The sequence below is a fragment of the Xenopus laevis genome, chromosome 6S (genome assembly GCF_017654675.1).
Source record: "Xenopus laevis strain J_2021 chromosome 6S, Xenopus_laevis_v10.1, whole genome shotgun sequence".
Lineage (NCBI taxonomy): Eukaryota > Metazoa > Chordata > Amphibia > Anura > Pipidae > Xenopus > Xenopus laevis.
The window spans coordinates 135,976,367-136,098,757 of NC_054382.1; the positions used below are offsets into that span (position 1 = coordinate 135,976,367).

Below are 122,391 nucleotides of genomic sequence, written 5' to 3' on the forward strand. Positions count from 1 at the left end.
CACACACACTTCCTCATTAGTGAGAGACATGAGAGATAATTATAATTAGTGTCAGTTGACAAGAGACGTGTGGGGACAGATTTGGTTTATAAGCAAAGAAGAGCTGTTTTTGTGGCACAATGTGCTGGGGACTCGTGTGTGTGTGTGTCAGTGTGTGTGTCAGTGTGTGAGTGTGTGTGTGTCAGTGTGTGTGTGTGTCAGTGTGTGTGTGTGTGTCAGTGTGTGTGTCAGTGTGTGTGTTTGTCAGTGTGTGTCAGTGTGTCAGTGTGTGTCAGTGTGTGTGTCAGTGTGTGTGTGTCATTGTGTGTGTGTCAGTGTGAGTTTGTGTGTGTCAGTGTTTGTGTGTGTTTGTGTCAGTGTTTGAGTGTGTGTCAGTGTGTGTGTGTCAGTGTGTGTGTGTCAGTGTGTGTGTGTCAGTGTGTGTGTGTCAGTGTGTGTGTGTCAGTGTGTGTGTGTCAGTGTGTGTGTGTCAGTGTGTGTGTGTGTGTCAGTGTGTGTGTGTCAGTGTGTGTGTGTCAGTGTGTGTGTGTCAGTGTGTGTGTGTCAGTGTGTGTGTGTCAGTGTGTGTGTGTGTGTCAGTGTGTGTGTGTGTGTGTGTGTCAGTGTGTGTGTGTCAGTGTGTCAGTGTCTGTGTGTGTGTGTGTGTGTCTGTGTGTGTGTGTCTGTGTGTGTGTGTGTCTGTGTGTGTGTGTCTGTGTGTGTGTGTGTGTGTGTGTGTCAGCTATAATACAGAGGATGTGTATCATGAGACATATTCACTTTTCTCTGTTTATTTTCTGATTGCAGCTCCCTGTGTCCCACGAGGAGGATTGTTTGGGGTGTAACTGGGGTCCCATCTAGACTCCCCAACAGATCACCAATTGTAGCTACACTGAGAGACTCCTGGACTGGACATCAACTGGACTCAACACAATCCTTTCTGTGTGACCCAATCATCATCATCACCTCTGTACTTCACACTCACCCTTACAGGGGGCAGAATACTAACCCGGTGTTAAAGCCCCAGGTTCCCTGTTGAGATTTGTGCAGCACAGGGGGACATGGTGCATTGTGTGAGCTGAACTGTACCCCTACTACTTACTATTACCCCACTCCCCCCCCCCCCCCAATTTACAGTTGCCTCTGTCCCCGGGCACCAAGGCTTTTACAGCAGCACCACTTTCCCTTTGTTCTCCTGTTTTTCTCTCTCTCACCCCCAGCTCCTCTAAACTACAAAGTCCCTCACACAACTTTCCTGAACTTTCCTTGTTCCACCTCTCAGAGGTACCCCCCCCCAGCCTGACTGCTCCCCACAAACAATGGCCGTCTCCAGTGTTAAACGTAAGTTATTCTTTTTCTAAACATTCTCTGAAAGTCACATTGTTACCCCAGTACCCCCCCCACCCCACTAAGTATGGAAATATCACATTGTTACCCCCTAATTACCCCCACTAAGTTTGGGAAGTGCTTCTATGAGTTTCCTTTGGAAAAAAGGATGGTATCAGGGCACTGCCACGGGGCTGGGGTACGGGGGTATATAAGTATAAGACGGGGTGCCCAGATCATTTTCAGAGGTGGATATTCGGGTGGAGGAGTAAAGCAGCGCGCAAGTCATTCAGTCAGATAAAGGTGGGATGTTTCCATCCTAAATTGCCTTGGGCCCCCATAGTCCCAGTTCCTTTAGCTCTGCCTGGGGAGTGTCTTATCCCTTTGCCCAATGTGTGGGTGCTCTGTAGGTCTCGCTGTCACCCTTATGGACGCCTCTACTGACAAGGACCCCGAGGTACAGGAACAGATCTACAGCTCCCTGTGCTTCATGGGGGAGGCGGCACCCTCCGAGGTCCTCGAGTCATGTGACTCCTATCTGAGGCAGCATGATAAGGTATGTCATTGTAACTCTCTAATGGCCAGCCTATTGTCTCTGCTTTTGTACAACTCACAGCAATGGCCAGGCTGGCAAGGGGCGGGGCAGGGAGGCTGCAACCCAGGCAGTGGGCGGGACTAGTATGCGGGATCCTGTAAGTCAGACATTGGGCCTAGCTGGAATAATGATGGCGGCTGGAAGAGTGGGGAATCTGTAACTTAAGCAACGAGTGGCACCAGAACATTCTAGCTAACCAGACATTACTGTAACTGTGGGTGGGATTAGAACACTGCGATGGAAGGTTACAGGGGCAGTGAGTGCTTGGGTTAAAGGAGTTGTTCACCTTTAAATTAACTGTCAGTATGATGTAGAGAGGGATATTCTGAGACAATTTGCAATTGGTTTTCATGTTTTATTATTTGTGGGTTTTCACTTATTTAGCTTTTTATTCAGCAGCTCCAGTTTGTAATTGCAGCCATTTGGTTGCTAGGGTCCAAATTACCCTAGCAACCATGCATTGATTTGAATGGAGACTGGAATAGGAGAGGCCTGAATAGAAAGACGAGTAATAAAAAAGCAGTGATAACAATACATTTGTAGCCTTACAGAGCATTTGTTTTTTTGATGGGGGTCAGTGACCCCCCACTTGGAAGATCAAGGCAAATAGTTAAAATTATAAAAAATAAATAATGAAGACCAATTGAAAAGTTGGTTAGAATTGGCCAATCTGTGACATACTTAAACCCTTTAATCATTCATTGTTTGGGCTTATGTCAACAGGCAGTTTAGTGAGGGTGACAGTTGTATTACCTTCATTCTATCCACCAGTTGCTCAGCACATTAAAGACCCTGCACCTCCACCAGTGTCTAACATTCACACTGCATTGTCTCTATCCACAGTAATGGACACAAGCAAGATATAAATATATAAATATATATATATATATATATATATATATATATATATATATATATATATATAGATATATATATATATATAGCTACTTGGAGCATCTTCTCTGTCTATATCTAATGTCTCCACATTCTGCAGCTTTCCTATGCACATCGCACCATTATCCTAAGGGCCATGGAGACCATAGCGAAGAACAGTCTCAGAGACCTCACAAAAGAGACAGCTAAGATGGTCATATTGCTGGCCTCCAATGAGATGACCAAGTCTAAGGTGAGATGGGACTGGGCCAGAACATGAAATCCATTAGAATAAATCAATGTGCATATATATATATCTATATCTATATATGATATAAGGTATCAGATCCATTTGTGCAGTAACTAGAGAACACAAGTACTTTACGTATAATGTTCATGTGGCAGATAAATGTTTGTGTGTAGCTCTACCGCAGGGGTAATATGTACTGGTCCAACAGCCAATGTACAGACAGTAGGGAAAAGCAAATAAGAAGCAGGAGCGATGCCCGGGAATAACTTATTAAATGGGCCAGTGCCAGGCAGCAGCAGGTGAAGAGTGTGTTAATACACAACGGGCTAGTGTTGAGTAAAGGAAGGCCACTGATGGGCTCACTGCGGTCCCTATGGGGGACTTGGCTTAACACTATGGGTGGTTAGTGTATGTAATGAGCAGTGAGTACAGGGGGTCCAGTTGGGAGGCAGAGCTGAACTGTAACTCCCCATTCAGACTACTAGGTAGCCTCCGATGTTGCACATTGATACTGGATCCACTATACACAGAGGCTTTTTCTCCTGTAATGGGGTCAAGGCTGGAGCTGACGGACCAGTAAGTGTTCATAGGTATCATGGGCACATTATGGCAGACTCACTGCTACTGCTACTGCACACTACCTGTTTCAGTTTCATTCCGCACATGGGCCTGACGCAGTGTATTTCCAACTATCCATCATAATTGGATTTGGGAAAGACCCTCAGTGGGGCCAAAATACACTGGTAATATCAGCACAGTGAACAGAACAGACTTGAATGAAAATCTAGTAAGAATCTTAATCGTTTGGGATTCAGCCTTTTTCAGCAGTATTCGGATTCGGCCGAATCCACCTGCCTGGCCGAACAAATAGCTTGGAGTGCGGGTCCTTTTGAATTATATCTATATATGGTTTCTTGGTTTGGACAGCACTCCCTACTCCTTACCCATGTACAAGGTAAATAATATTAATACTGAAGAAAGACCAGCAACACTGGCATTTTCATTCAAACAAACGTGTTATTGTGTTATATGCATAACTGGCGTGACCTTGAAACAGGTCCCAGTGGTGACCAAAACGTCACGTTGGCTGTGCATATAACAAGTTTGTTTGAATAAAAATCCTATCGTAGCTGGTCTTACTTCGAGATATATGTGTGTGTGTGTGTGTGTAATAATGTCTGTCAGGTATTTGCTGTAGGCAGTTGTATTCAAGTGACACCTGTATTGTGATTGGATATATTGATGACATTCTGTGATAGACATGAATACACTATATGGCCCTGGGTATATAATATATGAGTGTCAGCAGGCTGCCCAGTGTCCTGGCTATATATATATATATTGATGACATACAATAACAGACATGTGATTTGCCCCCAGGATGTCATATTTGAGTGGCAGCAGGCGGCCAGTAATGTTCTTGTTGCCATTGGGAGAAACTTTATTAACAATGTTATGGAGGAGATCTTGTTGAAGTTCCAGCCGGGGATTCTCCCTCACTTCTTTATCATGCAGACGCTGGCCAACCTCTCTGTGGCCAATGGTAAGTCATTTTTCCTGGGGGTGGGGGGGGGAAGATATATCACTTTACTGCCCAAATGTAACCGTTTCATGGAGTAAAAGGATCTGAGGCTTTTCCCACAAATTCCCATTGAGTGACTGCTGTATCCTTTGCAGTGTTTGGGATGGTTCCGTTCCTGAACTCCGTCCTGGGCACCATGTTACCTATGCTGGGGATGGCCAAGCAGGACCCCATGAAAGCGGTCTTCTGTGTGGGTAAGTCCCCTCCCCCCTGGCAATTCCAATGCTGGGACTCGCTACACTAGAATGTTCCCCAGTACAATTGCCAACCGTGTCACTGTTTATATTTGTGTAAAATCTTCACCACATTGAATGGGGGGGGTAACCAAATTGCTTTAAGTTTTGTCGGGTGCAGCTTCCAAGTGTCCCTTGTCCCTTCTCCTCTTCTAATATGTAATACCAACAGCATTTCCTTCAGTCCAGGGGGGGGTACAGTTTTACTTTCCCACTGTGGGTTTTTGAAAGGGGCCCTTGTTCATTTGGTTTGTCTCTTTCTCAGCGCTGCAGCATTTCAGCGAGAGTATCCAGGAATATTTGGCCAACCTAGACAAGGCCCCAGACCCCACCGTGCGCAAGGACACCTTCTCCAATGAAATCTTCCATGCCTACGATGTTCTTTTTAATGGCTGGTTGCAGAACCGAGAGTCCAAAGTAAGTAATGTACTGCAGGGAACTAGGAAGCAATGGATGGAACTGGATCCCAGTGTGGGAGGGATCAGTATTTCTACTAGTGATATTCTGTATAACAGGCAAGGAGAGAGGACTGTGCGCTGTACTGATATTGAGACTGAGCTGCAGGGCTTTATTAGTACTTTACTTTCTGCTCTTCCTGGTTTTCTCTTTTCTTTCCTTTTTTAGCCCAACTGAATCCAGCGCTGCAGTTACCTAATCTTTTTTTTATACATCTGACAGGTGCGACTGGCTGTTGTGGAAGCTCTGGGCCCAATGAGCCATTTGCTCCCAAATGAGAAGTTAGAGGAGCAGCTTCCCCGCCTTATTCCTGGTATCTTGTCCCTCTACAAGAAGAATGTGGAGGCTCTCTTTGTGACCAAGGTAATGGCTCACAGCTTATTAAGTGTTTCTTTTATTTTGGGATCTGTATTATCCTTCACTGCAAGGGGTATAAGTGCAGCAGTACTGTGTGCCAGTAGTATGTGCAGGATTGTGCCTCTAATATATATTGCTCACCATGCATGGGGGTTGAATGTCCAGTTGTGTTCCAAATACTGCAGATACTGTCATTGCTGAACCCCAGAGACCCAGCTTTAATGCCAAACCCTATTAGAGAGTCATCAATTGCCCTGGGCTCTCAAACGACCAAATTGACTCCCTGATGTCCAATCAGCTTTAGCTGTTAAAAAATATGGCACCAATGCACGTTTGTCCATCTGCTTAGTGGGAGCAGAGAGGTACTGGTTATCTCTATTTGATGCCCTAGTTATCTCCATTCATAGACTTAATGACTGTACCAACACCATGAATAAGCAGGGATTGTGCCTTTGGGCTGCCCATTGCCTTCCTGATATGTTTCTTCCTGGTTCCAGAGCCTGTGCCAGATACTGGAGAGCGCAGTTTCCAATGAAAGCCGTACGCTAGAGGGTCTCGTGGATTCTATCCTGGGGGTTTTACACTCACAGGTGAGTTTCATAAGGTTTCAGATGGAATATATTTTGCTCCCCAATCCCAGCTCCTCAGTTTAGAGGAAACTTCTTTCCCCATTGGAGATCCAGTCATAAGGTTTAATTCTTATTCTACTGAGCATCTGATTGGTCACTCCAATAGTGATCCTCTCTCTCCCTTAGTACCCCCCCAGTCTTGTGGAGTATCTGATCCATTACTTAAGCTGGCCATAAACGCAAAGATATTTTCAAAGATTTTTGGACTGTCTGTGGGTTCAGAATAACCGTCCCATCATTTTTGATGATTAGTTGTTTAGTCGATTACACGTATCTGATGAAATTCATGGGATATAACTTTTGTATGATTGCTGTCTGTCAAATAATGGGCAGAACATGGGGTTTTTTCCTACTTTTTTAATCAGAATGGTTAGTTGTAGATTGTTACACTGAAAGAAATGATCTTTCATCATACAAATAATAAAATCTGCACATCTATGGGCAGCTTTAAAGGAGCAGCAGTACCTTGGTTTTTAAGACACCACAGTCTCACAACTCTCCCCAATCGCAGTCGTTTTTGTTCCCCCATTAGATCTGTTTGTCCCTGGACTCATCTAACCAGATGCTGGTGAGGAATCAGAACGAGGTACTTCGCTGTTTCACAGTTCTAGGTACGGACTTGCTTTGGTCGGGGGTGGAATGGCTGGAAGGAATGGAAGTATCTATGAATCTTGGGGGAAGGGGATGAATTTTTACTCCACATTCCCAGACAAACACAGGTTCCTTCAGGCAAGTGGTGGAAGTTCATGGGATCCTGTTTCTACAGTGTTATTGGGCTCAACAGGTCTGACTAGAGGAGCAGGGTCCAGTTCCTTGGCGTTTGGGTGCTGCTGTGATTGCTTCCCATCATTCTCTTTGCATATTACTGCCCTGTGGGGGGTAGAGGTTTTGCAGCATTTTATAAAATGACCAGTTTGTCATCAACATTAAGTGTATTTTGGCCTTGGAGTAAATAGAGGTGCTGAGTAAAGGTGAATCTGTCCTTGAGGGGGCAATTAGAGTACAAGGATATAAGCCACAGTGAGAAACTTTTGTTCAGCTTTTAGCCTCTCCTTGGTAGAAGCACTGGGCGCCTGGCTGTGTTGGGGGGGTTGTGTAAGAGAAGGGCTGAGGGCTCGGAGGACTCTGTGGGTTTATCAGCTGCCAGATAGTTCCTCTTTCCCTGCTGATTATCTGATAAACTGCCGGTTCCACCCATTGTGTGTCCTGTGACTTTACCTCCTGATACGCCGCCCCCCAGTCTCTAGCTTGTGATCAGAAGGTGTCTGGGGACCTGGACCACATGGCTCTCTGGGAGGTACAACACTGCAGTGTCTAAAACAATAACTTGGTCTTTATTCTGACTGGGTCTTTATTAGGGAACAGATTGGAGGGGTTATTTAGATGCTAAATTTCCCCTTTAATACTTATTTAGAAAGTGCAAACATATTCCGCAGTACTGTACAATGGAAGGGTTTTTATATCAAACAAACTGGTTTCTTAACAAATATAAACCATACAGAATGTAAAGGGGCTCAGTAGAGGCAATGAGAGATTATAACTGCATGAGTAGGATAAGCAGCTGTTTGGGAATGAAGAAGAGGCCAAACGAGTCTCTGAAAAGAAAGGGAAGACCCAGTGCCCTCTGGGTAGAAAGTAGAGGCCTTGAAGCTTTTTGGGATGGAAAGAAGGACCTGTTGGCTCTCTCTGAAGTAAGGAGAGACCCAGTGGTTCTTTGGGAGTGAAGAAGAGGCCCAGTGATTCCTTGGGATGGGAGACCAGAGAAGAAAGGAGAGGCCGCTGGCTCCTGGGATGGGAGGAAAGACCTGAGGCTTCCAGGAGAGGCTGGGCTGGGACTTCTGTATAAGAGGGGAAAGAGAAATAATTACAGAAATAAAAAGACAAGAGCCCAGACAAAACAATTATTATTCCCAGGTCTCATGGAAACAGCAGCCTCCCCTCAAGGCGTGGGACTGTGGCATCTGAAATTTTGGGGTGTATTTCACATGGGGCCCTTATCTGCCTTGTTTCTATACAAATGTCAGAGATCAGGGAGCTGGGAGCTGGCAGGGAGGGCAATAGCAGTTTAACTGGGCAGACCTGATGGGTGAGTTGAGACTTTGCCCTGCCTTGTTTGTGAGAGAGCCGTTATTTATTCTCAGACTGTGGCCCCTAAGTGTGGCTCTTTCCCTGTGTTTAGACACAATAGTCTCTATAGGTGCCACAGCTCTCCTGTCTTATATTACTCACTAATTCTCTGCCTTTGAAATGAATATGTTGCTTGGTAAATATAAATGGCCCTGAGCAGAGAGTTTTTATTGGCTCTGTGAAGTTGAGCAGAATAAACACTCTCGCTGCCCATGATTCAGACTGGTTTAACTGCATTCCAGTAGTCTCTGCCAGTGGAGCTGATATCTTATGTGCTCTACATAAATACCTGCCATTATTTCTCTAGTGCCTGGGATTCAACCTGGGTCAAACTGTCGAGCCACCAGTTCCCAGGGCCCCAAATAGAGGGACAGGTGCTTATGTGCCTGGTGTAGCGCTGTCTCATGTGGTCATGTAAGGAGTAGATTGCAAGCTCCTAAGTGCAGGACTTTCTAACTTTGTGTTTGTTGTTTTGTTCCCCCTGATCTGTTGTGTTTTGGCACACATCTCTGGGGACGCTCACTCACTTGCTGGAACCCTGATATCTTCCCCAGATTGAATGTAACTTTATGATTGGCTGCCATGTCCCAATATCCTGTCTCAACCAGGGTGGATCCTGTGCCACCAGCTCTGACGAGGCAATGCAATGTTTTGTTGTTTTATCTTCCATATTTGATAGGCTGCCAGCTCCTGGCCTATCCCAATGGTTCTCCGCTGAACCCCTCTCTATTTAGGGTAGCTAATCCCTATCATATTCTCCAGCTTGAACCATTAATAAACACATTTTCCCTTATAAAGAAGATGCCCTGATATACAGCATGGCTTTACCCGTGCCAGAGGCCTAGGAGGTGTCTCATTGCACCGATGCAACATTTGGATCTTGGTCTTTACTATAAACCCTTATGAGCCAAACTTGTGGTGATGCCATTGCTCAATGCCTCTGTGCTAAACCTTTATCTCCTTCCCCAGTCTCCAAGTTTCCAGATCACTTACTCGTCTTCCTGTTGCCTAAACTTGAGGCCAATAACCCCAAGGTTCGTGTTGGGACACTCATCATCATGAAACAAGTCATCAACTCTGCACGTAAGCGAGAAACCTACTGCTTCCAATAGCCAACCCCAAAACCCATTTGCCTGATCCATTAGGGTTTGGGGATTCTGCCCTTAAGTCTCATTGCCGATTGTCTCTGTTTCTCAGCCACAAGCATGGAAGTGAAGAAGCCCCTGATTCTGGCGGCTGTGAGGCCACCTCTGCAGGACTCCAGTAACAGGGTAAATATAAGACCTTTATGTGGTACCTCAGTGCTGCCAGCCACTCAGGAACAATATCAGATCAAAATATATCATTGTTCCTTTAGGTGCCTATTGTTTGTGCTCTGTCAGTTACTTGGTGTTCCAGTTGTTTGGTCTCAGTCTCTTTTTAGTTTTCTGGTGTTCCGATTGGTTTGTCTCTGTCACTTCCTTAAAAAACTTGAACGCCAAGGAAGTGGCCTGACCATTAAGGAACTGACAGTGTTCCAGTAATAAGGTGTCTGGCAGGTTCTTAGGGGGTTAGCCCAGTTCCGTTCTTCAGAATTCTCGTTGGCTAATTTCTGTTCCATAGTTCCAGTTCCAGTTGCTCAGTCTCTGTCAGTTCCTTAGTGTTCCGGTTGCTCAGTCTCTGTCAGTTCCTTAGTGTTCCGGTTGCTCAGTCTCTGTCAGTTCCTTAGTGTTCCGGTTGCTCAGTCTCTGTCAGTTCCTTAGTGTTCCGGTTGCTCAGTCTCTGTCAGTTCCTTAGTGTTCCGGTTGCTCAGTCTCTGTCAGTTCCTTAGTGTTCCGGTTGCTCAGTCTCTGTCAGTTCCTTAGTGTTCCGGTTGCTCAGTCTCTGTCATTTCCTTAGTATTCTGGATGCTCAATATCTGTTGGTTCTTAGTGTTCCGGTTGCTCAGTCTCTTGTCAGTTCCTTAGTATTCTGGATGCTCAATATCTTTTGGTTCTTAGTGTTCCGGTTACTTGGTCTCTGTCCGTTCCTTAGTGTTCCAGTTGCTCAATCTCTGTCAGTTCTTAGTGTTCCAGTTGCTCAGTCTCTGTCAGTTCCTTAGTGTTCCAGTTGCTCAGTCTCTGTCAGTTCCATAGTGTTCTGGCAGGTTTTTCCTCTATTCTCTCACTTGCAGAATTACCTTGTTTCAATGACCCCTTTCTTTCATTTTGCAGGTGAGGCGGGCAATGGTGCAAGTGATCAGTGCTATGGCTCACCATGGATACCTAGAGCAGCCAGGGGGGGAGCTGTTGCTGGAATATCTCATCAGACTGTGCTGCGTTACACTCAGCCCCTCGGTAAGTGACCAATCCTGCTGACTTACCTTTTTGCTGTATTTGCATCCCAGCCTTACGGGTGTTGCATGGAGCCAGTGAATGGAACAGGGAGACAATGAGGCTTTGGGTTTCTATTGGCCTGTGAAATGTCTGCACTGTTCTTTCTAAAGTTTGACTTGTCCTTTACTGACTGGATCTCAGGCTAATGTCTCTGTGCCAGTGGTACCCGTGAGACCTTCCAGTTCTGCACTAAGTGATGCCAATGTCATTCGCTTTCCACTGCCATGTTGGGTTGCTTTTGTCTCGACAATACACAATTGTGCCCAGTGAGAAATGCCAGGACTGGGTGGTATTGTGGGTAATATGTAAGGGGAACAGAGCCCCTCCTGCAGGTTGGGGGATGAACACATCAGTCCAACTGTTCCATGCTTAGTCTCGCCAGCAGAACTCAGAAACAGAAGAGGTGACGGAGGAGAATGTGCGTCGGATCAGCATCAGCACCTTGTACCTAATCAGCACCACCGTGGATCGGATGAATAATGTAAGAATTAACTGATGTGTCTTCTGGTTCTTCTTCTGTTTATCCGTGTATCACTGTCCCAATCATATGTCTCTCTCTCTTCAGATCTTGTGGCCGTACCTGTTAGAGTTCATCGTCCCTGTTCAGTTCTCCAACGCTCTGACACCCATCTGCAAGAGTTTGATACAACTTGGCCAAAAGAGACAGTCAGAAAGTCTGGAGACCTTCCTCATCAATTACAATGTGCACAGTGAGTGTCCTCCTGCCTTTACCCCCCCCCCCCGTGCCAGTTGGTACCAGTTGTAGGAATGTGACCTGCTCCAGTGGGGACGGAAAGTTCACTGATTGTCAGAGGGGGGTGGATTGGTAAATAAACAGCACCCAGTGTTCCAGCCATGGGGAGTCATTTATGGGAACAGAATGTTACATGCAGGAGGGACCCATCTGGGTTGAAATAAGAAAAACTGCATATGAATTCTCCATTGATCTACATGATAATAAATGATGAAAAGTGATTCAGATACAGTGCCACTATGCAGCAGATTAGGAACAAAATTAATAGGGATATTGGGTTTATATGGGGCAGGTTAGTGTCAGGCAGCAGCAGAGAAAGCCCCAGAGATAATCACAGACAGTCTAGGAATAAGGGTAAAACCCTGAGGGGGTGTTGGGATAGGGGCAGAGATACCCACAGACAGTTGAAGAATAAAGGTTAAGCCCGGGGGTGGGGGTGTAGGGATAGGGGCAGAGATAGAAAAACAAAATGTTGGAGCAAGGCACTCAAGTGGATCGCATGGATCACACTAATAGTAAGTAAAAATTTGTAATATTTTATTTGTATAAACAACTCATGCCTAACACGTTATAGACTTGAAGCATGAAGCCTATGACTGTGTCCTAGTGACACAAAATGCGTTGAGTTTATACAAATAAAATATTATACATTTTTACCTGCTATTAGTCTGCTCCATGCGTGATCCACTTGAGTGCCTTGCTCCAGCATTTTGTTCTTCTACATACGGATTGTCCGCTCCCTTGAGCACCTGGGCCACCCATTTAATTTGGTGAGTTATTCCATTCACACAGTTCTTATGCTTAAACATGTGTTTGGTATAGAGGCAGAGATACCTACAGACAGTCGAGGAAGAGGAATAAGGGTTAAGCCCTGGGGAGGGGGGTAGAGATAGGGGCAGATTCCATTTGGAACAGCCCAGTGCAATGTACAAATAGGCTGGCACATACTTGTGGATGTTTTTGGCAATGCACAGAGGGGTGAATATCTGTTCTCCATGTTTTCGTGTCTCTCTTTCCACAGTAAACCTGCCGTCCCCTCATGCCTTGGTGGCTCGGCTCTTGGTAAGTAGCTCCTGATGGAAAGGCCAACTCCCAGCACTGTACATTCCTCTGCTGAGTGTGTGTGTGTGAGTATCTGGTACTTAAGGAGCAGGTAGGTTGGCTCCCTGAACAGAACCTGGAGAACAATGTTAAAGGACAGTCTGACTTCAGGACTTCTCTTGGTTGGGCAGGAATCCCATCCCCACAGGAGGGGCCTATGAGCACTAAGTGATGTTCTCATTGTATTCTATTTATAATTTGGGTAATCCTTTTAAACATTTCTTGGTCTACTATGGTCGCTACATTGACGACCTTATAGTTATATGTAGGGATGCACTGAATCCACTATTTTGGATTCGGCCGAACCCCTGAATCCTTCGCAAAAGATTCGGCTGAGAACTGAATCTGAATCCTAATTTGCATATGCAAATTAGGGGTAGGAAGGGGAAAACCTTTTTTTACTTCCTTGCTTTGTGACAAAAAGTCACGTGATTTCCTTCCCCTCCCCTAATTTGCATATGCAAATTAGGATTCGGATTTGGTTCGGCCAGGCAGAAGGGTTCAGCCGAATCCTGCTGAAAAAGGCCGAATCCTGGATTTGTGCATCCCTAGTTATATGGCATGGTTCTTTGGGGAGCTTTGAGTGATTTGTATCTTATACTAATAGTAATGAGGCGGGTGTAAAGTTTACACATTTTTTTCGCTCAGATTTTATTAACTTTCTTGACTTGACCTTTTATTAAAGGACAAGATCATTTCCACCATTTATAGAAAACCAAATTCGGGTAACTCTCTACTTCAAGCCACATGGTGCCACCCTAAACACATCATTAGAGCTATCCCCATTGGACAATTCATGTGATTACAATGACTCTGCACAGATAACAGTGACTTTCTTAGACAATCTGAGATTCTTAAACAAAGATTCAGGGATAGAGTGTCAGGGAGCCGGGAGCCCCCTCTGGGGAGTAGTCCGGATCTAGGAGGAAGCCCCTCAGGAGGGATCAGGATCGTGGTATCCAGGGATAAAGCAGAAAGGGTAATCGAGTTCAGGCAACAGGTCACAAGGCAGGCAGAATAGAATCAAAGTCCAAAGTCCAGGCAGGGGGTCAGCAACAAGAGATCAAACAGGAATATCCTCAGGGATAACAGGAATAGGCAACAGGGAACCCAGGAATCAATACAGGAACAGATCCTATTTTCGGGCGCCATCTTGGCGTCTCAGGCGTCCTTTTATATTTGAATTTGGCGCCCTTGCGCCAGCGTCAGCGCGCCTGCGACCGTCGCGCCGCGCTGACGTCACGGCGCCGGCGTCGGAACCCACGTGGGTTGACTGGGCGCCGCCATCTTGGATTCTTCGCCGCCGGGAGCGGACGCGACTCCTCGCGCTCCCGGCGGTCTTGACAGTACCCCCCCCCTCACGGGGGGCCTCAGGACCACCGGGACTTGGTTTCTGGGGAAACTTGGAGTGGAAGTCTCTTACCAAACGAGGAGCATGCACATCACGATGTCCCTCCCAAGAGCATTCTTCGGGGCCAAAGCCCTTCCAATGGATGAGGTACTGAAGGGACCCTCTGGAGATTCTGGAATCAAGGATTCTCTCCACCTCGAATTCTTGTTGACCCTCCACAGAGACAGCAGGAGGAGGAGATTGGACACCAGAGAAACGGTTGGAGACGGTGGGCTTCACCAGGGAGACGTGGAACACGTTGGGGATTCTCATCTCTGGTGGGAGTTGAAGTCTGATGGCTACAGGGTTAATTATCTCCAAGATGGGGAATGGACCCAGGAACTTCGGACCCAACTTGGGAGATGGCACCTTCAAGCGAATATTCCTGGAAGAGAGCCAGACAGTATCACCCACCTTGTAGGGAGGAGAGGGCCTTCTACGGCGATCCGCGAAAGTCTTGTGGACTAGAGCACACTTCTCCAGATTAGACTTGGTTGCAGCCCAAATAGCAAGCATATGGGCTGTCAGATCATCTGCAGCCGGGACGTCCGACAACACGAAGTCCTGAGGAAAGGCTTGAGGGTGCTGTCCATACACCACCATAAATGGAGACCTTCCTGTGGAGGAATGACATGCATTATTATGAGCAAACTCCGCCCACGGGAGGAGGTCAGACCAATCGTCCTGGCAAAGAGACACGTGGTTCCTCAGGAACTGTTCTAAGGCTTGGTTCACACGTTCAGCTGCCCCATTCGTCTGCGGGTGGTAGGCAGATGAAAATTTAAGTGTTATTCCCAAGTCTTTACATAGAGAACGCCAGAACTTGGCGGTAAACTGGGTGCCTCTGTCGGAGACGATCTCCACCGGGAAACCATGCAAGCGGAAGATGTACTTAATAAAGAGTTGGGATAATTCCACCGCAGAGGGTAACTTCTTCAAAGGGATGAAATGGGCCATTTTGCTGAAGCGGTCAATGACAACCCAGATCACAGTATTCCCACCGGAGGGAGGAAGTTCGACAATAAAGTCCATAGAGAGGTGCGTCCACGGACGAGAGGGAACCGGCAAAGGCTGTAACAACCCGCTGGGGCGGGAATGGCTAGGCTTAGAAGTGGCACAGACATTACAAGCAGCCACAAAGTCCTTTACATCCTTGCGGATATCAGGCCACCAGACTAGGCGCCTCAAGAGTTCAAGGGTCTTGGCCGGACCAGGATGTCCAGCTTGTCTGGAGCAGTGGGTTTGTTGCAGGATGGCCAGGCGAAGTTCTGGAGGGACGAAGGCCATGCCAATCGGAGTATCTTGAGGAGCCGAGGACTGCCCAGCCAGAATCTGGTCGGCAAATTGGGGATACAGAGAGGCAATGATCTTGACTGGTGGAATGATTGGTTCCTGCCTCTCAGGGTCACGGTCCACCGGAGTGAAGCTACGAGACAAGGCATCGGCTTTCAGATTCTTGGAACCTGGGCGATAAGTCAAAACAAAGTTAAAACGGGAAAAGAAAAGGGCCCACCTGGCTTGTCTGGGATTTAGCCTCTTGAGGGACTGTATAAACTCCAGATTCTTGTGATCTGTGAAAATCTGGACAGGAATTTCAGAGCCCTCCAGGAGGTGACGCCATTCTTCAAGGGCAAGCTTGACTGCTAAGAGTTCTCGATTTCCGACATCATAGTTCTGCTCTGCGGATGAGAACTTCTTGGAGAAAAACGCACAGGGGTGCAATTTTCCATCAGTGGAGTGTCTCTGAGACAGGATAGCTCCGGCTCCGACTTCAGAAGCATCAACTTCGATGCAGAAGGGTAGTGCAGGATTGGGATGTCGGAGAACAGGAGCGGACGTGAAGGCCTCTTTCAAGGACTGAAAGGCTTCTATGGCGGATTGAGGCCACAGGCTGGGTTTACCCCCTTTCCGGATGAGGGCCAGGATAGGTGCAATGCGGGAAGAGAACCCCCGGATGAACTGTCGATAATAATTAGCAAATCCGATGAACCTCTGGATTGCCTTGGTACTCAGTGGGAGAGGCCACTCCTGGATGGCCGACACTTTCACGGGGTCCATCTCAAATCCCTCTGGAGAGATAATGTATCCTAGGAAGGGGATCTTGGATACCTCGAAGACACACTTCTCCAACTTGGCGAAGAGAGAGTTCTTCCTCAGACGAGAGAGTACCTCCTTCACCTGGGAGCGATGACTTTCAAGGTCCTTGGAAAAGATCAGGATGTCGTCCAAGTATACGACTACGAACCTTCCTAGGAGATCTCGGAACACATCATTAACAAACTCCTGGAAGACGGCAGGGGCATTGCATAGGCCGAAGGGCATAACAAGATATTCATAGTGCCCATCCCGAGTGTTGAATGCCGTCTTCCATTCGTCACCCTCCCGGATGCGAATGAGGTTGTAGGCCCCCCGGAGATCCAACTTGGAGAAAATCTTTGCCCCTTTCAGCTGGTCAAAGAGCTCGGCAATCAGGGGCAGGGGGTACCTGTTCTTCACGGTGATCTTATTCAGACCCCGATAGTCTATACAAGGCCGAAGGCCTCCGTCCTTCTTCTCCACAAAGAAGAACCCAGCCCCTGCAGGAGAGGTAGAAGGGCGGATAAACCCCCGCTGGAGATTTTCTTGGATGTACTCCTTCATAGCGGTAGTCTCTGCAGGAGAGAGAGGGTAGGTGCGCCCTCTGGGGGGCATAGCTCCTGGCAGGAGTTCAACCGGACAATCGTAGGAGCGATGTGGGGGAAGGAACTCTGCCGACTTTTTACAAAAGACATCGGAAAATCCCTTGTAAGTGGAGGGCAAAGTTTTTAATTCCGCAGAGGAGACATTCACCTTCTCGAGGGGTTTTGGCGGAAGGCAATGTTGCAAGCAAAATAAACTCCAACGAGAGATCTGCCCAGTGGACCAGTCTATGGAGGGGTTATGCAGACGTAACCACGGAAGACCCAATATTACTGGAGTAGAGGGACAGGGAATGATGAAGAATGAAAGTTTTTCTTGATGCAGCGCCCCAACTTGTACAGAAAGTTCCGCCGTGAACTTTGTGACGAATTCAAACTCCAGGGGTTTGTCATCTATGGCGGTAATTCGCAGGGGTGAAGACAATGGAAGCAGGGGAATCTTCATGCGTTCGGCAAAAAAGGCATCCATGAAATTGCCATCCGCTCCGGAGTCGAGGAAGGCCCTTTCGAAGATAGATTTACTTGCCAGGTGAATCTGCAAAGGAAGGAGGAGTCTGCGTGAATTTTTTTGATACTTCTCCTGAGGCCCTCGAGTGATGCCCCCTACATGAGAAACCTGAGACATACCTCGGGGTACAAAACTCTTGGCTTTGGCAGGACAGGTGTTGGCAAAATGGGAATGCCCACCACAGTACAAACAGAGACCTGCCATACGTCTTCGGAGTCTTTCCTGCTCGGAGAGGCGAGCCTTTCCTACTTGCATAGGTTCCTCCAGAGGAGACGTGGACACATGAGTCACAGGGACAGCGGGTGCTTGCAGAATCGGCCTTTGAAAGCGAGGGGCCAACATGGGAGAAAATCGTCTGCTGCGCTCTCTCTCCACCTGGTGTTCTCTGAGACGGGTGTCAACCTTAATGGATAGAGCGATCAGCCCTTCCAGGGTGTCAGGAGTCTCTCTGGAGACGAGATCATCTTTGATGCGGATGGATAGGCCTTGGTAGTATACGGCCTTGTAAGCGTCATCACACCAGGAAGTCTCCGCCATCAGAGTTCGGAAGTCTATAGCGTACTCATTGACACTGCGGCTTCCCTGCCGGAGCTGCAAGAGACGGGCAGGGGCGTTCGTAACCCGACCTGGAGCATCAAAGACTATGCGAAAAGCTTGGAGAAAGTCTTTAACATCGTAAGTCACCGGGGAATTCTTCTCCCAAAGAGACGTTGCCCACTCCAGTGGCTTGCCTTCCAATCGAGACATCACATACCCCACCTTGGAACGCTCACTTGGAAACTGTGTGGGTTGGAACTCAAATTGAATTTGGCATTGTGTGGCAAATCCCCTGCAGGCTTGTGGGTCCCCACTGAAGCGAGGGGGAGGTGGAATGCGAGGCTCACCTGTCGGGTAGCTTGCGTTCGTAGGGGCTGCCGCCATGGGGGGATCTCCAGTAGGTGGAGCAGTGGAAGGCTCAGAAGGCACTTGTGCTAGCAGGATATCGAGTGCTTGCCCAATGCGAACCTGCTGGTTTTCGTAGTCCTCCATGCGGGATGCCAGTCCGCGGAGCGCTCGTCCGACATGAGGTGTGGCTTCCTCAGAAGGATCCATGGCCCGAAAATAATGTCAGGGAGCCGGGAGCCCCCTCTGGGGAGTAGTCCGGATCTAGGAGGAAGCCCCTCAGGAGGGATCAGGATCGTGGTATCCAGGGATAAAGCAGAAAGGGTAATCGAGTTCAGGCAACAGGTCACAAGGCAGGCAGAATAGAATCAAAGTCCAAAGTCCAGGCAGGGGGTCAGCAACAAGAGATCAAACAGGAATATCCTCAGGGATAACAGGAATAGGCAACAGGGAACCCAGGAATCAATACAGGAACAGATCCTATTTTCGGGCGCCATCTTGGCGTCTCAGGCGTCCTTTTATATTTGAATTTGGCGCCCTTGCGCCAGCGTCAGCGCGCCTGCGACCGTCGCGCCGCGCTGACGTCACGGCGCCGGCGTCGGAACCCACGTGGGTTGACTGGGCGCCGCCATCTTGGATTCTTCGCCGCCGGGAGCGGACGCGACTCCTCGCGCTCCCGGCGGTCTTGACATAGAGTTTATGAAGAAGCACATCTTAATTTTGCCTTTAATAAAGCTTTAAAGTGATGCTGACACGAAAAATTTTCTTTTCAAAATATTAATCTACATTAACAATTACCTATAGGTCATGCTGATCGTTTATCGCTGATAGTTCTGCTTTTATTTTGCCCACCTGACTGTCCCTTCAGTTAGAGTTACTACTGCTGTACAAATATGGCAGCCCCCTCATAGAGGAACAGGGTAGTAAGAACGATAATGGAAAAGCATCAGGCAAATACTTTTATTGCTAAATTATCAATAGCATTCGAAGACAATGTTATGATAAATAATGAAAAAAAGGTTATTTTCTGATGTCAGTATCTCGTTAAATTATAAATCACCTTTGAGTAGAGACAGAACACATGAAGAGGAGGTAGATTCAGTGCTCCACACATTTATACAGAGTGGTACTATTAATTCACCTGTTTATTTTGTTACCCATTACAGTCCACAAATTAATGATATTAAAATAATCCTTCATAGAAATCTTAAAGGAGACATATAGGATAAATAAAAAACCCTAATTTTGTAGGCAATTATAAGTAATATATTGTGTTGCTTTTAGATGGTGCTAAAAATTAATATTATCTTTAAAAATGTCCCCTATTGGAGCTCCTTATTGATGTTCTCTGGTCCCTGTCTGTCTTTCAAATGAGGGGTGGGCATGTCCTAACGGTCCCTGCCAGAAGCACAGTAGGAGGGGGACAGCCAATCACAGCCCTGCAGTCACACAAGCACAGACAGGCTTCAGTTCCCTATCAGGTCCTGCTAGCTGCTGATTGGTTCCTGTCCTACAGTGCAGTGAGCTGAGTGCACAGCCTGGGAATTCAGGGAGCAGCAAGTGGAAGAGAAGGGAGGGATTATTAGGGGTTTTTGCAGAAATATTCAATAAATCAGCCTGAAACACTACTTTTTTAAGCACAATTTTTCTAAATCTAAATGAGTAGAATGCACTGGTACGTTCTTATTTTTTACACAAAATGTCTCCTTTAATATCCTGAGAACTGATCCCTGGCTTAGACTTAGGTTTTAGAGAATATATTTTGGATATAAAGGAAAAAAAAGCCCTGATTTTTTTTTCCGTAGATTTAAGGTCAATATATAATTATTATGTTCCCTTTAATGGCATGGGGAACTGCCTCTTATAATACATCACAATCCTCATTTTTACATTCTATGGTATAGAACCAAATAACTTCAGTAATATGTAAAAAATGTGTTCCCCTTCCCACCTCTAATTTGCATATGCAAATTAGGATTCCGACTCAGTATTTGGCCGAATCTTTCGCGAAGGATTCGGGGGTTTGGACGAATAGAAAATAGTGGATTCAGTGCATCCCTAATTATTTTTGTTCTGATATATGCATTTGCTTTGTATCTATTAAATTGTACTCTGTGGTAATAGGGGAGGTACACACTATTGCACTTTTGTGGGATAAAACACTTTACAATTAATATTAATAAATGTTTGAGGTTAGTGCCTTTTTACCCATTTCAATGAGTAATTGTCTATTCACTGAATTGCTATTGGTCTAAGGTTTGTTGGATGCACCTTACAGTGATTGGATACATGACGTATGATGTATTTTATCTTGATTGGCTATCTGTCTAGGGTCTGATTGATGTACTTTTTCAGGATTGGATGAATTTTGTGTGATGTGTTTTATCTTGGCCACACACCATTATTTTCCTTATTCTGATTGGAGTCTCTTTGCCTCAATTCAGGTGGTCGCTGCGGCCTTGGAGACTGGGGATGGGCGGAGCTCTGCTGCACTCCGCCTTCTCAATGTGATGCAGATTAATATCCACCCAACAGTGGGCCGGTGCTGGGACCAGGAGATTCCTTTACTGCTGCGCTGCTTGGAAGGTATGGTGGCCCAGTAGGGGGAAATTAGAGGGGAAATAAAACTGCTTGTGGTTTGAAAATGAACGGATTAGGGAGAATGTTGCCCTCTCCTCGGCCAGTAGGGTTGCCACCTTTTCTGGAAAAAAATACCGGCCTTCCTATATATTTATCTTTATTCCCTATTAATAACATTGGATCACTGACCTTCCTATACATTTATCTTTATTCCCTATTAATAACATTGGGATCACTGACCTTCCTATATATTTATCCCCTATTAATAACATTGGGATCACTGACCTTCCTATATATTTATCTTTATTCCCTATTAATAACATTGGGATCACTGACCTTCCTATATATTTATCTTTATTCCCTATTAATAACATTGGGATCACTGACCTTCCTATATATTTATCTTTATTCCCTATTAATAACATTGGGATCACTGACCTTCCTATATGTTTATCTTTATTCCCTATTAATAACATTGGGATCACTGACCTTCCTATATATTTATCTTTATTCCCTATTAATAACATTGGGATCACTGACCTTCCTATATATTTATCTTTATTCCCTATTAATAACATTGGGATCACTGACCTTCCTATATATTTATCTTTATTCCCTATTAATAACATTGGGATCACTGACCTTCCTATATATTTATCTTTATTCCCTATTAATAACATTGGGATCACTGACCTTCCTATATATTTATCTTTATTCCCTATTCATAACATTGGGATCACTGACCTTCCTATATATTTATCTTTATTTCCTATTCATAACATTGGGATCACTGACCTTCCTATATATTTATCTTTATTCCCTATTAATAACATTGGGATCACTGACCTTCCTATATATTTATCTTTATTCCCTATTAATAACATTGGGATCACTGACCTTCCTATATATTTATCTTTATTCCCTATTAATAACATTGGGATCACTGACCTTCCTATATATTTATCTTTATTCCCTATTAATAACATTGGGATCACTGACCTTCCTATATATTTATCTTTATTCCCTATTAATAACATTGGGATCACTGACCTTCCTATATATTTATCTTTATTCCCTATTAATAACATTGGGATCACTGACCTTCCTATATATTTATCTTTATTCCCTATTAATAACATTGGGATCACTGACCTTCCTATACATTTATCTTTATTCCCTATTAATAACATTGGGATCACTGACCTTCCTATATATTTATCTTTATTCCCTATTAATAACATTGGGATCACTGACCTTCCTATATATTTATCTTTATTCCCTATTCATAACATTGGGATCACTGATCTTATTGCTGTAAAGCAGTTTCCCATGTGATTATGAACACGTGCCAGGGAATATGCTCATTGTAGGGTGAAGTTAATCTGCCCAGATGTCTCACCTGATACCTAGGCCTGTATCTCACTGTATGAACAGCAAATTGCCTCTCTGCTTCTTTATTGACTTCCCTGACACTCACATGGCATCTCCTTTCTCTCCCAGAGCCCGGGGCCGAATCTTTCATCCAGCAGAACGACTGGGAAGATAAGATGCTCAAGGTAAAAACAACTGTAGGGGGCAGTTTAACCCAGAATATCCTGTATAACCTGTTATACCCATAATCACCAGCATATTCTGTATAAATTATATTTTATAATATTTTATATTTTATATGTAATTATAAGCACCAGGGCAGTATGGATGTGTTTGTATGTACCAATAATCACCACCAGGGGGCAGTATAACATATAAATATAAATATGTACCGATGATCACCACATGGGGCAGTATAAGGCAGAATATCCAATATGAACCATTTTATTGGTACCAGTGATCAGCAGCAGGGGGAAGTGTAACCCCAGAATATATTGCCAGGGGCCAGTTATCAGCTCTTTTCCCAGCTGTGGACCAGTTTGTGTAAAGAAATTGTGGGCATTCTGGGGGCCATTTCTAGTGGTGGGCTGCCAGTTGTATTCTATACAGCAGGGGGGACACATCAGCATGGGAGAATATAGTGTAGTTGCATATGAACCCCCTGTCTGGCCTCTCCAGGAACCTCCAACACACGCCTTTTCTGTCTGTTAGGGCATGATGGGAGTTGTAGTTCTGCTTTGTCCCATAAACCTTCCAGCCCCCCTAAAGGCAGTAGTTTTGGGTTTGTTGTGTAAGGGCAGTTTTTATCTGTCTGTTCAGTTCCTGGGGGCCACCCTGCAGGCCGTGGCTGACGACAAGTGGATCTCCCAACTGAGCAAAGAGATGCACCAACAGCTGCTCAACTACAATTCCTTCCCCCTGGAAAAGGTAAGTGACTGGGGAGGGCAACAGTCTGGCAGCTCCCGCCCATATACAAATGTGTGGTATTGGCAGTTAGTCACACCACAGTGTCTAAGAAATGTGATAAAGAGCAAATAAGCCTCCATGCAGAGAGTGAATATGACAGAGGAGTGTCAGAATGGAAACAATGGAGTGCCAAAGAGCGGCTGATGTGTTTTTTGCTCTCAGAACTTCCTGTACAAATGTATTGGGACCACACTGGCGGCCTGTGAGAACCGTGAGCTGGTGAAGAAACAACTGCAGGACTTACTGACCACGGCCCGGTACCAGGAGGAGTCTGAGCGAGAGGTACCAGGGAATGTATGGGGGAATGATCTGGGTGAGTTCTGGGCCATTTAATGGCTCTGATCTGAATCACAGAATTTCACATACAGGGGTGTAACCAAACTTCCTAGGAACCCCAGCAAAACATGTTTTAGGGGCCCGCAGTGGTCGTACATATCACAAGGAGTAGTAAGTGACACGTATCCTTGCTTCTAGTATTCTGGCTTCTGATTAGTTCTACATATTTCCAGCCCATTTGGTGACAGAGTATTTTGGTTCTGATTGTGTCCCACAGGTTCCTGCTCCCTTATTTCCCACTTGCTCTGCTCAGGGTGTGGGAAGGGTTAAGTAACTGGTTTTGGGGGCATTGGGGTCTCCTTATATAAATTGGGGGAATTGTGTGCATGTGTAGCAGCTCTTCTCTGCCCCCTAGGGTTTGGCCATGGCATTTGGCATTTGCTCCAGGCGGCACTTGGATGACTCGCTGGACAAACTGAGCGAATTCCTCAAGTCTGACATCATGAAGAAGAACATGGGAATATTCAATCTGTTCAAGGTAGGGGCCACACCAGCATTTTTGGGGTGAAATAGATACTTTGTGATTTGTTGCTGCTTTCTCTATTCCTGTGCTGCACAAGACTCCCTTAGGCAAAAGCCCATCTAGCAACCTGCCCAGGCTCCCTTTCTGTAAGCCTGTGACATCACATGCACTTCCCAACTGCCCTCCCACTGACATCACAACAAGGAGCATGACATCATGACCAATGAGTCTATAATGGTGATGTCACTTAGATCTGAGGTGCCAAACAATGTGGCCCCAGTGAGCCACAATCAGATGCAAAAAGGATTGTGGAGCCCCACGTGGGAGGGTCTCTATAAAAGTTAGCAGGGAGTAGATATCTGGGAGGGTCTCTATAAAAGTTAGCAGGGAGTAGATATCTGGGAGGGTCTCTATAAAAGGTAGCAGGGAGTAGATATCTGGGAGGGTCTCTATAAAAGGTAGCCGGGAGTAGATATCTGGGAGGGTCTCTATAAAAGGTAGCAGGGAGTAGATATCTGGGAGGGTTTCTATAAAAGGTAGCAGGGAGTAGATATCTGGGAGGGTCTCTATAAAAGGTAGCCGGGAGTAGATATCTGGGAGGGTTTCTATAAAAGGTATCAGGGAGTAGATATCTGGGAGGGTCTCTATAAAAGGCGTCATGGAGTAAATATCTGGGAGGGTCTCTATAAACGTGTCAGGGAGTAAATATCTGGGAGGGTCTCTATAAAAGGCGGCAGGGAGTAGATATCTGGGAGGGTCTCTGTATTAGGGAACAGGGTGGGGGGTAACTTGTGACCATATGGCCTTGTCCCTCCTGATGTGCCTGTGGCCCCCGTGTGCTCCTGTTGGGAGGTTCTGCTGACGACCAGTGGGATGGCTGGACCCTTGTTTACAGGCTGAGCCCCGTTCGCTCGGCGCTGACGCACAGTTTTGGGAATGTTAATTGGATATTCAGATCTTTCTCTAATGGACAAAGCAGAGCTGGTTCTGCTCCATAGTTTTGGATTTCTGGGGGTGTAGAACATGGCGTCCGCTTCCTCTCGGAGGAATTTGCTGCTCAGCGTCAGTGGGTTGTGGAAGGAGATGAACAGATTTGCCTTGGCTCTAGTAAATCGGCCCAAAGGGGCCCATCTGTTACTACCGGTAGCACAAAAGTTAGACCTTGGAGCCAGTATCATTTGGTGTAAAGTTGGGGCAGTGGTTCTGAATTAGAGGGGCAGATAGCTTCAAGTACACAGAGAGGTGGATGTTGTATCTCCTCTATATTCCATTAGGGGTCTCATGGACTTATTGGATTTAGGAACCCCCAAAGCTGGAATATCAATTCCCCAGGGAGTGTGCAAACCCCAACCAGCCTTGGGACAGGAAAGAATTATAGGCCAGAGCTGGCTGAGGATGACCCGCCCCAGGATGATTGAGCTTCTCCCATCCCCAGGATGATTACGCTTTTCCCGCCCCCGGATGATTGATCTTTTCCTGCCCCCGGATGATTGAGCTTCACCCGCCCCAGGATGATTGAGCTTCACCCGCCCCAGGATGATTGAGCTTCAGTCGCCCCAGGATGATTGAGCTTCTCCCGCCCTAGGATGATTGAGCTTCTATAAGCATTTGTTGCTTTGGCATAGCTCAGCCTGTGTTGCCTTTGATACCCGCACGTTCCAGACTGTAGAGGGCACTAGGGCAATTCTTTGTACCCCTGGTACAGTACTGCAGGGCTTATGGGAAAACCTTTGGTGGTGATGCCCAATTGGGCGTGTCAATACCAATGGGGTGCCATCTTCCTGTTTATTGATGTTTTTTCCATTGCAGGACCGTGCTGATGGGGATCTGGAGAAGATTAAGAGCTCACTCATACTGTGTTACGGTTACATTAGCGTTTATGCTCCTATTGAACTGGTTCTTCCTCGGATTGAGTCTGACATCCTGCGCAACGTCTTCCTCTACTTCCACACCAAGGTAATGAGCACTGGGTATAACCGATGGACATAATGCCCCACTCTTGCCCCTATTGCTCTGCCCCATAGAGCTACTGGGAGCCTCCTGATTTATTCCAACTCAGCCCTGGGGGCTATTATTGGGGCCAAGTGAATGAGCGCTCAATGGCAGCTATTGGGATAAATAAGCATCAGTCATACCGGGCCTCCTTCCCTCTTATAGATCTGAAATCCTGCCCTTGCCACCTGCTTCCAAATGGTACATTCCTAACCTTCTCTTCTCCTGGTTTGACCCATCAGGTTCTGGGGATAAAGGTAGAGCCCAAGGTACAGTCTTCCAAATGTCACAGTTCTCTTCCTGCTGCTTCTGTCTCTCCACTGTCTCTCTGCTGGGAACTCTGTTCTGTAGTGTAGAGCTCTCTGTGGGTACTGCCAGCTAATTCCATGCTGCTGTCAGGCCTCCCTATAAGCTCATCCCCTAAAGTCTCCTGTCAGGCCTCCCTGTAAGCTCCTCCCCTAGATTTTCCTCCGGGCCTCCCTATAAGCTTCTCTCCTAAAGTCTCCTGTCGGGCCTCCCTATAAGCTCCTCCTCTACACTCTCTTGTCAGGGCCCAATCGATAGACTCCTCCCTTAAAATCTCCTTTCTTGTAATTGTGCTGGAACACTTAAGCAATTGGTTCTGGTCTGGCCTGTGGGAGGAACTTGCATTTACCCCATGTAGTATCAGGTAGAGGTATTATTTGCTCTAAATCTCTATAATGCTTCAGTATTAACCATTCCACCTCCATCCGTTACTAATACTTTGCATGGGGGGCTTCCTCCATTTGTGACCAACCACATGGGACTCTGGCATCAAGGTAAGTACATAACCTGACATTATCCATATCCATAAGGTACAGAACAACTCGTATTGTTATGCCTAATGTAGACTCTCTATAGCTTGGGCCTCAGCCTATTCTACATTCTATTGCTTGGGCCTCAGACTGATCTAGATTATCTATTGCTTGGGCCTCAGCTGTATCTAGATTTTTTACATTCTTTTGCTTGGCCTCATGCTAATCTAGACTATTTACTGCTTGGGCCTCAGGCTGATCTAGATTATCAATTGCTTGGTCCTCAGCTGTATCTAGATTTTTTACATTCTTTTGCTTGGGCCTAATGCTAATCTAGACTATTTACTGCTTGGGCCTCAGGCTGATCTAGATTATCAATTGCTTGGTCCTCAGCTGTATCTAGATTTACTACATTCTATTGCTTGGGCCTAATGCTAATCTAGACTCTTTACTGCTTGGGTATCAGACTGATCTAGATTATCTATTGCTTGGGCCTCAGCTGTATCTAGATTTACTACATTCTATTGCTTGGGCCTCATGCTAATCTAGACTCTTTACTGCTTGGGTATCAGACTGATCTAGATTATCTATTGCTTGGGCCTCAGCTGTATCTAGATTTACTACATTCTATTGCTTGGGCCTCATGCTAATCTAGACTCTTTACTGCTTGGGCCTCTGGCTGATCTAGATTATCAATTGCTTGGTCCTCAGATGTATTTAGATTTACTACATTCTATTGCTTGGGCCTCATGCTAATCTAGACTCTTTACTACTTGGGCCTCAGGCTGATCTAGATTCTCTAGTCTGTATATTATATTGCTTGTGCTTCAGACTAATCTAGAGTGATCACTGTATAATGCCTGGATCTGTGTCCATCATAATGTAGTGTCACAGTATTCTAATACTTCAGACTAATCTAGAGTTAGACCTGTTCTTTAAAGGAAAAATAACGCCAAAAAAGTGTATCAAAATAATTCAAATATAATGTAGTGTTGCCCTGCACTTGTACAACTGCTGTGTTTGCTTCAGAAACTCTACTATAGTTTATATAAACAAGCTGCTGTGTAGCCATGGGGGCAGCCATTCAAGCACAGGATACACAGTAGATAACAGATAAGTACTACTATAGTTTATATAAACAAGCTGCTGTGTAGCCATGGGGGCAGCCATTCAAGCACAGGATACACAGTAGATAACAGATAAGTACTACTATAGTTTAGATAAACAAGCTGCTGTGTAGCCATGGGGGCAGCCATTCGGAGTTGAAAAAGGAGAAAAGGCACAGGATATACAGCTGATAACAGATAAGCTCTGCGAAATCCTATTGTATATTACAATGGTTATCTGTTATCTACTGTATATCCTGTACCTTTTCTCCTTTTTCAGCTCCGAATGGCTGAAATGAGTGTTGTCATTAGTGGAATATAGTTGGGGGTGAAGGGATCCCCTATCGTGCCAGTGTCCAGGTGTAGCTAAAATATCCCTCAGGGGCAACTGAACTGTCATTGGGGGTAACAATGATTATTGTGCAGTGAGGCACTCGGGGGCCCCGTGGGACTGACCAATGGCTGTACAGCTGAGGTACATGAAATACAGAAATACTAGTGATTCATTTACCTTTAAATAAGGCCCATGTGGGGTATCTGCCCCCCTGAAGATCTCAGGACATGTTCTGGGCTGTCCCCTGTGTGTGTGCAAATACCCGGCACCTCCATGGGCATCGGTGTGACCCCTATTCTGTGCTCTCTACAGAGGGAATATGTCTGATGCACAATTGCCCCTCAATATCAGCCCCTCAGAGTCATTTCGTTTTCATGAGACAAGGGAGGTGCAGCCGGGGGGCCGCTGTGTGAGTGCGAGACCCTCATCTGAGCATTTGTGGCAGTTCCTGGTCCCACCACTAGAGGGGCCTCACACTGGGACTGATGGAGCTGTTTGTTTCTGCTGGAGGGACCCGGCCCTTATAAACCCCTGGATGGAAATATTTACGGGGGCCCACCTGCTGCAGAGCCCTCCTGTGTACTGCCCTCCCCTGCTCCTGGCCAATCACATGCTCTTCATCTACAACTTGGCCAGCTGTTGGGGCCCAGGGCCCTAAAACTTCTGATGAGAAATAGGGTCTGTAGTGCAATGACGCTTACATCATACAATTGGGGGGTCTATGATAGTTTGGAACCCCCATAATCCCATGGAGAAGCCAGTGGGCTGGTGAATATTCCGTGTATAGGCGGCAGCAGCAGCCACTAACTGGGGTCCCGGGAGTCCGTGCACTTCCTCAGGCCTCGAATAGTTTCCGCTCAGCGGATCCTCTGTCTGCTCCAATCCCCCCAATCACTCACTGGGGACCCCACACTCCCACACAGCTCAGGTTTGTACTAAACTCAGGCCAGCCTCGTGCAACACACACGCCTGCTGAGTAACCCTTTCCTTCCCCAGCCTCACTCACTTACAGCTCTGCCTCAGCCTTGCACACTCACTAATGCTCAGTCCTCTCTTCCCTGCCTGAGACTTGCACACTTACTCACTACTGCATGTTAACCCTTTACTGTCTCACACTCAGCTCCCAGATCCAACTCACACTCACTAATGCTCAGTCCTCTCTTCCCTGCCTGAGACTTGCACACTTACTCACTACTGCATGTTAACCCTTTACTGTCTCACACTCAGATCCAACTCACACTCACTAATGGGAGCTCCCTTGTTATTAGTGGGAAGTGCAACAAATCCATAATTAGTGATGTGTAAATTAGTGAATTAGTGAATGAGAGCTGCTGACACCCTAGATTTGCTCCTCTTCCCTTTGTCCTTACCCAGTGCCTTGTGCTTCTTGTATGTAAGGGGTTACTACAATTTAACCCTTCTCTCTCCACTCCCCTCCCCTGTCTCTTTCCTTCTCTTCCCGCAGGACCTGACCCTCAAGCTCTGCCTCATTAGAACCATCTCCATGATTGGCCTGTCCATCAGTAACAGCACCCAGGCCGGCTTCTTCCACTTCTCCCGCAAAGCTGAGCTCTTGTCTCAACTGATGGTGAGTGACAGTGGGTGCTGGGGGTATGGGAGTGGGATCATGAGTGCTGGGGAGGTGGGTGATGGTGGGACAGTGGGTGCTGGGGGTATGGGAGTGGGAGTGGGATCATGAGTGCTGGGGAGGTGGGTGATGGTGGGTGCTGGGGCAGGTGAATGACAGTAAGGGGGTGGGTGCTGGGCAGGTGATTGACGGTTAATGCTGGGGAGGTGAGTGATGGCGGGTGCTGGGGAGGTAAGAGGAGGTGTAGTTTCTGGGTGCTCAGTCGTCCGTCTGTCCCAGGTACATTGATGTGTGATGGGCACATGAGGGGTCCCTGCAGGGCCTGGGGGTTCATCACTGTCATTTCTCTGTCTCTGATTCTCGGCAGGAATTTATAAAGTCGGAGCCGCCAGACAGTCTGAAATCCGCTGTGCGCCAACGCACTCTGGTCGCCTGCACTTACCTGGTGTATCCTCCGCTCCCAACTGGGGCCCCACAACTAACTGTCACTGGGACCGGCTGGGCCCCTACCAGAGGCTCTTCTCAATGTATTGGAGCCAAAAACTCTACATAATGGTTTTTACCCTGTGTGTGCTGCCCCCTACTGTCTGATTAGCAGCTCATGTTCTGTAGTAGTAGAACAGTAGCCCGCCCCAGGGAAATTAATGATTTGATACACAAATTAGGGATCAATTACACCCAGTGGGAGGGAAAGAGTTGGGGAACAGTTACACCAAATTGGAGGGAAGGAGTTGGGGATCACTTACACCCAATGGGAGGGAAGGAGTTGGGGATCAGTTATACCCAGGGGGAGGGAAGGAGTTGGGGATCAGTTACACCAAGTGGGAGGAAAAGAGTTGGGGATCAGTTACACCAAGTGGGAGGAAAAGAGTTGGGGATCAGTTACACCCAGTGGGAGGGAAAGAGTTGGGGATCAGTTACACCCAATGGGAGGGAAGGAGTTGGGGATCAGTTACACTCAGTGGGAGGGAAGGAGTTGGGGATCATTTGTTTTGTTCCTTAATTCCTGTTAGTAAATTGGAGCCTCCACTGAGTGATGCCAACAAATCAGAATTGCTCACAACCTGCCTCTCCAGCATCTTCACCCTCCCACCAGTGGGCCCCGGGGCCCCAGGAGAGTTTCACATACAGGTACCAACTGCAGTTATACCTCTGGACTCACATTCTATATCTATTGCACATCCTTTCTATTCTATCTAATCTCCTTACACCCCCCCCCCCCCCACACGTTATTACCCTTAATGTTACTACAGGCTGTGTTTCCCCTGCTGGGGGCGCTAATCCCACTTCCACTCTGACTTTTTCTATGCAGACCCTGTACGCGGAAACACTGGAGGCACTGAAGGACTTACTCCGGAGCCTGTTGCTCTGGAACCTGACGCCACACGGACTGCAGGAGATGTTTCAGGTTTGTTCTCTGACTGTAACAGTTAGGCCAAGTTCTCTAAGGAGTAATTTTATACTCACACAATGTGTCACTTACTCTCTGATGTACCGTTATATTCACACAATGTGCCGCTTACTCTCTGTTGTACTGTTATACTCACACAATGTGCCACTTACTCTCTGTTGTACCGTTATACTCGCACAATGTGCCACTTACTCTCTGTTGTACCATTATATTCACACAATGTGCCACTTACTCTCTGTTGTAGCGTTATATTCACACAATGTGTCACTTGCTCTCTGTTGTACTGTTATTCTCACACAATGTGTCACTTACTCTCTGTTGTAGTTATTCTCACACAATGTGTCACTTACTCTCTGTTGTACCGTTACACTCACACAATGTGTCACTTGCTCTCTGTTGTACTGTTATTCTCACACAATGTGTCACTTACTCTCTGTTGTAGTTATTCTCACACAATGTGTCACTTACTCTCTGTTGTAGTTATTCTCACACAATGTGTCACTTACTCTCTGTTGTAGTTATTCTCACACAATGTGTCACTTACTCTCTGTTGTAGTTATTCTCACACAATGTGTCACTTACTCTCTGTTGTACCGTTACACTCACACAATGTGTCACTTGCTCTCTGTTGTACTATTATACTCACACAATGTGCCACTTACTCTCTGTTGTACTGTTATACTCACACAATGTGCTACTTACTCTCTGTTGTACTGTTATACTCACTCAATGTGTATGTGACAGGTCCTGGGGCCCTGGATCAAATCAAGTAAAGAACATGAGAGGGATCGGGCCATGGAAGTGAGCGCCGCCCTGCTGGAGTGCTACCTACACAAGCTCAATGTTAATGTGAGTAGCTGCGTGTGTGTTGCTCACTGTCAGGATTCCCTGGGAGCTCTGGCTGCAGGGAGTTAAACGCTACTACTTCTCTCCCATCAGGCCATGGTGCCATTTTACAACCTGGGGCTTCTGATTGGGAAGATCTCTCCTCGCTGCTCAGACTCTGTGGCCTCCGTCCGCCAGCACACGGTGGACTGTATCTACTACCTGCTCTACATCCAGCTGAGATATGAAGGTGAGACTATGTGCCATGGGGGGGGGGCTGCACCCGTTCCTCCTCTCACCGTTACCTTGTTGCCCTCACTTATTGCCCCGTGTCTCCTGTCCCTGCAGGATTTGCCCCAGATCACAAAGATGAGTTGGTGGAGAAGCTTCAGAGCTTCAAGCAGGGCCTCCAGAAACCAGACCCGAGCGTCTTGTACCACACGTGCTTCAACGTGGCGATGGTAAGTCTCCCCCCACAATGTGCCGTCCCGTACCCCCATCCTGCTATCCTCACCCACAATCTGCACTGGGAGGTTTTTTTTGGGTGTATGAGCTGGACTGGACTCCCTGTAGCTTCACATGGAAGTGTAGGGCTGGGAGTTGCATTTCATATTCATGGACATCTTCAAGAAAAGCCCAAGGAAGGGGCAAGTAGAGCTCATTCAGTGTAGTACATGATGAGCCAGTGTTCCCAGGCTTATAGTACTTGCAGGTTCTGTCAGGTCACATACACTGAGGGAGCTTCTCTATGTATCAGCCCCCCCCCATATACAAGTAAATAAAAACATCCTTCAACACTACTATGAGGAGAAGCCAACATCATACTATGAGGAGCAGCCAACATCATACTATAAGGAGCAGCCAACACCATACTATGAGGAGCTGCCAACACCATACTATGAGGAGCTGCCAACACCATACTATGAGGAGCTGCCAACATCATACTATGAGGAGCAGCCAACAATAAACTATGAGGAGCAGCCAACATCATACTATGAGGAGCAGCCAACATCATACTATGAGGAGCAGCCAACATCATACTATGAGGAGCAGCCAACATCATACTATGAGGAGCAGCCAACATCATACTATGAGGAGCAGCCAACATCATACTATGAGGAGCAGCCAACATCATACTATGAGGAGCAGCCAACATCATACTATGAGGAGCAGCCAACATCATACTATGAGGAGCAGCCAACATCATACTATGAGGAGCAGCCAACATCATACTATGAGGAGCAGCCAACATCATACTATGAGGAGCAGCCAACATCATACTATGAGTAGCAGCCAACATCATACTATGAGGAGCAGCCAATACCATACTATGAGGAGCAGCCAACACTAAACTATGAGGAGCAGCCAACACCATACTATGAGGAGCAGCCAACACTAAACTATGAGGAGCAGCCAACACCATACTATGAGGAGCAGCCAATACCATACTATGAGGAGCAGCCAGCACCATACTACGAGGAGCAGCCAACACCATACTACGAGGAGCAGCCAACACCATACAACGAGGAGCAGCCAACACCATACTACGAGGAGCAGCCAACACCATACTACGAGGAGCAGCCAACACCATACTACGAGGAGCAGCCAACACCATACTACGAGGAGCAGCCAACACCATACTACGAGGAGCAGCCAACACCATACTACGAGGAGCAGCCAACACCATACTACGAGGAGCAGCCAACCCCATACTACGAGGAGCAGCCAACAGCAGCCAACATCATACTATGAGGAGCAGCCAACACCATACTATGAGGAGCAGCCAACACCATACTATGAGGAGCAGCCAACACCATACTATGAGGAGCAGCCAACACCATACTATGAGGAGCAGCCAACATCATACTATGAGGAGCAGCCAACATCATACTATGAGGAGCAGCCAACATCATACTATGAGGAGCAGCCAACTTCATACTATGAGGAGCAGCCAACACCATAGAGCAGCCAGCATTCAGGTGGAACCACCGACACCCCTGTGGGATGGAGCAGGGCAGATGAAACAACCAGCATAGGGCATTGCTTTAATCACCCCCTGCACCCTCCATGGACTGTCCCACCCCATTAATAATGAGGCACCTAATACCCTTGTTGGTCATTTTCAGATAATTGGGAAGCGCCTCCCCCCAGAGCAACTCACCAGCCTCCTCTTCATCACTTTTGAAGGATTGTCTGATCCTGATATTAACTGCTCCCGAGCTGCCACCGTCATGGTGAACTCGCTGCTGAAAGATCGGGGATCTATTCTACTCGCCAAGGTAGGAAATGTGGTGGAGCTGTTACCCAGGAGCCACTGTTGTACTAATATAATATTCCCAGTAGGTGAGTTTATTTGCTCTCAGTAGTAGGCATAATATAACACTCCCAGTAGGGGAGTTTATTTGCTCTCAGTAGTAGGCATAATATAACACTCCCAGTAGGTGAGTTTATTTGCTCTCAGTAGTAGGGATAATATGATACTTCCAGAAGGCGGGTTTATTTGCTCTCAGTAGTAGGCATAATATAATACTTCCAGTAGGCGGGTTCCTTTGTTCCCAATAGGAGGGATCTATATACTCCAGTTGTAGGGTTATAGAATACTCTCAGTAGGAGGAGTTAGAGACAAGACCTGCAGGCCAGGATTGGCCAATCACATACAAGAGATTTGAGGCCTAACCCTTCCCAAACCTTTGGCCCCACAGGTGCCTGACATCATCACTCGGGTTCAGGAGCAGCTGCAGGAGACGCAGGAGGCTCACGTGAAGAAAGCCGTGGTCCAGACTATTTATATTTTGGCCACACAACATCTGGAGGCCGTGGTCTGTAGCCTCTTGTCCTGCCCCCTCCCATATGACAGGTAAGAGCCCTGGGTCGGGGTTACTCTCTCAGCCTAAACTGCCGACCCCTTTGTCTGTCTGTCAGTGTGTCAGTGTGTCCCCATCTCATACTGTTTTTCTTGTGTTTGTGTCCCTTATTCTGCCCCCCCCCGTCTAATGATCTGCCCCCTGTGCCTTTCAGTGAGACGTGTTTGCTATGGGGGGCGCTATCCTCAGACCCCCCACTAACCTCCCAGGTGTTGGATCTGCTTATGGGGAAAATGAGTGTCGATGTCCCCTACAAGGAGAACAAAACCTCTCTGCTGAGCTCTGTGTCCGGACGAGTTGCCACCCTCCTGCCCCTCGCTGTAAGTACCCCCCCGGCATCTGCGATTTTGTGCCCCTAGTGACCTTGCACCCCTGTGCTGTCTGCCCCTCCCACTGCAGGAGGGAATTATGGGACACACAGTCTGCCCCTCCCACTGCAGGAGGGAATTATGGCACACACAGTCTGCCCCTCCCACTGCAGGGGGGAATTATGGCACACGCAGTCTGCCCCTCCCACTGCAGGAGGGAATTATGGCACACAGTCTGCCCAACCCACTGCAGGAGGGAATTATGGGACACACAGTCTGCCCAACCCACTGCAGGAGGGAATTATGGGACACACAGTCTGGCCCTCCCACTGCAGGAGGGAATTATGGGACACACAGTCTGCCCCTCCCACTGCAGGAGGGAATTATGGGACACACAGTCTGCCCCTCCCACTGCAGGAGGGAATTATGGGACACACAGTCTGCCCCTCCCACTGCAGGAGGGAATTATGGGACACACAGTCTGCCCCTCCCACTGCAGGAGGGAATTATGGGACACACAGTCTGCCCCTCCCACTGCATGGTGACACAGATGTGATGGAGACACAGAGTGTGACCAATTCCAGGGACGGGGGGGTTTATGCCCTGGGGGTGCTGGGTATATTACTCAGGGTGTCACTGGGTTACTGTGGGTATTGGGGTTCATGTGCATGAGTGTTGGGGGGCTGTTATTAGAGGAGTGAGGGGGGGGGGAGCTGGTGCAGAACAGGAGCTTCATTCCAGACGCCGCAGCTGCATCGCATCTTCATTTCCTGCACCGGGGGAGGGAGACTGGGGGGGGTGAGTCTGGAACGTGGGTCTGGCTTCTTTTATTCCCTGTTCCAGTTAATCCCTGGCTCCATGCACCCCCTATCCAGGTGTTTCCCTCCCCCACTCGCGCCTGCTTTCATCTGCCCCTCCCTCTGGCTTCCTAAATGTTATTGGGGGTGTCAGACAGAGTCCGGGTGTGTCTCACTCTCATCTCCGTTTACTTTCCCTTTACTCCCACTTCCCCCTCTCATTGTATATAGTGCTGCCCCCCCATTCCCTGATGGACCCTGGCTCTATTCCTACCCCCCCCCAATGGGCACAATCAGGGCCCCCCCATAATGCCAGTGACTGGAGGAGCGGGGAGGTGACAGTTTGGGGCGTATTATTTGGGGGGTCCCATTCAGCTGCCCATAGACTCCTATATCTGCCCATTTGCCTCCAGACCAGTGAATATGGGGATAAGTCAGTCCCATTGTGACATCACCAATAAACACCAAATTCTCCAGCAACTTCACCCGAAATGGCTGTGACCTTTGGTGACCCCACACAGAGCTCGTTAGGTTCAGCAGCCATAGAGTTAATTGCAGCGACCCAGTCACTACAGGGTTAATTCCCCCAGTAACATCTGTGAGTGGGAGTGAGGCCCCTGGAAGCCAAAGGTCTGAGTCGTGAAACCTGAGTCCCCCCCAATACCCCCCTGTATCCCACTCAGCAGCAGTGTATGGAGATCTCCCCTTATGTCTGTATCACCCTCACCCCATATCCCAGAATCCCTTGCACAGCTCCCATAACCCTCTCCTTTACTCACGACTTCCAGACTCTCATTGGTCAGTATGTGACATGTGACCATCCTTTCCTCAGGCCTCCTGTGCTGTATGTGAGATCCTCTCTGCGCCAGAGTCCACCCCCGCGGTGCACGAACTTTACCCCCAGCTCTTTGTCACCCTTCTTCTCCGCATCAGCCTAATGATTGGGGTGCAACTGCCAAAGAATCTGGGACCTTCCAAGGATCGGAGAAGCTCCAGCACCCCCCCATCCAGAGACCTGGACCCCTGCAGGTAACTAAACCATTACTGACCATTTGGGGGGTTCCTGTGGGTTATGAGACCATTAATAATAATAATAATAATAAACGTTGTGCAAGTAATTTCCCTGCCACTCCATGTGCCAGTGTATGTGCCAGTGTATGTGCCAATGTATGTGCCAATGTATGTGCCAGGTTATAGGGCAGAAGGTTTATATGCAGAGCAAGTAATCCATTTAGACAAGAAACAGGGGAGACTGGGTCATTCCATGCAGCAAGAATAAGGGGTATTTTCTAATACGCTGGTGTAAAGAGGTGCCAGTTATGCCCCATTATGTGTTGCATTTGTTGAGTCCTGTTTGATTTTGGAGCAGTTGTGCGGTGGAGGCGATGAAGTTCCTGCTGACTCGGGGGGGCAGTGAGGAGGTGACGTGCAGTTTGGAAGCAGAAGGCGGTTGGGAGAACATGAAGAAAGAAGAGACTCATCATTTGGGGGTGTCTTCTCTGAGCAGGTGAGATGGGTAAGAAAGGGGGGGTGTACAGTTGTGCTCACAATAACAGCAGTGTCTTCCAATAAAGCTCCATATCCTTATAATAACTTTTATTCCCATCCAGACAAATACACTGGGAGCTGCACATTCTACTCCAAACCAGGGAGAAATGAAATGTCTGTTATTCCTTTAGAGAAAGTGAAGGGAATATTAGGGAATATCATTGTTCTTTCCCAACTCATTGACTGGATCAAGTGAAAGATGTTTGTGTTGCTGTGAATACTGAGTTGTATAACAGTGTTTGTGTGTTGCACATCAACATGTGTATAATTCGTTTATATATATATATATACACACACACACCTATACACACTTTATTGAGAGTACACTGTTTATATAGAAAATCTGTGACTCCACCTGTTCCTTCCCTCTCATGTTCCTATTGCCTCTCTCCACTTCCCTGCGGTCTCCCCCTCTCTCTCCAATCCTGTATGTCCCTGCTTTTCCCTACTGCCCCCTTCTTGTACCCGTGGGGGTAACCGTGCTGTTGTTTTGCCTCCTGTGTAGCATTATGGTACAATACGCCGGCCCCAAGCTCCCTGTTATACTCAAAGGTCTACAGCCGGCGCTGAGCAGTTTGTATGATCGACAGCGAATCACAGCCACAGCCTTCCTGGCTCAGGTAAAGTCTCCACCCCCAGTCAGTGTCACTCTGCAGTGGGAGGGGCAAATTATATCTCCCATAGTTCCCTGCTGCCTGTGTTACCCAGCATTGGGTAGGAATATGCTCCATGTCCCAATGATTGCTGGTGAGTGTGTATGGTTCAATGTTATAGTTCATATAGTGTATGTGCATTCCAGGTGAGCAGACGTATAATGAAAGTATAGTTGTATAACTGGGAAGATAAAATGTCACATGCAAGGAGACTATAGCAAAGAGTTAGGGGATATATATAATAAGAGTATAGAATAGGGTTAGGAGATATATATATAATATAGAATAGGGTTAGGGGATATATATAATATCGAGTATAGAATAGGGTTAGGAGATATATATAATATAGAATAGGGTTAGGGGATATATATAATATTGAGTATAGAATAGGATTAGTGGATATATACAATATCGAGTATAGAATAGGGTTAGGAGATATATATAATATAGAATAGGGTTAGGGGATATATATAATATTGAGTATAGAATAGGGTTAGGAGATATATATAATATAGAATAGGGTTAGGGGATATATATAATATTGAGTATAGAATAGGATTAGTGGATATATACAATATCGAGTATAGAATAGGGTTAGGAGATATATATAATATAGAATAGGGTTAGGGGATATATATAATATCGAGTATAGAATAGGGTTAGGGGATATATATAATATCGAGTATAGAATAGGGTTAGGAGATATATATAATATAGAATAGGGTTAGGAGCAGGCCCGGACTGGCAATCTGTGGGTTCTGGCAAATGCCAGAGGGGCTGCTATAAGGTGCCATAGAAAGTCAGTATTTAGTGGGCTGGTGAGGACTGTTTGGGCCTCTATGTGGGCTGATTGGGCCTCTGTGTACCTGAAATGCCAGGGCCTATTTTAATTCTCAGTCCGGACCTGGTTAGGAGATATATATAATATCGAATAGGGTTAGGGGATATACTGTATATAATATAGAGTATAGAATAGGGTTAGGGGATATATATAATATAGAATAGGGTTAGGGGATATATATATAATATCGAGTATAGAATAGGGTTAGGGGATATATATAATATAGAATAGGGTTAGGGGATATATATATAATATCGAGTATAGAATAGGGTTAGGAGATATATATAATATAGAATAGGGTTAAGGGATATATATATATATAATAAGAGTATAGAATAGGGTTAGGGATACAGAATGTCATGTATAGAGATATATTTATAATAAGAGTATAGAATAAGGTTAGGGGATATATAAATATATAGCATAGGGATAGGAGAGATAAAATGTCGGGGTCCTGTTACTTCTGGCTTGGGGGTGCAGGAGACGCTAGAAGTTTCCAGGATAATTCCCTTTAACAAACGGAGACAAAGAACTTGCATCACGGCTGAGCGGAGCCAAGGACTTTGGGTCATGGAAAATGCCTTCAGCTTCCAGCCAAGCTCCTCTCTCTCTGGACCGGCCCTGGACTTGGATCAAACCACTGATTCTCCATCTCCACCGTGCTGGAAGCGGATCCTGTAACACTAGTAGCTGGGGCTGTTTATCTGCTGGAGGGGAGACAAGCCCTGGCCTGGGGCCACATTTAGCAGCAAGTTTCCCCCCTTTCTCTTCATCTCAGACCCCTCCACTGACTGGCCCCACATCCCCTCATTTCTCTTTATTATTGGGAGCTGCTGATACAGCAGGGGCCCCCAGAGACCAAATGTGGCCCTTCATGTGTACAATGTATGTGTATTTATCAGCATTTATTGTGCCCTCCTTCTCTCTTTCCTTGCTCCCAACAGTTGGGCCCTTTTATCCCTAATGAGTGTGACAGTGTATTGATTCCCTCCTCATAGTGTCCCAGTCTCTCTGCAGAATGAAACGTCTGAATCCAAATAGGGGCCCCTACTGTCTGACCATCTACACGACTTACAAGGACCTGGCCCAACACTTCACCAGATTTCAGGGAGCCCCAAACTATTGTTTAAATGCCCCCAATCCAAGGGCAGATGATTTGTTGGCGGATAAGCAAATGGGGGTGATGCTAGAGGAGTGTGGCAGTTAGGAGTTGTATCTGCTGTGGGGGGATACAATGTCTGAGCTAGAATGATAATCCGGTGCCTGTAACCCTGTAGCTCCTGCAGAGCAGTCACCTGGGAAACCTCCTTGTCATTGAGCCTCTAATGGACAACATGACGGCTCGGCTGAAGGACACGAGTGTGACTGTGAGAATGTTGGCCGTACGGGGACTGGGCAATATGGCGTCTGGAGCTCCTGATAAGGTGAGACCCGGCATGACTTGGTATTGGCAATGGACTAATGGTACAAAACTCATGATCCTGTTGTTGTGCAGGTCCGTAAGCACGGCTCCCAGCTTCTCACCTCTATGATCAACGCCATGGATGATAGAGAAGATCCGGAGCACATTGTCACCCAAGAGGCCATGTCCAGCCTGTGCCTCCTGCTGCCATTTGTACAGGAGAAGGACATCCGCTCTCTGCTTATTCACACGGCTATTCGGATCCGCCCCTTCTTTGACCATGTGAGTCCATGAGGATAAACCTGGGCCCTTTGGGGGTCTCCATGTTATTCGTTTGCTCCACTGCTCTCTCTCTCTCTTCCCGGGGAAAGAACCATAGAGCCGTGTAACCATAGAGCCAGATCATTTGGGGGCATCTGGGTATGTTCTTTTCCCTCCCCTGACATTGTGTCAATGTAGCAGAACTGGGGAGACCTGTCAGTGGGGCCCATTCCCAGCATCCAACAGCCAAGTTGTGACTTATTTTGATTGGGGCTCAGTGTTCCTCCAAGAACGGCTCCTGGTGCTTCTGGATTTGAATTGATATTGGTCAGTTTGTGGGATGAGGAAGTACTTAATGGGGAGAAGAGTCTGTACCAATGGTCTGGGTTCTGCCCGCTTGAGGTTGGGGGGTTCCTGGGTTGGATGAGACGTGGCCCCTCCTATGTCCGTGTTGTTTCAGGAGAGGACGGAGCTGCGCAAATCTTCCATTTCTCTTTTCGGGAATCTCATCAAGTTCTGCTGTGGGAATGGGGAGGAGGCGTTTTATGAGCAAATGATAAACGGCCTTGTGACCCTCCTGCTGCACCTGCAGGACCCCCGCCCCGAGGTGGTAAAGGTACGTGTGGTGTATCTGTGTATTACATCTTCCTCATGTGTGTCTCTTAGGCACATGCTCCCTCTCTGTTAGTTTCCAATGAGCTTAGATTATGCAAACCTGTCCCCTACATGCGTGTAATGCAGCTGTGTGTGTGCTAGCTCCCTAAATGCGTGTAATGCACCTGTGTGTGTGTGCTAACTCCCTACATGCGTGTAATGCACCTGTGTGTGTGTGCTAACTCCCTACATGCGTGTAATGCACCTGTGTGTGTGTGCTAACTCCCTACATGCGTGTAATGCACCTGTGTGTGTGTGCTAACTCCCTACATGCGTGTAATGCACCTGTGTGTGTGTGCTAACTCCCTACATGCGTGCAATGCACGTGTGTGTGTGTGCGCTAGCTCCCTACATGCGTGTAATGCACCTGTGTGTGTGTGTGTGCTAACTCCCTACATGCGTGTAATGCACCTGTGTGTGTTAGCGTCCTACATGCGTGTAATGCACCTGTGTGTGTGTAACTCCCTATATGTATGTATGTCAAGGTGCTCCTTTAGCACCTGGGTATTTGTGTGTTTGTTCCCAAGGTACATGTGGTGCATCCGTGTGACCTGCCCCCACAGGTGAGAAATTCCTCTTTCTGTCTCTGCTTCCTCCAGGCGTGTAAGTTTGCGCTGCAGATTTGCGCCCCCAATATGAACAACCAGAGCCTGTCGGACATGTTCCTGAGTCACCTGCACCTGGAGCGGGGGCTGCACTATGGGGAGTTCATGAATAACGTCTGCAAACACCTGGTACGGACACATCGGGGTCATAGAGGGGCGGGGACATGGGATGATTTTGGGGGGTCAGGGGAATATACAGTTGGGGTGCAGCTGCTCATTGTCTCTGTCTGTAGGTACAAGGGAACCCGGAGCTGCTCCCCCGCCTCATTCAGACCAACATAACTTATTTCAAGAGCATCTGGCCCGATATCCGTGCAGCAGCCCCCCTCTTTATAGGTAAATTATATATATCACATGACTTCCTGTTGTGCCTAATAATAACCTGCAGCACAGACCCGCCCACTGCAGGGTGACACTGACAGGAGCCATAGGGCATGGGGGAGTGTCAGTAACAGGTGGTTCCTCTCTCCGCAGGGTTTCTGGTGCTGCACATGCAGGAGGATCAGACCAAACAAGTCGATCTGGAACATTTAGTTTCCTGTAAGTTGAACCTTTAAGTCTGTCTGTCACTGCACTTTGTGTGTCTGACCTGTGTTATATGGGGGCTGCGTTATACACACTGGGCATAAGAAACTTGTGCCCCCCATAGGCTGGGGGAGGGGATGTTGTACATGAGAAGTGACAGTGCCCCACATTATTGGGCCATAAATGCCAGTGCATGGGAATAATTCAAGAGTCTCTCCATGTGACCAATCAGCTGTGAGTATTTCAGTCTGAGGATTTACAGCTGTTTAACCTGCTTCCCTGTCCCCCGGGGCCCTAAGATTGTGTGGGGGCTGCAGGAAGCGCAGAGAGGTCGTTACTCACTCAACTCTGTAATAAGAGGCCGGAACTCTCCAATTGCCCAGTGGCTCCCACTAATAATAATAACGGCTACTGGAAACTGCACAGACCCGAAACCTGAGTCCTGTCCTACCGCTCAGACTGGGGAAGATAGAGTGCAGATGTAGAGCGAGACAGAGAGTACAGGGCTGTGTATGAGAGAGAGAGAGAGTGAGGGAGGGAGGGAAGGAGACAGTCAGGGCTGTGTATGAGAGACAGAGAGAGAGAACAGGGCTGTGTATGAGAGAGAGACAGAGTGAGTGGGGGGGGAAGGAGAGAGAGTGCAGGGCTGTGTATGAGAGAGAGAGAGACAGAGAGTACAGGGTAGTGTATGAGAGAGAGAGAGACAGAGACAGAGACAGTACAGGGTAGTGTATGAGAGACAGAGCGTGGGGGGCTGTGTATGAGGGGAAGGAGAAAGAGTGCAGGGCTGTGTATGCGAGAGACCGAGAGTACAGGGTAGTGTATGAGAGACAGAGATAGTATGAGGGGAAGGAGAGAGAGTGCAGGGTGTGTATGAGAGAGAGAGAGACACAGAGAGTACAGGGTAGTGTATGAGAGACAGAGCGTGGGGGGCTGTGTATGAGGGGAAGGAGAGAGAGTGCAGGGCTGTGTATGAGAGAGACAGAGACAGAGAGTGCAGGGCTGTGTATGAGAGAGAGAGACAGAGAGTACAGGGTAGTGTTTGAGAGAGACAGAGAGTACAGGGCTGTGTATGAGAGAGAGAGACAGAGAGTACAGGGTAGTGTATGAGAGAGAGAGCGTGGGGGGCTGTGTGTGAGGGGAAGGAGAGAGAGTGCAGGGCAGAGGCAGTTGCAGAGTTGGGGGAGGGGTAACTGGATGACAGTCGGTTCTGTTTGGACTTATTTTTCTCTTCTATTCCAGCGCTGATTGTTCTGCTGAAGGACCCGCACCCCTCAGTCCGAGTTAAAGCCTCTGAGACTATTGGGCGACTGGTCAGGTTCGTGTAGTGGCAACAGATCTGAGTGGCCCCCGGGGGCATTACACACACTCAGCCCACACTCACACTCAGCTGAGCGCTCACTAAGGAAAATGGTAGTGGGGCAGCCATCTTGGCACCACCTGCCCTGCCAACTGTGCGTTTAGTCTCTTGTGTGAGAACATTCCAGAAACTGTACGGCCACTCCCAAACTGTGGCATTCTGGGACTTCACTGACGCTCCTATTGGTCCCTGGGAATGACAGACAGGTCCCATGTTGCCCCTCACAGGCTGGGCCCTTCACTACATTCATAGGTGCATGGGGCCCCTTTAGTACACGGCCCTTTGGCTCCCAGAGGGCCCCTCATTTGCTGCTTTTAATCTCACCGTTGCACCACAGACCCCCCCCCCAGTTTCCACTGTTGCCCCCGTCCAGGTACCGAGATTTTGATTGGCGGGTGCAGACTCAAGCTCTGATTGGTGGGTGGGCACATTAACCTGTAAGTGGCGGGTCAGCCCAATGTACAGGGAGGTGGGTGGCAGGCGTTTTATAGTTGGTGCTGCTTGGGTCTTCCAGGTGTGCAGGGAGTTGCAGGGGGTTCAGGTTTTGCCCAATCAATGGGTTTTGAGAATAAAGAGACGTGAGAGATTTTGGAACACAAATTAACTGTTTGGTCTGTCTCTGTGTCCCCTGGGGCCCCAGTTTTACATCTCATGACATTGGCCCTTACATGTATTTAGGGGCCACAGATTGGGGAAATGAACAACAAAATGCTCAGCCAATAGGAGCCTGCCTACAACCTTGTACTTGGATCAGCCAATGAGAATAGTTTCCTGCTCAGCTGCTTTGTACCGAGTGTTCAAAGGGGAAGTAGAACATCCCCAAAAACTAAATGTTATTATAGGGTGGGGGGGGGTTATCCAATGACAATCAGCCTTTGCAGCCTCACTCTCATCCAATCAGGGGTCAGTCTAATGGTGATGGAGTGTCTCCACGAGGCCCAATATAAACTGAGAGCTCAGGATCTGGTCTGCACCAAAGGGACCCCAAGGAGGGGGAGATAAACTTGGGGTACACAGAGACAATACAACACCCCCAGAACATTGTGTCAACATGACAAGTCTGTGGGCTCCCCAGGGGCCAAAATACCCCCCCCCCCCCCGTTACCTACAGTCCAGAGTCCAGTGAATGACTCATGAGCCATAGTGGCCCCCGCAGGCCGATTTACCTTCTCCCCAGTCACAGTGCTGATACCCCAATTTATTGAGAGAGGGACATTGTGGGGAAGGGAAGTCTGGCGCACTTGGCAGTGTGAACCCCCTGCTTTTGCCTCTGGGGACCCTGAGCTGCAAGTGGGGGGCCAGTGACCAGAACATGTTCTGTTGGGCCTCAGCACAGTGTTTAGTGTTGGGGGGTTCCTTCCTGTAGGATCCCTGCCCCCCTCCCATTCTCTTCAGCCCGGGCAATAATTCATTGGGGCACCCGCTGCTCTTGCCCCTCTATTCATTTAGTAAAATAATGGTACTGCCAGTGGGTGAGTGTAACTAACTGCCAACTGCTGTGCAACTGCCAACTGCTGTGTAACTAACTGCCGTGTAACTAACTGCCGTGTAACTAACTGCCGTGTAACTAACTGCCGTGTAACTAACTGCCGTGTAACTAACTGCCGTGTAACTAACTGCTCTGCAACTGCCAACTGCTGTGCAACCAACTGCTGGGACAGACAGACTCAGTATGTGGGAGGTCACACAGTGGCTGAGTTTAGACAGTGACACAATCAGTTTTATCCTTATGATAAAATCATTGTTAGTTCTGGTGATGCCGCACTGAACATAACGACTGATACTACTGATTCAGGATGAGTTCACACACACACACGCTCACACACACACACACACACGCTCACACACACACACACACACTTTGGTCAAACCCCTAAATCCTTTGTGAAAGATTTGGCTAAATACTGAAACAAATCCTCATATGCAAATGTTTTAACTTCCTTGTTTTGTGATGAAAAGTCACATGATATTAAAGGAGAACTAAACCCTAAAAAGGAATGTGACTAAAAATGGCCTATTTTCTATAGTGAACTTATTGCACGAGGCTAAAGTTTGAGCTTGTCAATAGCAGCAATGATCCAGGACTTCAAACTTGTCACAGGGGGTCACCATCTTGGAAAGTGTCTGTGACACTCACATGCTCAGTGGGCTCTGATTGGCTGTTGAGAAGCTAAGCTTAGGGCTCGTCACTAATTATCCAGCAGAAAATGAGCTTCCCTGGCTGTAATATAAGCTGATGCTACAGGTTTGCTGATTATTCAATTCTGATGCTAATTGCACTGGTTTCTGTGCTGCCATGTAGTAATTATGTGTATTAATTACTAATCAGCCTTATATTGTGACATTTCTATTCTATGTGTACTGTATATTGTGAGTGGCTCCCTAAGCTCAGTAAGTGACAGCAGCACAGAGCATGTGAATCAGCAGAAAAGAAGATGGGGAGCTACTGGGGCATCTTTGGAGACACAGATCTTTACTGCTAATGGGCTGTGGTTGCCTTGGGCTGGTACAGAAGCACAAAACATCATGTACAACATTTCTACCTACTTCTTTAGTTAGGCTTTAGTTCTCCTTTAAGGATTTGGATTCAGTTTGGCCAAGAGGATTCGGCTGAATGTGAAACCTGCTGATAAATGGCCAAATCGTGGCTGAATCCTGGATTCAGTGCATCTCTTATACTGTGTGTGTATATAAGGATAGGGGAGCTTGAAAATTTGTGAACCCTTACGCATGTTCTATATTTTATATGAATGTGACCTGAAACATCATGTGATTATCAAACAAGTCCTACAAGTAGATGAAGGAAACAGTTACACAAATGAAACACAAAGAATTCGATTTGCTCATGTATTTGATGTGTGTGGCACAAGTAATTGACTCCTTAGGGTAAGGCCAGACGAGTGAGGCAACTTTGGGCGACTATTGAAAACGTATCACTGCGTGTGCATTAGCGCAAATCAGAGGCTGTTGTTTCAGCCAATGGGGTGACAATCAGGGGTGAGTGGGAGTTTTATTGAGAGAAAGGGGACCCAGCAAAGTCTGATCTCACACATTGTGGATGGACATCGTGGCTCCAACAAAGGAGGTGTGAGAGGAGCTCACAGACAAGTTCATGCCCATAAAGCTGGAAAAGGTCACAAAAGTTTGGGCTCCACCAATGAACAATGTTGATGTTTATGAGTCCCAACATCAGGAGAAGATTAAACTCTAATGTTGTGTATGACAGGGTAACACGTAGACACTGCTCTCCCCCTAAAATACTAAAGATCATGGGGACAAACTGGAAGAATGTTTTTTGGACCGATGATGCCAAAATATAGCTTTTTTGGTTAATTGAGGTGATTTACATTTGGAGAAAGAAAAACTCACCATTCCAGCATAAGAACCTCATCCCATCTGTGACACGTGGTGGTGGGAACGTTCTGGTTTGGGTTCTGCTGCGCTTGCGACTGTTCTGCTGCGCCTGCGCCTGTTCTGCTGCGCCTGTTCTGCTGCGCCTGCGCCTGTTCTGCTGCGCCTGCGCCTGTTCTGCTGCACCTGTTCTGCTGCGCCTGCGCCTGTTCTGCTGCACCTGCACCTGTTCTGCTGCGCCTGTTCTGCTGCGCCTGCGCCTGTTCTGCTGCACCTGTTCTGCTGCACCTGTTCTGCTGCGCCTGCGACTGTTCTGCTGCACCTGTTCTGCTGCGCCTGCGCCTGTTCTGCTGCGCCTGTTCTGCTGCGCCTGTTCTGCTGCGCCTGTTCTGCTGCGCCTGCGCCTGTTCTGCTGCGCCTGTTCTGCTGCACCTGTTCTGCTGCGCCTGTTCTGCTGCACCTGTTCTGCTGCACCTGCGCCTGTTCTGCTGCACCTGCGCCTGTTCTGCTGCACCTGTTCTGCTGCACCTGCGCCTGTTCTGCTGCACCTGCGCCTGTTCTGCTGCACCTGCGACTGTTCTGCTGCATCTGGGCCTGGTCGATTTATCATCAGTTATGGAACAGTGAATTCTGAAATAGACCAGAGAATTCTAAAGGAAAATGTCAAGAAATCTGTCCGTGAACTGGATCTCAAGTGGGCGATGCAGCGAGACAACCATCCTAAACACACAAGTTCCCGTAACAAAGGACAATACAGGAGAATAAAGTGACTGTTCTGGCCAAGTCCTGACCTTGATCCAACTGAAATGTTGTGGGAAGAGCTAAAGGGAGTAACTCCTGTGAGGAAACTCACAAACATCCAAGAGCTGCTCTGTGTGGAACAATGGGCTCCTCCGAGTCAATGTGCAGGGTCAGCAGTTACACCCGGGGGGTCACACCAAATAACCACTTGTGTCACACACACAAATCTTACTGGATCATTATATAAAACAAATACATGAGCAAATCTAATTATTTTTTTAATAATGTATTTGTGATCATTTCCCCTTACATATTTATATATAGTGATCATATCCCCCTTATATATTTATATATAGTGATCGTATCCCCCTTATATATTTATATATAGTGATCGTATCCCCCTTATATATTTATATATAGTGATCATATCCCCCTTATATATTTATATATAGTGATCGTATCCCCCTTATATATTTATATATAGTGATCGTATCCCCCTTATATATTTATATATAGTGATCATATCCCCCATATATATTTATATATAGTGATCATATCCCCTTATATATTTATATATAGTGATCATATCCCCCTTATATATTTATATATAGTGATCATATCCCCCTTATATATTTATATATAGTGATCGTATCCCCCTTATATATTTATATATAGTGATCGTATCCCCCTTATATATTTATATATAGTGATCATATCCCCCATATATATAATATATATATATATATATATATATATATATATATATATATATATATATATATATATATAGTGATTATATCCCCCTTATATATTTATATATAGGGATCGTATCCCCTTATATATTTATATATAGGGATCGTATCCCCTTATATATTATATATAGGGATCGTATCCCCTTATATATATATTTATATATATAGTGATCATATCCCCCTTATATATATATATTTATATATATATATAGTGATCATATCCCCCTTATATATTTATATATAGTGATCGTATCCCCTTATATATTTATATATAGTGATCGTATCCCCCTTATATATTTATATATAGTGATCGTATCCCCCTTATATATTTATATATAGTGATCGTATCCCCCTTATATATTTATATATAGTGATCGTATCCCCCTTATATATATATTATATATATATATATAATTAATAAGTGATTATATCCCCTTATATACTTTATATATAGGGATCGTATCCCCTTATATATTTATATATAGGGATCGTATCCCCTGTATATATTTATATATAGGGATCGTATCCCCTTATTATATTATACATATACGGCGATCGTATCCCCCTTATAATATATATTATATTTAGGGATCGTATCCCCCTTATATATAATATTGTATATATACATATATATATTATAGTGATCCATATCCCCCTTAAATATATTTATATATAGTGATCGTATCCCTTTATAATAATATAGTTATAGTGATCGTATCCCCTTATATATTTTATATATTAGTATCGTATCCCCTTATATATTATATTATAGTAATTCCCCTATATATATATTATATGTACCCCCTTTATATATTATATAATATAGATCGTATCCCCTTATATATTTTAATATAGTGATCTGGATCGTATCCCCTTAGTATTTATATATAGGGATCATATCCCCTTATATATATATATATATATATATATATATATATATATATATATATATATATATATATATAGTGATTATATCCCCCTTATATATTTATATATAGTGGATCATATCCCCCTTATATATTTATATAGTGATCATATCCCCTTATATATTATATATAGTGATCATATCCCCCTTTATATATTTATATATAGTGATCATATCCCCTTATATATTTATATATAGTGATCATATCCCCCTTATATATTTATATATAGTGATTATATCCCCTTATATATTTATATATAGTGATCATATCCCCTTATATATTTATATATAGTGATCATATCCCCCCTGTCCAGTTTAACCAATCACAACTTGCCTTATTTATAAATTCAGTAGCCCCTGGCATTTGGCAGAACCTGTCGGACAGTGAAGACATTTACTTTATCATTAATCAGTCAGACCTTGTGGATTTGGTGTTTTTTAGCACAATTAGTGTATTTATTAGTAGGCTCCAGATTCTCTCCTTGTGGTCATGTAATAGACCTCTGATTCCCACCTTGTGCGCATCCCATTGGCTCCTGATTCCCAGGGCCAGATTTACATATCGGCCGCCCCTAGACCCACTGCTATTTGCCCCCCCCCCTTTATTCGGACAAATTTTGGTCAATGGGACCAGAGCAATGGGTCCTGCGCATCCCCAGTGTTTCTGAAAAAAATGTGGGTGTGGTTGAGCATCAAGCCGACCCCCTAAAATCCTGCCGCCCTAGGCCTGGGCCTTGATGGCCTTTCTGCAAATCCGGCCCTTCTGATTCCAACTTTCTGCGCATCCCATTGGCTCAATTCCAACTTTCTGCGCATCCCATTGGACACGGATTCCCCCCTTACACATATCCCAGGGCACCAGATTCCCACTTGTGCTCTTCCCATTGGCCTCATATTCCCAGTTTGTATTGATCCCATTTGTCTGTTTTCCACATTATGCGCATCCCACTGGCCTCCAGTTCCCCCCCCCCCCAGTTCCCCCCCCCCCAAAAAAAGTCAGCTATCCATACAGTATGGGTCGTTACATTCTCCACTGGCAGTTAGTGAGCAGTAGAAGCGACTATACAAAGAATGATTGTAAGCTCTTCACACCAGAACCAATAAGTGAGTCCTATGAAGGTTCAACAGGTAAATATTGTATAAATATAATTTCTCTGTGCAGGGGCTCAATGAACCGGCAAATGTATCCGGGAATCACACACACAATGGGGCACCCCCAGAACCCCTGGAGTTGTGTCGTCTCTCTGAGTCTGGCTACACATTGGGGGGGGGTTGCACCATATTAAACTATTGGGCCCAGAAAAGCAAACTGCGGCTGTTCCTGAGAACTGAGGGGGCATCACACATGTTAATTAATGTGTAACCGGGTAATAGGGTTGGGGTACAGCCTTGTGGCACCTCGATATATACGGCACAGACCCCGGCACTGCACTAAACCACAGGAAACAAGATCAAGACTATTGGTCATTTAATGTAAAAGTTTTATTGGGGCTGAATATGCAGCAATAGAGAGTGAGGACTCAGGTGAGTGAAGCTCAGTCTCCATGGTAACGGAGGACTAAACAAGAATATTTTGCACCTAAATCTTCTGCACAAACTGCTGGTTGAGGGAGAATCCATTTTTTTTGTTGGCCAGACAGCCATGTGGGCTATAAGCCACCAGTTCCTCTCTCCCCACCCAGGGAAGGCACTGAGCAACCACTGAATTGGGGGGTTGCATCATCACAGTTATTCATTGGAAGTCTGAAATAAGAGGCGGAGTTATGTGAATAATCGGATTGTGGCGTCGGCACCAGAGGAGAAGACCCAGGGCTGAGTGGGATGAAAAGTCACGTCAAGAACCCCAAGATCACGATGAATTGCATGGCCCCGAAGTACTTTCACCGGAACAATAAGCGGGTTCTGCAGGAGATCACTGCAAAAAAACGAGGAATCAGTCCCATTCCTACTCACCCCTCCATGTACAGTTACCCCACATTGATGCCCCAATATTCCTCCCTCACTTACTTGTACACCATGCCGTGGCACACAATAACGCTGCCATCATCTGAGCCTGAAGCAAAGAGCGGGTACGACTTGTGGAAGGAGACGGCCCGCAGAGCTTTCTTGTGATGCCTGAAACACATTGGAAGGGGAGTCGGGATCAGACTGGGAACTCAGCGGCTGGTGGAGCTGACACAGAGGCTCAAAGGAAAGTGAAAAGACCCCCTTCCTGTACCTGGTTCCTCCTCTTTTGTAGCCCCTGAGGGTAGAGGTTTTGCTCACCTGAGAACTTTGTAAGGTTTTGTAGACAGGTCCATATCAAACCAGGCGAGTTTAGAGTCGTAACTTCCACAGATCAGGTTGTCCCCTGTGCCGAACACAATGGGGCAACGTTACAAAATGGCTCTTTTCAGACACATAACAGTTCTGCAAGCTGATTGGCTCAACAAAGCTTATAATGTAATATATGTAATGTCTGTTCACAGTTAGCGCTGCCCCACACTCTAGTCTCCCACTCACCTGCCGGATGCACGGCAATACTGGACACCCATTTGCAGTTGGTCAGTAGCTTCTTGGTCAGCTCTTGCTTCAGGAGGTTATAGACTCTGACGTACCGTTGAGTGGCCACAAAAAAGAAGGGGCGAGTGGGGTGGAAAAGAACCTTTTGCACTTGACCCTTGTTTTTTCGGAAGGGGTTCTGGCTCCGGCGCCTGCTCAGCTGGTGAATGAGGACCTGGGAGTTGCCGTTATCTGGGAGGACGACCGCAAAGTAATCTCCCCGGGCGTGAAACGTCACCTGCTTAACCTCCTGCAGAGACGGGTCAAAGGTCATTACAGAAACGACACTCGGGATTCACAGAGGAGACACAAAATGTCTAAACTTGTAACAGTCCAGCACCCCCGAGGCACAGGGACCAATCAGTGGGAAAGGAAAGGGACAACAGGGGAAGGAGGCACAGGGAGGGGGGACATACAGAAGAAACATTTGGCACAGACCTTCTGGTGTTTGATACACAGCCGCAGACCATTGGAATATTGGGCTCCCTCCACTTCCTCCCATGTGACCGGCTGCTGGACCTCCTCCTCGGGGGGCTGGTAGCCACTTATGTGCTGGTCCGTAGCGCTGCACAGTAACCTGTCCCCCAAGCCTGGGTTAATCAGCACCACGGAGCGGTCCCTGGGGGCAAAAAGGGGGTGAGGGGACATAGAACGTGTGTCAGTGCTTGGCGTGTGCATGTAGGCGTGTGTCTAAGTGTGTGTGTGTGTGTATGAATATAGAAGTGGCTATTGTGTAACACAAAGTGGCAACTCACACACATGCCGCCACCAGAACCAGCCCTGGATTTGGGTTCCAGCTGATACTTTTAACTGCGCCTTCCAGGACTACGGACTTCATACAGCGCCCGGTGCTGACCTCCCAGAACCGCACGGAGCAGTCGTCAGAGCCTGTTGGGGGGCAGGAAGGAGAATTAATGAGGGGCAGGAAGGGAAGGGGGAGACGGGGCAGATAAGGAACAATCACTTACCAGAGACCAACCACTGCCCCGAGGGTGAAACACTGATACAGCGAACAAGATCCTTGTGTCCCTTGTAAATCTGAGGAAGGAGAACATGAAACTGATGAAGTTCTACAGATATGTGCAAGGGAGGAGCTCCGAATAAAGTCAGGAGGAGGAAGAGAGGAGGCTCATCATCAATGGAGGGAGGGAGGAGGAAGAGAGGCAGCTCATCATAAAAGGAGGTAGGAGAGAGTAAGGAGGCTCAGAATAAAGGAAGGAGGAGGAAGAGAGGAGACTCAACATAAAACAAGGGAGGAGGAAGAGAGGAGACTCATCATAAAAGGAGGGAGGAGAAAGTAGGGAGGCTCAGAATAAAGGAAGACGGAGGAAGCAGGGAGGCTCATTATCAAAAGAGGGAGGAGGGCAAGAGGCAGCTCATCATAAAAGGAAGGTAGGAGAAAGTAGGGAGGCTCAGAATAAAGGAGGGAGGAGGAAGAGAGGAGACAACATAAAACAAGGGAGGAGGAAGAGAGGCAGCTCATCATAAAAGGAGGTAGGAGAAAGTAGGGAGTCTCAGAATAAAGGAGGGAGGAGGAAGAGAGGAGACTCAACATAAAACAAGGGAGGAGGCAGCTCATCATAAAAGGAGGTAGGAGGAAAAGTGGAGGTTGAGAATAAAAGGAGGGAGGCAGAAGCCAGGAGTCTCAATAGAGGAGGAGAAGTGAGGAGGCAGCTCAAACAGACAGTGGGTAGAACAGAGGCTCAATAGGAGGAGCCAAGCAGCAGAAAAAGCTGAATGAGGAGGTGAAACAGAAGAAAATAGAGCAAAGAAATTGCACTCACCAGGGACTGTATTGTGGGGAAGGGCTGCAAATCTCTGGGTTTGGGCAATTTGGGTATCAGGTCCTCAGGATCCACATTGACCTGGATCAGACACAAGTAAGACATGTAGCGGCAGTGTAACCTGAACAAGGACTGGGATGGGGGGAACTGAAATCCAGTTGTGTAGGAACAGAACATGCTGATCCAAATGATCAAACATCGGTTACAATGTCTCCCTCCAGCTATTGGCTTTTTATCTAAAGTATCTCCTCCCCAAACACCAAGTCACTCACCCTCATCTTCCTCTGGCGCGGGCACAGGTACAGGTCCAGGCATCGCTCAAACCTCTCGTGGATGAATCGAGCGTATCCAGGCACAGCCCGCAGGCAGTTAAATCTCTGGGGAAGAAAGGGCAGTTTCCGATCCTCTGGGTCTTGCTGCTCCCAGGACAAACGCTGTGGGTCAGAGAGAACATGGGGACAATTACTCAGTTCTGATCCAAACACAGGAGCCAACAGGGGAAGAGACTGGGAGGGACACCGGGCTCCTCTGAGCAGGAAGATATATATGTAATATTATATATAGTCTGATGACAAATACAACTTACAGTGAGGAACTCACAGGACATTCATTATTTGAATGGGAAGGAACATTCCAAAAACATTTACCTCTTCCTCACTCATTAGATACTCTGGAGGGGGGTTGTAGGACTGCTCGTGCCCTGGAAGGGGCAGTTTAGGGGCAGGAACATGCATTTTGTGTCTGCCCAGGATGGAGTTGGGATCTTCTTTTGCCCAAAGATCATAGTAAGTGGCAGTATCTTCACGGGGTTTCCTTGGCTGGATCCAGCCCATCTTTATCGCATGGACCAACTTAGAGACCTGCAACACAAACACAACTGCTTTGCTCTTGGTGCAGAGAATGAAAAGGAGACGATGGGAGAGAGTCAACTACTGGCCAGGAATTGTTTTCTACAGAAACACTGTATTGTCCAACAAGAGACAGAGCAGGAGGGACAGAGACAATACAGGAATGAGAGCGAGGTTACAGAGCAAGACTAGAGAGCAGGACAAATGGGAAGACCAGAGAGGTGAAACTCCAAGAGAGAGCGTGTTAAACAGTGAGACTGTATAGTTCAGAATTTCAACAGCAAGAAAATGAGCAAGACAGGGCAGAGGGCACCATGCAGGAATAAAGGGGAGACGGGATACACAGTCCAGGAATAAAGGGGGAGAGGGGATACACAGTGCAGGAATAAAGGGGAGACGATACACAGTCCAGAATAAGGGGAGAAGGGGATCACACAGTCCACGAATAAAGGGGAGAAGATACACAGTCAGGAATAAAGGGAACGGAAATACACAGACTCCTAGGTAAATTAAAGGAGAAGGCGGAATGACATCAGTGCAGGAATAAAGGGAGCAGCGGATACACATCCAGGTAATAAAGGAGAGGGATTACACAGTTGCAGGAAAAAGGTGAGAGATTACACAGTGCAGAAATAAAGGGAGAGGGATTTTTACACAGTGCAGAAATAAAGGTCGAGAGGGCATACACAGTTGCAGGAATAAAAGAGTGAGAGGATACACAGCAGGCAATAGATAAGCAGATGAGGGATAGCACAGTGCAGCTGAATGAAAGGAAGGTGATACACATTGCAGAAACATAAAATCGGAGTTGGTGTTGTTGGTAGGTGGGTTTCGTGGATGAATGATGTGAGCTCTCTTACGTTAGCCGGCAAGAGCCGAGGCATTGATATTGGCATCCAACAGTCTGCAGGAATATATATGCTCAGAGAGGCAAACCCAGCTGGCCAGAATAAAGAGAGAACGCGTGATAACAACACAGTGCAAGAACAAAAAAGCAGAGGAGTACACAGATTGCGGATATAAAAGGGGGAGAGGAGGATACACATGGTGCAAGGAATAAGGGTAAGCGTAGTACACACTCAGAATAAAGGGGACGAGTATACACAGTGCAGGAATAAAGAGAGGTAACAAAGTGCAGGGAATAAAGGAGATCAAATACACATGCCCCAGAAATTAACAAGGGGTGAGAGCTATACACATGAGTGCAGGAATCACAAAGGGAGCGAAGGTTATCACGAGTGCAGAATAAAATGGAGAGGATACACAGGCTTGGCCAGAATAAAGGGGAGAGGGAATACACAGTTCTGTCAGTGCACCATAAAGTCATCGAGCGGATACACCACCATGCTGAAAGCAATAAAGGGGAGATGGTATACACAGTGCAGAAGAAAAGGGAAGAGGGATACACAGGCAGAATAAATGGGGAGGAGGATACACACGAGAATAAAAGGAGAGATACACATTGCAGAAAATTAAAGGGCTGAGAAGGGATACCACAGAGCAGGAATAGGCCTGAAGGATACACAGTGCAGGAATAAAGGGAGGGATTACACCAGTGCTGAGTGAAATATAAGGCGGAGAGGGATACAGGCAGGAAAATAAAGGGAGAGAACACAGTGCAGGTAATAAAGGGGAGGGAGAGGCATAACAGTCAAGGAATAAAGGGGAGAGGGAACTACACAGTGCAAAATAAAGGCGAGTAGGGACTAACACCTACTATTGCAAGGGATATTCAAAGGTCGAGAACGATGAGATATGAGCACATGCTAGCGACCATAAAGAGAAGGATCCTGAGAGAGGAGGGATCTTACAGATTGCATAGAATGATCAAGAGTTGTTTTGAATAGGGTAATATCTATCTATTGTATGCATGTTATTTTATTATGAGAGTTGAAAACGCGATACACAGTCTTCGCGAGGTATATGAATAGGAGAGAGGTGATATCACGTCAGTGCAGTGAATAAGGTTGATAGGTGATACACTTAGTCCTATGTCGATATTAACAGTGTGTAGGATTGGGTGGATACAGCAGTGTGAGGATAAAGGAACGAGGCGGGAGTACAGGCAGTGCGGGAGGGAATAAAGTTGTGATAGTGGGATACACGAGTGCTAGGAATATAGGGATCTGGAAACACCAGTCTCAGGAATAAGAGGTGGTTTGAGGAGCCGTGGATACACAGTGCAGGAGATAAAGGGGGAGAGGGGATACACAGCAGGAAATAAAGGGGGAGAGGGAACACAGTGCAGAATAAAGGGGGAGAGGGGATACACAGTGCAGGAATAAAAAGGGAGAGGGAACACAGGCTGCAGGAAATAAAATGTGACGAGGGGTATACACAGTGCAGGAATAAAGGTGAGAGGGGAACACAGGTGCATGAATAAAGGGGAAGGGATTACACATAGCAGGGAATAAAAGGGGAGGAGGGATTACACATGCAGGAAAAAAGGGAGAGGGATACACGGTGCCAGGAAATAAAGGCTGAGAGGCGATACACAGTGCAGCGAAATAAAGGTGAGAGGGCATACACAGTGCAGGAATATAAGGGGTAGGGGATACCACAGGCGAGCAATATAACACCGCGGACTGAGGGCATTCACACAGCCCAGGAATAAAGTGGCGAGCCCGGAGCATCGGGCCGATACACCAGCGCAGGAATAAACGGCGACGATGCGATTACACAGTCAGAGAATAAAGGGAGAGATACCCACCAGTGCAGGAATAACAGGGACGAGGAGGGCGAATAACACAGGGCAGAATAAAGGGGGAGAGGCGACTACACAGTGCAGGAATAAAGATGGGCGGAGCAGGGATACACAGTGCAGGAAATAAAAGGACGATGGGGACTACACAGTGCGAGGAATAAAGGGAGGGATACACATCCCACAGGAATAAAAGGGAGCAGGGATACACAGTCAGGAATAAAGTGTGGAGAGGTAATACACAGTGCAGGAAATTAAAGCGCGAAGAGATAGCACAGTGCAGAATAAAGGGAGAGGGATCACAGCAGCTCTGGCACGGAATAAAGGTGGGAGAGGGCGATACACAGTGCAGCGAATAAAGGGGGAGAAGGCATACGACAGTTCAAGAATAAAGGGAGAGGGATACAACGAGCAGGAATAAAGGGACGAGGTGTATACACAGTGCAGGAATTAAAAGGGCAGAGGTATTACACAGTGCAGGATCCATAAAGGGCGAGAGGGATACACAGTGCAGCGAATAAGGGGACGAGGGATACCCACAGGCAGAATAAAGGGTAGAGGGCTATACACAGTGGCAGAATAAAGGTGTGCAGAGGGATACACATGCAGGAATAAAGGCGAGGAATACACAGTGCTCAGAATAAAGGGGAGAACGATACAACAAGTGCAGGAATTAAAGGTGAGGAGGGATGCAACCAAGAACCCCAGGTGGCCAAGGGAATACAAGGATGAGGGGATACACAGTGCAGGAATTAAAGGAACGGATAGTCTGCAGAATAAAGGGGGAGAGGGAACACAGTGCAGGAATAAAGGTGGAGAGGGATACACAGTGCAGGAATAAAGGGACGAGAGGATACACAGTGCAGGAATAAAAGGGGAGAGGAGGAATCACGTGCAGAATAAAAGGGAGAGGCTAGCAGAATAAAGGGAGAGGATAACAGTGCAGGAATAAAGGGGAGAGGGAATACACTAGGCCAGAATAAAGGACGAGGATACACAGTGCTCAGAATAAAGGGAGAGGGATACACAGTGCAGGAATAAAGGAGAGAGGGATACACAGTGCAGAAAATAAAGGGAGGGGATACACAGTGCTAGAAATACAAGGGAGAGGATACACAGTGCTAGGATATAAAGGGAGAGGGATACCCACAGTGCAGGTAAATTAAAGCCAGAGGCGGATACACAGTGCAGGAATAAAGGGGGAGAGGGGATACACAGTGCAGGAATAAAGGGGAGAGGGGATACACAGTGCAGGAATAAAGGGGAGAGGGGATACACAGTGCAGGAATAAAGGGGAGAGGGGATACACAGTGCAGGAATAAAGGGGAGAGGGGATACACAGTGCAGGAATAAAGGGGAGAGGGGATACACAGTGCAGGAATAAAAGGGGGAGAGGGGATTACACAGTGTCAGGAATAAAGGGGAGAGGGGATACACAGTGCAGGAATAAAGGGAGAGGGGATACACAAGTGCAGGAATAAAGGGGAGAGGGGAGAATGGGCACACAGTGCAGGAAAAAGGAGAGAGATGCAGGAATAAAGGGAGAGGGATACACAGTGCAGGAATAAAGGGGAGAGGGGATACACAGTGCAGGAATAAGATGGAGTGTGTTTAAGTAGAGAGGAATAATTGAGACTTTGTGGGAAAGAATGAACAGACATCTCTTTACTACTAACCTTTTCCTTTTCGATCAGGGAGGGGATGAAGCTCCGTTTATCTGCTGGTCGGTTGGTCACAGGATGAATCATTGTCTCATGAGTGAAGAAATCAATAGCCGGCTGAGGAGCAGAAAGTCAAGTGAATGAGATGAAGATGTGTGTGTGATGTGTGTGTGATGTGTGTGTGATGTGTGTGTGTGAGTGTGTGATGTGTGTGTGTTAATTAAGAAAAGGAAAGATGGGGGGTAAATGAGGATATATGAGCTGACAGTTGTCCCCTACACACATTACTTGGTACTGACCTGGTAAGGATCATAGTTTATATCCCCAAACTGCCCCTTCTGCAGTCTCTCCACCAAATCCACCTGTTCATCCGTCAGTTTGATGTCCTGCCCCGTCTTCTTATCATGAATCGTCCGCCTGGGAACAAAAGAGTTAACTGGGAGTCCAACTCTATGTAATGCTTTGCCCATGCCAAACTCCATCCACTTAACCCTACTCCTGCCCAACTATATACAACTCCATGTGCTCCACCTACGCCCAGGCACATCCATCTTTACTAGTTCTAAACTGGTGCAAAACTGTCCAAATACATCTCTAAATGTTCTCTAAATCTGCTTTGCATGGAACATTGGTGCCACCCCATTCCCACCCCATGCCCAGCTAGAACATCTCTCACCAGTAGTCTGGGTTCTCCATCTTGTCCAAGAATTCCTCCAGCTGATCTTTACTCCTCAAGGGTTTGAAGATCTTGCGCCCATCCAGATCATATCCAATGTGTGGCAAATCCTTGTACCACTCCATGGGAATGTTTCCCACCGTATTCCGGATGTCCTGGAAGTAGAAGCAGGTTCCATTCAGCCTTGGAGAGCAAAGAGATGCCCACACTTCTTAGTGTTTGTATCCCCAGCTCCCGGCACAACGGAGGCGTCACACACATGCCGGGCCTCATCCCTAACACTTCTGGGTTCCATCATCAGCGCCTCATACTCAGGCCTGGTTCTTGTTACTAAGAGGGGTACTTAATGCCCCGTCTTTGGGGAGACACCTCATCGTACTTCATTGTGCCACATCAATGTCTATAGGTGCATTATTTGCCCAGTGCCATATACATTTCTATAGGTGCATTATTTGCTTGGTGCCATATAAATGTCTACAGGCGAATTATTTGCTTGGTGCTGTAAAAATATCTATAGGTGCATTATTTGTTTTGTGCCATAAAAATGTCTATAGGTGCCATATAAATATCTATAGGTGCATTATTTCCCAGTGCCATATAAATGTCTATAGGTGCATTATTTGCCCAGTGCCACATCAATGTGTATAGGTGCATTATTTGCCCGTGCCATATACATTTCTATAGGTGCATTATTTGTTTGGTGCCATATACATGGCTATGGGTGCATTATTTGCCTGTGCCATATAAATGTCTATAGGTACATTATTTGCTTGGTGCCATACAAATGTCTATAGGTGTATTATTTGCTTGGTGCCATATAAATGTCTATAGGCGAATTATTTGCTTGGTGCCATACAAATGTCTACAGGTGCATTATTTGCTTGGTGCCATAAAAATGTCTATAGGTGCCATATAAATATCTATAGGTGCATTATTTGCTTGGTGCCATACAAATGTCTATAGGTGCATTATTTGCTTGGTGCCATACAAATGTCTATAGGTGCATTATTTGCTTGGTGTCATATAAATGTCTATAGGCAAATTATTTGCTTGGTGCCATACAAATGTCTATAGGTGCATTATTTGCTTTGTGCCATATAAATTTCTATAGGCGAATTATTTGCTTGGTGCCGTAAAAATGTATATAGGTGCATTATTTGTTTGGTGCCATAAAAATGTCTATAGGTGCCATATAAATATCTATAGGTGCATTATTTGACCAGTGCCATACAAATGTCTATAGGTGCATTATTTGCTTGGTGCCATGTACATGGCTATAGGTGCATTAATTGCTTAGTGCCATATAAATGTCTATAGGTGCATTATTTGCTTTGTGCCATATAACTATCTATAAGTGTATTATTTGTCCGGTGCCATATAAATGTCTATAGGTGCATCATTTGCTTGGTGCCATATAAATGTCTATAGGTGAATTATTTGCTTGGTGCCATATAAATGTCTATAGGTGAATTATTTGCTTGGTGCCATATAAATGTCTATAGGTGAATTATTTGCCCAGTGCCATAAAAATGTCTATAGGTGCATTATTTGCCCAGTGCCACATCAATGTGTATAGGTGCATTATTTGCCCGTGCCATATACATTTCTATAGGTGCATTATTTGTTTGGTGCCATATACATGGCTATGGGTGCATTATTTGCCTGTGCCATATAAATGTCTATAGGTACATTATTTGCTTGGTGCCATACAAATGTCTATAGGTGTATTATTTGCTTGGTGCCATATAAATGTCTATAGGCGAATTATTTGCTTGGTGCCATACAAATGTCTACAGGTGCATTATTTGCTTGGTGCCATAAAAATGTCTATAGGTGCCATATAAATATCTATAGGTGCATTATTTGCTTGGTGCCATACAAATGTCTATAGGTGCATTATTTGCTTGGTGCCATACAAATGTCTATAGGTGCATTATTTGCTTGGTGTCATATAAATGTCTATAGGCAAAATTATTTGCTTGGTGCCATACAAATGTCTATTAGGTGCATTATTTGCTTTGTGCCATATAAATTTCTATAGGCGAATTATTTGCTTGGTGCCGTAAAAATGTATATAGGTGCATTATTTGTTTGGTGCCATAAAAATGTCTATAGGTGCCATATAAATATCTATAGGTGCATTATTTGACCAGTGCCATACAAATGTCTATAGGTGCATTATTTGCTTGGTGCCATGTACATGGCTATAGGTGCATTAATTGCTTAGTGCCATATAAATGTCTATAGGTGCATTATTTGCTTTGTGCCATATAACTATCTATAAGTGTATTTGTCCGGTGCCATACAAATGGCTATAGGTGCATCATATGTCTGGTGCCATATAAATGTCTATAGGTGCATCATTTGCTTGGTGCCATATAAATGTCTATAGGTGAATTATTTGCTTGGTGCCATATAAATGTCTATAGGTGAATTATTTGCTTGGTGCCATATAAATGTCTATAGGTGAATTATTTGCCCAGTGCCATAAAAATGTCTATAGGTGCATTATTTGCTTGGTGCCATATAAATGTATATAGGGGCATTATTTGCTTGGTGCCATATACATATCTATAAGTGCATTAATTGTATGTGCCATATAAATGTCTATAAGTGCATTATATGCTTGGTGCCATGTAAAAGTCTATAGGTGCATTATTTGCTTGGTGTCATATAAATATCTATAGGTGAATTATTTGCTTGGTGCCATATGAATGTATACAGGTGCATTATTTGCCCAGTGCCATATAAATATCTGTGGGCTCATTATTTACGCAGTGCCATATAAATGTCTATAGGTGCATTATTACCCAGCGCCATATAAATGTCTATAGGTACATTATTTGCTTGGTGTCATATTAATATCTATAGGTGCATTATTTGCCCAGTGCCATATAAATGTCTATAGGTACATTATTTGCCCAGTGCCATATAAAGGCTCATGATGATCACTGCTCTTCTCTAATATAAAACAGAATGGAAGGATTTAGTAGAAGTGGCTGTGCGTTCCTGGTGCCACGGGGCATTACCGCGCGCAGTTAAGGAGACACGGTCTTTTCAGACCAATGTCCACAGAAAGGGAGAAGCTTTGGGAGGAGAAGAACATTTACTTTCAGCTGGAAAATGAAGATCAGACGCCGCCTAACTAATGTTACAACTCCCAAGCCAGTCTGGTCATTAAAGCCCTAGTGCAGTTCAGACACATTGGAGTGCAAGCTCTGTGGGGCAGGAATATCCGAAGGAAAGTACCATTGCCAGACTGACAGTTTGTTCCTTAGTTGCCACCCGTGTGTATTTGGAAAGGGGTCTGTCTCCCAGAATGGAGACACTCAGGGAAGGTTTGATCCCCAAACTCCCATTCCTGCCCCCCCCAAGATTCCCTGTGTACATCGCTGAGCAATATTATTATATATTTATTACATGTATATTAGATATTTATTATATGTATATTATATATTTATTACATGTATATTATATATTTATTACATGTATATTAGATATTATTATATTTATATCGTATATTTATTATATGTATATTATATATTTATTACATGTATATAATATATTTACCATTCACCACTATTCACACATTGAGCGCTCCCCTCCCAGCACACAGATACGTGTCTCTCCTGTGGCCCAGGCAATGAAAGAGTTAATGTTGAGTCTGGTGAAGGAGCAGAGGAAAGTCTAGGCTGTTAAATCCCACAGTCGTCTGGGGACTCCCCCCCCCCCCCATTCAGCTTCCGATGAACCCCCCCCCCCCCCCAGCCTGTGTCTGTGAAGCCCAGAGCCTCTCTCCTGGGTCACTATATAAACCCAATCACAGCTGCACCTCCAGCACTCGCTGCACTCTCTGCACTCTCTGGCACGTGGGGGAGACGGGAGGAGAGACTGCGAAGGGGAACCCAAGTGACAGCCGGAGACAGACGCAAGTCTCAGAGACACAGCAAGGAAGGAATGAGAGAGCGCTAACTGCAAAAGAGCAACAGCAGGACACAGTGTGGAGGGGAATTGAATCGACTGACAGCAGGAGAGAGCGCAGAGGTGAATCAGAGACAGAAGGAGAGAGAGTGAAGGAGGGATATCTGAAGAAGTGACAGTAGGAGAGAGCGCAGAACGGATTCCAAGAGAGTGACAGCAGAAAAGAGTGCAGGGGGGGGAATCAGAGTAGGGGAGTGTGACAGTAGGAGAGTGTAGAGAGGAATCTTAGAGAGCGACAGCAGGAGAGAGTGCAGGGGGAATCCGAGAGTAGAAGAGTGCAGGGGAATCAGAGAGAGTGCAAGCAGAAGAGCGTGCATAGGGGAATTCTGTAGAGTGCCAGCAGGCGAGAGTGACAGCAGGCAATTGTAACAGCAGGAGAGAGTGACAGCAGAATCAGAGAGAGTGACAGTAGGAGAGAATGCGGAGGGGAATTCTATAGAGTGACAACAGGAGAGAGTGCAGGAGAATCAGAGAGAGTGACAGCAGGAGAGAGTGTAGAGTAGGAAGCAGAGGGAGTGACAGCAGCAGAGAAAGGGAGTGCACAGAGTAGGAGGAGAGAGCAGAGGGTGCAGGAGAGAGTGGGGACTGCCCTGGTGAGTCAGGAGAGAGAGAGGCTCAGGGAGAGTGACAGCCAGTGGCCCTAGAATGCTGTATCGAGACAGTCTGTATTACACAGACAGGTAGAGGCAAGTAGGAGGTGAGACAGGGGTAGAAGGGGCATTAGACAGGAGAGAGTTGCCAGCAGTTGGCAGCAGCAGTCGTCTCATCTCAGGGGGCACCCGGGGGCACTATGTCCTTTGCTATGCTGCATCATGCCCCCCCGGGGCGCTTCCTATACCCAGAGATCTCTCGGCTGTCTGATGAGGAGGAGGAGGAGAGTGCCAGCGACAGCTCGGGGTGTGAAGACAAGTCTTTCCTTCACTCGGCCGAGAGACTGGCCAAAAGGGCAGAGAAGAGGTGCCACCGACTCCAGCGGGAGCCCCGCCAGCGCCACACGGCCAACGCCCGCGAGAGAGACCGAACCAACAGCGTGAATAGCGCCTTCACCGCTCTGCGCACCCTCATCCCCACCGAACCCCAAGACCGAAAACTCTCCAAGATCGAGACCCTGCGTCTGGCCTCCAGTTACATCTCCCACCTGGGCAACGTCCTGCTCCTCGGGGACACGTGCGGGGACGGCCAACCCTGCCACAACCAATATTACCCACACTCCTCTGCTGCCAGCCCCAAGCACCCCGACAGCCAGCAACCCAAACTCATCTGCACCTTCTGCCTCAGCACCCAGAGGAAAATGGTGAGTAATAGCCCCCCATTACTTGCCCCTTACTTGCCCATTACCCTCCCATTACTTGCCCATTACTTGCCCATTACCCGCCCCTCCAGCTCTTGCTCCCCTACACCCGGGGTCACTGGTTCCGCTGGGAGCTGTAGTTCAGCAAGAGCCGCAGATCAGGGGATTTGTACTGAATTATTATACACAGATTGTGGGTGTGGGATCACTGGGGGTCGTGCATTCATATAAATAGGGTTCAGGCTCAGAGTGCAGTACAGGGGGGCTGCTGTTGCTCAGGGGAGGGCTATATACTGAATAAGGGTCAGGGCCATTTGCTCCATCCTCTAAACAGTTAATATATGAACATAATAAATGCAGCGGCGGGCGGGATGCACAGGAGCAACTGCACTAACTGTCAGTCACAGGCCACCCCATTGCTGCCACAGGCAGGGATTTACACAGTTGGGTGCCAGGGATTTTGCACAGCCCCCGTTATGTGGGGAAAGGACAGAGTCTGAAGAGATTCCTGAGTCTGCTCAGTTACTGGGCACAGCGAGGACCACTGGGGATTTCACTACTCTGTGTGTGTCAGTGGGTTGGTGACTAAATAGATGTGGGGTGTGAGTAGGTGGGAATATGGGGTGTAAGTGTGAGACGCAAGTGTATCTAATAAGGAACATGCCCAGTATATATATTTATATATATATATAATACACAAGAGCCATGAATATCTTGTAAATGATATCCTTATAAACGGTGAGTTCTGATGTCATCAGTTATAAACGGTGAGTAGTGATGTCATTTCTGTCACATGACTCACTGAAACTTGTGTATTATAATAAATAAAGTACCCCCAGTTGCAAATTATAAGGATATTAGAAGTTACCTCGGAGTTCCATGACCTGTATAACTCGGCCTCCAGCCTCAACTCCTCTGTGACTTCTAATATCCTTATATTTTACAACTGGGGGTACTTTATTTATTATAATACACAAGTTTCAGTGAGTGATGTGACAGAAATGACATCACTACTCACCGTTTATAACTGATGACATCACAACTCACCTTTATAAGGATATAATTTACAGGATATTCATGGCTTTTGTGTATTATATATATAGTGAATAAAGTACCCCCTCTTGTAAAATATAAGGATATTACAAGTTACCGAGGAGTTTCATGACCATAAAAAAGTACGAGGCTGAACCTCATGGAACTCTGAGGTGACTTCTAATATCCTTATATTTTGCATCTGGGGCTACTTGATTCACTATATATATATATATACACACACACACACACAAGTGCCCAGCTGTGCTGCCTGTAGGACACGAGGGCCCGTGGGCACAGCTCTGGAGAAGGGATTGGCCAGTACATGAGAAATACAATAGCCCAGGCCAGTGTTAATAACAGGGGGGCTGCAGTAACCCATTGCTGGAGCTCAGGGACACTAATGAGACCGTTTAGGGGACTTCATTCACTGTGTGTATATTCCTTTATAATACACAAAAGCCATGAATATCTTGTAAATTATATCCTTATAAACGGTGAGTTCTGATGTCATCAGTTATAAACGGTGAGTTCTGATGTCATTTCTGTCACATGACTCACTGAAATTTGTGTATTATAATAAAGTAGCCCCAGTTGCAAATTATAAGGATAGTAAAAGTTACCTCGGAGTTCCATGACCTGTATTTTGTGCCGAGTAACTTAATCAGCCAAAAGGGGAGATCAGAAGATACAAAAGGGTTCATTTGTATTTAGGGCGGGACGGGAAAGGACAAATATGGGGGTAATAGTAAATTATAGTAAATAATAAAAAGGGGGGGTCTCTGCTCCACCAATCTGACAGTTTTGGATTGTGGGGTCACTGGAAGTCATTAATATTGCACCCTTTGTATACCGGAAAATACACATCCATTACTGATAATAAATGGTTTTCAACATCTCTGCCTTGCTGGTTGTGACTCCTGAAACAAAGTAGCAGAGGCCAGCTGGTTATCAGGCAATAGAACCAGAGAATGGGATGATACAGAATAGGAAACACATCAAGCAAACAAGCGTTGGGGTGCAGTTCCCCTTTAAGCCAATAGATTTGGCCCAGCAGCCCCCCATCCCCTCTGCTCCCCAACATTATGCTGTAACGTAATGAAACCAATATATTATTATTTAGGGGCATATTTATCAAGGGTCCAATTTTGAATTAGAAAAACTTCGAAATTCTAATTCAAAAAGACCAACCAAAATGAAGGCAAAGTTGTTTTCCTTTTTGGGTCGAATAGGTCCGTTTTCAATCGAATAGGTCCGTATTCGGCCGAATTTGAACTGTACGAATCGAAGTAATGTCGCGTTTGATTGAATTCGAATCGCAAAAAAACCTTAGATTTTTCAAAGTCCACCAATTGACTCCAAGTAGGTTCTAGGAGGTCCCCCATAGGCTAAACGGCAATTCAGCAGGTTTTAGAAGGCGAATGGTCGAAGACGAATTTTAGAGACAGTACATGATAAATGTCGATATTCGAATTTTCTGTATTTTTTTTTTTAATTCAAATTGAATTTGGACCATTCCCTAGCCGAGGTACACAAAAATAGCTCGAAATTAGAATTTTTTTGAATTCAAAAATTCACCTCAACCTCCGATAAATCTGCCCCATCCTGTATATAAGAGATCTGTGGGTGACACACGTATACAAGGCTGCCGGGAGTTTTATAGCACCGACATATTCCATAGACACAGTGAGGTTCCACCGTTTGTCCCCCCCTCAGAGGAAGGAAAAGCAGTAATTGCACCAGGAGATGTCTCGGAGACATCCAGCTTTAGTAATACCAGTTCTACAGGCAAAATATTGTACAGGTATGGGACCCGTTATCCACAATGCTCTGGACATGGGGTTGTCTGGATAACCGATCCCTCTGTAATTTGGATCTTCATACCTTAAGTCTACTAGAAAATCATATACCGTATATACCCGAGTATAAGCAGAGTTTTTCAGCCCCCAAAAATGCTGAAAAACTCTACCTCGGCTTATACTCGGGTCAAGCGCAAAAACGGTCGCCGTCGCCTAAGAATATTCGCCGGCGCCTTAGAATAGTCATCCAAAAACGAGATTGAAACTTACCAGAAGCTGCTGCATTTCTCACCCTCGGCTTATACTCGAGTCAATAAGCTTTCTCAGTTTTTGGAGGTAAAATTAGGTACCTCGGCTTATACGCGAGTATATACGGTAAACATTAAATAAAGCCAATAAGGATTAATTATATCTTAGTTGGGATCAAGTACAGGTATGGGATCTGTTATCCAGAATGCTCGGGATCTGGAGGTTTCCGGAGAAGGGATGTTCCCATAATTTGGATCTTCATACCTTAAGTCTATAGAAAATCATATAAATATGAAATAAAGCCAATAGGCTGGTTTTGCTTCCAATAAGGATTAATTATATCTTAGTTGGGATCAAGTACAAGTGACTGTTTTATTATTACACAGAAAAAAGGAAATAATTTTTATATATTTGGGTTATTTAATTATAATGGAGTCTATAGGAGACGGCCTTTCTGTAATTCAGAGCATTGTGGATAAGGGGTTTGTGGTAACGTTGGCTGCAGTCGGGCCTATTCCACAATATACGTCTATTCCAGATTCTCAGGACATGAAAGTCCATTTGGTTGTGAAGTGTATGAGCCCAGTGAGTGCGGATCTGCTTTGTGTAGTTCGAATAGGGACCTCTTATCCAGAATGCTCGGGACTGGGGACTTTCCATACAAGGGATCTTTGATATTTGGGTCTCTGTCCCTTAAATGGACTGAAATAAAAATCATTTTAAACATTAAATAAACCCAGTAGGATTGTTTTGCCTCTGACATTGATTGTATCTGAGTTGGGAGCAACTACAACAGGAAAAGGAAATCATTTTTACGAATTTCAATTACATGTAAAGAATCCGTTATCCAGAAAGCTCTAAATTACGGGAAGGCTGCCTCCCATACACTCCATTATAATGAGATAATCCAAACAATTAAAACAATTTCCTTTTTCTGTGTAATAATAAAACAGTAGCTTGTACTTGATCCCAACTAAGATATAATTAATCCTTATTGGAGGCAGAACCAGCCTATTGGCTTTATTTCATGTTTATATGATTTTCTAGTAGACTTAAGGTATGAAGATCCAAATTACAGAAAGATCCGTTATATGGGAAAAACCCCACAAGCTGGTTAAGAAGTCCCATATCTGTATTTAATTATGATGGAGTCTATGGGAGAAGGCCTTATAGTAATTTAGAGCTTTCTGGATAACGGATCCCATACCTGTATTTCAGATTCAACTCCGTTACAAGTAAATATAGGATTGTTTAATGTTTAGGGCACAAAGCAGCCAGATATGATCTGCTAATAGTTGGCTTTTTGTGTTCTAGATCAGCTGCCAGGGTGGCCCCAAATAGCCAATATGATTGTTGCGGGGGGTGTAGGTCAGTACCAGGTGTAGGTGCAGGTGCAGGTCAGTACCGGGTGTAGGTGGGCACACATTACATTAATAACCATATTGTTCCTATTGGATGTCACCACTCACAATTTCCTTGGCATTGACGCGAGAATGTGAAAATACAATTTATATAAAACCCATTTTGTTTCCTGAAAAGTCCAATAAAATGCTAACGTGGCAGCCCCCCATCCACACACAGCTTGTAGCGTAGCCATCAGCACCCCCATTTATATGGACACCCCGGGGTAAAGGTGGCACATGCCAGTAAACCAGAACCAGGCCAAGCTCAGTTTACTTTCTGCCACAACAACGGCAGTGCTCTCTTGCTTTATGGCAGGGATTTAACATCTAAATTGTGTTTACTTATTGACGCAAGAACGGCAGTGCTGTCTTGCTTTATGGCAGGGATTCCAAGTCTAAATTCAGGTCAAAGTGGTGAAAAGAATAATGCCAAAGGGTTAAGTTGTGTGCCAAGAAGAAGTGCAGCTTGAGGGCCCATACGAGATTCCAGTAGAAGAGTGGGAGGAAAGCAAGATATAGAAGAAACTATGGGAGTGAAGCTACTGTATATTCAGCCGTCTGTGGGTCAGAGAAAGTCTCACGAGACATACAGCTTTAGTGACAGATAGAGGGCACATACAGGGCACACACAGGGCACACACAGAGCACACACAGGGCACATACAGGGCACATACAGGGCACATACAGGGCACATACAGGGCACATACAGAGCACATACAGGGCACATACAGGGCACATACAGGGCACATACAGGGCAGATACAGGGCACATACAGGGCACATACAGGGCAAGCCAATGGCAGGCTGTGGGCATCAGCAATACTTCTATAGGAGGGGAGACGTAAGGATGCTTGATGGGGGCAGAAGAAAAAGCCATAATTAAACACAATGGGGGTCGTCACTGTGCAGAGAATAACAGAACCACCACCATCATTCCCACTCCTTGCAGGGAGGTTTTTTGTTTTTTTGGGGACTTGCAGTTTCATTATATCATTTGGGGGTACAGGGGCATTTATTCAGCATGAACATGATTGGAAGGGGCAGTTATTCAGCATTAACATGATAGGACAGGGCAGTTATTCAGCATTAATGATTGGACGGGGCATTTATTTAGCATGAAGGTGATTGGAGTCCAAAGGGAACCAAATAGCTCCAGGCACAACATTTATGGGAGATATGGGGGGATCCATTTCGCTGTAGCAAGGATGGGGCAGTCACAGGTTGGGAAGGGAAATTCTTTTGTTGGAGGGGGGCTACTGTTGGATTTGTGGGGCACCAGTGGCTCTGAAGTGGGGTGTGTGTTCTGAATGACAGGGGAGGAAAAGGGAGGAAGATTAAAGGGGACGTTTGATTTGACCGAGTTCAGCAAGTGGCAGATGGAATTTATCAAAGCCACATGTGCGGCTGCTCCAAATCTGCTCCATTTGCCCAATAATCCCTTTGTACTTGCCCTCTCCAAATCTAAACGGTGTGACATTCAGGCCCTCCATGTTACTCAGTGGAATAGAAGAAATACGGGAGGATAAAAGTGCTGAAGGATAAGGGCGAGGGAGAAACTGCCCGTGTGTCTGAACCTGGCACAGGGGCTTGTTCTTTATATAATCATATATATATATATATACACACGTTATACATAATATACAGGCCAGGGCTTCTTTATGTGGGACACTGGCTTTAACCCTACGTGTCTCTCTAAAATTCTCAAATATTTAGCCAAAAAGGAAAGTGTCACACGTGTAGGTGGAATTGGATTCCCCATGAAACATAAACGTTCCCAGTGAGGGGAGAAGGGATATTAGGCACAAGCCACTCTCCTGACACAGGGTTAAACTCTTACTACTGAATGGGGTGCACCCGAAATGGGGGTTCTACAGCCACAACCCATTCATTTATGTTTTTTATTTCTGACAGGGTAAAGACAAAGAGAGGAAAACTGCTATCCGAACCTAAGAGACACACACGTCAGTACAATGGAGACCCCCTGAAGAGACCCCAAGATCCAGCCTGAGCCAATCACACTGCAGCGTACGGAGAAGGAATTAGGGGAGCAGTGTTCCTCAATAAGATACAGCAGGAGACCAGCACCAGCTCAGACTTGCCTCTGGGAAGGGGAGAGAGGCAAAAAAAGCCCCAGAATGAGAGGGGGGGAAACAGAATACACCCCCCCCCCCAGATTTGTGAGATGAACAGTGACATGAAATGAGGGAAGAACAGACATTCCTAGAGGGGGCGGAAAAGCAGATTTTAAAAGAGGGAGGGATATAAAATAGCAGATATAGGGGAGCCCCTAACTGAACCCCTAATAGATGCACTGAACCCCTAATAGATGCACCTCTATGATCCCCAAGGTTCTCACCATAACAAATGCCCCACAGGCAACCCCAAGACGTTCCCACGTGTTCCAAAGACGGGCAAGTCACATGCCAACTTGTCATACGACTCTGGAGTCTTATTGCACCCCGACACCCCACGGAGTTGAACCCTGACTCACGGACACAGCACTTCCCTCTGGACCTACGACTTCTGCAAATCCTCCATCATCATTGTGCCTTCTGCTTCCCCACCCTGAACATTGTACCCAATACTCAACCCCCAGTACTGAACCCCAAATACTGAACTCCCAGTACTGAACCCCAAATACTCAACCCCAAATACTGAACTCCCAGTACTGAACCCCAAATACTCAACCCCCAGTACAAGGTGGGAGGGGGCCGGTGAGCATTGGGACTGGACACTACCTCTTCATTTCAACGTCATTGGACCCGGGGGCCAGAGGTCTGTCTGCCCCTAATTGTATATATTGCCATTATTTAAAGACTTGTGTCGGCACAAATGGTTTAATAAAGAGAGATATGTTACTATTCACTGGGACTATCACTGGTCCAACCGGCCACAAGCCAGGGGGAGGGCGACACAACAAAAAGCTTCAGCAAATGACGACCAGTCACAATACAGTAGAACCCCCATTTTACGTTTTTCAGGGGTGTAAAATCCAGGAAAATGTAAAATCAGGGAAATGTGTTATGTATAATATATAGGTGGGACCATAAAACATCAATGTAAAATGAGGGGAAACTTAAAATCAGGGGATGTAAAATTGAGGTTTCACTGTATGTCATACGGCTGTGTCTGTGTATATTAATATGGCACAACATGGCTCGGGCAACAGTGGGGTAATAAATAGGGCACAATATGGCTCGGGCAACAGTGGGGTAATTAATAGGGCACAACATGGCTCGGGCAACAGTGGGGTAATAAATAGGGCACAACATGGCTCAGGCACAAGTGGGGTAATTAATAGGGCACAACATGGCTCGGGCACAAGTGGGGTAATTAATAGGGCACAACATGGCTCGGGCACAAGTGGGGTGATTAATAGGGCACAACATGGCTTGGCCAACAGTGGGGTAACTAATAGGGCACATGGCTCAGGCACAAGTGGGGTGATTAATAGGGCACAACATGGCTTGGGCAACAATGGGGTAATTAATAGGGCACAACATGGCTCGGCCACAAGTGGGGTAATTAATAGGGCACAACATGGCTCAGGTATCTAATGGCACAGCATGGCTTGGGCACAAGTGGGATAATTAATAGGGCACAACATGGCTTGGACACAAGTGGGGTGATTAATAGGGCACAACATGGCTCGGGCAACAGTGGGGTAATTAATAGGGCACAACATGGCTCGGGTATCTAATAGGGCACAACATGGCTTGGGCAACAGTGGGGTAATTAATAGGGCACAACATGGCTTGGGCAACAGTGGGGTAATTAATAGCCCCACCATTTATTTTCGGCTGATATACTATATACTTTATATCCATTCCCCCCTCATTATCGGACCTTAGTTGGATTTAACCTCAGAGGATCATTGAAAGCCAAGGTTGTGGGAATGGTCAGCAGAGGATGCTGGGAGCTTGCAGGCTTTGTGCCAAGTGTAAAGCTCAATATTTGGGAAGGAATTGAGGCTTCTCCAGTTTATTTTGGTGCAGCCGGTTCCACCAATGTCCGGAGTCCAGGACAGGAAGAGTAAATATTTGTCTGTACCCAAAATATATTCCCAAATTAGAGGAGGAATGTGACAGCCACCAGCGCTGAGCCCTAATGATACAGGAAAATAAAATCATTTCTAGGACACACTAATAATCCTGCTGGGAACCACATTAATGATGAATGGGGAAAAGACGTGGCAGGAAAATGCCTTAAGCTGCTGCATTGCTCTCAGGCACACGCGGGGCAGCCAAACTGCAGCAACTGCCACCTCCCCAGCAACTGCCACTAACTGATAGGCCGGGGGCTGTGGCCAAGGCTCTGCGAATGAGCCAAATGTTCTGCAGCAGCCCCCCAACACTTCAGGGGGTCACACAGAGAATAACTAGGGGTGCCCTGTGTGACTGATGGGTGAGTGGCAGCAAAGTGAGTGTGAGCAGCAGCAGCAGCTCTGGGTTTCTCAATCAGACTGGAACTTGCACTAGACTTAAACTGCTCCAGCTGTCAGGGGGGGGTCCCTGGTGTGTGTCTGGGGGGGGAGGAAGCCCACTCACCTCTGGAACACTTCACTCTCTCCTCATCTCCCCCCTTCCCCATGGGACAATAACTTCTCCCCCACTTCCCTTCTTCCTCAGCCCCAGGATCACTTTACAAGGAGCCGGCGTGCCCCCCCCCCAAACTACAAGTCTGCTGCCCCCGCTGCAGGTGACTCCTTAACCCCTTTCCTGCTGAGCGAGAGACTCAGATTTGAGTGGTTATAATGGGCCGGCACGTGTGCTTCACTTCTCTATACACGGACACAAGGCGACAGCAGGGAAGGGGTTACACAAAAGCCTCTTTAGATGGACACAAGGCTACAGCAGGAAAGGGGTTACACAACAGCCTCTATAGAGGGACACAAGGCGACAGCAGGGAAGGGGTTACACAACAGCCTCTATAGAGGGACACAAGGCTACAGCAGGGAAGGGGTTACACAACAGCCTCTATAGAGGGACACAAGGCTACAGCAGGGAAGGGGTTACAGAATGGCCTCGATATACAGGGACAAAAGGCGACAGCAGGGAAGGGGTTACAGAATGGCCTTTATATACAGGGACACAAGGCTACAGCAGGGAAGGGGTTACAGAATGGCCTCTATATACAGGGACACAAGGCGACAGCAGGGAAGGGGTTACAGAATGGCCTTTATATACAGGGACACAAGGTGACAGCAGGGAAGGGGTTACACAACAGCCTCTATAGAGGGACACAAGGCGACAGCAGGGAAGGGGTTACACAACAGCCTCTATAGAGGGACACAAGGCTACAGCAGGGAAGGGGTTACAGAATGGCCTCGATATACAGGGACACAAGGCGACAGCAGGGAAGGGGTTACAGAATGGCCTCGATATACAGGGACACAAGGCGACAGCAGGGAAGGGGTTACAGAATGGCCTTTATATACAGGGACACAAGGCGACAGCAGGGAAGGGGTTACAGAATGGCCTCGATATACAGGGACACAAGGCGACAGCAGGGAAGGGGTTACAGAATGGCCTTTATATACAGGGACACAAGGCTACAGCAGGGAAGGGGTTACAGAATGGCCTCTAAATACAGGGACACAAGGCGACAGCAGGGAAGGGGTTACAGAATGGCCTCGATATACAGGGACAAAAGGCGACAGCAGGGAAGGGGTTACAGAATGGCCTTTATATACAGGGACACAAGGCTACAGCAGGGAAGGGGTTACAGAATGGCCTCTATATACAGGGACACAAGGCGACAGCAGGGAAGGGGTTACAGAATGGCCTTTATATACAGGGACACAAGGCTACAGCAGGGAAGGGGTTACAGAATGGCCTCTATATACAGGGACACAAGGCGACAGCAGGGAAGGGGTTACAGAATGGCCTTTATATACAGGGACACAAGGTGACAGCAGGGAAGGGGTTACACAACAGCCTCTATAGAGGGACACAAGGCGACAGCAGGGAAGGGGTTACACAACAGCCTCTATAGAGGGACACAAGGCTACAGCAGGGAAGGGGTTACAGAATGGCCTCGATATACAGGGACACAAGGCGACAGCAGGGAAGGGGTTACAGAATGGCCTCGATATACAGGGACACAAGGCGACAGCAGGGAAGGGGTTACAGAATGGCCTTTATATACAGGGACACAAGGCTACAGCAGGGAAGGGGTTACAGAATGGCCTCTATATACAGGGACACAAGGCGACAGCAGGGAAGGGGTTACAGAATGGCCTCTATATACAGGGACACAAGGCGACAGCAGGGAAGGGGTTACAGAATGGCCTTTATATACAGGGACACAAGGCTACAGCAGGGAAGGGGTTACAGAATGGCCTCTATATACAGGGACACAAGGCGACAGCAGGGAAGGGGTTACAGAATGGCCTCTATATACAGGGACACAAGGCGACAGCAGGGAAGGGGTTACAGAATGGCCTCTATATACAGGGACACAAGACTACAGCAGGGAAGGGGTTACAAGGGGGAGGTACAGGACTATTTACAGATGAAGGAAGTGATTTTATAGGTGTCTGGAATTCCGGCCCCCGATAAGGGACAGGGGAAATGAGTGATCTAATGGTTGGGATACAGACCTAGTGGGGGAGGAGCGGGGGCAGCAGTTCCTAAAACCAGACAGTGTAATGTCTCTACTTACTACCACTATATGAGCAGGTGCAGCACCCCCTCTACTTGTCTCTTTTTATTGTGTACCCCCAGTCTGACTCACTAATGTACCCCCAGTCTGACTCACTAATGTACCCCCAGTCTGACTCACTAATGTACCCCCAGTCTGACTCACTAATGTACCCCCAGTCTGACTCACTAATGTACCCCCAGTCTGACTCACTAATGTACCCCCAGTCTGACTCACTAATGTACCCCCAGTCTGTCTCACTAATGTACCCCCAGTCTGACTCACTAATGTACCCCCAGTCTGACTCACTAATGTACCCCCAGTCTGACTCACTAATGTACCCCCAGTCTGTCTCACTAATGTACCCCCAGTCTGTCTCACTAATGTACCCCCAGTCTGACTCACTAATGTACCCCCAGTCTGTCTCACTAATGTACCCCCAGTCTGACTCACTAATGTACCCCCAGTCTGACTCACTAATGTACCCCCAGTCTGTCTCACTAATGTACCCCCAGTCTGACTCACTAATGTACCCCCAGTCTGACTCACTAATGTACCCCCAGTCTGACTCACTAATGTACCCCCAGTCTGACTCACTAATGTACCCCCAGTCTGACTCACTAATGTACCCCCAGTCTGACTCACTAATGTACCCCCAGTCTGACTCACTAATGTACCCCCAGTCTGACTCACTAATGTACCCCCAGTCTGACTCACTAATGTACCCCCAGTCTGACTCACTAATGTACCCCCAGTCTGACTCACTAATGTACCCCCAGTCTGTCTCACTAATGTACCCCCAGTCTGACTCACTAATGTACCCCCACAGGGTGCAGAGCGAACTCTGGCATAATCTGGGGCATAGGATTCTCTGCATTGCACCAAAGTGAAGGTTACAAAAATAGGTGCTGGATACAAGGAAGCCCCAAAATAAACACCAGTCTTGGGGTGAAGTCACATACAGTTCCCCCTATGAGTGTTGTACCTCCACATACAACAGATGGCAATGAATGAAGCCAATGTGCTGCAATGCAACAAAGCATGCACTTCTGTATAAATGCAACAACGCATGCACCTCTGTATAAATCCAACAAAGCATGCACTTCTGTATAAATCCAACAAAGCATGCACCTCTGTATAAATGCAACAAAGCATGCACCTCTGTATAAATCCAACAAAGCATGCACCTCTGTATAAATGTAACAAAGCATGCACCTCTGTATAAATCCAACAACGCATGCACCTCTGTATAAATCCAACAAAGCATGCACTTCTGTATGAATGCAGCAAAGCATGCACTTCTGTATAAATGCAACAAAGCATGCACTTCTGTATAAATGCACAGAGAGTCAGTATAGTGTATATGCTGTGCCTGGGACATACATACAGGGAGAGCTGGGCCCAATAAATAAGGACTGTCTGTGGCATTTGCCAGAATGTACGGGTTGCCACGTGACTCTTCCGCAGGAGGCCCAGTCCCAGCAGAGAGTGTGAGTACACAAGGACAGGGCGTGCAGCTCAGAATAGCCCAGTGAGCTCATTGTGCCGAGGTTCCAGAGGGAGTGGGTTTGGCAGGGTCAGTGCCCAAAATACCTGCTCCATGAGACCAGCTCCATTTGACTGCACTTCTGCACTTGTCTTATGTTACTGAATTGCTCTCTTAAAGGGCCGGCATCAGATAGAGCACCGGAGGCAAAGGGACACTTGGGAGTCTCCCAGCATCCCCAACCAGCCACAAATCTGTTGGCATCAGCAGCACTCATACAGATAGTTACATAGTTATATAGTTACATAGTTAAATTGGGTTGAAAAAAGACAAAGTCCATCAAGTTCAACCCCTCCAAATGAAAACCCAGCCCCATACACACAGCCCTCCCTACTGTCACATAAATGATATATCCCCATATCTATACTAACTATAGAGTTTAGTATCACAATAGCCTTTGTATTATGTCTGTCCAAGAAATCATCCAAGTCCCTCTTATAGTCATTAACTGAATCATCACCCGGCAGTGCATTCCCCAACCTCACTGTCCTCACTGTGATGAACCCCCTACTCTGTTCCTTTAAATGAAACTTCTTTTCCTCTAGTCTGAAGGGGAGGCCTCTGGTGATTCTCTTTATGGGTAAAAAGGTCCCCTGCTATTTGTCTATAATGTCCTCTAATGTACTTGTAAAGTCTAATCATGTCCCTCACAAGCACCTTTTTTCCAGAGAAAACAACCCCAACCTTGTCAGTCTCCCCTCATAATTTAACTCTTCCCTCCCTCTAACCAGTTTAGTTGCACTTAGTCTCTGCACTCTCTCCAGCTCATTTACATCTCCAGCTCATAGATAATATCATTATTTGCTGCGGACTTAAACAGGGGCCAATAGTGTTGACCTGGTGCTGCCTGGAATGTCTGAGGTTACTGGCCCTTTAATAAGGATGGTGGGATAAGAGAGACACAGTAAGAGAACAATAGCAGGGAATGGTGAGATTATGGAGACATAAAAGGGATATGGCAGGTGATGGTGGGAGTATGGAGGCATAACAGGGATATGGCAGGGAATGGTGGGATTATGGAGCCCTAACATGGATGGTGGGATTATGGAGACGTAAAAGGGATATGGCAGAGGATGGTGGGATTATGGAGACGTAAAAGGGATATGGCAGGTGATGGTGGGAGTATGGAGACATAACAGGGACGATGGGATTATGGAGACATAGCAGGGATATGGCAGAGGATGGTGGGATTATGGAGACATAACATGGATGGTGGGATTATGGAGACATAGCAGGGATATGGCAGAGGATGGTGGGATTATGGAGGCATAACAGGGACGCTGGAATTATGGAGACATAACAGGGATGGTGGAGACATAACAGGGATGGTGGGATTATGGAGACATAACAGGGATATGGCAGAGGATGGTGGGATTATGGAGACATAAAAGGGATATGGCAGGTGATGGTGGGAGTATGGAGGCATAACAGGGACGGTGGGATTATGGAGATATAACAGGGATATGGCAGAGGATGGTGGGATTATGGAGACATAACAGGGATGGTAGGATTATGGAGGCATAAAAATAGTAGACCCACTAAATGGATTACACTTGCCATTTAGCAGGAAGGCAAGGCCCCCACTGATTGGCCCATGTGCAGCACCATGTCAGTGTATAAAGTCACAATTCAGCAGTGTCTGGCCATGCCAGGGTTAAAAAGTGAAGAGGCTGAATCAGTGTCAGGTCAGAATCCCTTCAATTTTATAAAGAGCACAAAGGGGGGGACGGAAGAGACTGCCAAGTACAGGGGGGGCACCGCACAACGAGCAGCTACTGAACCACTTCTCCCCCCCCCCACCTCTCTCTGGGGCCAGGGTCAGACACTGGGGGAAGGAGGGGTGCGGGGAGTGCGTGTGTGTTACAGGAGGGGGTGTGCGGGGAGTTCCGACTGCCCAGAGTCTCATTCATTACCTGCAGCAGCTGCAAAACTCATTTTGTGCTCACTAAATACTTCTCCTAATAGGGGACAGGGGGGAGAGGAGAAAGTGCAGGGAAAGAGGATCAGATCCCAAATAATCCTGCACAACCTTCCCCACTCCCGACCTACATATAATCACCCCAACACTCCAGCAGCACAACCCGGGGTACAACCCTACACAACTTGGGGTAACACCTGGGAGTCCAACTGAGATGTCCCTATCAGATATTACCCATAATCACTTTACACTGAGCCCCCATCAGGCCCTAAAGAGGCACCAACTGTAAGAAAAAAAAAATTATATTCCTTAGTAAGGTAATGTGGAAAAATATTTATAATTTCATACATTTTAAAGAAGGTATTTTCATTCTCGTTCTTATGTCATAAATTATACTCAAATGGTTGTCACCTCCCTTTCTTACCAAGTGCAGCAGTCCTGTCCTGCTTTATGGCAGCTGAGATTCTAGCTATCTGTATAACAGAACATTCTGTCCCAGTGGCTGCACAGATCCTATCTGATCCCCATTGTAAGCAGCAGTCCTGTCCTGCTTTATGGCAGCTGAGATTCTAGCTATCTGTATAACAGAACATTCTGTCCCAGTGGCTGCACAGATCCTATCTGATCCCCATTGTAAGCAGCAGTCCTGTCCTGCTTTATGGCAGCTGAGATTCTAGCTATCTGTTATAACAGAACATTCTGTCCCAGTGGCTGCACAGATCCTATCTGATCCCCATTGTAAGCAGCAGTCCTGTCCTGCTTTATGGCAGCTGAGATTCTAGCTATCTGTATAACAGAGCATTCTGTCCCAGTGGCTGCACAGATCCTATCTGATCCCCATTGTAAGCAGCAGTCCTGTCCTGCTTTATGGCAGCTGAGATTCTAGCTATCTGTATAACAGAGCATTCTGTCCCAGTGGCTGCACAGATCCTATCTGATCCCCATTGTAAGCAGCAGTCCTGTCCTGCTTTATGGCAGCTGAGATTCTAGCTATCTGTATAACAGAACATTCTGTCCCAGTGGCTGCACAGATCCTATCTGATCCCCATTGTAAGCAGCAGTCCTGTCCTGCTTTATGGCAGCTGAGATTCTAGCTATCTGTATAACAGAACATTCTGTCCCAGTGGCTGCACAGATCCTATCTGATCCCCATTGTAAGCAGCAGTCCTGTCCTGCTTTATGGCAGCTGAGATTCTAGCTATCTGTATAACAGAACATTCTGTCCCAGTGGCTGCACAGATCCTATCTGATCCCCATTGTAAGCAGCAGTTCTGTCCTGCTTTATGGCAGCTGAGATTCTAGCTATCTGTATAACAGAACATTCTGTCCCAGTGGCTGCACAGATCCTATCTGATCCCCATTGTAAGCAGCAGTCCTGTCCTGCTTTATGGCAGCTGAGATTCTAGCTATCTGTATAACAGAACATTCTGTCCCAGTGGCTGCACAGATCCTATCTGATCCCCATTGTAAGCAGCAGGCCTGTCCTGCTTTATAGCTTAGACTCTAGATGTCTCTAACTTTGTGAAAAAGAGATAGCCAGGTAAGATTTTTTTGCTCCTTTTAGACTGTTCGCTCTTGCAAGTAGAGACCTGAATGTGATCCTTTTTCTTTTACTCTGTAACTACTGTTAAATCTTTGCAAGACCATTGTTTGTTATAAATTTATGTAAAGTGCTGTTTAACTCGCTGGCACTACATATAAACCGACCAGTCGCTGAACAGAAAACAGATGAGAAATGGGCAGTTTAGAGAAAACTCTTGTTGCATGGAGCTTGGCATTTCAGTTGCCCCACACTTCCCAACTGTAAGGATATTGGACAGATTTAGAGATGCACCAAAGCCATAATATGAGAATTTGGAAGATTCTATGTTTGGGATTTAATACTCAGTCCGATACCAAATATTAACTGAACTTTCATGAATAACACTGCAGCTGTAGTGCCGTTATGCCTTGAGAAGTAGTTGGCACAGGGAAAGAAGCACTTTACTGCAGCATGGCAAATGTACAAGCTGCTAACCAGCACTTAGTTACCAGGTCTGTAGAGGGTGTCAGGGTTGGGAAGTTTTTGATGGGCATCTTTGTAGATCACAAATGGATCAGTGACAGCTAGAAATTCAGAATAGGGACTGACTGTTAGCGGAAAAGAAAAGGACCTGCGTTTGTTTACTGCATTGGCTTCCATGACACATGTGAGATGTAGTCAGACTAAATACTGCAGTCAGTCTATGAAGTTTAAATCTAAACGCCTATAAAATCGCCATGCTGCAGGGCTGATTATTAAGCACACTGTATGGCCGAGGGATCATGTAGTAAAGAGCTCTCTTCTAACGTTCCTCCTGTTTCAAAGACTATGGGGTCGATTTATCAAAGAGTGATGTTAGAGATCTCCACAGTCCGCAGAGAGAAATACCGCCTCTCTCTATTCATTTCTATAGAATTTTTAAAGGTGTATTTATCAAAAGGTTAACTTTCACTATCACCCTTTAATAAATAATAGAATAAATACATTTCCCATAGAAATGAATGGAGAGAGGCGGTAATCCACTCTGCGGACTGTGGAGATCTCTAACTTGACTGTTTGATAAATCTACCTCCAAGGAAGCATAGGTATTGCCACTGACTAAGGACACTCAGCAGGAAGAGTTCCCTAAGTTTGAACAGAGAGGAGTTATCAAACTATATACAGTAGAACCCCCGTTTTACATTTTTTAGTGGATCAGAAAAAATGGTGTAAAATCCAGGAAAATGTCAAATATATATGTATATAGTTGTGAAAACAAAACAATAATGAGAAATGAGGGAATGTAAAATTGAGGTTCCACTGTTCCTTCGGCTCGGCACAACACAATATAGGATTCGTTATTTCTTTGACACGTTAAGACAAATAGAATGCAGATTTTCCCTTTTTTATAAAAAAAACTGCGGTGATGTGGGGAAGATAAAAAAATACATTCAACATACAGTATTTCTGGAACACAGAAGGACCCTCTACAACTACACATCACAGACTTACCTCCTCATCAGAAGAATCGTTCTCATACTCCTTGATCTCATTGGGCCGGTCCTCCTCATCTGCTGCAGAATCAGCTGGAGACTTACTGGACCTGTTAGGAACCTACAAGAGAAAGGAACCGAGTAAGATAATACACTTTTGTCATTGTGAGTGATGGGTAAGGCACTGGGTTGTATATAGGGAGATAGAGGAGTAAATGATATAACTGGGCAATATGAAATATCAGAGCAGGGTACAGGGCTGTATAGGGAGGGAAGTGTGAGTAAATGATGTAGCTGGGCAATAGGAAAAGCCTTTTTGGATCAGTTGGAATGTGTGATGCTGAGTTAATGGATGAATTTGCTGTAAGATAGATAATACTCCAATTGGTTTGAGCAGAAGACCAGGCCTGGACTGGCTATCTGTCTGTTCGGGCAAATGCCTGATGGGCTGCTCTCTATGAAATATAAATGGGCTGCTGCCATTCACGCTCCTAAACTGCTACCTCTCAGCACAGTTCCGATCACTAACCTGCTGATAAGAAGCTGGGCCAGTAGGGGTGAGAAGGCTTAAGGCACATGTTAGTTTGTCAGAGAGTGGCAAGCTGTAGCAAGAGAAGGCTTTGGATGGAGCACTGCTTCAAGTTCGGCAGGCTGGGCCAGGCTAAAAGCAACAGATTCAGCTGAAATGGTTTTTAGAAGAGCAGCAGGTTCCACTGTATTTATTCGGAGCTGAGGTATCCCCAGCCCCATAGTTACAATGAATTGAAGTTTCTCGGCCTGGGCTGCTCGGAAGAGAGTGGGGCGCATAGAAGAAGGAAAGTAGAGCAGGACCAGTAACTAAATTCCACCATCTTCTTTAAGCTCATCTTAGATGATTGTTTACCTTTTTATTCCTTTGCTGCTCAATTAGGATTGTACTTGCTGCTTCCTATAAGTTTTCCTTTGGGCCTATAAATATGCACCTATTGTTTACTAACCACCATTTTCTAGTTTCAACATTTCTAGTACGGTTTAATCATACTGTGCTGTTATTATGAATAAGAATCAGGTTTCTAGCCTGCCTGGTAATTTGCCAGTGAATGTGAACTCCCAATACATTTCAGAAACAATTAAAGGCACGGAGGGCCGCAAGCGGATCAGCTCTGAACCAATGGATGAGTATAGTTCTTGTCTTTGCTACACTTAATACACCATATATGTCAATGAACTAGAACTAGAGCAGTACTGTGTAATTTAGCCACATATAAAGGGAGATGGTAAATACCTAGTGGCTGCTCCAAAAGGTTAATTTGCCATAATAACTTTTAGTTTGTATCTGTTTAAAGAGGTAGTGACATGTTCTGATTTTAACAGGACAGTGTCACCTTTGTCCTACAACTTTTATAAACTGTAAATGTACCTACTGTACATCTATGTTGCCAGGGCTGCTTAATATTCCCAGCCCAGCCGAAGAACATAATCAGATGCTGAACACAAAAGATACCTTTTCACACAATAATTAATGGGGAGACTAGCTGCCTGCTGGCCTGTTTCTGTAGCCTTAGTCTATGTCCAGGTGGCCCAGATATTTTACGAATGAAGCAGTTCCACAAACATACGGGGACATCAGGAAAGGGCAGAAAAACAAACCAGGCACTAGATGATCAACCCAGAGTCAGCGCTTCTCACAAGCTGTGGGTGAAAGGAAAGTATCTAATGTGAATTCCAGATCAGGAAGCTCCATATAATTGCAAAACCAGAAAAGTCTTCTTATTCGCCAGCTCTCTAGAGTAGAAGCACAGAGATGGTCCAGGCCGCAGCCTCCACCGGGTGGCGCACTTACAGGCAAAGCCAGAAATGGAACATACGCAAGACTTTCCTACTGTACAGTAACAGAACTTTAGTATATGGCGTCTTCCTTCTCACTTCAGAGTGACACAGAAGGGAACTATGGGACATGGAGTCTGTAACTCTCGTTAAACAATAGGGGGACCTAATGAGCCTTTCCCTGACACTTTAGATTGACACAGGTAGAAAGGAAATTGGTTCATTGAATTATGGCTCTCCAAGTGCAGAGTGACAGACAGGAGGAGACATGGTGCCAGTGCTTCCATCACTCGCAGTACCTTTATGATCTCTTTTGGGGACTTCCCTGGATTTTCTTCTTCCTCAGACCAGTGGTCCTCCTCATCGTCACTTCTGTCAGTCCCAGAATCCTCCAGGCCAGAGTATTGGCTCTCCTCACTGTCACTCTCATCTAATGCGTTTCCATCCCGCAAACTCCTGTCTTCCTCAGAAAAGAGAGGCTCCTAGGCAAGAAACATGGAATAATGTGTAAGAGGAATGACTCCTGGCACTGGGGACCACAATCAGATGGTACTGAGGAAGCCCCCGAAATACAAAATAGTACAACATCTTATAGTAGTGAAGGGGTCTGGTTTCTGGTTTTCCTAGCCAGGGAGGCCCAACAATTTATCATTATTGCTCATTTACTTTTATCTTTAAACCCATTCTGCCAAAACAGAGTCTTTCCTCTCTTCCCCCCCTCAGCCAATACCCAGTCTCTCATCTCTTTCCCCTTCAGCCAATACCCAGTCTTTCCTCTCTTCACTCCTCAGCCAATACCAAGTCTCTCATATCTTCACTCCTCAGCCAATACCCAATCTTTCCTCTCTTCCCCCTCAGCCAATATCAAGTCTTTCCTCTCTTCCCCCTCAGCCAATACCCAGTCTTTCCTCTCTTCCCCCTCAGCCAATACCAAGTCTCTCATCTCTTCACTCCTCAGCCAATACCCAGTCTTTCCTCTCTTCCCCCTCAGCCAATACCCAATCTTTCCTCTCTTCCCCCTCAGCCAATACCCAGTCTTTCCTCTCTTCCCCCTCAGCCAATACCCAGTCTTTCCTCTCTTCACTCCTCAGCCAATACCAAGTCTCTCATCTCTTCACTCCTCAGCCAATACCCAGTCTTTCCTCTCTTCCCCCTCAGCCAATACCCAATCTTTCCTCTCTTCCCCCTCAGCCAATACCCAGTCTTTCCTCTCTTCCCCCTCAGCCAATACCCAGTCTTTCCTCTCTTCCCCCTCAGCCAATACCCAATCTTTCCTCTCTTCCCCCTCAGCCAATACCCAGTCTTTCCTCTCTTCCCCCTCAGCCAATACTCAGTCTTCCTCTCTTTACTCCTCAGCCAATACCCAGTCTTTCCTCTCTTCCCCCTCAGCCAATACCCAGTCTTTCCTCTCTTTACTCCTCAGCCAATACCCAGTCTTTCCTCTCTTTACTCCTCAGCCAATACCCAGTCTCTTATCTCTGGGCCCCTGCGTTAGGGCCACAAGTAGAGCAGCTCCATGTGTCAGTCACGTGTGACATTACCGGCTCCTCGGTCTGTGGGCTCCCGGCCTCCCCTTGGCTCCCTCTCTTCATGTCTCACTCAGGGCTCGGGGGGACACTCTCGGGTCTATTCCAGTTCCAGGTCACAACGTCCCACTGTATCACTAGTAGAAACACGTTTTTCCCTGTCTCCTTAAGCCGGAAGTGTCTCTTATCCCGCCCACTCACCCGCCGGAAGAAGTGAAACACCATCTTACCTGTGGCATTTGAATCTTTATTGCTGAATAGGTCTTGGTCGCAATATAACTCCTGTAATCTTAGTCAGGTACTGTAAGTCAGGGTGCTACATAGATAACAATAATTTTGATTAAAACTCCTTTGGGTGTAGTAAAATGGCGGACATGCATGACCCGAGTGCGTACAAATATGGCGGCGAGAGATAACGCACTTCCGGGCGGTGCCTGAGGGGAGTAATGTTTGTCGTAAAACGGCCTACTGCGCGTGCGTGGTGTACCAGTTGGTGGGCAGGATTGAAACGTCACAAGATGGCGCTGACCATGTCTCCCTCGGCCTGTGAGTCTGTGTGGATAGGCCTGTGACGTGAGTCTGAACCAGAGACCCCGCCAGGAGAGTCCGGGGAGCTCCATACTGCAGTGATACATTTACCAACCCGTCCCCGAAGTGATTTCACCCCTAAATTGTACGTGAGTTGCCTATTTGCCCCCCATACCTTGTTAATGTATCCGCGGTGTGTCACCCCCTACTTACCCCTCTCTCTGCTTATACCCCTGAGACTGTCTCTTTATGTCACCCCCTACTTACCCCTCTCTCTCCTAATTCCCCTGAGACTGCCCCTGTGTGTCACCTATTTACCCCTCTCCTTTATACTAATACCCCTGTGTGTATCAGAAGCCTATTTACCCAATAACCTAGGCACCTCCCTATAGCATATTTACACCCCAAGTTATGGTCTAAATGAGCCCTTATTCCCCATGAGGATTCTTTTCCTGCCCCTGGTAATGCCCCACCCTCTTCTCCTTGTACCTGCCCCCAATCTCTATGGTTAATAGCACAATCCCTCTGTACCTGCTCTTTCATTCTGGGAATGTTCTCCACATACAGTGTCCCAGGAATTCCTGGAATGAGGGTTGTGGCCCCTTGGGAGGACTCCCCTGTGTTTCCCCTCTTTCAACCCCTCGTCTCATCCACGATTCATCCACGTATCACTGACAGTCTGTCTTCTCTCCTACTCCCAGCTCTGCCATTCAGTCTGTGCCCTACTACATCCTCCCTATGGACCCCCACGGGACTTGTGGGGGCAGCAATGTACCTGCTTTCCTTGCCAAGCTCTGGACTTTGGTGGAAGACCCAGACACAGACCCTTTAATCTGCTGGAGCCCAGTAAGAATAATCACTCTTTTTTATGCACCATATATTCTTTTTGTCTGACCAGTGTCACTGCTGCTCTAGGTGCCGCCCCCGCTGCTACTGCTCTAGTTATGGATCTGGTGCCGCCCCTGCTGCTGCTGCTCTAGGTGCCGCCCCCGCTGCTGCTGCTCTAGGTGCCGCCCCCGCTGCTGCAGGTGCCGCCCCCGCTGCTACTGCTCTAGTTATGGATCTGGTGCCGCCCCCGCTGCTGCTGCTCTAGGTGCCGCTGCTGCTCTAGGTCTCTTTCTAACTTTCTACATAATGATAAACCTTCAAGGGAAAATATCCCCACTTTTTGGCATGAGCTCATTCAGTTGGAGGTAAAAAGGTGCATAAACACGGTCTCAACTGTCCAATATAAATATTAACATGTTTTTTTACTCAGACTTAACTGATTCCACCACAAGACTTGCAATAACTATTTCCCGGCCCCCTTATGCTCACAGTGCCATGCCCCTCTCCCCTTGTATTATAGTGAAGTGATTCTTGGTCCATCTGTTTTCATAGTGGGTGGGGCACAGATGTGCTTGTGCCATGTTTGTGCATTTGCCCTGAGTGCTGGTGTCTGTGGTTAGAGGTGCCCCAGTTCTGCATTCACCCCTCTTTGCGCTGCAGATACCAGTTGGCTTCCCTTAACCCCCTGTTCATTGTTAATTGCTATAAATAACTGCCCACTCAGTGGCCAATAATGTGGCAGTGTCCCAGTATTAGAGGAGTCTCACAGTTAATCCACTCACCCATAATTCTCCTCAATGTGATTTCCTCTTGGCACATGGCGCTTGGTAGTCTGGGAGAGCGATCTCTTGGCCTCTCGTTGGAGCAGGGTCTGCACTTATGCACAGTTGGTTCCGGCCAGGGGAGGGTTAATCTGGCGACAGACTAAACTGTTGCGTTCATTGTCTCCACGCGTGGAACCATATACACCAGGAGAGATGAGTTGTATACAAGATTCTTCTGTCTCTCCTGTTAATCCCCCAGTCGGCTCTGGCTTGTCTCTGATCCCAGGTTATGGATCCGGTGCCACCAGTGCCTCGTGTTTCTATCTGAACCCAGGTTATGGAACTGGTGCCACCACTGCCGCGGGCTTCTCTCTGACCCCAGGTTATGGATCTGGTGCCACCACTGCCTCGGGCTTCTATCTGACCCCAGGTTATAGATCTAGTGCCACCACTGCCTTGTGCTTGTCTCTGATCCCAGGTTATGGATCTGGTGCCACCACTGCCTCGGGCTTGTCTCTGATCCCAGGTTATGGATCTAGTGCCACCAATGCCTGGGCTTCTATCTGATCCCAGGTTATGGATCTGGTGCCACCACTGCCTGTGCTTCTATCTGATCCCAGGTTATGGATCTGGTGCCACCACTGCCTGTGCTTCTATCTGATCCCAGGTTATAGATCTGGTGCCACCACTGCCTGGGCTTCTATCTGACCCCAGGTTATGGATCTGGTGCCACCACTACCTCGTGCTTGTCTCTGACCCCAGGTTATAGATCTGGTGCCACCACTGCCTTGTGCTTGTCTCTGATCCCAGGTCATGGATCGGGTGCCACCACTGCCTCGGGCTGTCTCTGATCCCAGGTTATGGATCTAGTGCCACCACTGCCTGGGCTTCTATCTGATCCCAGGTTATGGATCTGGTGCCACCACTGCCTCGGGCTGTCTCTGATCCCAGGTTATGGATCTGGTGCCACCACTGCCTCGGGCTTGTCTCTGATCCCAGGTTATGGATCTAGTGCCACCACTGCTGCGGGCTTCTCTCTGACCCCAGGTTATGGATCTGGTGCCTCCAGTTCCTCTGGCTTTTCCCTGACCCCAGGTTATGGATCTGGTGCCAACACTGCCTCAGGCTTGTCTCTGATCCCAGGTTATGGATCTGGTGCCACAACTGCTTCGGGCTTCTATCTGATCCCAGGTTAGGGATCTGGTGCCACCACTGCCTCGGCTTTTCTCTGATCCCAGGTTATGGATCTGGTGCCACCGCTGCCTTTGGCTTGTCTCTGATCCCAGGTTATGGATCTGGTGCCACCACTGCCTCGGCTTGTCTCTGATCCCAGGTTATGGATCTGGTGCCACCACTGCCTCGGCTTGTCTCTGATCCCAGGTTATAGATCTGGTGCCACCGCTGCCTTGGGCTTGTCTCTGATCCCAGGTTATGGATCTGATGCCACCACTGCCTGTGCTTCTATCTGATCCCAGGTTATGGATCTGGTGTCACCACTGCCTGGGCTTATATCTGACCCCAGGTTATGGATCTGGTGCCACCACTGCCTTGTGCTTGTCTCTGATCCCAGGTTATGGATCTGGTGCCACCACTGCCTCGGGCTTGTCTCTGATCCCAGGTTATGGATCTGGTGCCAACACTGCCTCCGGCTTCTATCTGATCCCAGGTTATGGATCTGGTGCCACCACTGCCTCGGGCTTCTATGTGATCCCAGGTTAGGGATCTAGTGCCACCACTGCCTCAGGCTTGTCTCTGATCCCAGGTTATGGATCTGGTGCCACAACTGCTTCAGGCTTGTCTCTGATCCCAGGTTATGGATCTGGTGGTGCCACCACTGCCTCGGCCTTGTCTCTGATCCCAGGTTATGGATCTTGTGCCACCACTGCCTGGGCTTCTATCTGATCCCAGGTTATGGATCTGGTGCCACCACTGCCTGGGCTTCTATCTGATCCCAGGTTATGGATCTTGTGCCACCACTGCCTGGGCTTCTATCTGATCCCAGGTTATGGATCTGGTGCCACCATTGCCTTGGGCTTGTCTCTGATCCCAGGTTATGGATCTGGTGCCACCACTGCCTGGGATTCTATCTGATCCCAGGTTATGGATCGGTGCCACCACTGCCTTGGGCTTGTCTCTGATCCCAGGTTATGGATCTGGTGCCACCACTGCCGCAGGCTTCTATCTGACCCCAGGTTATGGATCTGGTGCCACCATTGCCTTGGGCTTGTCTCTGATCCCAGGTTATGGATCTAGTGCCACCACTGCCGCAGGCTTCTCTCATGGATCGGGCTATTTGGGCGGTTCCCAGTGGGCCATGAGTTGTGTAATTTATGGGGATTGTTGTAATTTTGGATACAGGATTTCATTAAGATAACCGGATGGATATTGGTACATTGAGTCAGAATGAGCAGACAGTGAGGTCATGATTTGGGGAGCAGATTAGTATCAATAAGTCCATGTGTCTGTGCTGTGTAGGCAGGGAGCCACTTACTATGAGCATCCTGTGTATAACCATGTTATTCTCCATGCTGCCCCCCCCCCCACACACATCAGTAGTTAAAGGGGAAGTATAACCTTATGGCATTTGTCTTCCTCACCATACACACATTGTTGTTAACATTAAAAATGAGGGTTGTGTGTTTTCTGGCAAATTCTTTGTGCTGCTGCTGAGAGGTAAATTTAATTCTACTGCCCCCTGCCAGTCTCTAAAAACGGCTCATTTGCTCCCAGGCCCAAAGTGTACTGACAGGACTGTAATGGCAGAGCCATGTTTATGGGCAGTACCCCCTAGGCACAAAGCATACTAATGGCAGTGAGAGACAGCATCTCAGTGTTGTAAGGTTACCACTGCTCCCCAGAGCATCAGCCATGTACTACTACTACTACTCTTCCTGTTAGTGTGATCCTGAGGAAGGGCCCTTTGTGGTTCCTGGCTTTATTCTGCTTTCTTCCCATTTTTATTGCCCCTCAACCTGCCAGAGCAGCTGCCGTGTATTTTATCCAACCACAAAATAACAATCTCCATATGCTGTTATTCCTGCAGATTTTCCCTTTCTGCCCCCAGCTGAGATGGGGCCACATCTGCTTCTGTTTTTAGGAAGGATTCAGCCTGCAGTGCTGTTACCCCTTAACTCCTAGTCACCCCCATTTCCTGGGAATAACTCCCACTGCGTGTCCAGTGTCCTTTTGTATCTTGGTTTTCACGAGTACGTCAGGCAGGTGCCATATTGATTCCCTTAGACAGTACAGTATGAGGGTATAGCTTATTGTGTGCCCAGAACATTCCTTCTCTGTATATTTGTATTTATACATATGGGAGGAGGAGGTGCCATATTGATTCCCTTAGACAGTACAGTATGAGGGTATAGCTTATTGTGTGCCCAGAACATTCCTTCTCTGTATATTTGTATTTATACATATGGGAGGAGGGAGGTGCCATATTGATTCCCTTAGACAGTACAGTATGAGGGTATAGCTTATTGTGTGCCCAGTACATTCCTTCTCTGTATATTTGTATTTATACATATGGGAGGAGGAGGTGCCATATTGATTCCCTTAGACAGTACAGTATGAGGGTATAGCTTATTGTGTGCCCAGAACATTCCTTCTCTGTATATTTGTATTTATACATATGGGAGGAGGAGGTGCCATATTGATTCCCTTAGACAGTACAGTATGAGGGTATAGCTTATTGTGTGCCCAGAACATTCCTTCTCTGTATATTTGTATTTATACATATGGGAGGAGGAGGTGCCATATTGATTCCCTTAGACAGTACAGTATGAGGGTATAGCTTATTGTGTGCCCAGAACATTCCTTCTCTGTATATTTGTATTTATACATATGGGAGGAGGAGGTGCCATATTGATTCCCTTAGACAGTACAGTATGAGGGTATAGCTTATTGTGTGCCCAGAACATTCCTTCTCTGTATATTTGTATTTATACATATGGGAGGAGGGAGGTGCCATATTGATTCCCTTAGACAGTACAGTATGAGGGTATAGCTTATTGTGTGCCCAGTACATTCCTTCTCTGTATATTTGTATTTATACATATGGGAGGAGGAGGTGCCATATTGATTCCCTTAGACAGTACAGTATGAGGGTATAGCTTATTGTGTGCCCAGAACATTCCTTCTCTGTATATTTGTATTTATACATATGGGAGGAGGGAGGTGCCATATTGATTCCCTTAGACAGTACAGTATGAGGGTATAGCTTATTGTGTGCCCAGAACATTCCTTCTCTGTATATTTGTATTTATACATATGGGAGGAGGAGGTGCCATATTGATTCCCTTAGACAGTACAGTATGAGGGTATAGCTTATTGTGTGCCCAGAACATTCCTTCTCTGTATATTTGTATTTATACATATGGGAGGAGGGAGGTGCCATATTGATTCCCTTAGACAGTACAGTATGAGGGTATAGCTTATTGTGTGCCCAGAACATTCCTTCTCTGTATATTTGTATTTATACATATGGGAGGAGGGAGGTGCCATATTGATTCCCTTAGACAGTACAGTATGAGAGTATAGCTTATTGTGTGCCCAGAACATTCCTTCTCTGTATATTTGTATTTATACATATGGGAGGAGGAGGAGGTGCCATATTGATTCCCTTAGACAGTACAGTATGAGGGTATAGCTTATTGTGTGCCCAGAACATTCCTTCTCTGTATATTTGTATTTATACATATGGGAGGAGGGAGGTGCCATATTGATTCCCTTAGACAGTACAGTATGAGGGTATAGCTTATTGTGTGCCCAGAACATTCCTTCTCTGTATATTTGTATTTATACATATGGGAGGAGGGAGGTGCCATATTGATTCCCTTAGACAGTACAGTATGAGGGTATAGCTTATTGTGTGCCCAGAACATTCCTTCTCTGTATATTTGTATTTATACATATGGGAGGAGGGAGGTGCCATATTGATTCCCTTAGACAGTACAGTATGAGGGTATAGCTTATTGTGTGCCCAGAACATTCCTTCTCTGTATATTTGTATTTATACATATGGGAGGAGGAGGAGGTGCCATATTGATTCCCTTAGACAGTACAGTATGAGGGTATAGCTTATTGTGTGCCCAGAACATTCCTTCTCTGTATATTTGTATTTATACATATGGGAGGAGGGAGGTGCCATATTGATTCCCTTAGACAGTACAGTATGAGGGTATAGCTTATTGTGTGCCCAGAACATTCCTTCTCTGTATATTTGTATTTATACATATGGGAGGAGGGAGGTGCCATATTGATTCCCTTAGACAGTACAGTATGAGGGTATAGCTTATTGTGTGCCCAGAACATTCCTTCTCTGTATATTTGTATTTATACATATGGGAGGAGGGAGGTGCCATATTGATTCCCTTAGACAGTACAGTATGAGGGTATAGCTTATTGTGTGCCCAGAACATTCCTTCTCTGTATATTTGTATTTATACATATGGGAGGAGGGAGGTGCCATATTGATTCCCTTAGACAGTACAGTATGAGAGTATAGCTTATTGTGTGCCCAGAACATTCCTTCTCTGTATATTTGTATTTATACATATGGGAGGAGGAGGAGGTGCCATATTGATTCCCTTAGACAGTACAGTATGAGGGTATAGCTTATTGTGTGCCCAGAACATTCCTTCTCTGTATATTTGTATTTATACATATGGGAGGAGGGAGGTGCCATATTGATTCCCTTAGACAGTACAGTATGAGGGTATAGCTTATTGTGTGCCCAGAACATTCCTTCTCTGTATATTTGTATTTATACATATGGGAGGAGGGAGGTGCCATATTGATTCCCTTAGACAGTACAGTATGAGGGTATAGCTTATTGTGTGCCCAGAACATTCCTTCTCTGTATATTTGTATTTATACATATGGGAGGAGGGAGGTGCCATATTGATTCCCTTAGACAGTACAGTATGAGGGTATAGCTTATTGTGTGCCCAGAACATTCCTTCTCTGTATATCTGTATTTATACATATGGGAGGAGGTGCCATATTGATTCCCTTAGACAGTACAGTATGAGGGTATAGCTTATTGTGTGCCCAGAACATTCCTTCTCTGTATATTTGTATTTATACATATGGGAGGTGCCATATTGATTCCCCTAGACCAGTGTTCCCCAACCAGTAGCTCGTGAGCAACATGTTGCTCTCCAACCCCTTGGATGTTGCTCTGTGTCCTCAAAGCAGGTGCTTATTTTTGAATTCCTGGCTTGAAAGCAAGTTTTCGTTTCATAAAAACAAGGTGCACTGCCAAACAAAGCCTTAATGTAGGTTGAATTCACATATGAGATACCAAATGGCCAATCACAGCACTTATTTGGCAGCCCGAGAACATTTTTCATGTATGTGTTGCTCCCCAACTCCTTTTACTTCTGAATGTTGCTCACGGGTTCGAAAGGTTGGGGATCCCTGCCCTAGACAGTACAGTATGAGGGTATAGCTTATTGTGTGCCCAGAACATTCCTTCTCTGTATATTTGTATTTATACATATGGGAGGAGGGAGGTGCCATATTGATTCCCTTAGACAGTACAGTATGAGGGTATAGCTTATTGTGTGCCCAGAACATTCCTTCTCTGTATATTTGTATTTATACATATGGGAGGAGGAGGTGCCATATTGATTCCCTTAGACAGTACAGTATGAGGGTATAGCTTATTGTGTGCCCAGAACATTCCTTCTCTGTATATTTGTATTTATACATATGGGAGGAGGTGCCATATTGATTCCCTTAGACAGTACAGTATGAGGGTATAGCTTATTGTGTGCCCAGAACATTCCTTCTCTGTATATTTGTATTTAATCATATGGGAGGAGGAGGTGCCATATTGATTCCCTTAGACAGTACAGTATGAGGGTATAGCTTATTGTGTGCCCAGAACATTCCTTCTCTGTATATTTGTATTTATACATATGGGAGGAGGAGGTGCCATATTGATTCCCTTAGACAGTACAGTATGAGGGTATAGCTTATTGTGTGCCCAGAACATTCCTTCTCTGTATATTTGTATTTATACATATGGGAGGAGGAGGTGCCATATTGATTCCCTTAGACAGTACAGTATGAGGGTATAGCTTATTGTGTGCCCAGAACATTCCTTCTCTGTATATTTGTATTTATACATATGGGAGGAGGAGGTGCCATATTGATTCCCTTAGACAGTACAGTATGAGGGTATAGCTTATTGTGTGCCCAGAACATTCCTTCTCTGTATATTTGTATTTATACATATGGGAGGAGGAGGTGCCATATTGATTCCCTTAGACAGTACAGTATGAGGGTATAGCTTATTGTGTGCCCAGAACATTCCTTCTCTGTATATTTGTATTTATACATATGGGAGGAGGAGGTGCCATATAGAACAGTATAAAGGCAAAGCTTACGGAGAGAACAAAGGTTTCTATAATATTTTATTTTGTGTGTTGGGGCAGAAAGTGATAGATTAAGCTGAAGAATTTGGGAATATTTTGGTTAATGTGGCTAAAGCTGGGGGCAATGCGGGTGCATAATATATGTGTGGAAGGGGTTAATAGAGCGTGAGGCGGGTCTGGCCGTCAGTTTGTCCTGATCAGGGAGCAGTAGCTGTAATTCTGTCTCCCCCCGGGTGTCTGGATCCAGTTGCTGCTCTCCATTCTCTCATCCCTGACTCCATATTTCCTGTGTCGCTCGCCAAGTGCAGCCCCGCTCACACATGGATCTCATTTGCAGAGGGATCAGCTGGAGCAGGAGGATCCCGGTCACTGGAAGCTGCTCCATGAGAGAGAGGAGGGGAGTCTCGGGGCCACGCCAGCATTGTGCTCAGCAAAGAGACTGCTACTTGGCACCACATTCTGGCCCACGCTGCTCATATTTCTATTTCCCTCTCAGCGGGATTATCATCACTAATTACACACCCAGAAGGGAGGCAAATTAAAGGCACATGTGCCCCAATACTGCTCCCTGATTGGCTGTCGGAGGTGACACTTTCACTGCTTTTAATTCTTGGGCAATTTTATTTCCATTATGTTGGGGCTTTAGTCAAAAATAGGAACCAGAATTAAAAGGTATTGGGTCCTGTAAGTGTCAGGGCACCCTCCTGTACAGCATCAACTCATCTAGGTGGTTCCTCCTGTCCCAGTCCTTCCAACCCGGATCTCAGTGGTACAGAACCAGTACTTCATTAGGCAAGGGATCAACTCCTGGTAACCAATCAGTGGAAAGCAAGAGAGCTGAAAAGCAGGAAGTAGTGTTCTGGCTATTATGTTACACATCCACTCACTCCAGCCTTTATACATTACATTTTTGCCTAACTAACTATATTAGATACATTTTTTATTTTGCACAGCCTATTTATTTACCCAGTTTTATTTTTATACTGAACTGTTCTTCTCTTTCTCATGAGTGTGTATGTTGTGCTGGCCCATGCAGTTCCCCCGACTGTATTTATTTCCATAGCGCCCACATGCCCCCCAGCGCTGTACAACAGGAGGGTGTCAATGCTGGCACATACAGAAGCTGCCCTGCTCATCAGAGCTTACAATCTTTCAGTGAACGGGGAGTGAGACACAAGGATTGGCTTTTCTTGCACCCATTAGGCCCTCCAAAGGTTTCAAAAACTGTTAAAAGATTCAAATATAAATAAACAGATCACAGTAGAACCCCCATTTTACAGCCCCTGATTTTAAGTTTTCTCTCATATTACATTGTTGTTTTCTGGTCCCACCTATATATTACAATACATTACCCTCATTTTACATTTTCCTGGATTTTACACTTATTTTTTTCTGGTCCCCTGAAAAACTTAAAATGGGGGTTCTACTGTATTAATAGGAAACACTAATGTATTTAATGGTGACTTTCTGTGAGATCAGCAGCTTATCAGAGCCGTAAATTCTCTCTTTCTGGCTTCTTATAAGAAATGGGAATATTATTGACCCCCTTTTATTGACTCTCTAATCTTTATTCTCCTCTTTCACCAGGAAGGGAACAGTTTCCATGTGTTTGACCAGGGACAGTTTGCCAAAGAGGTTCTTCCAAAGTATTTCAAGCACAACAACATGGCCAGCTTTGTACGGCAACTCAATATGTGTAAGTTTCTCTCACGCTCTCATCAATGTGTAAGTCTCTCTCACGCTCTCATCAATGTGTAAGTCTCTCACACGCTCTCATCAATGTGTAAGTCTCTCGCACGCTCTCATCTACGTGTAAGTCTCTCGCACGCTCTCATCTATGTGTAAGTCTCTCGCACGCTCCCATCGACGTGTCAGTCTCTCGCACGCTCTCATCGACCTGTAAGTCTCTCGCACGCTCTCATCGACATGTAAGTCTCTCGCACGCTCTCATCGACATGTAAGTCTCTCGCACGCTCTCATCGACATGTAAGTCTCTCGCACGCTCTCATCGACATGTAAGTCTCTCGCACGCTCTCATCGACATGTAAGTCTCTCGCACGCTCTCATCGACGTGTAAGTCTCTCGCACGCTCTCATCGACGTGTAAGTCTCTCGCACGCTCTCATCGACGTGTAAGTCTCTCGCACGCTCTCATCGACGTGTAAGTCTCTCGCACGCTCTCATCGACGTGTGAGTCTCTCGCACGCTCTCATCGACGTGTGAGTCTCTCGCACGCTCTCATCGACGTGTGAGTCTCTCGCACGCTCTCATCGACGTGTGAGTCTCTCGCACGCTCTCATCGACGTGTGAGTCTCTCGCACGCTCTCATCGACGTGTGAGTCTCTCGCACGCTCTCATCGACGTGTAAGTCTCTCGCACGCTCTCATCGACGTGTAAGTCTCTCGCACGCTCTTATCAACATGAGTAAGTCTCTCGCACGCTCTCATCAACGTGTAAGTCTCCCGCACGCTCTCTGCTCCTCAAGTCCTGTTCACACTCTGCAGTCATGGAAGGTCTCTGCATTGATGTTTCCAGTATTCCTTCCTTTTCCTTCCAACCGTTTGTCCTGGTTCTTTGTGTTTCTGGGACAAACTGGGCCGGATCTTCTCCTTAAGGATTTGTCCTACATTTAGTCATGTCCCCAACTACCAATGCAGCACTGGGCACATTCACTTTCACCCCATTGTATGTTCTGCTCTCTCTCTCAGATGGGTTTCGGAAGGTTGTCCATATTGAACAAGGGGGCCTGGTGAAACCTGAAAGAGATGACACAGAGTTCCAGCATCCCTACTTCATCCGTGGTCAGGAGCAACTTCTGGAGAACATCAAGCGCAAAGTCAACACCGTGAGTAGCAAAGAGACTGAGTGAGGGGTGATTGCAAAGCACACACTGCTACTCCTGGCACTGGCAATATCATAATGGCACGGGCAATATCATACTGGCACGGGCAATATCATACTGGCACGGGCAATATCATACTGGCACTGGCAATATCATACAGGCACGGGCAATATCATACTGGCACTGGCAATATCATACAGGCACGGGCAATATCATACAGGCACGGGCAATATCATACAGGCACGGGCAATATCATACTGGCACGGGCAATATCATACTGGCATTCTTGGGCACAGACCAGTAGGATTGGTCCTTTCTCAGTAGCAGAATAACATTGTACTTTTGGGTAGAGAGTAACACTGCACTGATGGGGGCAGAGACATAGTCGAGGTACTTTGGAAATAAAGGAATAATATTCTTATTCTGGGAAATACTGGTTTTCTCAGAGGCAAATTAATTCTACTGTTACTCCTGGGAATGGAGGGGCTGTGCTGCTACTGTGCAATATACAGTAATGATATTCATACACTTGAGTGTCTCATACGGGTCATTTTGCATATAGAGGTCTAATATCAGTTCTGTTGAGAGTGTGAGGGTAGAGGAGATCACTATTATTACCTTTAGAAATAAAAGAATGAAATAGAACCTTTAGTAACAGAGGGCTGGTGTTGTTACTCTTGGGAATGAGAGGGGATACAAGGATAATGCTGACAATAGGGGTGAATGAAGGGGTTAGTGTGACCCGTCTCTTCATTATCAGATGTCTGCAACAAAGAGCGACGAGGTGAAGGTGCGACAGGACAGTGTTGGCAAGTTGATATCAGATGTACAGAGCATGAAGGGCAAGCAGGAGAGCATTGATGGCCGGCTACTCTCCATGAAACAGTGAGTGGGGCAAAATTTATTTTCAACATATTACTACATTGTACTTTGTAATTGTTCCTAAACCTGACTGTTTTGCCAACCTGGCTGTCACTTCTCAGCCTGTCAGAGTTTCTAATGCTTACCAACTACTGCAGCACAAATATGGCAGCCCCCACACAGAGGACCATGGGGGTAAGAAATTTAATGGAAAAGCATCAGGCGAATACTTTTATGGCAAAATTAAAAATAGCATTCAGTGATGTTATGATGGATATAAAAAAAAAAAAAAAAATTATTTTCTGGTGTCAGTATCTCTTTAAAGGGAAACCCAGGGGCAGGTAATCTGGATCCTTTCCCTTAGAATCACCTGTAAGTCAGTGCTGCTGCCTGTGAGTGAGGCTTTGCTAATCATCAGACTTAATTGGACTATTTAATGCTCTGCAGTGAGAACGAGGCCCTGTGGAGGGAGGTTGCGAGCCTGAGGCAGAAGCACACTCAGCAGCAGAAAGTGGTCAATAAGGTAAGTAGCCAACGGGACTTATGCTGTTACTATAATCATAGAAATATAGATGAGAGGGATGAGAGACTGAGGGATGGATGGCAGATAGATGCTATAGGTGTAGATGGATGGAACATGATAGATATATAGATGATATATAGAGATATATAGATGAGAGATATAGAGATGAGATATAGATGAGAAATATAGAGAGATAGAGAGATATAGAGATATATAGATGAGATATATAGATGAGATATAAAGATGACCGCTGCAGCTAGGTTAGAGGAGACCATATTGGGGGACAGGTTGGTACTGCGGGAGGAGACTGTACAAAGATGCTGGAGCTTTTTTCTCTTCCCTTTAATTCCTGAATGTTTTGACTCTGCTTTTCCTGCAGCTCATCCAGTTCCTGGTCTCATTGGTTCAGTCAAACCGGATCCTGGGAGTAAAGAGGAAAATGTAAGTACCACAAGGGGATCAGATCTCTGGGGGAGACACAGCAAGTTGGCTTATCCATTAGATCCAGGGTAAGTATATTGTCTCCCTTGTTTGCTCTAGCGCAGTGATCCCCATCCAGTAGCTCGTGAGTAACATGTTGCTCTCCAACCCCTTGGATGTTGCTCTCCATATCCTCAAAGCAGGTGCCAATTTTTGAATGCCAGGCTTGGAAGCAAGTTTTGGTTGCATTAAAACTAAGTATAGTGCAAATTAGAGCCTCCTGTAGACTGCCAGTTCATTTAGGGGCTACCAAGTAGCCAATCAGAGCCCTCATTTGGCACCACAAAGGACTTTTTCACCCTTGCGCTGCTCCCCAACTCTTTTTACATTTTAATGTGGCTCACAGGTAAAATAGGTTGGGGACCCCTGCTCTAGCGCATTCATTACTGGCGTATTTCTGGCCAGAGACCGGGCCCGGTGTAGAGGCCGGGCCCGGTGTAGAGGCCGGGCCGTCACATAAGTAAGGTTAAGATTCTACGTGACCAGAACTGTACTGAAGCCCACTTGCACAATATGAGTCTCTGAACCTTTTAGATTATACTGAATTTATTTGGATCTGTAGTGCCACCTGCAGGAAATGTCTGTACTGCAGTTTAAGGCTAAACACAATTAGTTATGCCACTCTTCATTGTACCATATTGATTCCCTTAGACAGTACAGTATGAGGGTATAGCTTATTGTGTGCCCAGAACATTCCTTCTCTGTATATTTGTATTTATACATATGGGAGGAGGAGGTGCCATATTGATTCCCTTAGACAGTACAGTATGAGGGTATAGCTTATTGTGTGCCCAGAACATTCCTTCTCTGTATATTTGTATTCATGCATATGGGAGGAGGGAGGTGCCATATTGATTCCCTTAGACAGTACAGTATGAGGGTATAGCTTATTGTGTGCCCAGAACATTCCTTCTCTGTATATTTGTATTTATACATATGGGAGGAGGAGGTGCCATATTGATTCCCTTAGACAGTACAGTATGAGGGTATAGCTTATTGTGTGCCCAGAACATTCCTTCTCTGTATATTTGTATTTATACATATGGGAGGAGGAGGTGCCATATTGATTCCCTTAGACAGTACAGTATGAGGGTATAGCTTATTGTGTGTCCAGAACATTCCTTCTCTGTATATTTGTATTTATACATATGGGAGGAGGAGGTGCCATATTGATTCCCTTAGACAGTACAGTATGAGGGTATAGCTTATTGTGTGCCCAGAACATTCCTTCTCTGTATATTTGTATTTATACATATGGGAGGAGGAGGTGCCATATTGATTCCCTTAGACAGTACAGTATGAAGGTATATCTTATTGTGTGCCCAGAACATTCCTTCTCTGTATATTTGTATTTATACATATGGGAGGAGGAGGTGCCCTATTGATTCCCTTAGACAGTACAGTATGAGGGTATAGCTTATTGTGTGCCCAGAACATTCCTTCTCTGTATATTTGTATTTATACATATGGGAGGAGGTGCCATATTGATTCCCTTAGACAGTACAGTATGAGGGTATAGCTTATTGTGTGCCCAGAACATTCCTTCTCTGTATATTAGGAGTGAGTATAAAGGATTCAGACCGTTAGAGCTGCCATGTTGGATTGTTGTTTGGTTGGAAGGAGTTGCCATTAACTCTCAAGCTGATCTGTACTAACATGTTTATCTTCTCTCTGATTGGTGTGTTTCTTCCCGCAGCCCCCTCATGCTGAATGACAGCAGCACAGCCCACTCCTCACCCAAGTACAGCCGTCAGTACTCGCTGGAGCACGTGCACAGCAGCTCCACCTACCCAGTAAGTGGGACTTCTCTCTGTTTCTCTGAGGGGTGCAGGGTTGTTTCTTGCAGTTTGGGATCAGTGACCCCCCCATGACATTTGAATATTGAAATGTTGCTCCTTTAGGTTCATTTTCAACATGAAAGTGAATGTAAAGTATAACTTCCCCTTTAAGCTTAGGAGCATATTTCTTTTTTTTTAATTTGTGTCACAGTCCGGAGACCCCAAGTTTCCTGCACCCCAATCCCCCCCCCCCCACCTCTTTGTGCTCGATTTCCAACTTTGCTTTCTGGTTCCAGGCCCAGGTCTCTGGATTCACAGACTCCGCCCTCTACTCGCCAGACTCCTTGGCAGGACCCATTATATCCGACGTGACGGAACTCGCGGAGTCCAGCCCCTCCCCCTCCCCATGTCCCAGTTTAGAGGGCAGGTGAGCAGGGAGGGGTGCGGCACCTTAACCCCATGTGCAATTCTTCTCCATCCTCACTTCACCTTTACCTTTTAGCCCCAGTCCAGTGATTCTGATCAAGGAGGAGCCACTGACGCCGTCCCACAGCCCTGAGCAGAGTCCTGCGCCCCCTAAACTGGAGGACACCCCAATATCGCCATCCACCTTCATAGACTCAATTCTGCAGGAGAATGAGGCCAGTGTTTGTCCCGGTGGCAATAAAAATGGAGTCTCTCAGTCGCACCCCCCTGAGCCCTGCCTGAGTGTGGCCTGCCTAGACAAGTATGTTGGCTACCTTTATTTACTGGCCATTGCCTAAGGCTGGGCAAGTGTAATATCATTGGCAGCAAAATTAACTGCCATCTCCTTTATTATATAAGCACAGGAGATCTGTACAGCACTAGCTGATGTTGGATGTGAATAATAGGAAACCATGGTAACCAGTGTATGGTATAAATGAATAGAGACTGGTTATATGTTACAAAGGGTTAATGCCCAATAAATGCTGCAGCTTTTTTATTTCATCCATTAGTGACACAGACACAAGTTGATCAGCAGCTTCTTGAGCTTATTCACCTGTAGCTGCTCCCTCCATATTTGTATGTGCACCTACCTGCTTCTACCTACTTCCTACTTGTTTCTTCCATCTGCAATTTCAGCTTTTTGCTCTAAAATCTTATAGTCCACGTGCCAATGCCCCCCCCAGTGCCCTGCTGAGCCCTTCTGCCCCCAAACCTCGTTATTTCCCATGCACCTTCATTCTCCCAGCATGCCCTCTCCCTGCTGTCACTGCTTTACTGTATGCTGCACTTACATTTCCCAGCATGCCCTGCTGTCAGTGCTTAACAGTATGCTGCACTTACATTTCCCAGCATGCCCTGGTATCAGTGCTTTACTGTATGCTGCACTTACATTTCCCAGCATACCCTGGTGTCACTGCTTTACTGTATGCTGCACTTACATTTCCCAGCATGCCCTGGTGTCAGTGCTTTACTGTATGCTGCACTTACATTTCCCAGCATGCCCTGGTGTCAGTGCTTTACTGTATGCTGCACTTACATTTCCCAGCATGCCCTGGTGTCACTGCTTTACTGTATGCTGCACTTACATTTGGCAGCATGCCCTGGTGTCAGTGCTTTACTGTATGCTGCACTTACATTTCCCAGCATGCCCTGGTGTCAGTGCTTTACTGTATGCTGCACTTACATTTCCCAGCATGCCCTGGTGTCAGTGCTTTACTGTATGCTGCACTTACATTTCCCAGCATGCCCTGGTGTCAGTGCTTTACTGTATGCTGCACTTACATTTCCCAGCATGCCCTGGTGTCAGTGCTTTACTGTATGCTGCACTTACATTTCCCAGCATGCCCTGGTGTCAGTGCTTTACTGTATGCTGCACTTACATTTCCCAGCATGCCCTGGTGTCAGTGCTTTACTGTATGCTGCACTTACATTTCCCAGCATGCCCTGGTGTCAGTGCTTTACTGTATGCTGCACTTACATTTCCCAGCATGCCCTGGTGTCAGTGCTTTACTGTATGTTGCACTTACATTTGGCAGCATGCCCTGTGTGTGGTTCCCATACTCTTGTCTTTATCTCTTTCAGCGTTTCTAGCAGCCGTCAGATGTCTGAGGTCTCTCGTCTGTTCCCCACCTCCTGTTCCTCAGTGCAGGGCAGAGCGGAGCCCCCCGGGTTAGATATGGCTGTGTTTGTTCCTTTGCCCTTGGACACTTACCTACATTCTGCCCCATTCATCTGTTAAAGACTAAATTCAGCAGAAGTATATTTAGTGCCCCCTCCCTCACATTCTCAGTTCCTCCACATAAAGCCAGACAGGCTGATGATCAGCTCATCTCCGACTGCTGATGGGATGCCGCCTGCTCCTCCATCTTGGTGCAGTGATGGGCACAGCTGTACGTGGCACTTGCACACTGACACCAAGAGAAATGTCAGAAAACAGACCATTAGCCCCGTGTGGCATCAGCCTCAGACTCTCACTAATATAAACCCACAACCATCCTGCCCCTTGTACCCTTTCAGCCACAAATGGCCTTTCACTGCAATTCTAAGCACAAAGCTCCCCCCTAGTCCTGTTGTCCCCATTTCTGACCCCTACGCACATCTTATTGCCTCCAACTTTCTTATGCTTCTTAAAGCAGTTTTATGTGAATGACATGTGGAGCTCCTCGCTGTGCAAGCCACCTTTTCACCCCTCAATCTGGATTTATTTGGGGGGGGGGTGATCCTGTAGCAAGCAGATAGCTGACTGGCCTAAGGTGCAAGTCTTGGGCCAACACAATGTTTCTGGGCACAAAACACACACAACTTGCATCAATCACCCCCCTATAGAGAGGAATCATTCCTCATCCCCCATCTCTAGTTACAACACTGCATAGACTACTCCTTCAGAGCCACTTACCTGCACCTCCCATGTTTCCCTCCCTCAGTCTCCCTTGTGTTTCTTTCCCTTCAGGATGGAGCTAAATGACCATGTGGACACCATTGACTTCAGCCTGGACAACCTGCAGAACCTGCTCAGCGGCCAGAGCTTCAGTGTCGATACCAGTGCTCTAATGGATGTGTGTGGCTCCCCCACATTTACCCTAAAATACCCCCCTCCCCCCATGTGATTCCTCATTTGTCTTTTTCTCTCCCCCCATGTTGTTCCTCTACTGCAGTGGTTCCCAGACTGTGTGTGTCAGTCCCCTGTTCCCTCACACTCTCCCCTCCTTTCCCTCATCTTGTTCTTTTATTTGCTCCTGTTCCACATCACCCTGTGTCATTCTGCTCTTCCTCTGCTCTCTCCCTCCCCGTCTCCTCTCCTTCCCCCAATTCTACAGATTCCAATTCTCCCCACTCATTACTGTGTTTCATTCTAGCTCTTCAGTCCGTCCTTGGGAATCTCAGAGCTCTCCCTCCCCGACCCCGACTCCAGCCTTGCCAGTGTGAGTAGCTGCCCCATATATGTCTATTTATATACGTTTGTATGTACCAGTCATTTGCTGGATTCTTATGGCTTCACTGGCTGTACTGCCTCAAATATCTCATGTAAATATGGAATCCACTTGCCTCCCCCTTGCACCTACTTGCCCCTTCCACACACCCTTGTGCCAGTCTACTAGTCGCTGCTAATGAGGGACAGGGGCTGACTTTGTCTGTAACTAATGGCCCTGTGTGTCTCAGATCCAGGAGCTGCTGTCGTCTCAGGATCAGAAGGCGTCGGAGACAGAGTCTGGAACACCTGACACAGGTACTTGCACAATCCCCTGCAATTCACAGTTGGGCCAATTGAGGCTTTTGATGGGTATTTTTGTTCAGACTCATCTAAGGGGTCTTCATATAAATGTATTTTTACATCCCCTGTTGCTAGCCCCTGCATGCACGGCATCACTCGGTCCCCCCAGATATGTGGATATCCCATTATCCCCCCACAGGCTGTTCATTCCTCTCCCTCATCTCTCTCCTCCTGCAGGGAAGCAGATTGTCCATTATACGGCTCAGCCCCTCATCCTTATGGATTCCACTGACTCGGACCTTCCCATTCTCCTGGAGCTGGAGGGGGATGAGCCGTACATTGAAGAAGAAGGGGATGATTATTCAGAGGATCCCACCCTCTCTCTGATTTCTTGGGACCCCCCGAGCAAGCCAGCTGGCTCCAGCATCTCCTAGGAACGGAGGGAACTTTAATGAAGTGTGTGTGCTGCTGCCCGAGTGTCTGCATGCCAACTGGGACTGGCCTCCTGCTTGTTCTCATCTTGCTGCAAGATGGGCCAATCGGATGCTTTTGGCTTGTGTCTTTTTCTACTGGTGGAGCCTACTGTGTGGCTATTTGGGGGACAGCCCCCCCGGTGACTGGGTTAATGCCACGGCCCTGGGATTTCCCACTCACCATGACGGCGTAGGGATCTGTGGGATTCGGGGCAGTACTCTCATAGTTACAGAGTATCCAGGGTTCTGCTATTTTCCAGCATTTATTCCAAGATTTAGGGCAATCCTTACTGCTTCATATCATGTGACGAGTTACATATTATTATTATTATTATAGTTGTTGCTGGGTTTGGAGTTTAACTCTATCTCTGGGCATATGGTGCAGTTTGAGGTCCAGTTTTTTTTTTTACTTACCCTAAAGCACCAGTTTTCAGGTTCTGCATTTTCCTGTTTACCTCTCCTATGCCAATATTGGGGCTCATCAGCCAGCAGCGTGGGTACCACTGCAAAATATGGCCACCCGCCCAAACCGTTTCCTAATGTCTCCCCAAATATGTGTTTGTTTCTCACCCCCTTTCCACTGCAGTGGGGTTCATCTTCCAGAAGAGATGTCATTTGATGTGCCTTTGGGCCCCCCCTAGACTTAACACTGCCCCCCCCCCCGTGTGAAAGGTTTGTTTTGTATTGTAAGTCTTCTTGCGTGTGTTCACCCCGTGCCAAAACCTGCACCCTATAATATCCGTGCCTCCCTATCCTCTCATATGCCCCAGCCCTTAACCCATTCTTGAACTGCCACCTTACCCCCCCCCCCAGCCCATGCCATTGTGCCACTCAGGTCTGTGACTGCAGCCGTTCTCTGCTCCCAGTGTCGACCCTTATGGGCCTGTTTGGGGGGGTTTGTGTTGGGGCCAGGTTTGGGTTCAACTAAACTAGTCTGTAACTGGATCAGCTGTACAGTTATTTACACTGTAACATCATTATGATAACACCATCCATATATATGTAATGAGTAGTGTTGGCTGGTAAGTAGGTGAGAGAGGGGCATTTGTATAAATAGGCAGCACAAACATGAGATCATGGAGGTGCCATGTGGCTCTATTCAGCAGCACAGGGGTCTGGAGGAATGAAAGGAACCCTAAACCCACATTTGACGGGAAATGTGAAGTTAATATCTGTCCTAATTTAGTTTTAAATCTTATTAAAAGCGTGGAGGCAGCTATTGAGCCAATGAGAAGCTGGCCAGTCCCACCTTGGAGCAAGCACTCAGATTAAGCACTCACCTATGCTATATATTAATTGGCCATGTAGTTCCCCAGCTAGGAGCAAACCCTTCCATTTATGGGCACCTTTAGTGCTGGGATCATATCTGGTGGTTCATGGAAACACTACAGCCCCTTAATGGGTCAATCCTGTACAGAATCAAGCTGGACAGAAGCAGACATGGAGCTGTGCATGTTATGGCCACAATTGTATTGGCACCATAGCCTGAAAGATCAAAACAACAACAGCAGGTGGAGCTCCAGCTCTTCTTCCTCATATGCTGCACAACCACGGCACCTTCCCATCTAATGAATGAACCAATAGCCGTGCAACATAGAGATCCCCAGGCTTCATCCAGACACCAACCAAAAATCATACTAATATTTTCATTTTAACAAGAAGAAAATGGGGGAATCTGGTTCCAGACCATACACTGGTTTTGTATCCGCTCCAATGGGTCGTCTATTTTTAAGATTCGGAAAGGGTAAGATCCTAAGGGTAAGGGGCCTGCGTGTGTTGTAGAATAAAATATGTGCTTTGTGGCCCTCAAAGTGTTCACTCATAGACTTTCTCTATTTCTCACATCTTACTTTATCTCTTTCTATTGAATGATAAATCTCACATCTAGAGTCCTTGCACTGAAGACCCTGTTGGTATAATTATGTAGACTAGAGCTAGATAAATAAACAGCAGCTGCCACCAAAAATATCGAACTAGCATCTTGGGATGAAAACAGTTTGGGTTGTGGTGATGTCCAGATCCTACTCAACAGACCTGTATGTTGGCCTGTGAAGTTCCTAGGGACTAGACCAGTTTGTTGGGTTTTGGAGAAGTGAAGATCCTAGTGACTAGGTCAGTTAGTTGGGTTGTGGAGAAGAGAAGGTCCTAGTGAGTAGGCCAAGTAATTGGGTTGTGGAGAAGTGAAGGTCCTAGTGACTAGGCCAGTTGGTTGGGTTGCGGAGAAGTGAAGATCCTAGGGACTAGACCAGTTGGTTGGGTTGTGGAGAAGTAAAGTTCCTGGTGACTAGACCAGTTGGTTGGGTTGCGGAGAAGTGAAGATCCTAGTGACTAGACCAGTTGGTTGGGTTGCCGAGAAGTGAAGATCCTGGTGACTAGACCAGTTGGTTGGGTTGTGGAGAAGTGAAGATCCTGGTGACTAGAGAGATTGGTTGGGTTGTGGAGAAGTGAAGATCCTAGTGACTAGACCTGTTGGTTGGGTTATGAAGGTTCTAGTGACTAGACCAGTTGGTTGGGTTGTGGAGAAGTGAAGATCCTAGTGACTAGACCAGTTGGTTGGGTTGCGTAGAAGTGAAGATCCTAGTGACTAGACCAGTTGGTTGGGTTGCGGAGAAGTGAAGATCCTAGGGACTAGACCAGTTGGTTGGGTTGTGGAGAAGTGAAGATCCTGGTGACTAGACCAGTTGGTTGGGTTTTGGAGAAGTGAAGATCCTGGTGACTAGACAGATTGGTTGGGTTGTGGAGAAGTGAAGATCTTAGTGACTAGACCAGTTGGGTGGGCTGTGGAGAAGTGAAGATCCTAGTGACTAGACCAGTTGGTTGGGTTGTGTAGGTCCTAATGACTAGACCAGTTGTTTGGGTTGTGGAGAAATGATGATCCTGTTGAATAGACCAGCTGGTTGGTTAAAGTAGCTTTTAGTATGTTCTACAAAAGCCAATTCTTAGCAACTTTTGCAATTTGCCTTCCTCTTCTGACACCAGCTTTTAAATGGGATCACTGACTCCAGCAGCCCTAAGAACAATTGCTCAGTGAGGCTACAATTTTATTTTTTCCTTTTACTACTTCTCTTTTTAAGAGAAGTAGTAACCACTTCCTGGTTGCTAGGTTAAATTGAAGCACAGCAACCAGATAGGTTCTAATATTTCAAACTGATTTAATTATCTTATTGTTCAACAGATTAACAAATTAAAAAATTAAGACCAATTGCAAAATGTCTCAGAATAGCATTCTCTATATCAGCGGTGCCCAAAAGGTAGATCTGAATCTGCCAGTAGACCTTTAGCTTCAGACACTGTCAACAACCACCTATTTCATGCTTTTCATTCAGATACTTATTATGTTAAGGTTGCACAAGAAATAGTTTGTTAAATATAGCAATATAAATTCTCTCATAAATCCATATCATTTTTAAGTAAAAGTTTCCATGGAACAGAATGCTAACATTGCTTTTATGGATGTAGATCTTAATGGGACAACATCACTAAAGGTAGACCCTGCATTAGTAAAGTATGGGCTCTTCTGCTCTTCATCTTACTAAAAGTTCATGTAAAGTACAGCAACCCCTTACGAATCCTCCTCTCTTTGGGGTAAGTCAGGGAACAATGCCTCATGTGTTAGAACCGTTGGCAGCTGAAGTTCTTGCTAGAGTCATTAGGGCTTTTGAAAGGAAGTATGATGGAGTAGTATGATGGGAGAAGAGCTGGTACTTTTGGGCACCAGGAAACTTGGGATAGAAGCTGGTACTTTTAGCCACCAAAAGATTTGGGAGAGGAGCTGGTACTTTAGGGCACCAGGAGACTTGGCAGAAGAGCTGGTACTTTAGGGCACCAGGAGACTTGGCAGAAGAGCTGGTACTTAAGGGCATGTTGCTGGCAGAGCAATGTGTGGGCCTGGGATTGGAAGAGCAGGAGTTGGGTGAGGTTGGTATGGTTGGGCAGCTGTACCCCACTCCTGCTACTTTGAGTTCTTGTGTGTTGTGTCTGGCACACAAAGCACCTTTAATGCTGAATTGTGAGTATCCAGGGTTTGTGTAGGAGGGCAGAGCGGACACACCTATATATTTACATACTGATTTGTTAATATGTGTGTTTTATTTGGGATTTTTACATTTCTGTATATTCCTCTCTGTACAAATAATATAAAGTTGTGTATATACTTTTGTGTCAATTTACTGTTAAGCACAGCGGCACAGAGACAGACCAGTAAGAGGGAAAGGCAAGGCCTCCACGTTAGAATTATCACGTCATTTACTTACAGGACAGGAAGCATGGCAGCACCCACTGTGCCCAAACTGAACCCTTGTCTGGCTCATATATATATAGAAGCAGATAATCACCCGGTATTTGCAGTAGGCTCTGTATTTGTACCTATTGTATAAGCCATGTACATACTTGATGGTACAAACACATATATATATATATGTAGGAGGGCAGAATTCTCTCTTATTCCCACCAGCCCTGTTTTCCTTTCTATGGGAGAATAAGTCTCAAGCTGGGAATAGGGAAACCATGGCATAAGAATAGAGCAGGAATGATCTTCATCTGCCCCATGTCCAGTGAGCGACACAGTGGAGGAAATGTTAAATTCTTCCTGAACCAATCAATAACCATGGTCATGATACTGGTGGGGATTGGTTGGCACCAATAAGCATTTCATATGATGTTATTCCGTGGCATGGCAAGTACCCACCATCAGGGGGCGATGTTTCCTCTGTCCGCATCTCATTCAGGGATGTGATCATTCTCTCAGCCACGGTCACATGACTTTGCTCAAGCGACACAGCCGCTGGGAAAGGAGGAGCCTATGGTTGTCGAGGGGTGGGGCTGCCTGTTGAGGGGGATGCCAAGTACTGGCTGGAGAATGGTAGGACCATTAATATGATAGCCATAACCATGGCACCTTCCCATGTTTCCATATGTGAATTGTGGTTGCTGGTAGCCAGAATCTTAATATTGCATGGGCTGCGCAGGCACAATACATTGAGCAACTGCTGGGGGACCATATGGGTGGGGAAGACATCAGCAAGAGAAGCAGATAAAGCGTTTAAACCATCACTAACTTCCTCTGATATATCATTATCTTCTTCTATAATTACACCTCAATCTCAGCCTTCCCCTGTCTGGGCGTGTTCTCTGGCTCTGATAGACATTAAGTGAAAGTATCAAGGGCCTGGGGGCTCCAAGTGACGTGCACCTCGCCCTTTATAGTGGAACCATCAAGTTGAGGCGCTAAGACTTCCCTCAGGGGGGATGTCCTCTCTTGCTGGGCAAATCTTACTGGGGGTTTAATTGTTCTACCTGCTCTCATAGTAATGTGTATGGGGGTTGATTAATGTGCCTGGGGTGTGGGATTAATCTGTTCAATAATAGTTTGGATTAATTGGTTCATAATTTTGTAACTGGTTTAAGGATTACGGGGGATCTGGCAGCTGTGAGTACTCGGTTCTTATCTGCCACTACATTGGGAAGACCCGGCAGATGGGGCATTACCTTCTCCAGCAGAACAGATTGCTTCTATATGGGCTAACCTTTCTTCTAACTCCTCTGTTGGGCTAAACTCTCTTCTTATTTCTGCCATGCTTTTGATAAGGAGTTGGATGGTCTTGGTGTGGTATGTATATCCAATTTAATAGGACAATACGGTTTTACTTCTAGCTTAACAGCCATTGGTCTTCTGGCTTTATGGGTGCTGGTAGATGTAGGGACATGTTTGGTTTATCGTACAAAATGGGATTCACCAGTGCTACCAATTCCTTCATTGACCTTCATATTGTTGTTTTGCTTTACCAACAAAGTTTCAAGAAATCGCACTTTGGGCAAATCAAAGGTGCCACACCCTGGTCATATAAGCTCTGGATCCCTCGTAGCACAAACGGACACAAATTACAGAAGGCCCATACTTTCTCCATGTGCAAGTTATTGACACCATCCCATTCTCAAGTTTGTTACACCACTCTTTAGTACTGAGTACTTGCCACTCTGGATATCTCATTCCCCATCTCTATTCCTGCTGGGCTCTGTTTCTTTTCACTTTCTCTCTTTTAAAGAAGGGAACCTCCACTTTCTGACCCTCGTCACTATCTCTTACTGTTGTTACTCTTTCTTATATCACCATATGGGGCAACACCGATCTCTCCAGTTTGCCGTAACGACAATTGCACAAGGCTAATAAGAACACAAATACAATCACCAAAACAATCATTAGCCAAGTCCATGGGTCCCATTGAAACAACAAAGCAATCGTTTATCACATTTAGGTTTGGCTTCAAAACTCAATGAAAAACTGCAGCTTTTTTCTTAAGGATCATTGTTCTGTGTTCAGTAGTGAATGAGCCCAGCAATTAGTTCTCCTGCTCAACTCTTAATTATTCTATAATCAGAGCCAGTCAGACTATATCACTCTTTGACTAAAGCCTCTGGAAGGAAATCTCAACCTTAATTTAACATCTCAGAAGATTGAGTCACTTTCTAATGTGTTTCTCCGGAGGGACGAGCACTGGACACAGACAAGAAGCACATGCAATGGGTCAATTACTTTCAACAGAGACACAGCTTAAACTTCTATATCTCTTAACCAAGCGGCACTAACCTTTCCTTCTCCTACTCTAAACAGGAGGTACAGCCAAGAAGTACCCCGAGGGCACAATTTAAATACCAGTGTTATTCTATATCATTAACATGTCAATAACCCTGTATATCAGCTGGGTGGCGATTAGGACGCAGCTTTACCAGAGGACAGAACGAACATCAGCCAATAAATGAGGCCAAGTGTAGGTAAAAGCTGGCGGGTCTGGTTTGCACCCAGTTATGGTCAATAATTCAGGATTCTGTCCCATCTGGGGTGTCAGGTAAAAAGTTTAGTTACTTTCCCTTGTACAATACCTGGACACCTGGATAAAGCTCAGCTGAGAAGATAAAGCTTTATAGATTCGTTGCACCAATACTGAGAACAACAATAGAACTTTCTGCAACTCCGGATACAAGTTCTGACTAGTTCCTTCCTGCATGCATACAATTTCATACAATTTCATTCAATTTCATACAATTCCATTCAATTTCATACAATTTCATTCAATTTCATACAATTTCATTCAATTTCATACAATTTCATTCAATTTAATACCCTGTGTGGGGGATGGCTCTTTAGGCAGTAGCAGCAGCTCCTTTCACACAGATACACCGGCTTTCCAGCTGATCTTTGCATGTGAATTTATTTAACACAGCAGCTTACACACCAAAATAACCTCCGAGGAGGCAGTAAAGCAAAATTGTTCCAGCCTTGCTGGTAAAGCAAAATGTTCTTTCCCAAAGGAGCCACAGCCCCAATTGGACAAGTCAAATCCAACAAGCAAATATAAGTTCACTCAGAGTCCTTTGGAGATTCCCAGTGTTTTCTCTTTGAAGCAGGTGCAGCTCACTCCTCCGCAGTTTAGGGCAGTAGCCAGTCCTCGCTACCAGCGAACTTGCCTCCTTAAAGGGGTTGTTCACCTTTGAGATAACTGTTAGTAGGATGTAGAGAGGGATATTCTGAGACAATTTGCAATTGGTTTTCATTTTTTACTATTTGTGGTTTTTGACTTATTTAGCTTTTTATTCAGCAGCTCTCCAGTTTGTCATTTCAGCCATCTGGTTGCTAGGGTCCAAAATCCCCCTAGCAACCATGCACTGATTTGAATAAGAGACTGGAATATGAATAGGAGAGGCCTGGATGGACCGATGAGTAAAAAAAAGTAGTAATAACAATACATTTGTAGCCTTACAGAGTATTTGTTTTTTATTAGGGAGTCAGCAAAGCCCATTTGAAAGCTGCAAAGAGTTTTCTCTGGTGTGAGTATAGTACAATCAGCTGAATCCTGTATGTTAACCAGCCTTTGAATAGGCCTTGCCTTTATATACTTGTGCTGCTGATGTCATAACCCCTATATAAGTATAGTACAGGGGGTATGTCATTTAGCCTGTGAGTAAGTGCCCCGGCATGAAACGCGTCAGGCCATGTCCTAATAAACTTTTCTATTTTTTTTACTTGCTGCCTAAACCCTTTTTTGGAGGAACTGACACTCTTGATTTTGGTTTGTATGTACATGAACCCTTGGACTGGGGTGAACTGCGAGTGTGTCCCCCCCCTAACTTATAATCTATTTTTGAAATTGCATTGATTCCAGTAGTGATTACGTAGGTGGGAGGCACCATTTTTCTCTTGTGGCCCAAAGAGCCAACGGTGAGGAGAATACAGGAAAGGACACAATATAAAAGGAGCAGCGGGCCGTAGAGATCCCAAGTCTTCCTACACCCCAATATAAGAGTGGGGCTGAAGTCTGAACTGAGCTTCTTACGTGTTGTGAGTCTCACGGGAATATGGCGACTCTTGCGCATTAAGTCTCCATATTGTCTTGTTTGTGGGAGGCACATGTGTGATAAGACAATGTCAGTGTATCCCGTGTACCTTCAACTAATGACTGAATGACTTGCTGGATAAGATCACTGATAAAGTCGTGTCATTTAGATAAACAACACATTTGCTTCATGGGCAGCAGACGGGCCACAGACACATGTTATCCCAGTGGATCTGAGGGAGACTTGTCTTTTACTGATGAACAGGAGACTTCTCTTTGCATCTTCATTACACTCAGCCTTTAATTCTATCCATGAGACCCACTCTTTATACCATAAGGAAACCTTTTAAACAAGTGAATGTAAAACGGATGAGGGGGCTATTCTAAGCACTTTTGTAATATACATTCATTATTTATTTTGTTTTTATTCCAAGATATTAAGGGATACATGTGCTGTTAATATGAATGAATTTTGTTACAACAGCGCCACCTGCTGGTCATTTTCCCACCAGTCTGACCAGCAAGTAGTCAAGGAAGTTGTCAGGAGAAAGAAAGAGGCTGATGTTCTTCTGCTTAGGAAAGATGTGAGAAAGGTTTCTAATTTTATTCCTAAGCAGAAGAACATCAGCCTCTTTCTTTCTCCTGACAACTTCCTTGACTACTTGGTGGTCAGACTGGTGGGAAACTGACCAGCAGGTGGCGCTGTTGGAACACAATTCATTGATAGTAACAAGTTTATGGGAATTTATCACAAACCCAGGGGAATGTGTGGGAGCGACGGAAGCCCAGGGGTGACAATTGCAGGGGGCGTGGCAGCTGTGTGTGAGGTGGGCGTGGTCACTGCCAGTCCTGAGCTCCCCCTGCTCTTGCCGCACACAAATATGGTCAGACAGGGAATTTAATGTAACAGCAGCTGCCGGACACTTTATGGCGAATGTATGACTTGCGCACACAATGTTACTGTATATGTTAAAGCTTTGACTTGCGGGAAGAGCAACAGATACTCACTGCCAGAAACAAACATGGCCGCGTGCTATAGCCTTTTACCCTCACTGCCAGGAGCAGACATGGCTGATTCTTGAATGGACAGCTGCCGACTTCCTGGTCACGTGTCCGGCAGATCACCAGAGCGACGCTCAGCGCGTAAGGACAAACAGGAGCGCGGGGCGGGGAGGAAGGAGATGTCATGACGACGGGAAGGGGCGGGAGGAGGCGTTACTGGGGTAACCGTGGCCTAGAGAGGCGCCATAGCAACGAGCGCGCGGCCTGAACACAGGGAGAGACACAGAGAGACAGAGCGGCCCCGGGTGAGTGACATCTCCATGCAACGTTTCCATCTCATTCTCTTTCCTCCCGTTATCTGTGTCTCCCCCAGTGTTTCCCTTGTGCCCCCCACTCTCTAATAAGGACAGAGACACTCGACTCCCCCCACTCACTAATGTCACTGCAATGGGAATCAGGAGCCACTCACACTCATTTCTCACACTCATTTCTCACACTCATTTCTCACACTCATTTCTCTTCTGACATTCGTGACTCGCCTGTGATTTCCATTATAGTCAGTGACATTAGTCGCCCGAAGAAGAGGAGATTTGTCACCAGCGACTGATCTCCCAAAATATCAGCGACTCTCTGACCCCACTGACCCCACTCACTGACTCTCTAACCCCACTCACTGACCCACTCACTGACCCCACTCACTGACTCACTAACTCCACTCACTAACTAAACTCACTAACCCCACTCACTAACTAAACTCACTGACCCCACTCACTAACTCCACTCACTGACCCCACTCACTAACTAAACTCACTAACCCACTGCCCCCACGTCTCTCCCACAGACACGAGGATCATGTTCAAAAACACCTTCCAGTCCGGATTCCTCTCCATCCTGTACAGTATCGGCAGTAAACCCCTCCAGATCTGGGACAAGAAGGTGAGACCCCCGGCAATTATTCTATTTATTGTCTAATGGAGTCTTCTCACTCTCATCAATATTCTGTACTGTATATAGTGAATAAAGTACCCCCTCTTGTAAAATATAAGGATATTATAAGTTACCGAGGAGTTCCATGACCATATAAAAACACGAGGCCGAAGGCTCATGGAACTCCGAGGTAACTTCTAATATCCTTATAATTTGCAACTGGGGGTACTTTATTTATTATAATACACAAGTTTTAGTGAGTCATGTGACAGAAATGACATCAGAACTCACCGTTTATAACTGATGACATCACTACTCACCGTTTATAAGGATATAATTTACAAGATATTCATAGCTTTTGTGTATTATATATATATATATTTATTACTGACCGGTGTGTAACTAACACCACCTCCCTGACATTCCTCACCTCTATATTGTTGCACCCCATTATGTGGAAAGGGAATGTGACAGTGGGGGGTACATATTGGTGGGTGGGAATGTGACAGTGGGGGGTACATATCAGTGGGAGGGGGGTGTAAAACATGTGGGTGACGTTGTATCTGTGTCTCTGGGAAGGTGAGGAACGGACACATCAAGCGAATCACAGACAATGACATTCAGTCGCTGGTGTTGGAAGTTGAAGGGACAAATGTCAGGTAAGAATTCTCTTTATTTCATTGCTATTCAGTAGGAAAGGGGCAGAAATAATTGAATGAGAACATGTGGCCCCTTTAACTGAAACGATAGTGTGACTGTGATTCCCACGTGTGGCCCCCACAGTTCATTTTGCTCCGCCCCACAGGGACCCCACTAATTACACTGGACTTGGGGGTGTCAGGGTAGAACCCCGTTTCCTTATCACCTCCGAGTTCAGTAAAGTCCATGGAGGGGAGTGGCCAGTGAACCATCTCATTACTCAGCTGATTTCCAATGACTTATATTAGATGTACCATGACCTGCATTTATGAAAATCTTCATAGTCATCTCCATCTCGTTGGCTTAATAACTAGGAATAAAGAATTTCCTTGGAATACTCCATCACTAGGATGTGCCAGGGAAACACCCCCTTCCATTGGCCAGAGAATGAATCGGCTCAGAAGATGTAAATGTTCAGTAAAACGTGATCAAAAAACAGGTGTTAGATTTAGAGAGGATTTGGGGGAGGTTCTATAGCAGGGAGAGGCGGGACTAAGACAATGTGCCAATCAGCTTCTGGTTTATGATTTCAGCACCACATATATCACATGCCCAGCCGACCCTAAGAAGACACTGGGCATCAAGCTTCCCTTCCTGGTGATGATTATTAAAAACCTGAAAAAATATTTTACCTTCGAGGTGCAGGTGAGACATTGTTTCTTCTGCCCCCTGGTCCTAGTGTGCCCCCTATCTGCTCCTCTAACTGCCCCCCTGTATTGTGGTACAGTCCCTCCCCCCGTCCCATTACATTGTGGTACAGTCCCTTCCCTCCCCCACTGCATACACTACATCCCCTCTTCACCCATTGCATCATGGTACAGTCTGTTCTCACCCCCCGCATATTGGTATCTTTATTCTCCTCCCCCAGCCTGCTGCATGTGTTCTGCTCCTCCCACTGCAGGGTGACACACGAGTAGGGTTACCACCTTTTCATGAAAAAAATACCGGCCTTCCTATATATTTATCTTTATTCCCTTTTAATAACATTGGGATCACTGACCTTCCTATGTATTTATCTTTATTCCCTATTAATAACATTGGGATCACTGACCTTCCTATATATTTATCTTTATTCCCTATTAATAACATTGGGATCACTGACCTTCCTATATATTTATCTTTATTCCCTATTAATAACATTGGGATCACTGACCTTCCTATATATTTATCTTTATTCCCTATTAATAACATTGGGATCACTGACCTTCCTATATATTTATTTTTATTCCCTATTAATAACATTGGATCACTGACCTTCCTATATATTTATCTTTATTCCCTATTAATAACATTGGGATCACTGACCTTCCTATATATTTATCTTTATTCCCTATTAATAACATTGGGATCACTGACCTTCCTATACATTTATCTTTATTCCCTATTAATAACATTGGGATCACTGACCTTCCTATATATTTATCTTTATTCCCTATTAATAACATTGGGATCACTGACCTTCCTATATATTTATCTTTATTCCTATTAATAACATTGGGATCACTGACCTTCCTATATATTTATCTTTATTCCCTATTAATAACAATGGGATCACTGACCTTCCTATATATTTATCTTTATTCCCTATTAATAACATTGGGATCAACCCTACACAGGAGGGAAGCTGCTGCATGAGTGACTTTGTGTGGTTGCTATGTGTGGTTGCTAGGTGCTGGATGATAAGAACGTGCGCCGGCGTTTCCGGGCGAGTAATTACCAGAGTACGACGAGGGTGAAACCATTTATCTGCACGATGCCCATGCGTCTGGACGACGGCTGGAACCAGATCCAGTTCAACCTGTCGGACTTCACGCGACGTGCGTATGGGACCAACTACATAGAGACGTTGCGTGTGCAGGTGAGATCCGCGTTGCACCAACCTCTTCCCCCCCCCTGTGACTGCACTAGTGGTATCTTCCTTTCTGTCACCCCCCGTGTGACAGCCATAGTGACCCTCCATTTCTGTAATCCCGCCCACCTTTGCTCAGACCAGCCCACTCTGCTTCTGATGAATTTTCTGCTCCGTTTAGATTCACGCAAATTGTCGGATCCGTAGAGTTTATTTCTCAGACCGTTTATATTCCGAGGATGAGCTTCCCGCTGAATTTAAACTCTATCTTCCTGTACAGAACAAAGCCAAGGTGAGAACAGGCTCCACCCCCTCCATTGCATTGGTCTAATTCTTCAACTTGTGTCCTCTCTTCTACTGTCTCATGTGCACTCCAATTGGCCATGTCTCTTTGTCCCTCTCACCTGTGTCTCCTTCCTGTCTGTCTCATGTGACTCCTATTGTCTCTTTGTCCCTCTCATCTGTATCTCCTCACGTCTGTCTCATGTGCACTTAAACTTATTTTCCCCCCACTTTGTTCTGTTTTGCAGCAATGACACGGTGTGGGGTCCCCAATCAGAGATTGTTTTATATATTGACCAGATCCGACAACGCCCCTTCCTCTAATTATTCAGCCCACTTATGTTGTATAATCTCTGCTCCTATTGGCTGGTGTGATACCTTACAGCCTGACTCCAGCCAACCACAAGCAGCTCCACTCGCTCCTCCATTGTATTTGGTGCCCTGATCAGTTACAGATTTCAGAAGAAAAACTATTTATAGCTGGAAAGAATCCAATCCAGCCCTTTGTTAACTCTTTCTGTTCATTCCATTTATTATCCTGCACAGTGGCCTCTGGGGGCCCCAGGAAGTGATGATATTTTTGGGAGAGTTAGCTCCCCCATGCAGTTCAGCTGAATCTGTTTTCATTGAGAGATGAAGGTTTATTTCTATATTAAATATTCTAATTTATCTGTGTGTTTGTCGGTCCATTCCAACCGATACGGTATCCCCTCCCCCGAGGAGCCTTGTACTAAATGCAGTCTGGAGATTGTATGAAATGATGTTGATTCTCATTGCTCCTCCCCCTCCTTACTGCCCTCTCTGCATGGTCCCGAGTGGGGGTGGCACTGGCTCCTCAATGGGGTAATATGGGACACACAGGTACTCGCGTTTTATGTAAATAGACTTTTAGCTAATCTTACAAAAAATTTGAATGGTTACAACAAACCAGTAAAAATAAAAAGGTCAGTTGACTAATTCCCCTTTGGATATTTCTAACATTTTTAAAGAGTTTTATGAAAATCTTTACTCCTCTCCAAATGAGAATGAAAACAAAGATTTTGAGAGTACATGTTTTCTTTCTAAAATTAAATTTCCTCAAGAAAATTAGACATTAAATTCACCAATTAATATTCAAGAAGTTTCCACAATAATCAAATCTCTTTAAGATTTTAAGGCCGGGGGTCCTGATGGGTTGATATCTCCTTTCTTCAAAGCCTTGGAACAGAAGATTACTCCCTTCTAACTAATTTATATAATGAAATATATATTCATGGGAAAGAGTTGCCTTCTAGTTTTACATCAACTAATTCCCGAAGAGGGGAAGGCTTTGTCTAATCCAGCTTCATTTAGACCGATATCTTTAATTAATTTGGATTTTAAATTATTAACCAAGATTTTGTCAGACTATCTGTTATTTTGATGTAAATTATTTCCCCTCAACAGACTGGTTTTGTTAAAGGAGAAGGAAAGTCTGAAAACAACATTATCCCAAAAACTTAGCCTTAATATAGTCAGAAACATATTTTTCTAACTCACCCTCCTGTTGCTTAATTTGCCTATGAAATGGCAAAGTCGTGTCACCGAATGCAGTACCTGTTCTAAGCCTGTCCAGCTTCCTTTTCTCCCTGAGATGAGATTTCCCCGGGCAAAGACATGCGCACAGCACAGCAGAGAGCTTTTTTTTCTTTCTTCATTTGCATATTCAGCTTGATGTTTCCAGCAGCTTCCCCGTGCAGCTCAGTAGAAAGGGGCGGGGCAGGAGGTCTGCACTAACAGAAGGCACGTGCAGATGATGTCATCAGGGAGGCATCCACCGGCTGCAGGGCTTCTTTTGAACCTCTGATTGCTGCCTGGGGGATTGGGGGTAAGTAATTGCGGGTCTAGGGCAAGGAATCAGCGCTGGGAGGGCTCCGATTGCTACTCCCACAGTAGGCAACTGTTTTTTTATGTGCCTGCTGTTTGGGATCGTGGGTGCTGCAATCGGGAGATCTGCCTGTGCTCACTGCCTTGCAGGTCTTTGTGAGTGCTAATACCCCCAGATGCAGAGAAACCCCTCCAATTGACAAAGAACGTATTAGATACGTTCTTGGCAGTTGGAGCATATGCCTGCCTGCACCTATACAATACATGCTTGGCAGGCAGCAGCTACATGTGTCTCGGTGTCCATGCTGTGTTTAAGTGCTGCGTGTTACCTGCCAGCAGCTTTGATGATGCAGCAGAGTCAAGTCAAGGAGAAAAAAAAAATTTGCAAATGTGTAGGAGCTGTGGGGGAAGTGACGTCAGCACATAAAATGGCGCCTGCAAACTCAGTAAGATTCAGGGAACTTGCTGGGCGCATTACTTCCTTATGGATGCGAATTGAGGAGTAAAAATATAGCAGTTCAGGAGGTGCATGTGTGGTAAAGATTTTAATGACATTACCATTTCAAGCCTTTCCTTCTCCTTTAAGAATAGGTCAGGAGTTAAAGACATATGAAAATTACTAAATAAGTAATAAATAAGGCTAAGGATTCGAGTATTCCATGTTCATTGCTAAGTTTAGATGCAGAAAAAGCTTTTGACAATTTACATTGGGATTTCTTATTTAAATGTTGTGATAAATTTGGACTTAAAGGGTTATTTGTTACTTTATTGAGACAAATCTATTCCTTCCCTAAAGCCAACATAGTTGCCGGAGAATGCTCTGAAAAATTTGATCTTTTTAGTGGTACTAGATAGGGATGTCCTTTATCCCCATTGTTATTTAATATTTCTATGGAACCGTTGATTAGATACTTGGATAAGACTGATATCTTCCAAGGGTTATTAGATATTTGGATAAGACTGATATCTTCCAAGGGTTAGTAATAAAGTGTAAAGTTGTCAAGACTCTAGCTTATGTTGATGATCAGTGGTCACTAATCCAGCTGGATCGGTCAAAAAATAAATAAATAAATAAAAATATATATAAATATATTTGATTTTTTTGAACAATATGTTTCATTCTCAGGGTATAGAATTTATTTAAATAAAACTGATATTTTGAATATAACTAGTTCCATCCCAAAACAAATACTTGAAGATCTTCTTAATTTAAAATATCCTTTAGGAATATTTAAATATTTGGGTATCACAGTATCATCTGATCTATCTAGACTATATTCTTTACATTTTTCCCCATTAGTTCAATCTACAATTTCCTTGTGTAAAAAATGGATGAATTACCCCCTTAGTCTGCTAGGGAATGTGGCATTTTTTAAAATGTTAATATTCCCAAAGATATCTTATCCTATTTAAAATCTTCCTCTTCTTTTGAAACATGAGGATATTAAAAAACTTGATAGGACTATCGATATGGCGCCAGGAGGAGTAGCTGCACTATAAAGGTGCTCTGCTGC

At 46.0% G+C, this 122,391-nt stretch overlaps 5 protein-coding genes across 10 annotated transcripts; 4 read left to right on the forward strand and 1 right to left on the reverse strand.

Annotated features, from left to right (window-relative positions):
• The first annotated feature begins 748 nt into the window (after nt 1-748).
• Nucleotides 749-44,240, forward strand: mroh1.S (maestro heat-like repeat family member 1 S homeolog). 3 transcript variants are annotated; one of them, XM_041568230.1, is made up of 42 exons: nt 749-1,320; nt 1,716-1,861; nt 2,895-3,026; nt 4,404-4,566; nt 4,701-4,799; nt 5,104-5,255; nt 5,517-5,657; nt 6,149-6,241; nt 6,813-6,891; nt 9,377-9,490; nt 9,605-9,678; nt 10,600-10,722; nt 11,147-11,242; nt 11,327-11,471; nt 12,537-12,577; nt 20,519-20,660; nt 22,155-22,210; nt 22,845-22,952; nt 23,154-23,273; nt 23,683-23,805; nt 25,600-25,746; nt 26,025-26,051; nt 29,464-29,586; nt 29,954-30,033; nt 30,600-30,717; nt 30,899-30,994; nt 31,742-31,846; nt 31,937-32,072; nt 32,171-32,283; nt 33,949-34,101; nt 34,525-34,679; nt 34,841-35,006; nt 36,624-36,820; nt 37,161-37,298; nt 37,845-37,959; nt 40,111-40,257; nt 40,329-40,517; nt 40,957-41,112; nt 41,750-41,884; nt 41,989-42,091; nt 42,230-42,295; nt 43,523-44,240. In XM_041568230.1, exons 1-42 carry the CDS (start codon nt 1,299-1,301, stop codon nt 43,606-43,608), a joined length of 4,920 nt encoding a protein of 1,639 aa, XP_041424164.1. In that variant the 5' UTR covers nt 749-1,298; the 3' UTR covers nt 43,609-44,240. The 3 variants fall into 3 exon arrangements, with proteins under 3 accessions (XP_041424164.1, XP_018079496.1, XP_018079497.1); XM_018224007.2 differs by having other exon boundaries at nt 750-1,320; nt 11,135-11,242; XM_018224008.2 differs by lacking the exon at nt 26,025-26,051 and having other exon boundaries at nt 750-1,320; nt 11,135-11,242.
• Nucleotides 44,241-50,872: 6,632 nt separating this feature from the next.
• Nucleotides 50,873-86,184, reverse strand: bop1.S (BOP1 ribosomal biogenesis factor S homeolog). 4 transcript variants are annotated; one of them, XM_041567072.1, is made up of 16 exons: nt 86,037-86,184; nt 84,580-84,762; nt 82,494-82,595; nt 59,621-59,775; nt 59,244-59,361; nt 58,960-59,061; nt 54,382-54,594; nt 54,007-54,168; nt 53,735-53,815; nt 52,919-52,988; nt 52,706-52,838; nt 52,389-52,569; nt 51,912-52,200; nt 51,675-51,759; nt 51,417-51,524; nt 50,873-51,324 (listed from the first exon to the last, which is right to left on the reverse strand). In XM_041567072.1, exons 1-16 carry the CDS (start codon nt 86,043-86,045, stop codon nt 51,171-51,173), a joined length of 2,145 nt encoding a protein of 714 aa, XP_041423006.1. In that variant the 5' UTR covers nt 86,046-86,184; the 3' UTR covers nt 50,873-51,170.
• scx.S (scleraxis bHLH transcription factor S homeolog) lies at nt 63,438-72,239 on the forward strand. The gene is made up of 2 exons (XM_018224009.2): nt 63,438-64,895; nt 71,286-72,239. Exons 1-2 carry the CDS (start codon nt 64,392-64,394, stop codon nt 71,322-71,324), a joined length of 543 nt encoding a protein of 180 aa, XP_018079498.1. The 5' UTR covers nt 63,438-64,391; the 3' UTR covers nt 71,325-72,239.
• A 144-nt stretch (nt 86,185-86,328) lies between the features above and the next one.
• Nucleotides 86,329-106,014, forward strand: hsf1.S (heat shock transcription factor 1 S homeolog). The gene is given in 15 exon segments (NM_001096797.1): nt 86,329-86,479; nt 87,036-87,180; nt 96,896-97,004; nt 98,016-98,152; nt 98,910-99,034; nt 99,458-99,533; nt 99,913-99,974; nt 101,710-101,806; nt 102,088-102,218; nt 102,294-102,518; nt 103,841-103,927; nt 104,709-104,814; nt 105,115-105,180; nt 105,419-105,485; nt 105,708-106,014. Coding segments are annotated over 14 exon segments (1,593 nt in total). The 5' UTR covers nt 86,329-86,479; nt 87,036-87,072; the 3' UTR covers nt 105,905-106,014.
• A 9,409-nt stretch (nt 106,015-115,423) lies between these two features.
• On the forward strand, nt 115,424-119,701 carry cfap20.S (cilia and flagella associated protein 20 S homeolog). Its single transcript, XM_018224010.2, has 7 exons — nt 115,424-115,580; nt 116,117-116,211; nt 116,782-116,861; nt 117,435-117,546; nt 118,571-118,759; nt 118,932-119,042; nt 119,281-119,701. Exons 2-7 carry the CDS (start codon nt 116,128-116,130, stop codon nt 119,284-119,286), a joined length of 582 nt encoding a protein of 193 aa, XP_018079499.1. The 5' UTR covers nt 115,424-115,580; nt 116,117-116,127; the 3' UTR covers nt 119,287-119,701.
• Nucleotides 119,702-122,391: the final 2,690 nt, after the last annotated feature.

Excerpts from the sequence above, each read along its gene's own strand:
- mroh1.S (XM_018224007.2), top strand. The coding sequence starts at position 1,299 with ATGGCCGTCTCCAGTGTTAAAC. Across the intron at positions 1,862-2,894 it reads ATCTGAGGCAGCATGATAAG|CTTTCCTATGCACATCGCAC; the intron begins GTATGTCATTGT and ends CACATTCTGCAG. Across the intron at positions 37,299-37,844 it reads GGGGTGTCTTCTCTGAGCAG|CATTATGGTACAATACGCCG; the intron begins GTGAGATGGGTA and ends CCTCCTGTGTAG.
- scx.S (XM_018224009.2), top strand. The coding sequence starts at position 64,392 with ATGTCCTTTGCTATGCTGCATCATGCCCCCCCGGGGCGCTTCCTATAC. Across the intron at positions 64,896-71,285 it reads TCAGCACCCAGAGGAAAATG|GGTAAAGACAAAGAGAGGAA; the intron begins GTGAGTAATAGC and ends TATTTCTGACAG.
- bop1.S (XM_041567071.1), bottom strand. The coding sequence starts at position 85,223 with ATGAGAGACTTGGTATTGGCTGAGGGGGAAGAGAGGAAAGACTGG. Across the intron at positions 52,989-53,734 it reads TCCCCACAATACAGTCCCTG|ATTTACAAGGGACACAAGGA; the intron begins GTGAGTGCAATT and ends CTCCTTCCTCAG. Across the intron at positions 51,325-51,416 it reads TGCCACGGCATGGTGTACAA|TGATCTCCTGCAGAACCCGC; the intron begins GTAAGTGAGGGA and ends GTTTTTTTGCAG.
- cfap20.S (XM_018224010.2), top strand. The coding sequence starts at position 116,128 with ATGTTCAAAAACACCTTCCAGTCCGGATTCCTCTCCATCCTGTACAGT. Across the intron at positions 116,212-116,781 it reads TCCAGATCTGGGACAAGAAG|GTGAGGAACGGACACATCAA; the intron begins GTGAGACCCCCG and ends GTCTCTGGGAAG. Across the intron at positions 117,547-118,570 it reads ATTTTACCTTCGAGGTGCAG|GTGCTGGATGATAAGAACGT; the intron begins GTGAGACATTGT and ends TGTGGTTGCTAG.